At 44.0% G+C, this 144,179-nt stretch overlaps 2 protein-coding genes and 1 pseudogene across 5 annotated transcripts; 1 reads left to right on the plus strand and 2 right to left on the minus strand.

The window, feature by feature from the left end:
• Positions 1-16,428: 16,428 nt before the first annotated feature.
• On the plus strand, positions 16,429-20,830 carry LOC311101361 (collagenase 3-like; annotated as a pseudogene). The gene is made up of 9 exons: positions 16,429-16,527; positions 16,887-17,131; positions 17,344-17,492; positions 17,741-17,998; positions 18,116-18,234; positions 18,334-18,467; positions 20,180-20,339; positions 20,518-20,619; positions 20,732-20,830. The product of its transcript is annotated as a collagenase 3-like (transcript).
• Positions 20,831-33,516: 12,686 nt separating this feature from the next.
• On the minus strand, positions 33,517-39,345 carry LOC311102159 (tsukushi-like). Of its 2 annotated transcripts, none has more exons than XM_084143399.1 (2): positions 39,185-39,345; positions 33,517-38,083 (listed from the first exon to the last, which is right to left on the minus strand). In XM_084143399.1, the coding sequence occupies exon 2, from the start codon at positions 38,078-38,080 to the stop codon at positions 37,022-37,024; it is 1,059 nt and encodes a 352-aa protein (XP_083999525.1). In that variant the 5' UTR covers positions 38,081-38,083; positions 39,185-39,345; the 3' UTR covers positions 33,517-37,021. The 2 variants fall into 2 exon arrangements, with proteins under 2 accessions (XP_083999525.1, XP_083999524.1); XM_084143398.1 differs by lacking the exon at positions 39,185-39,345 and adding an exon at positions 38,889-39,128.
• A 6,953-nt stretch (positions 39,346-46,298) lies between these two features.
• LOC311102160 (serine/threonine-protein kinase ULK2-like) lies at positions 46,299-109,021 on the minus strand. 2 transcript variants are annotated; one of them, XM_084143400.1, is made up of 26 exons: positions 107,713-109,021; positions 92,720-92,812; positions 92,469-92,510; positions 77,264-77,296; positions 75,364-75,400; positions 71,646-71,819; positions 67,956-68,029; positions 67,680-67,781; positions 67,455-67,513; positions 67,261-67,343; positions 67,092-67,142; positions 66,868-66,956; positions 66,315-66,483; positions 65,979-66,033; positions 55,651-55,797; positions 53,667-53,815; positions 53,451-53,534; positions 52,431-52,702; positions 52,133-52,314; positions 51,917-52,026; positions 51,464-51,607; positions 50,463-50,677; positions 50,190-50,368; positions 49,901-50,019; positions 49,422-49,715; positions 46,299-48,976 (listed from the first exon to the last, which is right to left on the minus strand). In XM_084143400.1, exons 1-26 carry the CDS (start codon positions 107,800-107,802, stop codon positions 48,912-48,914), a joined length of 3,111 nt encoding a protein of 1,036 aa, XP_083999526.1. In that variant the 5' UTR covers positions 107,803-109,021; the 3' UTR covers positions 46,299-48,911. The 2 variants fall into 2 exon arrangements, with proteins under 2 accessions (XP_083999526.1, XP_083999527.1); XM_084143401.1 differs by lacking the exon at positions 51,464-51,607.
• Between the last annotated feature and the right edge of the window lie 35,158 nt (positions 109,022-144,179).

Genomic DNA, 144,179 nt, shown 5'->3' on the forward strand with positions numbered 1-144,179 from the left:
ACTGTGGTTGGCTTTGGGCCTTCGAAAAAGAAAATGGCCACCTGCCAGGATGCCTGCAGTAGGCCTGGTGGTTCCATGGCAAATTCAGGCTACAATTAGGCTGGATTGGGTGCTTCTGAGCTGAGTTTAATAGCATCAGCAACATTCCACTGCTTGGCAGCATCCTCATTCTACGCTACATGGATTTTTCTCTGCCCTCCGTAGCAGGACTGCAGAATGCATTAGTGCATGAGTTTTATAGTTATGAAACATACACTTTAAAATATATCTATCTTTATTTTTGAGAGTTACAGTAATGAAAGCTGATGTTTATAGTTTATTAGGTTGGGAATCGAACCCACAACCCTATCAACTGAGCTACATCCCTGCCGGCCATTCCCTCCCCTACCCTGGACGACACTGGGCCAATTGTGCACCGCCCATTTGAGAGTGTGAAGTCATTTGTGGACCCCCAGATTGGGGTAGAGAGGAAATGCCCTGAGAGAGCGTGTAGACTGAGGGGGTAATTAAACAAGCAGGAGCAGTGTCTTTCCTTTCCCAGAGTCATGTTTGCCAGAACAGAACCATTGCCAGATTTACTCAGAACAAAACATCTGAAATTAGTCAAAATCCCCTATGAGAAATGTTATATTCCAAATTGTATCTATTTTTATATTTAATGAGGGATGATATTTTCTAATTGGCCAGCGAGGCAAGATCATAATAGTTTTACTCATTATGCTGTGCCCAGTACATTTTGTCTCCTCCGATCAGTATTTTGAGGGGGAAAAAAAGCTGATCAGGTTTCTTGGGGCTTTGTGCCTGTATTGATTTCTGGTTCTTGCGAGGTTGAGTCCTCTCAGGTTGGAAATCTATCCATATCATTGACCTTAAACTGTAGTGCACGTGTAGTGTTTATGTGTAAGAGCAAAGAACAAAGCCCCACAGTCGTGCCTCTGATGTCTTCACAATCAGAATGTTTTCTGCGACTAAGGGGTTTCACAATCCATGCAAGTGCCCTAAGCACACCGCTTGCATTGCACAACCCAGAATCACAGGAGCTTGCTTTTAACCACTTAACCACCAACACAAAAAATGTCAACACAATAAACTACACCACTGGCACAAAATGTCAACACTTTTACCAAAATACTATTAACTAACAAACCATTCTCAGTAGCTTCATAACCATATCCATTGCAGATGTACAATGTTTACTGTTGTTATAGTTGGGGATTTCATCTGACATCTGCAAACCACATGTTACATGTCTTGTGTAACTTGTTCTTGGTCCACTATGTCTAAGCCAAATAAAACCTGATCACGAATGATGTTTCATATGATGTTCTGTGACACAAAAAAAGCATGTGACTCACCTGTCATTCTGTTTGGGCCACCCTGGAACAAGAACATGGCTCAGTCAGTGTTGTCATTGTTCAACAGTGCTTTGCTGCCCTCCCCTGGTGCCTCTCGGTCTGCGCCCTGTGCCTGCCTCCAATGGGAAGGCCTAATGCTAAATCAGAATACTGTTATGTTGTGTGCTCAGCTGCTCCATTGTAATTGTGAGATTGTTTTAAAGAACATTTTGAATGGAATGGATTACTGATGAGTCAGTTATTTTCAAAAGAAACAATAATTCCCTTATTTATAATGATCTATTAACTCCGCCAAATACAGGTAAATGCCACCCAAAAGTGGTGTGTTATCATACACTACATGACCAAAAGTATATGGACAACTGCTCGTCGAACATCTCATTCCAAAAACATGGACATTAATATGGAGTTGGTCCCCCCTTTGCTGCTATATCAGCCTCCACTCTTCTGGGAAGGCTTTCCACTAGATGTTGGAACATTGCTGCGGGGACTTGCTTCCATTCAGCCACAAGAGCATTAGTGGGGTAGGGCACTGATGTTGGGCGTTTAGGCCTGGCTCGCAGTCGGTGTTCCAATTCATTCCAAAGGTGTTCGATAGGGTTGAGGTCAGGGCTCTGTGCAGGCCAATCAAGTTTTTCCACACCGATCTTGACAAACCATTTCTGTATGGACCTCGCTTTGTGCATGGGGGTGTTGTCATGCTGAAACAGGAAAGGGCCTTCCCCAAACTGTTGCCACAAACTTTTTTTTGTCATTTAGCAGACGCTCTTATCCAGAGCGACTTACAGTTAGTGAGTGCACGCACACAGAATGTATTTTTGTAAATTATTATTTTTATTTTATTTATTTTAATTTTATACACCCCGTGGGAATCGAACCCACAACCCTGGCGTTGCAAACGCCATGCTCCACCGACTGAGCTACATTCCTGCCGGCCATTCCCTCCCCTACCCTGGACGACGCTGGGCCAATTGTGCGCCGCCCCATGGGTCTCCCGGTCGCGGCCGGCTACGACAGAGCCTGGATTCGAACCAGGATCTCTAGTGGCACAGCTAGCACTGCGATGCAGTGCATTAGACCACTGCCACTCGGGCGCAGAAGTTGGAAGCACGGAGTTGGAAGCACAGAATCATCTATAATGTCATTGTATGCTGTAGCGTTAAGATTTCCCTTCACTAAAACTAAGGGGCCTAGCCCAAACCATGAAAAACAGCCCCATACCATTATTCCTCCTCCATCAAACTTTACAGTTGGCACTATGCATTTGGGCAGGTAGCGTTCTCCTGGCATCCGTCAAACCCAGATTCGTCCGTCGGACTGCCAGCTTGATTCATCACTCCAGAGAAGCGTTTCCACTGTTCCAGAGTCCAATGGTGGCAAGCTTTACACCACTCCAGCCGACGCTTGGCATTACGCATGGTGATCTTACGCTTGTGTGCAGCTGCTCGGCCACAGAAACCCATTTCATGAAGCTCCTGACGAACAGTTCTTGTGCTGACCTTACTTCCAGAGGCAGTTTGGAACTCGGTAGTGAGTGTTGCAACCGAGGACAGATTATTTTTAGGCGCTACGCACTTCAGCACTCGGCAGTCCTGTCCTTTGAGCTTGTGTGGCCTAACACTTCACGGCTGAGCATTTGTTGCTCCTAGAGGTTTCCACTTAATAATAACAGTACTTACAGTTGACCGGGGCAGCTCTAGCAGGGCAGAAATTTTACGAACTGACTTGTTGGAAAGGTGGCATCCTATAACGGTGCCACGTTGAAAGTCACTGAGCTCTTCAGTAAGGCCATTCTGCACACAATACCTCATAATGACAAAGCAAAAACAGGTTTTTTGAAAAATATAAATAATAATAATAATATTACATTTACATAAGTATTCAGACCCTTTACTCAATACTTTGTTAAAGCACCTTTGGCAGCGATTACAGCCTCGACTCTTCTTGGGTATGACGCTACAAGCTTGACACACCTGTATTTGGGGAGTTTCTTCCATTCTTCTCTGCAGATCCTCTCAAGTTCTGTCAGGTTGGATGGGGAGCGTCACTGCACAGCTATTTTCAGGTCTCTCCAGAGATATTTAATCGGGTTCAAGTCCGGGCTCTGGCTGGGCCACTCACAGGTGGACTCCAATCAAGTTGTAGGAACATCTTTGGTTGATCAATGGAAACATCATGCACCTGAGCTCAATTTCGAGTCTCATAGCAAAGGGTCTGAATAGTTCTGTAAATAAGGTATTTCTGTTTTAATTTTTTATACATTTGCAAAAAAATCTAAAAACCTGTTTTCGTTTTGTCATTATGGGGTATTGTGTGTAGATTGATGAGGACATGTTTTTATTTAATCCATTTTAGAATAAGGCTGTAATGTAAACAATTTGGAAAAGGTCAAGGGGTCTGAACACTTTCCAAATGTGTTTGTGTTTTTTGTGTGTTGTTTGTGTTCGTGTTAATTGGCTACTTTCGCATGATATAGGCCTACAGTAGTTAATAGATCACCAGTGAAACTCTTCACAATGTTTACATCAATGATCTAAGCAGCAGGTGTATCAGTAATGCAGGATGTCTGTAGTTTACAGTAAATGTGATAAGCAAGCCTATACACTATGTGCTGGTTTCCAGACAGTGATTAAGCCTAGTCCTGGACTAAGAAGCTATCTCCATTAAAGGTGAATTTTAGTCCAGGACTAGGTTTAATCTGGTTCCGGGAAACTGGCCCAATATATGATAAGCCTATACAGTAATCACACCATATTCAATATCACACCCTCTCATGTATTATTAATTTACTAAAATAACATAACATAAAAAATTGCATCACAATTTCTTAATTTGAGGATGTTTTATGGTTCTTTAATAGTTATTTATTATGAATGTCAGTGTAATAGGCTCCATGTTTTTAACACCATAAAAACCTGTTTTCGCTTTGTCATTATGGGGTATTGTGTGTAGATTGACGAGGGAAAAAAACAATTTAATCAATTGTACAATAAGTCTGTAACGTAACAAGATGTGGAAAAAGTAAAGGGGTCTCAGATGTTTAGCAGATGTTATAGCGGGTGTAGCGAAATGCTTGTGCTTCTAGCTCTGACAGTGCAGTAATATCTAACAAGTAATATCTAACAATTTCACAACATATAACCAATACACACAAAACTAGTAAGGAATGGGATTTAAGAATATATACATATATGGACAAGCAATGACAGAGCGGCATGGACTAAGATACAGTAGAATATTATAGAATAGAATGCAGTGGGGTGAACAGGCAGTGGCTCGGGTGGTTGATGTCCTTGATGATCTTTTTGGCCTTCCTGTGACATGGGGTGCTGTAGGTGTCTTGGAGGGCGGGTAGTTTGCCCCCGGTAATGCGTTCGACAGACCGCACCACCTTCTGGAGAGCCCTGCGGTTGCGGCCGGTGCAGTTGCCATACCAGGCGGTGATACAGCCCGACAGGATGCTCTCAATTGTGCATCTGTAAAAGTTTGTGAGGGTTTTAGGTGCCAAGCCAAATTTCTTCAGCCTCCTGAGGTTGAAGAGGCTCTGTTGCGCCTTCTTCACCACACTGTCTGCGTGGTTTGTCAGTGATGTGTACACCAAGGAACTTGAAGCTTTCCACCTTCTCCACTGCGGTCCCATCGATGTGGATAGGGGGTGCACCCTCTGCTGTTTCCTGAAGTCCACGATCATCTTCTTTGTTTTGTTGACGATGAGTGAGAGGTTATTTTCCTGGCACCACACTCCCAGAGCCCTCACCTCCTCCCTGTAGGTGGTCTCGTCATTGTTTGTAATCAAGCCTACTACTGTTGTGTCGTCTGCAAACTTGATGATTGAGTTGGAGGCGTGCTTGGCCACGCAGTCGTGGGTGAACAGGGAGTACAGTAGGGGGCTGAGCACGCAGCCTTGTGGGGCCCCAGTGTTGAGGATCAGCGAAGTGGAGATGTTGTTTCCTACTTTTACCACCTGGGGGCGGCCCGTCAGGAAGTCCAGGACCCAGTTGCACAGGGCGGGGTTCAGACACAGGGCCTCAAGCTTAATGATGAGCTTGGAGGGTACTATGGTGTTGAATGCTGCGCTATAGTCAATGAACAGCATTCTTACATAGGTATTCCTCTTGTCCAGATGGGATAGGGCAGTGTGCAGTGTGATGGCGATTGCATCGTCTGTGGATCTATTGGGGCAGTAAGCAAATTGAAGTTGGTCTAGGGTGACAGGTAAGGTAGAAGTGATATGATCCTTGACTAGTCTCTCAAAGCACTTCATGATGACAGAGGTGAGTGCTACGAGGCGATAGTCATTTAGTTCAGTTACCTTTGCTTTCTTGGGTACAGGAACAATGGTGGCCATCTTGAAGCATGTGGGAACAGCAGACTGGGAAAGGGAGAGATTGAATATGTCCGTAAACACACCAGCCAGCTGGTCTGCGCATGCTCTGAGGACGCGGCTAGGGATGCCGTCTGGGCCGCAGCCTTGCGGGGGTTAACATGCTTAAATGTCTTACTCACGTCGGCCACTGAGAAGGAGAGGCCACAGTCCTTGGTAGTTGGCCTCGTCGGTGGCACTGTGTTATCCTCAAAGCGGGCGAAGAAGGTGTTTAGCTTGTCTGGAAGCGAGACGTCGGTGTCAGCGACGTGGCTGGTTTTCCTTTTGTAGTCCGTGATTGTCTGTAGACCCTGCCACATACGTCTCGTGTCTGAGCCGTTGAATTACGACTCCACTTTGTCTCTATACTGATGTTTTGCCAGTTTAATTGCCTTGTGGAGTGAGTAGCTACACTGTTTGTATTCTGCCATATTCCCAGTCACCTTGCCATGGTTAAATGCAGTGGTTCGAGCTTTCAGTTTTGCGCGAATGGCTGTGTGAAGTTGCTGGATATTGGCGGGAACTGGAACACCCTGTCGTACATGTTGATCCAGAGTATCCCAAAACATGCTAAATGGGTGTCTGGTGAGTATGCAGGTCATGGAAGAACTGGGACATTTTCAGCTTCCATGAATTGTGTACAGATCCTTGCGACATGGGGCCATGCATTATCTTGCTGAAACATGAGGTGATGGCGGTGGATGAATGGCACGACATGAAAATAGCTGTGCAGTGACGCTCCCCATCCAACCTGACAGAGCTTGAGAGGATCTGCAGAGAAGAATGGGAGAAACTCCCCAAATACAGGTGTGCCAAGCTTGAAGAGTCATGCCCAAGAAGACTTGAGGCTGTAATCGCTGTCAAAGGGGCTTCAACAAAGTACTGAGTAAAGGGTCTGAATACTTATGTAAAGGTGATATTTCAGTTTTTTAATTTTGTATAAATGTTTGCTTTGTCATTATGAGGTATTGTGTGTAGATTGATGAGGGGGAAAAAAACAATTTAATCAGTTTTAGAATAAGGCTGTAACGTAACAAAATGTGGAAAAAGTGAAGGGGTCTGAATACTTTACGAATGCACTGTACATGTATTTGTTTAGTATATGTATTTCTCACCCCAGTTTATTTGAGACGGGTAGTAAAATGTATTGATCTGCAGCCCAATATGTATTTAATATACAGTGTTTTGCATTGCAGTGAATGGAGGGGGTGGCGTAAGGAGCCAACAGCACTATTTATTATTGAAGGGGGGAAAAACTGTTTGTCATAGAGATAGATAGGGATCTCATATTTGTATCTCTGCCATTATGCCATCTGCGACAGCATGGGCACACTCTCCATCTTAAAGTAGTCAATTGTCTTCTTATTTGTTTGAAAAGGGCCTAAAGCTGATGTTGGTTATTTACCACCACCTGCAGTATTAGAGTCCTGAACCAAGTCTTGTGTGTTATTCATCTTTTGTGGCCACTGGATGGCAGTGATATAGTTTAACCTGGGTATTGGCAGTCTGCTGTGTCAACGGGGGTTTTGGTCCCACAAAGCCAGGTTGTTGCCCCCTCCCTGCTGTGAGGCAGGGAGGAGAAGGCAGAAGTTGAAGGCTTTGCCCTCTTTCTTATGCATGTCACACTTCTGCCGCTTGGGCCAAACAACTCCTTGGGTGTCACAGGGGCATCCAGGAGGTCCACTTTTTCTTTGTCTGTTAAGCTGGACAAGCTTAACCAAAGTGCCCTTTCTCCCACCGCCAGGCTCATTGTACGACCACAGCCCTGGATAGCACCACGGGAGTCACAGGGGTTTAGATCTGTAATCATAAAGATCTCATCTCAAGCATCTGGATTCAGTGTGTCCGAATCCAGTTGATTCCCCACCTCCTCCAGTAACTCTACCTGGTAAGCCACCAATAAAGAGGCCACATTGAGAGCTCTGATTGATAAGGCCGAGGTTTTGTACGTCTAATGGAAAATGGAGGTAGAAAAGTGCTCCATCTTTCCAGGGAGGGAAGTGCCAGTAGTGCTTGTAGCATGGTGTGTGGGGTGGAGGTGGTCAACCAGTGACGCCTCCACCATGGGAGGGTTGCAAAACCCAGATTTCTCCATATTGTGCATGTCCAGGTGCCCCTAGCCAGGATCTTGCTGGTAAGGTTTGTTAAAATAGAACCCACAGACAGAAAACACACAAACAGAAAACACACAGACATCAAATACACAGACACCAAACACACAGACAGACATGTTTCACAAAGATATATGACCTCCAATGTAGAGGTCTGTCTGTGACTGATTTCTTCATCCCGTTCCTGCCCGCACCTGCAGCTTTTCATGTCCGACTCCCACCCGCTACCGCAAGAACTGGTCTCTGAACCCAACCGCAGTCCCGCGTATGTGATGCAGCTCACTTGCCAGCTATGGTCCCAGCAATTTTGCGGCCTACAGGCAATATCAAAATGCGCAAAAATAACCTAAGAAATAGGTTAAATTACCAGAGATTTTCATGTGGCCCATTATAATAGACTATCGGTATTGCTGGGATATCAGCCAATAGGCTAGATATAGTTTGAAGAGAGCAGAGTTGGAGAGAGTGGACACTTGCACATTCTCTTGAACTACATTTTTCATATAGCCTACCTTTTAGGAGCGGACGGAGACAAATATGGGTCATCAATATTTATTTCTAGGCTATGTAGCAAACTATAGCCTAATCATATTTAGGAAGTTAATTTCCTTGTAAAGATAACTGCCCCGTGCTTCTCCGCCCATGCATAGGAATTAGCCCACTCTATTTAATTGAGACCACACATTACTGTTCTCCTAGCAGCAGGACATTATGCTGGCAGCATGGTCACTTAAAAAAAAAAAAAAAATGTATAAGAGTCCCCCTGAAAATACATGCTAAACTTGGGGAATAAAATAAATGTGCACTCTAATGCAGTACAACTTTTCACAGCACCTATTTTAATATTTTAGCTATTATTTATACCAGCATCTCTTTTGAAGGTTTATACAAATACTGGTATGTTGAAATCTATTGTGTAGGCTATATTTAAAGAAATAATTTTTTTATAAAATACAAATATATGTTATTGGAATTACTCAATTGAGTCTGCAAAACTTAAATTGGTCTCTTGTGCTGGGCAATACAGAGTGCTGGTGACTCGTTACTCCACCCACTCCATTCAGTCCAATGCAATACACTGGACATGGGATACTTACTGGGTTGAAGAGAGAAAACGTTTCTACTTGTCTCATATGAACTGGGTGGGAAATACTCAGTCGGATCTCTACTAACCAAATATGTGTAGTTTTGGGGGGGAACTGTGTCGTACATATCCAGCAGGACTTCATTCTCCATCCCCTCCATAGCCCCCAATACAATACACTGTACATTTCCTTTACATATTAGTCATTTAGCCAGGGGCTCAGCTTTGGTTTTAGGAGTGGGGGGGACACATTAGTTTTTTTATCCAGTCGGATATACACTCCAAACATCCTACCTGACTGCTTGGAGGTGTCCTCATGGTCCTAAAGCACACCATTGCCTCATTTTGTATCACATTCCAATTATAAAACTGGGAGGGGGACAAAAATGCAATTTCAAAATGTGGGGGGGACATGTCCCAGTGAAAGTTGCGGCCCTACATTTAGCAGACACTCTTACACGCGAATAACAATTTGTGCATTCATCTTAAGATAGCTAGGTGAGACAACAACATATCACAATCGTATCAAGTACATTTTCCCTCAACAAAGTGTTTATCAGCCAAGCTAGTGGGAAAAGATAAGTATATATTTTTTTATTGTAGTACTATGGTAGGAAACGGGTATATAGGAATCTCCCATGCTGATACTCCACTGGTCTACAAGACAGTCTTCACCAACATCAGCATGACCTACAACCCAACTGCAGGTACTGACCACACTAATCAACACACACTGAATCCTTGAGTGGCTTCCTGCTCTTCCCAATGGGCCCGATTCCTTTGTAGGAAACTATGCCTTTCTTAACCATGCCATTCCTACGCACTTCTCAGTAGTTGGTATTGCAGGCGTGGTTCACTTGTCCTTGCTGAATAAATGTAATTCAACCACTGAAAAATACCTCCCACTTGCTGCCCAAGAGATTTTTTCATGGAGTTTTCATTCAATAGGGATTTCAGTACATTTATCTTAAGCCATCCCTTTAAATACGGTGTTTAGTTAGAATTTTGTCATCATACTCAATAGAATATATCGAGAAAACGGGTTCAGAATCAATTAAAGAAAGCCATCTAAATATTTGCATATTCATCTCTGTTTCAGCACCAATTACTAGATTTAAAAATATTATTATATTGTAGATTATTTAGGGTTGGGAAAGTATTTATGAATCATAAAAAAAATTGGTTTGGAGAGCATTTACGCACGAAAGAAGGAAAACGGTTGTTAGAGTCATTCTGAAAATTGCCACATTCAGTTCTTTAACCCATGGTAATGTTGAAAGATGTGTACATAGAATTATAATAGGGAAAATAGTGTATAATAGTAGGCTATACCTTCGTCTATTGCCTGCACTAACCATGGAACTGTGTGATGACACAGCCAATTATTGCACCATGCGTCGAGTTCAAACTCTTACGGCTTCGTCTGCGCTCTGCTCCATTACGATTTAATTAGCCTACATGTATTTTTTTTTATATTACCAACTGTTACTAACGATCCTCAGCAACAACCACATGACTGTGACGGTGTGTAAGGAGGAAGCAAATGAAGGTAAATGAAAGAATGTCATTAAATGGAATGATAATGTAATTATACCAACTGGGGCTTTAACCCCAGAACTGCTCCCATCATTACCTCACAAGGGGCCCGATGTATTATTTATGTTCTAGTTATTTGTGTTTGTGAATGTGGGTGACCATCTTAGTTAGTTGCAAAAATCCCCCAGCCAACTTCCTCTGAATATGACTCAGCTCAGTGGCTCTGTTGCCCAGAGTCTAAAACAGTTTAGCTAATTCTCTCTCACAACATAGCCATATGTCTCTGCGATAAAACAGTGATATACTGTATGTATAATAGTGTCAGCCAATGTTCATAAATACCTATATTAGATCTTAACAGCATCTGCATGAGTTGCACTTTGTATGTTTGGCAAGCTTTTAATCCCCATTAACTCTGTCAGAATCGTTGGGTTAATTGCAGTTAAGGGTGTTATTTACATGCCGGTTGTAAGGCTGCTAGTCATGTTCTTTGTGAATTGCCATAAAATACCCCTCTTAGCTCGCAGTCTGGGTTCAGGAATTCCATTGTTATAGCAGACTGATGACCACATGTGGCGACAGACACACACAGAAGCAGCAGACATACAAGTGACAGGGCATGCCTTGACCTCCGTGCCCCCAGTACTTATACTCTGCTCCTACAAATTGGGACACAGGCTAGCCTTATCCAATATAATCTAATATATAAACTTATATCAGTGATCAAATGTGAAATACATATCCTGTTCTAGGTACGTACATCCTGTTCTGCCAAGGTACACTACCGTTCAAAAGTTTGGGGTCACTTAGAAATGTCCTTGTTTTTGAAAGATAACATCAAATTGATCAGAAATACAGTGTAGACATTGTTGATAAATGGCTATTGTAGCTGGAAACTGCTGGTTTTTATGGAATATCTACAAAGGCGTACAGAGGCCCATTATCAGCAACCGTCAGTTCTGTGTTCCAATGGCACGTTGTGTTTGCTAATCCAAGTTTATCATTTTAAAAGGCTAATTGATCATTAGAAAATCCTTTTGCAATTATGTTAGCACAGCTGAAAACTGTTGTGCTGATTAAAGAAGCAATAAAACTGCCCTTCTTGAGACTAGTTGAGTATCTGGAGCATCAGCAATTGTGGATTCGATTACAGGCTCAAAATGTCCAGAAGCAAATAACTTTCTTCTGAAACTCGTCAGTCTATTCTTGTTCTGAGAAATTAAGGCTATTCCATGCGAGAAATTGCCAAGAAACTGAAGATCTCGTACAACGCTGTGTACTACTCCCTTCACAGAACAGCGCAAACTGGCTCTAACCAAAATAGAAAGAGGAGTGGGAGGCCCCGGTGCACAACTGAGCAAGAGGACAAATACATTAGAGTGTCTAGTTTGAGAAACAGACGCCTCACAGGTGCTCAACTGGCAGCTTCATTAAATAGTACCCGCAAAACACCAGTCTCAACGTCAACAGTGAAGAGGCGACTCCGGGATGCTGACCTTCTAGGCAAATATTAAGATGGGCAGTCTGAGATATGGCTTTTCTTTAGAAAACAAGGACATTTCTATGTGACCCCAAAGTTTTGAACGGTAGTGTACATATTTCTATCAATAGACTTGATATTAGACATTTTACTATAGGTGTAGGCTATGGAAGGCTTGACAGAAGGAACTAGAACAGTTGAGCAACATATGCTGCTACAGTTTGGCACTGATAGGGTTGTCAGTATTCCCATAGTTGAGCTAAGAGGCATAGTATGTGGGAATGTGGCTGCGTCTCAACACACAGAGCTTTTCTTGTAAGAATCACAGCATTTAATGAGTGACACGTTACTCAGAGTATCCCATTTTTGTCTGGGGGGGGGCTGAGCTCAAAGTAAACCACCATTCATACCAGAGGATGCTGGTGGGAGGAGTTATAGGAGGACTAGCTCATTGTAATGGCTGGAATGGAATGTGGTTTACATGTGTTTGATGTGTTGGATTAATTCCATTCCCACCATTACAATGAGCCCATCCTCCTATAACTCCTTCCACCAGCCTCCTCTGATTCAGCCTGAGCTTGCAGTAAACCGTGTTGATGTAGCACCCTCATGTGGTGTAAACATAGAACTGCTATCTGGCCGATGACAATACAAGGATGTATCCATGTAAAAACAAGAAGGGAGGGCCGGGAAAGTCATAACCTACAACAGAATGGCAGAGCTATGCCAATTCAGCTGCCAAGTCATCCCTGTTACAGTATTGATGACAAAGAGGGAGTATTTTGTTGGATTTGGCAGTTGTGGCTGGTTACTCAATACCGTGGCATGGTGCTGTGTAGGTGGTTTGTGTGCACTTGTGATTCATAAGCAGTCTTTTATGCAGTCTGCTCTATCTATCTTGTTGACCTCCTGACCACAATGACCTTAGATGATCCAAGGTAAACAAACTCTGTGGTAGTATGACCACGACTGCCAAAACAATTACCCAGTGTAGAATGTGGTCCCAGAAAACACCATCACCTCCCATCCCTGTCTGCATTTTCCTCCATCTCTTACTAAACGTACCATCTCTTCCCACCTCTCTCACCAAATTTTTTCCAAACAGATGTATTTTGTCTTGTTACAGAAAAATCTTATTTTTAGTACTATGTAGGCCTACACATATGTCTCACTCTAGATTGTTTCTATAGAGCAGGGCTGCCCAACCCTCTTCTGTAGGTTTTCCCACAGGACAGCAGATCTCCAGGAAGAGGGTTGGGCAGCCCTGGTATAGAGTATTTAAATCACAAACACTCAGACAATACCATTTGCACTTACTATTTTATTCATGAAAATATGTCATTAAAATTAGCAGTAAAAACATTCACAGTCCATAAAACGCATTAGCTCGTACTCTAGATTTGGTGTCCTTGACTGCCACCTATTGGTGGATCTGCAACATAACAATCCAATTTCATTTGCTAGAATCAATATTACTGTAACTTCCCCAAGTAACCTTTATCCAGAGAGAGATGCAATTACAGTATTCTACAGTTTATCAGAGTGATTTCTATCCCACCCTTCAATATTACAACAAGTAATGTGAATATTATGCACATTTTCTGATACCATAAAGCAAGACCATGCATAGTGGTTTCTGCATTAGTTTGATGCATAAGCCAACCGTTTTCCCATTCCCAATGAATAATACACCTACTTCAGTCTTCACATATGCATTTTACATGCAATTTTCCAGCATACTTTGAGATGATTTACAAATAACAATGACAAGCAAGTGTCCAGCACAAATGGCCTATGGGCTACGTTTCCCATAAAATAACACCAGTGGATCAGCAGTCGAGAAAATAGTTTGTCCTGACAATCTGAATGACATTTCTTGCACTGTAGCTGTATTCAAACTGTGTATGTTCATGGAAGAAATACAAATATCCTGCAAAGAGAAAGAAAGGGTGAATTTGTTAGAGAGAGCTATTTATTATATATTCAAAGCAAATGCAACTTAAACTATATAAGAATATTATTGAAATTAGTGATTTTGATATACCATATTTATATAAGGCAGCATCCACCTCCTCTGCCATTCCAGGGAAATCCTTCTCAATGGATCTTGGGAAGCCACTGTCCATTGTTAGTCTTCTCATCATAACTGTCAATAAGACACAACCAAGACTATAACCTCTAATGAACAGTTATATTTGCAGATAAGATCTCTCAACCAGACCAGACCAGTCCAGGCTAGACCAGACCAAACCAGACCAGTCCAGACTAAGCCAGATGAGTCCAGACCAGACCAAACCAGACCAGTCCAGACTAAGCCAGATGAGTCCAGACCAAGCCAGATCAGTCCAGACCAGATGAGTCCAGACCAAATCAGACCAGTCCAGACCAGACTGAACCAAGCCAGACCAGACTAGATCAAGCCAGTCCAGACCAGTCCAGACCAGGCCAAGCCAGACCAGTCCAGACCTAGCCTGACCAGTCCAGACCAGACTAGACCATACCGTTCTACCTCCAGTTATGCTCTTCAGAGAACTGAAGGCTAATTGATCATTAGAAAACCCTTTCGCAATTATGTTAGCACAGCTGAAAACTGTTGTGCTGATTAAAGAAGCAATAAAACTGGCCTTCTTGAGACTAGTTGAGTATCTGGAGCATCAGCAATTGTGGGTTCGATTACAGAATCAAAATGGCCAGAAACAAATAACTTTCTTCTGAAACTCGTCAGTTTATTCTTGTTCTGAAAAATTAAGGCTATTCCATGTGAGAAATTGCCAAGAAACTGAAGATCTCGTACAACGCTGTGTACTACTCCCTTCACAGAACAGCGCAAACTGGCTCTAACCAGAATAGAAAAAGGAGTGGGAGGCCCCGGTGCACAACTGAGCAAGAAGACAAATACATTAGAGTGTCTAGTTTGAGAAACAGACGCCTCACAGGTGCTCAACTGGCAGCTTCATTAAGTAGTACCCGCAAAACACCAGTCTCAACGTCAACAGTGAAGATGCGACTCTGGGATGCTGACCTTCTAAGCAGAGTTGCAAAGAAAAAGCCATATCTCAGACTGGCCAATAAAAAGAAAAGATTAAGATGGGCAAAAGAACACAGAGACTGGACAGAGGAAGATTGGAAAAAAGTTTTATGGAGAGACGAATCGAAGTTTGAGATGTTCGGATCACAAAGAACAACATTTGTGAGATGCAGACCAAATGAAAATATGCTGGAGGAGTGGTTGATGCCATCTGTCAAGCATGTTGGAGGAAATGTGATGGTCTGGGGGTGCTTTGGTGGTGGTAAAGTGGGAGATTTGTACAGGGTAAAAGGGATCTTGAAGAAGGAAGGCTATCACTCCATTTTGCAACGCCATGCCATACCCTATGGACGGCGCTTGATTGGAGCCAATTTCGTCCTACAACAGGACAATGACCCAAAGCACAGCTCCAAACTATGCAAGAACTATTTAGGGAAGAAGCAGTCAGCTGGTATTCTGTCTATAATGGAGTGGCCAGCACAGTCACCGGATCTCAACCCTATTGAGCTTTTGTGGGAGCAGCTTGACCGTATGGTACATAAGAAGTGCCCATCAAGCCAATCCAATTTGTGGGAGGTGCTTCAGGAAGCATGGGTTGAAATCTCTTCAGATTACCTCAACAAATTGACAACTAGAATGCCAAAGGTCTGCAAGGCTGTAATTGCTGCAAATGGAGTATTCTTTGACGAAAGCAAAGTTTGAAGGACACAATTATTAGTTCTATTAAAAATCATTATTTCTAACCTTGTTAATGACTACATTTCCTATGCATTTTGCTATATTTCCTATTCAAACTCATCTCATGTATGTTTTCATAGAAAACATGGAAATGTCTAAGTGACCCCAAACTTTTGATCAGTAGTGTATGTGGAAAATCATGTTAGGTTGTATTTTCGAGTGGATTATTCCTTTAACTGATTTCTCTATGGCCACCAACTGTCATCCTCTGTCTTGCTCAAAATAACACGGAAGTGTATCACAGTCATGGGTGTCTGAAAGTTTTATAAATATCCTGTGTACTCATTGAGATGTATGCACATTACCATTTAAAGATACAATATTTAATTCACTTTCTTATGTAAAGCCAAATATAATTGTTTAAATTATAGAGGAATTTAGAGATGTATTTCTCTTTTGAAGAACATAAAATAGTATCAAAAAACGTACGAGAACTGGTCACTTGCCATATGTATTCAGTGAATCTTAAAAACATTAGTCATGGACATTTGGCTCAAAAAATTTACATCACTGCTTATTCATGTGTGTTCAAAGCAGTTTACTAAACCACAAGCACTCCGTTTTCCGACCTAACAGCAGTTTTAGGCAGTCTTTGAGGAGGAAGTGGCTAGGTACTTTTACATGAATCACAGACACTTAGAAAAAAAAAACACTCAAACACACACTATAAAAACAGTCTTGGCTCCTGGACCCAAGTCAGTCACTGTGCTGGACGCCACCAAGACAAGACAAGATGGAAATCACAGCTTTACTGCTCCTTGTGGTGGTTGCTCAGTCATTTGCTATGCCTCTGTCATCGCCGGAGGAGACTGACAAGTGGCTATTAGCCGAGGTTAGCCAATTAAAGCTGTGGGTCTGATGTCCTTTTGTTTATCAATGTCTGTTTGGTGCACTGAATATTGATGTTTTTAATATTGATTTTACAGTTATCCTTATACTCGAAGTAAGGATAAATGCAATCATTTATAGTATAAACAAAATTATCATTGTTTTATTTAAACAAAATTGTTAATTGCAGACAAAAAGCCAGACGATGTTGAAATACTATAACCCCTCAAAATGAACCCTGGATTTCTCTTATGGATTTGCTCCTTAAATGACCACATTTAAATGACATCCATTCCATATGACCATTCTTCAACAGCTCCATGTCTTCAAGGTGTTAACTTATGATATTGTTTTCCTCTTAAGAAATACCTCCGCAGGTTCTACCACCTTGGAGCTGGACTGCAGGGAACCCCAACCCACAGGTCGTCAGACAACATGCAGGCTAAGATCAAGGAGATGCAGTCCTTCTTCAACCTCAAGATGACGGGGAGCCTGGACGCTAACACCCTGGAACTGATGAGCATGGCCAGGTGTGGTGTCCCTGACGTGGAGGAATACATCCACTTCCCCCGACACCTCAAATGGCAGAACACCAACGTGTGCTTCAGGTGAGGCTTCTCAAACACTCTGGGTCATAGAGTGTGTCATAAACCTAATTTGGTCATTTTTGATTGTATTGGTGTAATAATGTTAATTTACTGCACATGCACCACATGACCTTGGATACAATGGATATGATCAGCTTTAATTTCTTTGGATAAAACTTGTTAAGTCTCTCTTGAATGAAGATATGTTTCCTCTCTCTTGAATGGTCCTTCAGAATAATGAAATATACTCCTGATCTGAAGAAGGCTGATGTGGACAGAGCTATTCGTAATGCCTTCAACATCTGGGCTGACGTCACTCCTCTGACCTTCAAGAAACTGCATGAGGGGAAGGCTGACATCATGATAGCATTTGAGACAAAAGGTAGACCCATTTCTTTATTCTGTCCTACAGTTGATACATTTCTGTCAGTAAGACTATACAGAATACATGGAGAATATCTTGATTAATTTGATCATCTTACTGTAGTTTTGTTCAACATTCAGTGATCATTGTTTAGAGTTGTGCAAGACCCCATCATAGAAGAAATTGACTGAATGCTGGCTTGCTGGCAACACTTACTGAAACCATCCTCAAACTTAATTTTTTTCCTGCCCTTTCCTTGTCTTTAGAACATGGAGACTTCAACCCCTTTGACGGCCCTGACGGTCTCTTAGCCCATGCCCATCCCCCTGGCAGAGACATTGGAGGAGACACACACTTTGATGAAGATGAACATTGGTCAAAAGACTCAGACTGTAAATATTTGGTACATTTATGTAGGGGATCAAGGAAAATGTATGACATTTAATCAATGATTATTTACTGACATATTGCCTCCCCTGTAGCCTACAATCTGGATGATATCACCGGCATTCAAGCTCTTTATGGTCAGTGTTCCACTTATTAACCCAAACAGAAATAGTTAGAGAAAATGAAATAATTCATATAATTCTACCCACTGGAGTCATATTTTGAAATGTTCATTATGCGGTTCAATTCTATAGGCCCAAACCCCAATCACAGAAAAGTGAAGCCCAAGCCAGATGTCCCAAACAAATGTGAACCCATGTTGAGTTAATGCTGTTACTGAGCTCAGAGGAGAAGCAATCATCTTCAAAGACAGGTAGGGAGTGTGTCCATTCGTGAAAAAACATTTCTGCACAAACTATAAGCTTAAAATTGACAAAATGAATGTGTGTTGATGTATTCTATTTGATGGCAGGTTCTACTGGCGTCTCCATCCTCAGTTCGCAGAGCCTGAGCAGACCCTGATAAAATCCACCTGGCCCTCCCTCCCTAACAAAGTGGATGCTGCCTATGAGTACCCTGAGAAAGACATGGTCTTCATATTCAGTGGTGAGTTACAGTACATTCTGAAAATATTCAGACCACTTGACTTTTACCAAATTTTGTTACATTAGACTTATTCTAAAATTGATTAAATTAAAAAATGCCCTCATCAATCTACACACAACACCCCATAATGACAAAGTGAAAACAGGTTGTTAATTGTTTTGGGGAAAAAAATACAAATACCTTATTTACATAAGTATTCAGACCCTTTGCTATGAGACTCAAAATTGAGCTCAGGTGCACGCTGTTTCCATTGATCATCCTTGGGATGTTTCTACAACTTTATTGGAGTCCACCTGTGGTAAATTCAATTGATTGGACATGATTTGGAAAGGCACACACCTGTCTATATAGGTTCCCACAGTTGACAGTGCATGTCAGAACAAAAACCAAGCTATGAGGTCGAAGGAATTGTCCGTAGAGCTCCGAGACAGGATTGTGTCGAGGCACAGATCTCTGGGGAAGGGTACCAAAAAATTTCTGCAGCATTGAAGGTCCCCAAGAACACAGTGGCCTCCATCATTCTTAAATGGAAGAAGTTTGGAACCGCCAAGACTCTTCCTAGAGCTGGCTGCCTGACCAAACCGAGCAATCGGGGGAGAAGGGCCTTGGTCAGGGAGGTGATGGTCACTCTGACAGAGCTCCAGAGTTCCTCTGTGGAGATGGGAAAACCTTCCAGAAGGACAACCATCTCTGCAGCACTCCACCAATCAGGCCTTTATGGTAGAGTGGCCAGAAGGAAGCCACTCCTCAGTAAAAGGCACAAGCCCGCTCTGAGTTTGCCAAAAGGCACCTAAAGGACTCTCAGACCATGAGAAACAAGATTCTCTTGTCTGATGAAACCAAGATTGAACTCTTTGGCCTGAATGCCAAGCGTCACGTCTGGAGGAAACCTGGCACCATCCCTACGGTGAAGCATGGTGGTGGCAGCATCATGCTGTGGGGATGTTGTTCAGCGGCAGGGACTTGGAGACTAGTCAGGATCGAGTGAAAGATGAACGGAGCAAAGTACAGAGAGATCCTTGATGAAAACCTGCTCCAGAGCAATCAGGACCTCAGACTGGGGCAAAGGTTCAACTTCCAACAGGACAATGACCATAAGCACACAGCCAAGACATTGCAAGTCTTTGAATGTCCTTGAGTGGCCCAGACAGAGCCCGGACTTGAACCTGATCGAACATCTCTGGAGAGACCTGAAAATAGCTGTGCAGCAACGCTCCCCATCCATCCTGACAGAGCTTGAGAGGATCTGCAGAGAAGAATGGGAGAAACTCCACAAATACAGGTGTGCCAAGCTTGTAGCATCATACCCGAGAAGACTCGAGGCTGTAATCGCTGCCAAAGGTACTTCAACAAAGTACTGAGTAAAGGGTCTGAATACTTATGTAAATGTTATATTTTTATACAAAAACCTGTTTTTGCTTTGTCATTATGGGGTATTGTGTGTAGATTGATGAGGGAAAAAAACAATTTTATCAATTTTAGAATAAGGCTGTAATGTAACAAAATGTGAAAAAAGTCAAGGGGTCTGAATACTTTCCGAATGCGCTGTACATGCTGGCAACACTGTTCGCATAGTCATCTGTCGTTCTGAATATGCAATTACAGTTCTGCTTTGCTCATTTCCGTCAGGTGTACAGCATAATCTAATAAAATTGATGTTGGTGCAAGAGGCAAAGGTTAATTTTGTTGACAAATGTTCATATTTTTTCCAGGTATTAGAATGTGGGCCCTGAACGGCTACAGCCTGGTGGAGGGCTACCCTAAATATATCCATAAACTGGGACTCCCCAAGACCGTGTGGATGGTGGATGCTGCTGTTTACATCCCAGACACCGGCAAGACCCTTCTGTTCTCTGAAGAGCATTACTGGAGGTAGGACGGTATGGTCTAGTCTGGTCTGGACTCGTCAGGCTAGGTCTGGACTGGTCAGGCTAGGTCAGGCTTGCTCTGGACTGGTCTGGCTTGGTCTGGACTGGTCTGGTTGAGAGATCTTATCTGCAAATATAACTGTTCATTAGAGGTTATAGTCTTGGTTGTGTCTTATTGACAGTTATGATGAGAAGACTAACAATGGACAGTGGCTTCCCAAGATCCATTGAGAAGGATTTCCCTGGAATGGCAGAGGAGGTGGATGCTGCCTTATATAAATATGGTATATCAAAATCACTAATTTCAATAATATTCTTATATAGTTTAAGTTGCATTTGCTTTGAATATAATAAATAGCTCTCTCTAACAAATTCACTATGTCTTTCTCCTTGCAGGATATTTGTATTTCTTCCATGAACATACAGTTTGAATACAGCTACAGTGCAAGAAAGGTCATTCAGATTGTCAGGACAAACTATTTTCTTGACTGCTGATCCACTGGTGGAGAACTACTGTTATTTTATGGGAAACGTAGCCCATAGGCCATTTGTGCTGGACACCTGCTTGTCATTGTTATTTGTAAATCATCTCAAAGTATGCTGGAAAATTGCATGTAAAATGCATGTCTGAAGACTGAAGTAGGTGTATTATTCATTGGGAATGGGAAAACGGTTGGCTTATGCATCAAACTAATGCAGAAACCACTATGCATGGTCTTGCTTTATGGTATCAGAAAATGTGCATAATATTCACATTACTTGTTGTAATATTGAAGGGTGGGATAGAAATCACTCTGATAAACTGTAGAATACTGTAATTGCATCTCTCTCTGGATAAAGGTTACTTGGGGAAGTTACAGTAATATTGATTCTAGCAAATGAAATTGGATTGTTGTGTTGCAGATCCACCAATAGAAAAGTGGTCAGCCAAAGCCTGTAGATCCACTCTACGGCATTTATCAAAAACCTCCCATGTAGGGTTTTCCAAAAAGGCATCCAAATCAAAAGTAGCCATCTTAAACTAGCAACACGAGCCAACGAATACTGAACACAAAACCAGTTAGTCACAGCTGCCAAGCTCAACACTGAACCAGACACTAAACCAATTTGCATGAGTAGCATGGGTATCATTGAGATATATCCCGGACGAGCCCCCACGTTATGTTACGAACCCCGTGGCTTTAAAAGTATAGGGTGGATGGAAAAGAGACCTGTAACAACATAATTCATGCAAATTAGAATAGTGACACGGAAACAGTGAGGACAAAAATACACCGACAACCACAAGTTACCGTCAAACACAAAATGTTTATTATGAACACACGGTAAAGGTTTGGGAAAAAGGGCTGAGCAGGACCCAAGGAATGAAACAATAATGTCAAAAACCCCTAAACTGATCTTGCCTGCCTCAAGAACCACTAAGCTACTGCTAACCAAACAAAAATACTGTGGGTGGTCCGCTCAGGTCTAACTAGTGTTTTTAGGCAATGTTCTTTCTACGGGTAATGTATGCCCAAGGGCAACTTGCTAAATCCCCCTTTTCCCAGGAACACACAACATAGCTACCATACAGAGTAACCAGCAAATGAGTGAGTACACAAAAAACAGGACACCACAGTATCCATACTCACAATTGAAAAGAGTCTCTTTCACCAAACACAACTGACTGGCTTTTAAAACAATGGGATGTGTGATGAGTGAAAAACCAGAAACAGGTGGTGCAATGCAGAGGAAAGTCCACTGATTGGTCCACCTCAGCAATCAGCAGACAAACGGATGTCAGACAGGTGGGACACCCCAACGACCACCAATCAGGAACGCAAAGGACACCTGTGATTAGGGCAGAAGGAGAGAAAAAACACAAAAAACACATACAGGATACCTGTATCCATAACAGTGGCAGTCAAGGACACCAAATCCAGAGTACGAGCTAATGCGTTTTATGGACTGTGAATGTTTTTACTGCTAATTTTAATGACACATTTTCATGAATAAAATAGTAAGTGCAAATGGTATAGTCTGAGTGTTTGTGATTTAAATACTCTATACCAGGGTTGCCCAACCCTCTTCCTGGAGATCTACTGTCCTGTGGGAAAACCTACAGAAGAGGGTTGCTCTATAGAAACATCTAGAGTGAGACATATGTGTAGGCCTACATCTGTTTGGAAAAAAATATGGTGAGAGAGGTGGGAAGAGTTGGTACGTTTAGTAAGAGATGGAGGAAAATGGAGACAGGGATGGGAAGATATGGTGTTTTCTGGGACCACATTCTACACTGGTTGCTTGTTTTGGCAGTCGTGGTCATACTACCACAGAGTTTGTTTACCTTGGATCATCTAAGGTCATTGTGGTCAGGAAGTCAACAAGATAGATAGAGCAGACTGCATAAAAGACTGCTTATGAATCACAAGTGCACACAAACCACCTACACAGCACCATGCCACGGTATTGAGTAACCAGCCACAACTGCCAAATCCAACAAAATACTCCATCTTTGTCATCAATACTGTAACAGGGATGACTTGGCAGCTGAATTGGCATAGCTCTGCCATTCTGATGTAGGTTATGACTTTCCCGGCTCTCCCTGCTTGTTTTTACATGGACACATCCTTGTATTGTCATTGGCCAGACAGCAGTTCTTTGTTTACACCACAAGAGGGTGACACGTCAACACGGTTTACTAAAAGCTCAGGCTGAATCAGAGGAGGCTGGTGGAAGGAGTTATAGGAGGATGGGCTCATTGTAATGGTTGGAATGGAATTAAACACATGTAAACCACATTCCATTCCAGCCATTACAATGAGCGAGTCCTCCTATAACTCTTCCCACCAGCCTCCTCTGGTATGAATGGTGGTTTACTTTGAGCTCAGCCCCCCCAGACAAAAATGGGATACTCTGAGTAACATGTGTCACTCATTAAATGCTGTGATTCTTACAAGAAAAGCTCTGTGTGTTGAGACACAGCCACAGACCCACATACTATGCCTCTTAGCTCAACTATGGGAATACTGACAACCCTATCAGTGCCAAACTGTAGCAGCATATGTTGCTCAACTGTTCTAGTTCTTTCTGTCAAGCCTTCCATAGCCTACACCTATAGTAAAATGTATAATATCAAGTCTATTGATAGAAATATGTACACTACCGTTCAAAAGTTTGGGGTCACTTAGAAATGTCCTTGTATTCGAAAGAAAAGCCACATCTCAGACTGCCCATCTTAATCTTTTATTTTATTTGGCCCGTCTGAGATATGGCTTTTTCTTTGCAACTCTGCCTAGAAGGTCAGCATCCCGGAGTCGTCTCTTCACTGTTGACGTTGAGACTGGTGTTTTGCGGGTACTATTTAATGAAGCTGCCAGTTGAGGACCTAATGTATTTGCCCTCTTGCTCAGTTGTGCACCGGGGCCTCCTACTCCTTTTTCTATTCTGGTTAGAGCCAGTTTGCGCTGTTCTGTGAAGGGAGTAGTACACAGCGTTGTACGAGATCTTCAGTTTCTTGGCAATTTCTCGCATGGAATAGCCTTAAAACAACATTAACAATGTCTACACTGTATTTCTGATCAATTTTAATGGACAAAAAAATTGCTTTTCTTTCGAAAACAAGGATATTTCTAAGTAACCCCAAACTTTTGAACGGTTTGTTAGAGTGAGCAAATAGAGATTCAATTTAGTAGTTATATTCTTAGTACATGTTCTTGAGCTGAACTGATCAGAAGGGATCCTTTACATAACGGGTATCTGTGATGCATCAGTGAGTCAGCATGAGGCTTCTGATGCCCAGACAGGATCCGAGACTTTCCAAGGTGGAACCGTTGCGGTCCAAGACTCAAAACAAAAATAGTAATGAAGCTTGTGAGCTTAAGAAGCTTAATCTTTGGGTCCGACCATGTGGATGCAATTACAGAGCAGGCCCCTAGTCTTCTCATTTCCTTGTTAGCTGCGTCACTGATTTCTCTGAGACAGGCTCTGTTGTTGGCCGGTGGTACTTCCCTCTGCGGGGACCATATTTCAGAAGATATAGGAAAATATCCTTAAGGCCTCAAAATGATACAAAACCTGTCCGGTCATGTTTCATATTGCTACCCTCCTGATTCTGACTGATATTGGCCATTTACTCTCTGTCAGTGAACCCAATGTACTGTGGAAATGTAACATGTAGCGCGATAACACAATGAAACACCTAAAGAAAATAACTTTAAAACGAGAGAATGAGTTGTGTTAAGAAAACCCCTCAGGCAGAGTAAAGACCCACAAACCGTTAACCGCATGGAGGTGTTCTATTGTGTCCTGCTGGGAGTAGCTCCAGTCTTGGCACCTCTGATGGAAACCAGATGGGAGGAAAGAGAGAGAGAGAGGCCATACAATCTCAGGATATGTCAGGAAAACTCCCATCTCAGACCACCACTACTGAGAGTGACGCAAGCTCTTTAAACTTCGACACACTCCCCCCCCCCCCCCAACAGCACAGTTGGTGGAACTGATTATTTTGACAGTGAGTACGCATCAGGCCTGTTGGATTAGATAAAGTTAGGAAAGAGGGTATGGCTGAGTGTGAGGAATTCCTAGACGACAAACCAACATAACAACCACATAATAACATAACTCTCTTGTGTAATCAGTTTGTCTGAACTATTAAATCACCCCCTCTTAACATACAGTACAAGTTTTATTAATGTTTCTTTCTTCTATGTAATTATGTGTTTTGTATGTACCAATCTGTCACCACACATCAAGTTCCCTATCAGGAAATAAAATAGATTTGAATAAAGTCTGCCGGATTACAAGTACAAACACTTATGCACTCACCACTTTAAGTCGCTCTGGATAAGATCCTCTGCTAGATGACTAAAATGTAAATGTGAATGTAAATTTAATGAGACTATAATCTGCTGTATTCTGCAATACACATATCTGACATGTACTGTATACAATGCCATTCTAAAAAATTATCCTTTCACACAAAGTGAATTCTAATATGATGCTGACAGAGCCAATAGCTCTCTTTTCCATCAGGCCCATCCCAGCCAGCTGGACAGTTCATGCTCCAGTTGGAGGGAAATTCTAACAGCAATTTTAAACACTGTCCCTGAGTAAGACCCATAGAGAAGAGCCAGAAATTAGACATTGTGAGTTGTACATTACATTTATTTCCCAAAAATAGGGCTTTGACTTTTGACTTGAACTGAAGAGGGTATTACAGAGGCCTTCATCACAGAGGCAAAGTGGATTATCTTAATACATTTACATTAGCATTATCAGCTCTGCTTTATCATGCACAAATACATTATTCTTTGATCACAGGCAGCAATGAGTCACCTGTGTAACAAACTCATAGGGTCATGAAGAACATTTCTATTTGCCAATTTGCCTATGTTCAAAGTCATAACACTACTGACATCGTCATGCAAATAGAACATTCCGGATGATTACTTTTTTCAGAGAGTCAGTTGAGACCATAAAAAGGGTTTTTATAGTTTTATTTAGAGAACAGTAGGTCAGAACAGGTTTGTCACCATACCCAAACAGTCTACATTTACGTCATTTAGCAGACGCTCTTATCCAGAGCGACTTACAAATCGACTACATACCAGTCTGTTGTTCATTCCCATTTGAAGGCTAGAGCTTGGTTTAGGCTGCTGATAGTGACTCTGCTTTTGTGTTTATGAAGAAAACCTTCAGTGAAGGGCGAATCGTTGGCCTTGGTTCTTTGCATGTTCGCTGCAGACACATCAATCAGAGATGATCCTGAACAGAAGGTTAACAAAGTGGTGAGTCTCATTGGCTCAGTTACTCAAATCAGAGGGATCTTCATAGGCTATTGTACAATAGTTATTGTAGCACTTTTACTATAATGGAAAATCGAGTTTAAAATATACAAAGGAAGTCTCTTGCATGGGTATTTGTGGTTGAAATCCCTGTGAACTGCTCTTCGGCAAATTCTCATCTGCATACTCTTATGCAAAACTATGTATAAAGGCCATACAAAAAAAATCAAAGATTGGATTGGAGGTATCTACCAATGTGAGCTGCATTCCAACATGTAGCATTGATCTTGTGGTGGAAATTCTAACCAATAATACTTCAAACAATCATACTTTAATAACGATTAATTATTGCAATAATGGAGCTGGTCAACGACCACCCATAGGTGATCACCGAGAGCCCAATGACACAAGGAATACTAAAGCCTTATATAGCCAAGCTGTCTTATGCAAGCATGTACAAAAAAACACGTGATCTTGGTATGTGTATGTGTGTGGAGGACGAGACGAAACTGGGGTATGGTACAGACTAACTGTGAAAAAGGTCGTCTCATTCTGTAGCAACTGCTGGTTATTCTAGTCTTCTAGTGAGGACAATAGGTGTCAAAGCAACAGGAAATCTCTCCAGACACAGTTCCTCAAAAGTAGATTAACCTCTACGGGATCGGTGTCCCATATACGGGACGGTTGAGCTAACGTGCGCTAATGTGATTAGCATGACTGTCGAAAGTAACAGCAAACTTTCCAGGACATAGACATGTCTTATATGAGCAGAAAGCTTAAATTATTGTTAATCTAACGGCACTGTCCAATTTATAGTAGCAATTTATAGTACAGTGAAAAGATAACATGCTATTATCACGGCAACTGGTTTGATACATTTCATTTTACATTTACATTTTAGTCATTTAGCAGACGCTCTTATCCAGAGCGACTTACAGGAGCAATTAGGGTTAAGTGCCTTGCTCAAGGGCACAGACAGATTTTTCACCTAGTCAGCTCGGGGATTAGAACCAGAGAACTTTCAGTTACTGGCACAACGCTCTTAACCACTAAGCTACCTGCCGCCCAAATTCACAACATTCACCTCTGAAGGTAAATCATGTACTTACATTCAGTAATCTTGGTCTGATTTGTCATCCTGAGGGTCCCAGAGATAAAATGTAGCATAGTTTTGCTTGATAAAATCTGTTGTCTCTGGCTCCACACCCACACCGCCATCTAGATGTGTGAAAGTTATTGTATAAGCTAATGATCCATCATGTACAGTGAGGGAAAAAAGTATTTGATCCCCTGCTGATTTTGTACGTTTGCCCACTGACAAAGAAATGATCCGTCTATAATTTTAATGGGAGGTTTATTTGAACAGTGAGAGACAGAATAACAACCAAAAAATCCAGAAAAACGCATGTCAAAAATGTGATAAATTGATTTGCATTTTAATGAGGGAAATAAGTATTTGACCCCCTCTCAATCAGAAAGATTTCGGGCTCCCAGGTGTCTTTTATACAGGTAACGAGCTGAGATTAGGAGCACACTCTTAAAGGGAGTTTGTTACCTGTATAAAAGACACCTGTCCACAGAAGCAATCAATCAATCAGATTCCAAACTCTCCACCATGGCCAAGACCAAAGAGCACTCCAAGGATGTCAGGGACAATATTGTAGACCTACAGAAGGCTGGAATGGGCTACAAGACCATCGCCAAGCAGCTTGGTGAGAAGGTGACGACAGTTGGTGTGATTATTCGCAAATGGAAGAAACACAAAATAACTGTCAATCTCCCTCGGCCTGGGGCTCCATGCAAGATCTCACCTCGTGGAGTTACAATGATCATGAGAACGGTGAGGAATCAGCCCACTACTACACGGGAGGATCTTGTCAATGATCTCAAGGCAGCTGGGACCATAGTCACCAAGAAAACAATTGGTAACACACTACGCCATGAAGGACTGAATTCCTGCAGCACCCGCAAGGTCCCCCTGCTCAAGAAAGCACATATACATGCCCGTCTGAAGTTTGCCAATGAACATCTGAATGATTCAGAGGAGAACTGGGTGAAAGTGTTGTGGTCAGATGAGACCAAAATCGAGCTCTTTGGCATCAACTCAACTCGCCGTGTTTGGAGGAGGAGGAATGCTGCCTATGACCCCAAGAACACCATCCCCACCGTCAAACATGGAGGTGGAAATATTATGCTTTTCTGCTAAGTGGACAGGACAACTTCACCGCATCAAAGGGACGATGGACATGTACCGTCAAATCTCAGCCAGGTCATTGAAAATGGGTCGTGGATGGGTATTCCAGCACTACAATGACCCAAAACACACGGCCAAGGCAACAAAGGAGTGGCTCAAGAAGAAGCACATTAAGGTCCTGGAGTGGCCTAGCCAGTGTCCAGACCTTAATCCCATAGAAAATCTGTGGAGGGAGCTGAAGGTTCGAGTTGCCAAACGTCAGCCTCGAAACCTTAATGACTTGGAGAAGATCTGCAAAGAGGAGTGGGACAAAATCCCTCCTGAGATGTGTGCAAACCTGGTGGCCAACTACAAGAAAAGTCTGACCTCTGTGATTGCCAACAAGGGTTTTGCCACCAAGTACTAAGTCATGTTTTGCAGAGGGGTCAAATACCTATTTCCCTCATTAAAATGCAAATCAATTTATAACATTTTTGACATGCGTTTTTCTGGATTTTTTTGTTGTTATTCTGTATCTCACTGTTCAAATAAACCTACCATTAAAATTATAGACTGATAATTTTTTTGTCAGTGGGCAAACGTACAAAATCAGCAGGGGATCAAATACTTTTTTCCCTCACTGTATGACATTCCTGGGAGTGTGTAAACTTACATTTTGTATTACCATATTATTTTTGTATGTTCTCTATAGTTATGTACTTGAAAATGTATCAATTGACCAATTCTGCAAATTTGGGCAGACTTGATACAAAATAGTCCAGTATTCCAATGATTCACTGGATCAATCTGAAACTTTGCACACACACTGCTCCCATCTAGTGGCCAAAATCTAAATTGCGTCTAAACTGCAATATTACATTGTGGCCTTTCTCTTGCATTTCAAATATGATAAAACAAAAAAAATAGAAAACACGTTTTTTTGTTTGTATTATCTTTTACCATATCTAATGTGTTATATGCTCCTATATTAATTTCACATTTCCACAAACTTCAAAGACTTTCCTTTCTAATGGTATCAAGAATATGCATATCCTTGCTTCAGGTCCTGAGCTACAGGCAGTTAGATTTGCGTAAGTCATTTTAGGCGAAAATTGAAAAAAGGGTCCGATCCTTAAGAGGTTAATGGTTCCCCGAACCGGGCAAGCAAGCGCCTTTCGCTGTCTGCCTAGATGATGTGGGGTTTCACACCGACACACATACAAGCATGAACCTTTCGCCCAGCAACAGGCTCGGGCCAGGACAATAGCTTTATCACTGGTGCGCAGGATACAACACTTTGTTCTATGTCACTATATTAAGAGGAACCAGTTCGTTCCTTTCTGACTATAAGGAACTCACAACTTGCACCTTTCAGGTCTTGGCTGTGCGCCAAGAACATCATGGGACATGCTTCCCTAATTAGGTTCTTATGCTACACACACAAAACAGTTAAAACAGGCGTCCACCAATGCACGCACAATTCCATCTCATATGATTCTAGTTTCTTTAACAATATCAACCTTAATGTCTAAACAGCTAGGCTTAAGGAAATATCTTTTAGTACACAAGCATTAGTAAGGTTTAACAGAAATTGCCCTCTCAAGCTCCAGCCAATTTGAGTTTGGAATAAAATATGATCAACATAATGTACATGTAACGGCAGGTAGACCAGTGGTTAAAAGCAACTGAAAGGTTGCTGGTTCAAATCCCAGAGCCGACTTGGTGAAAAATCTGCCGATGTGCCCTTGAGCAAGGCACCTAACCATGATTACCGCCAGGCAGCAAACAATATCAGGTTGGCCTGTGCTGTCTAAACAAACTTGTAAACAAACCCCAGCTTTATGAGGAAAGAAATATCCAGAGGCTATACAAATCCTGTAGTTTTCAGAAAACTATGGAGCAATAAGCTATGTGAGCTAAATGAATTAGCTGCTTCAATAACTCTCTGCTCTAGAGGATCTGTCTGTTTTAAGGTCAGATTGCATCTGTCTGATAGCGGTTCAAGCGAGCGTGGAGAAGTTAATAAAGACCCTGGTCTTCCATGCCTGAACTAACTACACACTCCAAAAGCTCCCTCCCTTTGTAGTAAGTACATCTCAGAGCCAAACCACCGTGGCAAAGGAGCCTGTGGAGAACAAAATTATTACCTCTCTGGCTTATTTCAATCAACCCAAATAACCAATAAGGATAATAACAACCCTGACCCTATAATTAAGTCTTATGGGCAGGTCAGAGGTGGATGAAGTTGTGCACACACCTGCTCGGGTGCTGTATCATTCCCACAGTCCGTGTGAGTGAGAAGAAGGGTTTGCCAATCCTCCTCCCCTCTATTCATCCTTCCCTCCCTCGTTGTAGCTGTATTATTGTGCAAAAGGTGATAAACAATCCTACATGAAATAGGGCAGTGTAGCCAATTTCCCCTCAGGACCTGCTACAGTGGGTCGTTTACTGACTGTTTAGAGTCATGTCTGACGTCTTGAGATGGCTGATTGTGTTTCTGATCGTATCGCTCTAGCTCTCTCACTGGAAACAGAAAACAACCCTTCAGGTCTTCCATGCCCCAATTTTCAACTCCAGCAGAGGTAACCGTAAAAGGGCACATTTATTCTTGTGGTTTCTTCGCTTCACCTGAGCACAGTGGAAATGCTCTCCTGTAAAACAGAGTAAGATTAAGACTGGGGTTACTTCATGGTGTCATGCAGTGAAAAGCTGTGTTTTCGATGAGGTAAACCTCTTTGTATTATCTCTGTTGACAGAGATTTGAGAATATGAACAAAGTTCCACCACCATACTGTACTGTATGTGTCATTATAGTAGGGCTAAGAGGAGATTAAAAAAGTGGGTCATCAACACATGGGCTAAAGCGAGGCACTTCATGTGTGATTATTAATAGGCAAGCTCCTTGGATCTGATCTACCCCTGGGTTTAACATCACATGACATTAGAGACGGAAGAGGAAGCGAGATCTCAATCGCTCCTTTTTTTTCTGGTTTGTATACAGTCAATGAACTAAGCAGACCAGACCCAGCTGCTAATACATTGGTGCCTATGGGAGAGCCACCCCTTAAGCAGACCGGAATTGTGACAAAAAATGTTCAATGGTAAACGGCCTGAGTTATCCACCATCTTTGTGGAATGCTTCTCTGTCTCTCTTGCTGAGATTCCCTAAAAACACACCACTTCGATACAGCTACCACCAGTATTGACATTTTCGCAGCAGGTTATGAGAATTAGGTTAAGGTTAGGAAAAGGGTTAAGAAAATGCTCTCCTAACCTGCTAGGAAAAGTAACTTCCAGTCGTAGCTGTATCGAAGTGGTATGTTTTTAAGGAGTCCCCTCTCTTGTTGGCAATAGAGGTATAACTTCCTCCTCTCAGGTGACTAGCCAATCAAAATCCTCATCAAGCCAGATCCTGAGGCAAAGGGATTCTGTAGATAACTGGGCTATTGATAAGGGTGCTGCTGTGGTCTTTAAAATATATTTTTGCCAAAACATGACACTAGTTCAGTGCATACAAATGCTGATACGATATATTGTATGTATGCAGATAGCTACTGTACATTAGCTACCACTCTTAGACATCCAGGTTACAGTATGATCATTTTCTGTGAATTCCAGATTATGTTACTCTTTTTGTCAGATGAAGACACATTGTCATAGAAAGTGTAATGAAAATCTTCACATTTACTGGGAAGCATAGACGATTCTCAGCCAGTGAATCCATATTGCATGGAGCAAATGGCCAGCTGTTTGTGTGTGTATCTTATATATTATAATCCATTATGAAGTGGCCTGGGGATGTTGAACATGTCTCCACAGGGTTCAGTAAGCAAATCACTGCTGTATTAAAACACCTCAGGAGAGTTGAGCCTTTGGCTCACTGATCTGTGTTCTACTGGGATACCCTGATCCAGTAGCTCTGAGAGTGTCATGAACCTGAACCTTTTCTATTGCCCTGGAGAGATCTCATTCTATTCCAAAACCACAGATAAAGTAACAACCAAGGTACTCAGCAGATTGAGTCACTGGATTACAAACAGGTAAATAAGTAGTAAAGAAAAGTGCAAGACTCCTTTGTGACTCTCTTATGACTCATTGATGTTATTAAGCTGATTAGAATGTATTTGGATTGCAAATGTTTTTTGTAATTTAACACCATTCAGGTTGATCCTGACAGGCTGACCTGAGGGAGGTAGCTGTGATTGACAGCCCTCCAACCTCCCCGCCTCCAAATTCCTACTCTCCAGGAGATGTACAAATGGCCCAGACATCTGGAACTGGTTTACTAATGGGGCCATCTGCAGAGGGCCAAACTCTCCGAAAATCACTTTCGCTCTTCTCTCTCTTTATCGCCCTCGCTCTCCCTCTCTCTCCTTGGTTGGCTAAAATATATCTAAAAGAGTATAAACTGAAGCAAAATAATAGCAAGCTTTTCCTACAAAGCCGTACTTTTCCAGAGCAGGATGTTGTAATATAGGAGATATAATCTGGAGTAAACCTTCTTTTGTGGAGTCAGACTACTTTTGGCTCTGTCTTTGGCACACGGGTCTCTTAGAATATCAAAGAACTGTGCTTTGGCAACCACTGCAAGGGACTATCTGAATGCTCTCTGTGTCTCTGAGGAGGAGCACACAATGGAACACTCTCAGAGCACAGAGATCTGTGGAGTTACAGCCAGCCGCCATTACACAAAGTCAGGCCGCTCTCCTCCTTCTTCCTCGTCCCTTCTCTTTCCCTCTCACAGGCTTCAGACGTCAGTCCACAGTCACATGGTTCCCTGCCTGGAACTAGTGTCTCTGACTGCTTCTGTTTAAGGACCTCTCGAGACCACTAGTGTGTGTCTGTGTGTTTACAGGGAGAGTTTCAAGTAAATAAAGGAAGGATGTTAGGCAGCATGTGAAAGTAAATAAAGTGCTGCGCTAGCCACTGAGGAAGACATAAGTGCTATTGTTTCAGGACACACCCTGTGGGTTGGTACAGCAGACAAAATTAAATCACATGAATCCAGCACTATGAAATACATGGAATTCTGTGAAATTGTGAAACCCTGTTGGAGTGACGACAGTGTGGTGTGCGTTGAAACCCAGACAATTTATATATTGTCATATACAGACACACCTAGCAATTGTGGAATGCCACAGGGTGTTGGGGACAGGGTAGTAAACAAAGTTAAAATGAATTTCTGAGAAAGTTAATAAATGTATGTAAAGTACACAGACATTACAAAACCATTTGGACAGCTGTTCAGTGTGAGAATAATCCATGTATTTTACATTTATACAAAGTTATACACTGAGTGTACAAAACATTAAGAACACCTGCGTTTTCCATGACATAGACTGACCAGGTGAATCCAGGTGAAAGCTATAATCTCTTATTGATCTCACTTGCTAAATCCACCTCAATCAGTGTAGATGAAGGTGGGGGAAGTTAGGTTAAAGAAGGATTGAGACATGGATTGTGTACATGTGCCATTTAGAGGGTGAATGGGCAGAACAAAATATGTAAGTGTCTTTGAACAGGGTATGGTAGTAGGTGCCAGGCGCAACGGCTTGTGTCAAGAACTGCAATGCTGCTGGGTTTTTCACGCTGAACAGTTTCCCGTGTGTATCAAGAATGGTCCACCACCCAAAGGACATCCGGCCAACTTGACACAACTGTGGGAAGCATTGGAGTCATCATGGCCCAGCATGCCTGTGGAACGCTTGACACCTTGTAGAGTCCATGACCCAACGAATTGAAGCTGTTCTCAGAGGTGCAACTGAATATTAGGAAGGTGTTCTTAATGTTTTGTACACTAAGTGCAAACACTATTGATAAAGAAATATAAAACATCTTTACGCAGATGTTTAACATTCAAAACAGCTCATGTGCAGTTATGTCTCTTTCGGTCCATATTATACCACAGGGATAGCAACCAAGGCAGGTGTTCAAACATGCAGTTGTTGTTGCACAGAATATCTGAAGGATTTTGGCCAATGTAGATCCAAAGTTGATGTTGTAGAATAGCTGCGACATTTACAGTTGAAGTCAGAAGTTTACATACATCTTAGCCAAATACATTTAAACTCAGTTTTTCACAATTACTTACATTTAATCCTAGTAACAATTCCCTGTCTTAGGTCAGTTAGGATCACCACTTTATTTTAAGAATGTGAAATGTCAGAATATTAGTAGAGAGAATGATTTATTTCAGCTTTTATTTCTTTCATCACATTCCCAGTGGGTCAGACGTTTACATACACTCAATTAGTATTTGGTAGCATTGCCTTTAAATTGTTTAACTTGGGTCAAACGTTTCGGGTAGCCTTCCACAAGCTTCCCACAATAAGATGGGTGAATTTTGGCCCATTCCTCCTGACAGAGCTGGTGTAACTGAGTCAGGTTTGTAGGCCTCCTTGCTCGCACACGCTTTTTCAGTTCTGCCCACACATTTTCTATAGGATTGAGGTCAGGGCTTTGTGATGGCCACTCCAATACCTTGACTTTGTTGTACTTAAGCCATTTTGCCACAACTTTGGAAGTATGCTTGGGGTCATTGTCTATTTGGAAGACCCATTTGCGACCAAGCTTTCACTTCCTGACTGATGTCTTGAGATGTTGCTTCAATATATCCACATAATTTTTCTTCCTCATGATGCCATCTATTTTGTGAAGTGCATCAGTCCCTCCTGCAGCAAAGCACCCCCACAGCATGATGCTGCCAACCCCGTGCTTCACAGTTGGGATGGTGTTCTTCGGCTTGCAAGCAACCCCCTTTTTCCTCCAAACATAACAATGGTCATTATGGCCAAACAGTTCTAATTTTGTTTCATCAGACCAGAGGACATTTCTCCAAAAAGTACGATCTTTGTCCCCATGTACAGTTGCAAACCGTAGTCTGGCTTTTTTATGGTGGTTTTAGAGGAGTGGCTTCTTCCTTGCTGAGCGGCCTTTCAGGTTATGTCGATATAGGACTCGTTTTACTGTGGATATAGATACTTTTGTACCTGTTTCCTCCAGCATCTTCACAAGGTCCTTTGCTGTTGTTCTGGGATTGATTTGCACTTTTCGCACCAAAGTACGTTCATCTCTAGGAGACAGAACGCATCTCCTTCCTGAGCGGTATGATGGCTACGTGGTCCTAAGGTGTTTATACTTACGTACTATTGTTTGAACAGCTGAACGTGGTACCTTCAGGCGTTTGGAAATTGTTCCCAAGGATGAACCAGACTTGTGGAGGTCTACACATTTTTTTCTGAGGTCTTGGCTGATTTCTTTTGATTTTCCCATCATTTCAAGCAAAGAGGCACTGAGTTTGAAGGTAGGCCTTGAAATACATCCACAGGTACACCTCCAATTGACTCAAATTATGTGAATTAGCCTATCAGAAGCTTCTAAAGCCATTACATCATTTTCTGGAATTTTCCAAGCTGTTTAAAGGCACAGTCAACTTAGTGTATGTACATTTCTGAACCACTGGAATTGTGATACAGTGAATTAGAGGTGAAATAATCTGTCTGTAAACAATTGTTGGAAAAATTACTTGTGTCATGCACAAAGTCCTAACCGACTTGCCAAAACTATAGTCTGTTAACAAGACATTTGCGGAGTGGTTGAAAAACAAGTATTAATGACTCCAACCTAAATGTATGTAAACTTCCGACTTCAACTGTATAACGTTTCAAAGTAGGGTGAATAATACAATGCATCAAATTACATGGCGTATAGTGTTTCAGTTAAAACACACACTCACTTCTCTGTCAGAAGAGATGAAAATACAGGACGAAACATGTCTGTGTCTAATACAACTGCAGGAAGCCAATTTTATGTTTAGAAATGGTCACGGTCATGGGAAACTGACTCAATAACGGAGCAGCGAAAAACCCCTGGGTGACATTCAAGAATTTGTTTCTGCATTGATTTGTTCAGATCACATTTCAACCCGTTGTGTAACTGCTCTTTGAAACAGAACAGGCAATGTTGGCTTCCTGGTCTTAGGCCATGTAAACATGACTGAGGAAGATAGCAGGAGAATTTGTCCACAATAATATCTGATTGAAATGATAACTAGACATCAGGAGGAGGCTGGTGGAAGGAGCTATAGGAGGACGGGCTCATTGTAATAGCTGGAATGGTAATAAATGGAACAGTCAAATATGTGGTTTCCATATGTTTGATGTGTTTGATAACGTTCCATATATTAGACTCCAGCCATTACAATGATCCCGTCCTCCTATAGCGCCTCCCACCAGCCTCCTATGCTAGACATACGTAACTCCATACTCTACATAAGATGTTTACCTTTTGGTCTGACATAAGAGTGGTCCTTCCACAGTAATGTGTATACTTCAACGATCTGATGATTGTTATGGAATATAACAATATGTTTCCTAGTGGCTGAGGTATCTTTTTTTAGTTCCAGATCATAAAAACTCCTTCAAAATTGAAAGAGGAAAAGCTAAATGGTTTTAAGATAATATCCATCAATGCTATTGCTAGCTTGTTACTGTAGTTGAAAGACATGATTTATGCATAGCAAGCATGATGTGATAGTGTATCAACAGTGGATTAATTTAAATACCTCAGGCCTTTGGAATAAAAGCAAAATACAAAATAATAATTATATTTTGTACAAAATAATCATAGTAATTATCATGTTTAGCGGCAATAACAAAAAGTGTTCTTTGCATTTAGTGATATAAGGCACAGTTTTAGCACTAATGTGCTAGCTAAATGTCCATACTGAAGGCAACGATCCCAACACAATCACGACATAATGCCTTTAACATCACAGGTTAGCACCTCGTCATGTTTCTGTTCCTGTCCAAGCTGCCTGTGAAACTGCCCATGCTTTTGAGCCCTCCAACAATGGATATTCTGGCCCAGGGTAATACTTTTGATGCTTAGCAAGTGACTTAGCATATTATTTGGAAATGACGTTACTCCAGAGTTGGACAGATTGAGCTCCTGTAGAGACACAAGTCCACTGAACACAGCTGGGTTCAGTGTCTTTAGCTTGGCGTTGTTGGACAGGTCCAAGACCTGAAGGCTCTGTAGGCCACTGAAACTGTAAGGCTGGATGTCAGAGAGCTCAGGAAGCCCACTGAGGGACAGGTGAACCAGGTCCTTGAGGTCCTCAAAGGCCCCCTCCTCAATGCGGGAGATAATGTTCCCATCCAGGCTTAGGTTCCTCAGCGGGATGCCTTTTAGTTTGGGCACGGCCCTCAGCTGGTTGGCTGCTAGAGTCAGGCTCTGGACATGTAGCAAGGGGCTCCTAGAGGAACTCCTGGAGATCACAGTCAGCCGGTTGTGGGACAGATCCACGCTGATTGGCTCTCCGTGACCTTTAGTGAGGAACATGTCCAGGTCAAACTCCCGGAAGTGGTTGTGGCTGAGGTCTACCTTGGCCAGGGGGAGGCCAGAGAAGCAGCCCTCGTCCAGGCCCTCCAGGGAGTTGTGGCTGAGGTCCAGAGACTCCAGGTAGCGCAGCCTGGACAGGGCCTTGGGGCTGACCATGGAGATGTGGTTGTTGCTGAGGTCCAGGCTGACCAAGGTGGTATAGCCAGGCCCAGAGAGCATGGTGTCAGTCAGCAGGGACATGGAGTTGGAGGACAGGTCCAGGTGGGCAGTGTCCAGGGGGATGGGGATGGGGCTGGTGCTGGGGCCCACTCCCCTGCAGTCCACCCTGGTCAGGCTGAAGCTGTCGAACAGGCCAAAGCTCTCCACCTCACAGTGGCAGCTTGGGTGGCAGTTCTTCACAGCTCCAGCCTGGCCATGAACAGCCAGGAGCATCCACAGGCTAACACACAGGAGGAACACCATCATGCTCTGAGGGGACACAAATACAAAACAAATATGTTACTTCAAATGTATGTTTGGGCTATAAACATATTATATATTGTAGTGACTAGCAGATATCAGAGAAAAGGTAAATGGAGAGATACATGGAATACGTGACTAATAACCTAATTTCTTCCCTTTTTTCAAATGAAAAGGAACAGATAATTGGATATCATTCTCAGTGACCCAAAATAAACATATACATTATATGAGCCATTAACAGCAAGCTAGAGGAGCTCCATAGACACTACAGGGAGTAAATAAGCTCTGAGTCACAATGATATGCACTCCATTACAGGGACACATTATGGAGCTATAAATACATACAGCTAGCGTTAAACACATCATGCATAAACATAATCTCTACACACACATTAAATACAAAATAAATATGACAAATGTGGTAATGGCCATAATTGACTTTTTATTTAAAAAAATATTTAGCAGACGCATGTTAGCAGTATTCCTTCCCTCAAGCCAGCAGCCTGCCGCCTATCTGAACAAAGTAACAAAGATTACTCTCAGAACAGAGAGTAAATGTAGTTTGAGAACTCAAATGAAGAGTTTTTCCTTTCAAAATGCCACCTTAGCTGTCTTTGTTACCCTTGTTTCTGGATACACTTCAAGGTTTCCTTGCAACACACACCAACAGCCCTCATTTCTTGATCAAAGAGTTCATTCCCATTTCTTTTTTCTTAGTTTACAACACAAACTATTCATGGTTGTGAGGATGCAAGCGGAGACATCATCACTCAAGGTCCTTACAAAGTGTCTCATCTCTAAAAGTGCTTACACTGGGTAGAAGGAAATGTGCCTTCGGGAGAGTCCTCATCAGTCTCATCCAAGCAGACAGTTCTATATTAAGATGTCTGAGACACCAGTAGCTACTCATTAGAAAGTTCACATTTACACATTAAGTACTGTGTGGCAAATGGCACGCATTGATGACTACCGTATCAAGAATAACAATGGAATGCCATTGACAAAACAGTTAAATGATTTTTTCTTCAATTCATTCAGAAACCTTGAAAACATTTAAATAAGTTTAATAACCAAGCAATAACTAAAAACAGAATATGCACTTCATACCTCTATTTTCTGTTGTTGTCGCTAGTTTCCTGTTCACTGCACAGCGCTAGATATCTGACTGAGAACAAGGCTGGTGGTTCACAGGACTTTTGTTTGCGAACCCATATAACTCGCGTCCTTTGTGGAGGTAAATGATCTGCTCCTAAACCTCTTAGTGCACTTGGCAGCAACACTGTCATAATGAGCAGAGCAGAGTACCCACACACGCAACACATGGAAATTGGGCAAACGTTAAAGGGGCAATCAGCAGTTGATACATCCATTTTTTTTAAACTTAGAAATGAATGATATTTACCCATTGAGTACTTAAAAGAATATAACTTAGAAATGCCTCATGAGCTATGTTCAATTGTCGTACCCTATCAGAATCCAAAATATAAGCTTGTTTTACTCCAATGTTTGTAAACAAAGTAAATGTAAATAAACACTGCATTGCCTAAAAACATGGTTAAAACTATCATTTTGATATCATGGATGGTCTGTCCTAGCATCTATAGCTCAGGCTTAGAATTTGAGAGTGGTAACATTTCTCTAGCCCCAGCCCAAAAGCTTTTTACCGAAACAGGGGTGGGGAGTACGCTTTGATATTGTTTAAACTGCTCATTGCTGCTTTAACAATTGTAGTTGTATAACCACTGGATAAACGTTCACCGGTCAGGAGGTGTATACCCAAGCATGACCCAGCAGAAAAGCCATTGAAGGATTGATCATTAATTTGTGCAGTGGGCCAAGTTTAGGTATAGTCTGTGGAAGGTTATCACATCAAGCCTTCTTGCAGTCAAATTACCCTCTAATGGCCTCGTGGGTGGAATGTTATTACTATTTTTCATAATTAATAAACATTCTTTAAAAATGCAGGAGGGACTGGTGCACTTCACAAAATAGATGGCATCATGAGGAAGGAAAATTATGTGGATATATTGAAGCAACATCTCAAGACATCAGTCAGGAAGTGAAAGCTTGGTCGCAAATGGGTCTTCCAAATGGACAATGACCCCAAGCATCCTTCCAAAGTTGTGGCAAAATGGCTTAATAATAATAATAATATGCCATTTAGCAGACGCTTTTATCCAAAGCGACTTACAGTCATGCGTGCATACATTTTTGTGTATGAGTGGTCCCGGGGATCGAACCCACTACCTTAGCGTTACAAGCGCCGTGCTCTACCAGCTGAGCTACAGAGGACAACAAAGTCAAGGTATTGGAGTGGCCATCACAAAGCCCTGACCTCAATCCTATAGAAAATGTGTGGGCAGAACTGAAAAAGCGTGCGCGAGCAAGGAGGCCTACAAACCTGACTCAGTTACACCAGCTCTGTCAGGAGGAATGGGCCAAAATTCACCCAACTTATTGTGGGAAGCTTGTGGAAGGCTACCCGAAACGTTTGACCCAAGTTAAACAATTTAAAGGCAATGCTACAAAATACTAATTGAGTGTTTGTAAACTTTTGACCCACTGGGAATGTGATGAAATAAATAAAAGCTGAAATAAATAATTCTCTCTACTATTATTCTGACATTTCACATTCTTAAAATAAAGTGGTTGATCCTAACTGACCTAAGACAGGTAATTTTTACTAGGATTAAATGTCAGGAATTGTGAAAAACTGAGTTTAAAATGTATTTGGCTAAGGTGCATGTAAACTTCCGACTTCAACTGTATATCTGACATGGTACAGGTGTCTTCTTTTTTTTTAAAGACTATAACCATATGTGTGAGGTGTATACTTTATTTCAAATTAGATATGTTTAAGACTACCAAGAAACACTCTGTGTGACCCTGATTTAGCCCACTGCAGTAAAAGGTTTGAAGAGTTATCAGGTATGTTAATCCTAGATGGCCTGCGAAGGCTACAGAATGTTCTTATGTAACAGGGATGTTGCATAAATAAAAAGGAAATCTGGAATACTTGAGATTCAACATGAAGGCTGATTATGTGGCAAGCTGCACATAAACTTATATACTCAGCTGGAGTTGTTGTTCATTTTGTGTGGCAGTTGAGACTGTTTATTCTATTAATCTAAAAGTTTTTAAAAAACATTGTCCAGTAGGACTGGTTCTGATGTTTATTCAGGCATATTTGTACAGAATTTGAGTACTGTAGCAAAATGTTGGTTAAAATGCAAAATATCATTCCCCAAAGATCTATCTTGGATTTGCATATATACTGAACAAAAATAAACGCAAGATGCGATAATTTAAACGATTTTACTGAGTTACAGTTCTTATAAGGAAATCAGTCAATTGAAATGAATTCATTAGGTCCTAATCTATGGATTTCACATGACTGGGCAGGGGTGCAGCCATGGGTGGGCCTGGGAGGGCATAGGCCCACCCACTTGGGAGCCAGGTCCAGCCAATCAGAATGAGTTTATCCCACAAAAAGGGCTTTATTACAGACAGAAATACTCCTCAGTTTCATCAGCTGTCCGGGTGGCTGGTCTCAGACCATTCCGCAGATGAAGAAGCCTGATGTGGAGGTCCTGGGCTGGAGTGGATAAACGTGGTCTGCGGTTGTGAGGCCGGTTGGACGTACTGCCAAATTCTCTAAAATTATGTTGGAGGCGGCTTATGGTAAGGAAATTAACATTCAAATCTCTGGCAACAGCTCTGGTGGTAATTCCTGCAGTCAGCAGGCCAATTGCACGGTCCCCCAAAACTTGAGACATCTGTGGCATTGTGTTGTGTGACAAAACTACACATTTTACAGTGGCATTTTATTGTCCCCAGCACAAGGTGCACCTGTGTAATGATCATGCTGTTTAATCCGTTTCTTGATATGCCACACCTGTCAGGTGGATGGATTGTTTTGACAAAGGAGAAATGCTCACTAACAGGGATGTAAACAAATTTGTGCACAAAATTTGAGAGAAATAAGCTTTTTGTGCTTATGGAACATTTCTTGGATCTTTTATTTCTGCTCATTAAACATGAGACCAACACTTTACATGTTGCGCTTACATTTTTGTTCAGTATAAATAGGTCCCAGTTTCCCTGTCTTCAGTTGGGCCACTCTGTCCTCTGCGTGTGTGTATTTGTGTATTTGTGTGTGTGTGTGTGTGTGTGTGTGTGTGTGTGTGTGTGTGTGTGTGTGTGTGTGAAAGAGCTAGAGAATGTGTTTTCTTTGGATTTGTTGACTCAAAGCCTGAGTCCACCCTACCATACAAGATAGGGCAGATAACCAAAATAAGTAGAAGATATCAAATGACGGTGAATAAATATTTCCCTATTAAACAAGATCAGTAGATTTATTCTACTGCTGCTTCACACAAACCAAGATAAGGTATGTATCTTTCATGAGGTTTTGTTTTCACAATACTGGGTTAACTTTTACTACCCATTTATTTACCATTTTAATAAAAACAATTACTTCAACAGGGAATCATCCTCCGCCATCCTCCCATCCCACGTTTACAAGCCTGCATCCTCCCCAGACACTGACTACACCCTGAGTGACTGGCTTTATTAGAACACAGATCAGGGAGCAGTCTAAAGCCATGCAGTGGGAATCTGTGCCTAAAACTAAGTGCTCATTTAGTTTATAAGTCTAGTCTACTACATTGGCGCTAGCTAGTCTTTCCCTCTCTCTTCATTGTATGTTGTCCATGAATACATCTGCTGCCCTTTTACTGGGGACCGTGAACTTCTCCACACCAGGTGTTCCTCTCATCCTTTCACCAATAAATTACAGCAAACATCAAATTGGCTGTTAGCCAAGACTTACAATCAGCCCACTATAATTACTTGACAACTACGGCTGTCAGCGCTTCAACTCTCAGAGGAAATTGTAGGCCACAAACACATCTCACTTTTAGGATCTTGTCTTTCAACACGCTTATATACACCATATACATTTAATCTGACTTTCCGTATTCTTTAACTCTCAACATGTGAGTAATACAAAGCTAAGCTATGTGGGAACTGGGCATTTTCTGCTCTTTTTCAGTGTAATTTGATGTCCCGGCATCTGAGGATGGTTTGAGTCTCATTAGTATAGGCCTACGTAGGCCTTTGCAATGTAGCTCATACCTGATCTCTGCAGCTCAGACAGCAGGTCTATCACAGTTCAGAAGCATTCTCCATGTGATAGAGCGTACACTCCTAGAGAAAAGGGTTCCAAAAGGCTTATTCAGATTTTTGGTTCCAGGTAGAACCCTTTTTGATTTTAGATAGAACCCTCTGTGGAAAGAGTTCTACCTTGAACCAAAAGGGTTCTACCTGGATTCCTTCAAAGGGTTCTCCTATGGAGACAGCCGAAGAACCCTTTTAGGTTCTAGATAGCACCGTTTATTTCTAAGAGTGTATTTTTCCAACTTAATCCCAAAGTCAAAGCCTACAAACAATTTAATTAGGAGATAGATTGTGCAGGCACGCTAATCCATTTAAGCCAAATTAATGCATGACATTAAGAAGAGCCAGGTTTAATGTGAGCTTGTAGTGCAGAAAACAGTATAGGCTAGGCTCATCAGGACAACAACAAGTAAGTCCTCAGTTGCCATGATTAATAGGGTTGAACTATTACACTGATGGCACAGACTATCTGTCAGTGCTGTCACTGTAGGGTTAAAGTTTACAAAGCCTTTAAAGACTTCAAAAGTGGTCTTATCTCAAGATGAGTTCCACACCATCTGTTGTGAAGATCCAGCTACATGACTCAATCCCAAATGAATGGAAACGATGGGCACTCATTTTATCATTTCAGACACTATTTTCATAATTTCAGATGGTGCCTATCTTTTCCATTCATTTGGTATTGAGGAATACACAGTATTGTGCATAATTGGCATTGGGTGTGTCCCCCGTGGATGGTGGTCTCATAGCCCTCTAGCTATGTCACAATGGGACGCCGGACTATCGCGTCCTAGCATCTGGACTATGATTTAGCTTTAAACATATTCTATAGACATGATGGCATGAGATTATCTCAACATTAAACCTCTTTTGAGGCATGAACATTTAGATTTTTGAGTGAATTCTTTAAAAAGAAAACGTTTCTCATGTTTACCATAATAATTGTAAAGCCATGGCAATGTCTTGCTTGCAATCTTTAAAGTCTGACTCAAAGCCCTTCCATATAGGATGCCTACACGCCCCTTTCAAGAAGAAAAAAAGCTGTATTTAAGCGCAATATGAACTGGCCTCCGTGAGTAATACAAGGCTAGCAAATTGACTTCGTTTGCCGCTAAAGATCACATTTCCTGTAGCCGTGGCATACCTCGCCTTACCTTGCAGCCTACCGACTTTTCTGAGACTGTCAAACTCATCCGTGTGGTACCTGAGAAATTAATCAAATCTCATATCTACCAGACTACTCCCAAGTCCCGCCACCTTCCTCTGTCAGTTGTCACTCTCTCTGAAGCACATCACTCAACCAAGTTTTACGGATTTGGCCTGTGAATAAGTAGTCTTCAGGGTTTTAAAATATAAAGTATATTACTATAATTGTAATTAACTAATAGGTACAATTTGAACCAAATAGCCTATCAGAGGAGGGGCGCAGTTTTTGAGAAATCTGAAATCTGATCTGACCTCCGTCGTTCCGAGGCTTAGAAACCTTGAAATCCAATGAAAACTCTAAAATACCGTTGATAATAAGGACTATTCTAACTTGCTCACACATTTTCAGACATACCTTTACCATCAAATAGGAATTTAGACAGTTGGCTCGCCTGGACAATCCAGTTCACTTCACCACGCCAAGGAATCTTGCATGAGGCGCAACCTCCGCTCCCATTTTTGTAAATCCCATATCATTGTGCGGTTCAGGCAAATTAGAGAGATTTCTTGCGGTTTTATATTAACTGTCAGTGCTGCGACTAGCTATCCTGACTTGAGGTCGAGACGAGACTCCCCCAACTTCTTCGTAGAGTACTGGAGTCCCGACAGGTTTCACCTAGCACCCCTCTCCTTTTTCCAATCGCTTTTGAAGTTGGACACGAACCGTGCGCACTCTAGTGGCGAGACTGTTGCTTCGGGGACGGACATGAAATTATTCCATTGTTACGGATACTGTATGAAGAATGTTATGCAATAGAGCCCCACAGTGGAGGTGTCATAATACCCATAAAACTTAGCGGTCTACCAGGGAAATGGTTCCAATCGTTTTTCCACCATTCATTTTTCCCAAAGGGGATTTTTTTAGAAACACTTAAAATAAGGGTGAGAGAGGGATGGGAAGGCCAAGTGGGAGAAATTATTATCAACATCTGCTGCAGCACAATACTGGGCTCCCCACGTCCATCTGTCGGTTCTGGGCTACATTAATTGTTTTCACAATATGATGACAGAGAGTGGGCCCCAACACGCACACACACACCTACAGACAGATGAAGAGGCAGGTATGAAAAACACTGAAGTGGAGAGAGAAAACATAGCAATGTCTATTCAACTGTGGGCTTACCTGCTCCTTTGTTTTGTTGCAGAAGTGGTCCTGTTGTCAGCAGAATTTGGGAACCTGGCCGCATCTCTCCTCTAACTGGACTTGTTCAGGTCTGTAAAAATAAACAGCTGAAGTTGAGATTAGAAAGTTGCCACAAACAGTTTCTATGCAGAATTTGTTTCAAGGAAAAATAATTTGCTGTGTCCTCAGAAAACATAATCAGTAACACAGTCCTAAAATATCCCTCCCTCCCTATCTGTCACTTTCTATTTGGCAGTAAATGGTGAAGTGGCTGGAAGAGTTAGATTAGTTCCATAGAGAACCATTTATTAGGTGATGTTCAGAGAATGAGCCCCTTGTGTAGCTTATTATGTCATCTGTTGTGAAAGTTTTGCTATCAGAATCTGTAGGGATGGGGATGCTTGCTTGTTAGACAGATGATAAAGTTACTCCAGCTGAGGGATGGGGCTGGAGAAATGTAACCACTCTGAAACTGTATGTAACCACCATCATAACTATGGACTGATTGTCCATGAGATTGACATGATGGTTTGAAACATACAGTACTTTGAAGCAGTATTTTGGCTCAATCTAGTGAATGTTAGAATGTTTGAGTAAAAATGACTGCTCATTGGCTCAAATGGGGGTCCCTCGAGGCCCAGCTTTTCTAGTGTTAATAAGGGACCCACAAATGTTATATTAGTATTTTCTATGAAGTAAGACAGACCATGCATGTAGTTTCAACTTTTCTTTTTAATTAACAAAGGCTGCATTTGCAGAGTTCCATAAAGAAAGATGCCCTTTAACTCACATCAAGTAACACATCAACATTTCTCATTGAAAAATAGGTGCGTGGAAATTCAGTTGCATTGTCATGGTCGGTTCAGGAGGGGGAGCTTAACCATCACGAGGGTTGGTATGCATTCAGCTCGAGCTTGAGGTGCAAATGACAGGGAGGGCAAATACATTCACTCTACGGGATATAACATGTGTTTGGTACCAATGGTTTGTCTCTGAAACAGTCCATCATTAGTACTCCATTCTTCATAAACTAATGCTAGTGAGGGAGTGTGGCCTAAAACTACAGCGCTATAAATAGATGCATGGATTTGGTAAGTTCAGACAGTTTCTGACTATTGTTTAAATATTTTTCTCCCTCAACTCAGTGTGCAGAAAAGGCTTTTTGTGGTGCGGAGTGCTCACGAGCAAGGGAGAGAGGGCACAAGAAGAACAAAAACAAAATAAATCACAGAAACTTGGATATGTCTATAAAAAAGGAACATTACATCATAAAAAGAGCTAGTGGCCACCAGTTGCAAGTCTATGCATTTACACACTATTCACACTTGTACAATAGGAAATCAAAGGAGTCTGCCCACTTTTTAAACAGGCTTATGAGGCAGCTCTTCTTCTTCTGTAATGGACTTTCTATGATCACTGGCCTTTTGCATACCTGACGTGTGTAGACTCACTAACACTATTGTATTGCGAGCACAGTGAATGCTTGGGGAGAGAGCGGAGCAGACTTGAATGGATGCTAAGCAGTACCTTTCTTTACTTCCAATACACAGTAGATTTGATCTCTCCACACAGAATCCCCATCCGGTATAGTATATGAACAGTCCTAGTATAAAGAGGAAGTTGTGTGGAGATGTTTGGAGCAGCTGCCTTGTGGTTGGCACATTCCTCTGTGCCAGGGACCTCTAGTGGAGGTAGGTTGACTGAACCCGTGGCAGGCGTGGGTAAAAGGACGTATCAAATCTCTATGTACATAAAAATGTTTGTGCTCTTTGATTAATAGGCAGGGCATCCAATGGCGTCGTCTCGCTCACTGACCGCCTCACTCTCACTGTGCTCTCACACACACACTCACTCAGGAAAACAAAATAACATGCACAACATACAAATATTTACACTTTTGCAAACATCAATTTACTTGGAAATTAGCTACAGTTATTCATGTATGAACATAAAAAAGCTTGTTTCTGTATTATTTAGCGAAAATGAAACTTAAGGTAACTACTCAAGTAATTTAACTGTTTTGTCTTGATTCACCCTGGAGAGGGGGCATTCCCCCTTGGTTAACTGATCAGGAACTCCTCCTCCCCAAATGCCTAGGGGCCTGTGCTGGTCACTGCTAAAAGTTCCAGGGGCAAAGAAAACGTACGTTCTAGTCCGATTCTCTGTCACCCACAGGCTTCTTCTTGCCATAGTATTCTAAAAGCCTACCAGTGGTGTGGAGATGTGTAGAGACTGGACGTTTCTTACGACCCCTCACCCCGTTTCCACAGCAACACTTAAGAGTCAGAGAGCGTGCGAGCAGGTTGCCCAGCAATGAGAGGGAGAGCTGTGGTAGGGCAAGTGGTGTTGTGGGCTGAGGAGGGTAAGAGAGAGAGAACCCCCCCATCCCTTTAACCAACCTGAGCTACCGCTGGCAGCCTTCACATTTCTCTTTCCTAACCTGTCAGGGCAAAGTGTCCCCCCCCACTTTTCACAATAAAGTGCTTCAGCTAACAAATGAACAAAACAAAAAGATCTAATCATAAATCTACAGGTTCCTTTGCTCTTCAGGCTTCCTTCCATTTGTGTAACAACTGTGTGTGTTATTGTATGTACATGTATTGTAAAGTGTGTGTATTTGTTACAGTGTTGGCTAGACTGCCTGCCTTTAATTTTACTAATCTCATATACTCCTTCCTTACACTTCAATACTAAAGACGATGTCAGTCAGGCATCACAACATCCTCCTTCACAACCTCCTCCTCCTATCCCAAACCAAGAAATAATCACAACAGCAATACTAATACAGAGTAAAAACCTTTACATTATAATAACAACTGTGATTTGCATGGGTGTATAAGTCTCTGGGCCCACAATAGATTGTCATAGTCCTCATGTCAATGTCTTTCTTCTGGTACAAAATAAAAAAAATCCTGCAAGTCGGAAACAAAAAGCTGGGTATAGTTTGTTTGACCTGGTGGTGTGTGTCCTCCTCCCACTCTCTTCAAGGAGTCGGTTGACAGACAGCATGCGAGAAGATGCCTGCGTCTTGTTCATGTCCTGTGAATGTCTCAGTTCCAGGATCATTGGATCATCTTTGGTAGTGAAAGTGTGCATCATCTCTCGCGCACTTCAGCGTTCAGTCTGTGATGCCAAAGAAGGTGTAATACTATCTGTCGTGTTGTTGTTTCCTTAAACTCAGAAAAAGATAAAAACGGAAAGGTGCTTGGACTGCTACGTTAGGGAACTTTAGGGTTCCGTGCTTGTCCTCAAGGTTCTATTGTCAGGGTAGATAGTGGTCCCTCTGGGCAGAGAGGTCACAACTGCCCCTGATGTGTGTGTGGTCTGCTACTCGTACAGTGTGACAGTGCAGTAGCAGAGGGCAGAGATTCTCCGGTCCACACTGGCCTTGTCTGTTGAGGAGACAAACACACAGTCAGATCACAGTGACTGGAGCTGCTGTTCTATGTCACAATGCCCTGGCTGCCATGACACACTCTTTCAGAGAAGCATAGTGCACTCTTAACCTCATCTGATTGAAGCCTCATCTGAAAGCATCTCAGAGCTGGACTAAGTGGTTGAAGTAAGCCTGTGAGTGCTGGTTAAAGATAAGAGGTTAAAAGGGATTTTTCTCAAGAGAAACTAGTTAACATACTTGACTTTCCATATTAATATCCATGTCCACTACACCAGAGTCTCTGATACACTACAATGTGACGAGCTGGTCTGGTCTCTGACAGAGCCTGTTGGGGGGGTCTAGTCTGGTTGTCAGATGGATTTGTGCTTTGGCCATACATGACATAACAGTGGTGTAGCAGAAACAGACTGGTATCCAGTCTACAGCGGGTGGATACTTACACTTGGCCACATTTTCGATGTCTGCAGGGTCCTGGAGGATGTTGGACAGGCCATCTAGCAGCATGGCAGCCTTGTTGTAGCGGTAGGCTATGTCCTCCGTCTGCTGAAACATCTCATCCAGAGCTGCAGACTGCACCGTTTCCACAGCGTGGTTGTAGATGAGTTTCTCTGCGGTCACGCTGTTGATCTCGTCTACGAAGCGCTGCTTGTCTGAGAAGAAGTGGTTCAGCTTGTCTGTGAGCCGCCGACACAGCGAGATGCAATTCTTGTAACGCTCGTTCAGACTCTTCACCACTGAGGAAGGGGAGGGAGGGGGAGAGAAAGTTAGTTATGCTCAAAATAAACTAAAATAATGATAATTATGTTTATGGATAGTATTGATATTTAAAGTGTTTTAAGTTAGTATGCAGATAAAACATTTTCTTCCACAAATACTATAGTGTTTTGCCACTGTGCCGGTCTGGGGACTTTTGTCTTACCCTGCTTGACGGCGCTGGAGGGATTGAGCTTGGCAGATTTGATCTGGGCCTTGGCCAGGTGGAGCGAGGAGGCCAGGAGCTGGGCAGCCTTCATGTACAGCACCAGCTGCTCTACCTGCCTGTAGAGGACACCACAGCACAGCACAGCACACATTACTAACCTATATGGCTTCCATGGCTTTTCTTTCTTAAAAACGTCAGAATTGTCTTTCACAACAGTCCGAACTAAAACTAGAATACTTTCAGTTAAACTGTGAACCCCATCCCCCATTTTTGGTCTCTCCCTTACCCCCACTCCTTGCTGAGCTGGCTGATCTGGTCCACTACCACACTCTCCTGAGGGGGGTAGAGGGAGGCAGCCGATACGCCCAGGTCTGTCCCTCCTGCTCGCACCGCTGCGATCTCCAGCACACAGTCAGTGAAGGACAGCATCATCCGCAGGTGCATCAGAGTGTCTGTGTGCTCTCGCTGTAGTCACAAACACACGATACAGGTCAGATATCACATAAAGACGTGTGCAAATAGAAATGCCACACACACAAAAAACCAAGGGTCCCCTCACCTCCATGAGTGTCTCCTCAGGCAGCTCTGGGGCCTCGAAGGTGATGAATCCGTCCAGGCTGGGGGGAGAGGTACCGTAGGGGACGTAGCGTAGGCTGCTGGGACCTGCCTCTGCACCCCCTGGGGGAGGGGTCCCGATTGCCATGCCCGGAGGAGAGCCCACGTACACCCGCCCACTGGTGGAGCACAGGGAGCCTGCCGAACTGTTGGAGCCCACTGAGAGAGAGAGAGAGAGAGAGAGAGAGAGAGAGAGAGAGAGAGAGAGAGAGAGAGAGAGAGAGAGAGAGAGAGAGAGAGAGAGAGAGAGAGAGAGAGAGAGAGAGAGAGAGAGGAGAGAGAGAGAGAGAGAGAGAGAGAGAGAGAGAGAGAGAGAGAGAGAGAGAGAGAGAGAGAGAGAGAGAGAGCGAGAGAGAGGAGAGAGAGAGAGAGAGAGAGATGGAGAGAGAGAGAGAGAGAGAGAGAGGAGAGAGAGAGAGAGAGGAGGAGAGAGAGAGAGGAGAGAGAGAGAGAGAGAGAGAGAGAGAGAGAGAGAGAGAGAGAGAGAGAGAGAGAGAGAGAGAGAGAGAGAGAGAGAGAGAGAGAGAGAGAGAGAGAGAGAGAGAGAGAGAGAGAGAGAGAATAACTTTATTGTTAATGTGTGTCATTATGTAGGCCTATCACTTTGGCATAATTTGATTGCTCCTTTCATTGGTTGAATTTGAATTCTAGAGAATTTACAATAACCGATTTTTGGGGGATTTTCCAGAACAAAGTTCAGTCCATTGAGACACAGACTATTATTGATAGTACCTACTAAGATGAACAGCACAAGGAGAGGGCAAGAGATTGCCCACTAAATAGCAGTTATGTACCTCATGGCATTGGAAGGACTACCACAGAGTCGTAGTAATTAGCGTTAGCAGGTTAGCTAGGAGGGTGTAGCTTTGGGAAGAGGGGTTTAGCAAGCGGTTAGCCTAGCAGGTTAGCCTAACAGTTAGCCGCTGACGCAGTGAGCGGTCTCACCTGAGGTGGTGCGCGGCCGGGTGCCCAGGTGGCTGCAGGTAGGGGGGGTGCTGCTGTTGGGGGGCGAGCCCACGGTGAAGAGAACGGTCCGGGGACTCGCCGCCCCACCCTGAGGCTGAGCCAGCCCAAATGGTCCTGCCGGGGCTAGGGGTGAGGGAGGGGGCGGTCATTCACACTAAGCCAATCAAGCTCTCTGTTACACAGGAAGGTCCTGTCAGAGCAGCCAATCCAAGCAGTTCATGCAGGGCGAGAAGCCATGAAGCAGAGACTGGTGCGTGTTTGTAATTGTGTTGTTCTTTGTCCAGGTCAGTTTACTAGCTAGGTTATTTCTTACTACGTTCACTTATTTCACAACTCATTTTCTGTCTCCAGTTCTTTTCTAATTAACGGTAAAAACATCTGTACCATTAATTAAACCAGGGAGGACAAAACTAGGTGTGTGTGTTTATTTACCTGTATCCATGGGCCGCTCTGTGTTGAGGCTGTCTGTGCTTCCCTGGTAGGGCTGTCCCCCTAGAGTGATTCTGATTGGCTGTTCAGACAGACGGCCAGTACTGACAGACCTGGGGAGAGAAACACATTGAGAACACATTGAGATGAGCAAGAGAAACATTACACCACACAAAGAGAGAATGAGGAGAGAGCGAAAGACTACAGTGCACCCTTTACCTGCCAAAGGTGGTCCTGCTGGCCTCTGGGGCAGACTGGCGGCCACTGGGGTATGGGGTACAGTGGTGGGCACAGATGTCCCGTGCGTCCGCCAGGGTCTTAGTGGGTGTGGGACTGTCTGCCAGGGCCATCAGGTTACAGGACGCCTGCGTCTTAGGTATCTTGAATGGGGCCGAGATGGGCTGAACAGGGACATAGAGGTCAACAGTTACTGGTTGTGGTAATTAGGACAAACCGTAGCAAAACAGAATTGGGCTTATGATTAAAATATGCCAAAATGGTTATCAATTTAACCGACCTTGGTGGGGGAGCCAATGATGGTGGGCAGCGGCGACTTCGTCAGCCAATCAGAGGAGCGGGGGGAGGAGCCCAGGTGTTTGGTGGGGGAGGTGCCCAGGTTGCCAGGGCGACCCAGGTGGGGGGAGTGGCTGGGGGGGTAGTTGGAGGTGGAGGGCTGGATGGGGTCTGACAGCTGCTTGTGGAGCTTCTGTCTGGTCTGGTAGACCTCGGTCAGGGTGGGGGCACTCTGCAGGCGAGCCCCCAGTAACTGGGACGACGGCACTGGAGAACCTAAAAGAGACACACAGAGAGTCATTCATACATGTCATTTATTTATCACTTAATGTAAAAGTTGGCTGCTACTGATCGAGAGAAGATTTACAATTCACCACTAGATGGCTCTACAGTCTTGAAATGTGTATTTTTCCACAGTAAACCAAGTCAAAAATAGAAGCAGTGAAGGGCCACTAGGTTCATGTTTTTAATGAGTCTTGTTCATTCACGGTATTGCTGCTGAGAAGTTCAAAAAGACCCCGGAAACTTCTTTAGTAGGTCATCAAGTCTGTGTTGTTAATCTCCAGGTTTTCAAATGGAGACAAAATACTAACTGTATCTGCATTGTTTTGCTCAAGGTAAGTCCCTCCTATGACACTGTGCTTGCCATGGATACTGGCCTCTTGACTCAAACAGTGACACAATTGTGAAAATTGCATGTACGGGTGAGTGAAACGCTTCAACTCCCATACACACAACCTCCCTCCCAGAGGGACCTGACTCATGACTCATGGCTTTTGTCAATCATAAACATCCGCCTCAGGGGAGCAGGGGAGAGAGGGAAGAAAATGTAAACACTTCTGTAGCTGCCTTTGTCTGTGTCTTTAAAAAGTGATCCTGGGCTGGGATTCCCAAAAGCATCGTATCACTAAGATCATCTTTCGTCCATTTAGTTTCAATGGAATTATGATGATCTAAGTGCTACAATGCTTTTGGGAAACCCAGTCTTGTTCCATCTGTCTGTAGGTCTGTCTACTGAACTCACCTCCTGAGGAGCTGCGGCTGCGGGACTCGTGGCCCTGAGGGTGTCCACAGCAACAGTGACCCAGCTGCTCTGGGATGGTGCCCACTTAAAGAGAAACACACAGACATATTAATGCAGTTTTGCATTATATGTCAACAGAAGGTTCAATGTAAAATAATTATGATGCCAGGCGTGTTGAATGATATGAGATGGGGGCATGTTGGGGCATGTTCTTACCCAGAGGTGAGGGGGAGTATGGGCGGGAGCTGCCTATAGAGAGACGTCTGCCTGTCATCTGAGGGCTGCAGTCTGCAGAGCTGGGGGACCCAGAGCCAACCTTAGGGAAACCCATGGGACTGGTGTTGGACCGCCTCACTGTACCAGACCTGCATAGACAACAAGCACACACAATAGAGGTTTAGATATCACAAATATACAGTACATACATAACAAAAATGTTACACACATTCATTGTTTGTCCACCAGAACCAACACCACCAACCTTCATCACTTGTCTAACAGTTCATGAACACCCTTTTTATTGCAGCTTACAGCGATGCTCTAGTTTCCAACCACTATCCTTCATGTTTATCATGGAATAACACTTGAATAACCTTTCCGAAACATCTGAAAACATTAACTAACTTTTAATAAAACTTTTGGCAATGAGCTTAGCTAGATTCCATTCCCTCAGCTCAGTGTCTAACTGTTGCCTTTTTCGCTTGGTTCTAATTTCAACTTCCTGAGTTATTCAGCGACCGTCAGTTTGCTGCCAAGACAACCCTGTCACGCTGCAAGCACAGGACTTCAAACACAGCTGTTAGCCTATCCTCGCGAAAAACATTGGTTGAGCAACTGTTGTGCTGATAGCGAGTACTCTTCCACTCTCTCTCTCTTTCTGCCTCACTTCCTCTCTTGAGCTTCATGGAGTAAAAATGAAAAATGGCTGACAGAGAAAGACTAGGCAGCAGGCGGGCACATATAGAAGCCAGTCTTCCCCTGAGATGCCTGCACACTGTCGGTCTGCTAGCCTGCTGTGCTAGCTCTCTGCATTCATCTCTTCTTGATCATAAAGAACCGGCGCTAAGCGCTAACTTGTTAACTAGCTCAGACACGGTCAAGGGACAGGGTAGTCTGTCTGTGACAGAGAGCTTAATCCTCCTTGGAGGACACAGAGTCAGACCCAGGGCCAAGGGAAATGGGGTAGCAGTTGGGGGAGGCTGGCTACTCAGTACCTGCTGCCCAGGCTTTGGGGCCCTGTGGTGAGGGTAAGTAAGTAGAGGGTGGAGGGTTAAGGGTTCACTGTGGAGCTAGGCTACTCCAGTGCCACATTTCCATTGAAGATTTACCCCAATGTCTTACACAAAAGGCTCAGACTTTTTTGTTTCCATCTATGCAGGCCGGCACCCATGTCTCACTGGGACATGGCTCCGGCAGACCTGCTCTAACTTGGAGCCAAGGCAAGACCCTAGGTACTTTTCAGCCTGCATTTACATAACACTGGCTAACTTTGAACGTTAACACCTTCTCGCAAAGCAACAGTCTTGATGATGCAGAGGTTGTGTAGGTAGTCTTTAGTGCCACACTACTGATGGAAACACAATAACATTAGAGCACACATTAACATAAAACCCTGGCGGCCCACTGGTGTGGGGGTAAGTCTCATTGAAAAAACACCACAGGAACTTTATACTAATCCATGTGGCAATGTTCTTATCTCCTCTCACAACAGTCAATAGAAGCACAACAATACAACTAATTTTCCTCTAAAGGAGATTCGAAACCTCCTCCTATTCGCTCCCTTTCTATGTCTTGAAACACTTCCCCCCCACCACACCACAATACAACACAAGCAATATCCACTGACTGAACTGATGAAACTTAGTGAAACTTAATTGCCTGATGCAATAACTGACAGAGTTGAAGGTGAATTTTCCAAACCCAAAGGTTAGTCATCAGAGATCAAAAAACAAGATAGACTAGTCTCTGAACATGACTGTATGCAGCCACAAAACAAACATCTTCTTAACTATGACAGTTGTACTTCAGGGAATTTGTATTTTTTATTTCACCTTTATTTAACCAGGTAAGCCAGTTGAGAACAAGTTCTCATTTACAACTGCGACCTGGCCAAGATAAAGCATAGTAGTGCGATAAAAACAACAACACAGAGTTACCCCCCAGGACAGTGGCACCTCCCAAACCTTCCCCAATCTCTTACCTGGGGGAGCTGTAGAGCGTGGTGGTGGGGCTGTTGGAGAGGTTCTGCTTGATGCGCTGGTAGTTCCGCACCTGGGTGGGCACAGGGATGGGGGTGGTCTCTGCCCGGGGGGACACCATGGGGGTCTGTCCGGTGGTCTGCGGCTGCCTGGAGGGGTGAAGGGGGAAGAGCAGGCACATTAGCCAGTCTGTCTGCTAGTTCTGCCAAAACTGCACCATCTCTTCAGGAGTGTCAACACCCATAGAACTTAATGTTTAAAAAATACTTTAGTCTATCCGAGATGACATTTGCATAAATAGAACGTGGCGAGCGCAACAGTTGGACTAAATGAAGCACTAGGCTGACTAGAAGTTTCTAGCTAGGCTATGTCTCTGAGTTATATATATATATATATTATATATATATATATATATATATATATATTTTTTACACATATGGCATTTTCAACTGAGGCTGGGTGAGGAAATAAACTTTAGTCCTGCTGGAAGGGGGCTGGCCCAACCCAGAGAGGGCAGGGCCATTGTGTAAATACACGTGTGTCTGCCCAATCAGTGGGGAGCAGTCTGTGCCAAGAGGAGGAGTTATGGGCGGGCCTGAAGAGACTGTGGTTTGTGGGCTCGGCCAATAGCACGTGCTGAGCCCTCCTCCTTTCTATAAGACAGAGGGACAGGAGGAAAAAAAGCCAGACTCATTTGCATTCCTTTGTTATTCGATTGGTACAAAATGTTCCCTGAGAAAAAGTAATACACGGGTCAACCATAGGGGGTTCACTTGGGTTTAGAATGAAAAAGGGAAAGAGAGCGGAAGGGGAGGAGGAATATAAATGTTATAGAACCAGGCAGATTCAGCAGTAGCAGCGTTATGTAATAAGATGATTAGCGAGGGAGGGTCTAGACCAGAGAAAAGGGAATAGACTGAGGGATACACGTGAGGCACGCGACCATCCGTCTGTTCTGTACAGCAGCAACACAGATGGCTTTCTTTGTCTGCTTTCCACTCAGAGAAGCAAAGAAACACATTAACACAAGACACACATTGACATAGCTTTCGGTTAGACACAATCGCCCTTCTAGTTCCAACCAAAAGTAAAAGGGCCATAAAGGTTAATCAAAGTGGCATTTAAAAAGGGAAAACAAACCAACTATTCCGGTGGTTTATTCTCTAACCTCAGTGCACTGTATTACCACATGTAGTCATTCAGTTTAACACATTCATTTCTCCCCGAAGCAGGTCGTTAAAAGCTGATGTGTTCTAACAGAAGCTAATGGGGACATTGGAGCTACAAAGGATGCTCCCCCTAACAAAAGGCAGTTTGTAGGTCAAACATGAGTGTCTTCTTTGAGAGGAGAGGGGGAATCTGCAACCCAGTGTTGCTTTACTGTTGACCTGTTTGTCTTTACTGCATCTACCCAGAGGGGAATGGAAACACAGCACTGTCTTTTCCCTCTTTCTCTGTCTAAATACTCTCCCCCTTTTCTATTTTCTTTGTGTCTGCTCGTTGCCCTCATTCATCTTGGGCAGCTGCTCTCTCTCTTTCTCCTTATCTCCCTCCCTCCCTTCTTTTCTCCATATTCTTCCTTAGTAGTGGCTCTGTCTCTCTGCACTCTCCTTCCCTCCCCCTTGCATTCCCTGGCTCAGGAATCGATTAAGGACAGACAGAGCACGGGGAAAACAAGTGACTGTGGGAGGGGAGGGGAGCTGAGAGGAGGTGATGTAATAATATAATATAATATGCCATTTAGCAGACGCTTTTATCCAAAGCGACTTACAGTCATGCGTGCATACATTTTTGTGTATGGGTGGTCCCGGGGATCGAACCCACTACCTTGGCGTTACAAGCGCCGTGCTCTACCAGCTGAGCTACAGAGGACCACATGTGAGGTGAGCTGAGGGGAGCTGAGGTGACTGTGGGAGGGGAGGGGAGCTGAGGTGATGTGAGCCGACTGAGGGGTGGGATCCTGCAGGAATAGAGAATGACTCTCTTGGCACTCATACAGACTAGCTCCTCACCTCACCTCACAGCAGAGAGACCGGTCACAGAGGGGCAGGCTGAGTGTTAACCACCTGGCAGCACAACCAGGGAACCAAGGGAAAGGGTATGAAGAGAGGGGAGGGATGGGGGAAAGGGACAGGCCGAGAGAGAGTTAAAGATGCAGCAAGGAATAGACAAAGCAAGGAATAGACAAAATGGGGGTGAATCCAAGACAGCGAGAGAGAAACAGAGATAGAAGACAGTATTACTGGAGGCCGTTTACAAACAGAGAAACGGAGAGGAACAGGGGGAGTGAAAAGAAAAACAGAGTGATAGATGAGGGTGGAGAGCATTGTCATGCTGCAGGTTATTTACAAACAGAGAGAGAGAGAGAGTGTGGGGTCACAAGAGATGAGGAAGTGACTTTGGGGAGAGGTGGTGTTTGTGCCTCTGCTCTGCATGTATGAGACAGTCATTTGAGGTGCCGCGACAACAACAGTCATGTTTGCCCACAGCGATTTCCTGTGTGTGTAAGAGATCTATTCTTATACCACAGACCTGCCTAGTCTGGTAGTTCAGGATACACAGTAGCCGTTTATCTGAGACGTCTACACAATATAAGCACAAATCAAATAGATTTTGACGTGAACAAAATGCCTTATTTAGCCTTTGACATAGCTTCATGGAAAAGGAAGACTAATATATTGCTTTCAGACACAAATAGCAGATTCTGTGCACACTGACAGACACAGTGACAGACACAGTCAGATGACAGCAGTAGCGTTCTACATAGAAATGTACTTACTCATGCAGAGCTCATTCACAGCTGACGGACACACAGACACACACAAACCCGTTATCTGGGGCTGAAATAGCAGCATGCACGTCAGACTGGTTCATATTTCCATCAGCTACTCTGTCTGTTTTTAACCTTGATCCTTGTCAACATCCACCACACATATATATATATGTATATATATATATATATATTGTGATATGTTTTTTGACAATCATTGTTAGATTTGTATAATGTGATATAAATCTAATTGCTCAAATACATCAAAAATTGTCAGACCGTGGACATTTCCTGAAATATCCCAGTTTAGGGACACAGGTCAAACGGACTGTTTATTAATCCTCTCTGAGCTTAGGTTACATTTCCATGACGCAACAAGTCAACAGCAAAACAATTATAGATTTCCATTGAGCATGGTGCAACACGGTCAAGCCCAGGGGAGTCAGAGAAACTAGGTCATATCATCTAGATATTGTGCTCCAGGGAGTTATTTTGTGTTCTGGTATTTTCTAGTAACTAGAGGAGGTGCAGGGACAGGGTTTATGTTCCTTTCTGAAATGGTGGCTAGCCCAAATCAGAAAACAAAGTGTTGGATAGCTTTAAACACTATTCATTCAAGGGTTTTTCTTTATTTTGACAATTTTCTACATTGTAGAGTAATAGTGAAGACATCACAACTATGAAATAACACATATGGAATCATGTAGTAACCAAAAAAGTGTTAAACAAAATCAAAATACAGTGAGGGAAAAAAGTATTTGATCCCCTGCTGATTTTGTACGTTTGCCCACTGATAAAGAAATGATCAGTCTATAATTTTAATGGTAGGTTTATTTGAACAGTGAGAGACAGAATAACAACAAAAAAATCCAGAAAAATGCATGTCAAAAATGTTATAAATTGATTTGCATTTTAATGAGGGAAATAAGTATTTGACCCCCTCTCAATCAGAAAGATTTCTGGCTCCCAGGTGTCTTTTATACAGGTAACAAACTGAGATTAGGAGCACACTCTTAAAGGGAGTGCTCCTAATCTCAGCTTGTTACCTGTATAAAAGACACCTGTCCACAGAAGCAATTAATCAATCAGATTCCAAACTCTCCACCATAGCCAAGACCAAAGAGCTCTCCAAGGATGTCAGGGACAAGATTGTAGACCTACACAAGGCTGGAATGGGCTACAAGACCATCGCCAAGCAGCTTGGTGAGAAGGTGACAACAGTTAGTGCGATTATTCGCAAATGGAAGTAACACAAAATAACTGTCAATCTTCCTCGGCATGGGGCTCCATGCAAGATCTCACCTCGTGGAGTTGCAATGATCATGAGAACGGTGAGGAATCAGCCCAGAACTACACGGGAGGATCTTGTCAATGATCTCAAGGCAGCTGGGACCATAGTCACCAAGAAAACAATTGGTAACACACTACGCCGTGAAGGACTGAAATCCTGCAGCGCCCGCAAGGTCTCCCTGCTCAAGAAAGCACATATACAGGCCCGTCTGAAGTTTGCCAATGAACATCTGAATGATTCAGAGGAGAACTGGGTGAAAGTGTTGTGGTCAGATGAGACCAAAATCGAGCTCTTTGGCATCAACTCAACTCGCCGTTTTTGGAGGAGGAGGAATGCTGCCTATGACCCCAAGAACACCATCCAAACCGTCAAACATGGAGGTGGAAACATTATGATTTGGGGGTGTTTTTCTGCTAAGGGGACAGGGCAACTTCACCGCATCAAAGGGACGATGGACGAGGCCATGTACCGTCAAATCTTGGGTGAGAACCTCCTTCCCTCAGCCAGGGCATTGAAAATGGGTCGTGGATGGGTATTCCAGCATGACAATGACCCAAAACACACGGCCAAGGGAACAAAGGAGTTGCTCAAGAAGAAGCACATTAAGGTCCTGGAGTGGCCTAGCCAGTCTCTAGACCTTAATCCCATAGAAAATCTGTGGAGGGAGCTGAAGGTTCGAGTTGCCAAACGTCAGCCTCGAAACCTTAATGACTTGGAGAAGATCTGACCTCTGTGATTGCCAACAAGGATTTTGCCACCAAACTAAGTCATGTTTTGCAGAGGGGTCAAATACTTATTTCCCTCATTAAAATGCAAATCAATTTATAACATTTTTGACATGCGTTTTTCTGGATTTTTGTTGTTGTTATTCTGTCTTTCACTGTTCAAAGAAACCTACCATTAAAATTATAGACTGATCATGTCTTTGTCAGTGGGCAAACATACAAAATCAGCAGGGGATCAAATAATTTTTTCCCTCACTGTATAAACTCAGCAAAAAAAGAAACGTCCTCTCACTGTCAACTGCGTTTATTTTCAGCAAACTTAACGTGTAAATATTTGTATGAACATAACAAGATTCAACAACTGAGACATAAAGTGAACAAGTTCCACAGACATGTGACTAACAGAAATTGAATAATGTGTCCCTGAACAAAGGTGGGGGGTCAACATCAAAAGTAACAGTCAGTATCTGGTGTGGCCACCAGCTGCATTAAGTACCGCAGTCCATCTCCTCCTCATGGACTGCACCAGATTTGCCAGTTCTTGCTGTGAGATGTTACCCCACTCTTCCACCAAGGCACCTGCAAGTTCCCGGACATTTCTGGGGGCCCTAGCCCTCACCCTCCGATCCAACATGTCCCAGACGTGCTCAATGGGATTGAGATCCGGGCTTTTCGCTGGCCATGGCAGAATACTGACATTCCTGTCTTGCAGGAAATCTCGCACAGAACGAGCAGTATGGCTGGTGGCATTGTCATGCTGGAGGGTCATGTCAGGATGAGCCTGCAGGAAGGGTACCACATGAGGGAGGAGGATGTCTTCCCTGTAACGCACAGCGTTGAGATTGCCTGCAATGACAACAAGCTCAGTCCGATGATGCTGTGACACACCGCCCCAGACCATGACGGACCCTCCACCTCCAAATCGATCCCGCTCCAGAGTACAGGCCTCGGTGTAACGCTCACCCCTGGTGAGACAAAACCGCGACTCGTCAGTGAAGAGCACTTTTTGCCAGTCCTGTCTGGTCCAACGACGGTGGGTTTGTGCCCATAGGCGACGTTGTTGCCGGTTATGTCTGGTAAGGACCTGCCTTACAAAAGACCTACAAGTCCTCAGTCCAGCCTATCTCAGCCTATTGCGGACAGTCTGAGCACTGATGGAGGGATTGTGCGTTCCTGGTGTAACTCAGGCAGTTGTTGTTGCCACCCTGTACCTGTCCCGCAGGTGTGATGTTCGGATGTACCGATCCTGTGCAGGTGTTGTTACACGTGGTCTGCCACTGCGAGGACGATCAGCTGTCCGTCCTGTCTCCCTGTAGCGCTGTCTTAGGCGTCTCACAGTACGGACATTGCAATTTATTGCCCTGGCCACATCTGCAGTCCTCATGCCTCCTTGCAGCATGCCTAAGGCACGTTCACGCAGATGAGCAGGGACCCTGGGCATCTTTCTTTTGGTGTTTTTCAGAGTCTGTAGAAAGGCCTCTTTAGTGTCCTAAGTTTTCATAACTGTGACCTTAATTGCCTACCGTCTGTAAGCTGTTAGTGTCTTAACAACTGTTCAACAGGTGCATGTTCATTAATTGTTTATGGTTCATTGAACAAGCATGGGAAACAGTGTTTAAACCCTTTACAATTAAGATCTGTGAAGTTATTTTGATTTTTACAAATTATCTTTGAAAAACAGGGTCCAGAAAAAGGGACGTTTCTTTTTTTGCTGAGTTTATTTTATATTTGAGATTCTTCAAATAGCCACCCTTTGCCTTGATGACAGCTTTGCACACTCTTGGCATTCTCTCAACCAGCTTCACCTGTCTTGAAGGAGTTCCCACATATGCTGAGCACTTGTTGGCTGCTTTCCTTCACTCTGCAGTCCGACTTATCCCAAACCATCTCAATTTGGTTGAGGTTGGGGGATTGTGGAGGCCAGGTCATCTGACGCAGCACTCCATCACTCTCCTTCTTGGTAAAATAGCCCTTACACAGGTGTGTTGGGTCATTGTCCTGTTGAAAAACAAATGTTAGTCCCACTAAGCCCAAACCAGATGGGATGGCGCGTCGCTGCAGAATGCTGTGGTAGCCATGCTGGTTAAGTGTGCCTTGAATTCTAAATACATCACAGACAGTGTCACCAGCAAAGTACCCCCACACCATAACACCTCCTCCTCCATGCTTTACGGTGGGAAATACACATGGGGAGATTATCCGTTCACCCACACCGCGTCTCACAAAGACTCTCCAGTTTGGACTCCAGACCAAAGGACACATTTCCACCGGTCTAATGTCCATTGCTCGTGTTTCTTGGCCAAGCAAGTCTCTTCTTCTTATTGGTGTCCTTTAGTAGTGGTTTCTTTGCAGCAATTCAACCATGAAGGCCTGATTCACACAGTCTCCTCTGAACAGTTGATGTTGAGATGTGTCTGTTACTTGAACTCTGTGAAGCATTTATTTGGGCTGCAATTTGAGGATGGTAACTCTAATGAACTTTCCTCTGCAGTAGAGGTAACTCTGAGTCTTCCATTCCTGTGGCGGTCCTCATGAGAGCCAGTTTCATCATAGCGCTTGATGGTTTCTGCGACTGCACTTGAAGTTCTTGAAATGTTCCATATTGACTGACCTTCATGTCTTAAAGTATGATGGACTGTCGTTTCTCTTTGCTTATTTGAGCTGTTCTTGCCATAATATGGACTTGGTCTTTTATCAAATAGGGCAATCTTCTGTATACCCAAACAGATCATCGACCATTTCGAATACCACCGTACCTTCTCCGCTATGCAATCCGGTTTCCGAGCTGGTCACGGGTGCACTTCAGCCACGCTCAAGGTCCTAAACGATATTATAACCGCGATTGATAATAGACAGTACTGTGCAGCCGTCTTCATCGACCTGGCCAAGGCTTTCGACTCTGTCAACCACCGCATTCTTATTGGCAGACTAAATAGCCTTGGTTTCTCAAATGACTGCCTCGCCTGGTTCACCAACTACTTCTCAGACAGAGTTCAGTGTGTCAAATCGGAGGGCCTGTTGTCTGGACCTATGGCAGTCTCTATGGGGGTGCCACAGGGTTCAATTCTTGGGCCGACACTTTTCTCCGTGTATATCAATGATGTCGCTCTTGCTGCTGGTGACTCTCAGATCCACCTCTACGCAGACAACACCATTTTGTATACATCTGGCCCTTCATTGGACACTGTGTTAACAAACCTCCAAACGAGCTTCAATGCCATACAACAATCCTTCAGTAGCCTTCAACTGCTCTTAAACACTAGTAAAACTAAATGCATGCTTTTCAATCGAACGCTGCTAGCACCCGCCCACCCGACTAGAATCACCACTCTCGACGGGTCTGACCTAGAGTATGTGGACAACTACAAATATCTAGGTGTCTGGTTAGACTGTAAACTCAACTTCCAGACTCACATAAAGAATCTCCAATCCAAAGTTAAATCTAGAATCGGCTTCCTATTTCGCAACAAAGCCTCCTTCACTCATGCTGCCAAACATGCCCTCGTAAAACTGACTATCCTACCGATCCTTGACTTCGGCGATGTCATTTACAAAATAGCCTCCAACACTCTACTCAGCAAATTGGATGTAGTCTATCACAGTGCCATCCGTTTTGTCTCCAAAGCCCCATACACTACCCACCACTGTGACCTGTACGCTCTTGTTGGCTGGTCCTCACTACATGTTCGTCGTCAAACCCACTGGCTCCAGGCCATCTATAAATCACTGCTAGGCAAATCCCCGCCTTATCTTAGCTCATTGGTCACCATAGCAGCACCCACCCGTAGTCTGCGCTCCAGCAGGTATATCTCTCTGGTCATTCCCAAAGCCAACACCTCCTTTGGCCGCCATTCCTTCCAGTTCTCTGCTGCCAATGACTGGAACGAATTGCAAAAATCTCTGAAGCTGGAGACTCTTATCTCCCTCAATAACTTTAAGCATCAGTTGTCAGAGCACCTTACCGATCACTGCACCTTTACACAGCCCATCTGAAATTAGCCCACCCAACTACCTCATCCCTATATTGTTATTTATTTTGCTCTTTTGCACCCCAGTATCTCTATTTGCACATAATCTCTTGCACATCTAGCATTCCAGTGTTAATACTATTGTAATTATTCTGCACTATAGCCTATTTATTGCCTTACCTCCATAACTTGCTACATTTGCACACACTGTATATATATTTTCTGTTGTATTTCTGACTTTATGTTTTTTTTTTACCCCATATGTAACTCTGTGTTGTTTTTATTGCACTACTTTGCTTTATCTTGGCCAGGTCGCAGTTGTAAATGAGAACCTGTTCTCAACTGGCTTACCTGGTTAAATAAAGGTGAAATAAAAATAATAATAAAATAAAATACCTTGTCACAACACAACTGATTGGCTCAAACACAATAAGAAGGAAAGACATTTCACAAATTAACTTTTAAGAAGGCACACCTGTTAATTAAAATGCATTCCAGGTGACTACCTCATGAAGCTGGTTGAGCGAATGCCAAGAGTGTGCAAGGCTGTCATCAAGGCAAAGGGTGGCTATTTGAAGAATCTCTAATATAAAATATATTTTCATTTGTTTAACACTTCTTTGGTTACTACATGATTCCATATGTGTTATTTCATAGTTTGATGTCTTCACTATTATTCTACAATGTAGAAAATAGTAAAAATAAAGAAAAACCCTTGAATGAGTAGGTGTTCTAAAACTTTTGACCGGTAGTGTACATATACTAAAGAAAAATATAAATGCAACATGTAAAGTGTTGGTCCCATGTTTCATGAGCTGAAATAAAATATCTCAGAAATGTTCCATATGCACAAAACGCTTATTTCTCTCAAATGTTGTGCACAAATTTGTTTACATCCCTGTTGCTGAGCATTTATCCTTTGCCAAGATAATCCATCCACCTGACAGGTGTGGCATATCAAGAAGCTCATTAAACAGCACGATCATTACACAGGTACACCTTGTGCTGGGGACAATAAAAGGCCACTCTAAAATCTGCAGTTTTGTCACACAACAATGCCACAGATGTCTCAAGTTTTGAGGGAGTGTGAAATTGGCATGCTGACTGCAGGAATGTCCACCAGAGCTGTTGCCAAATAATTGAATGTTGATTTCTCTACCATAAGCTGCATCCAACATCATTTTAGAGAATTTGGCAGTACGTCCAACTAGTCTCACAACCGCAGACCACGTGTAACCACGTCATCCCAGGACCTCTACATCCGGCTTCTTCACCTGCAGGATTGTCTGAGACCAGCCACCCGGACAGCTGATGAAACTGAGGAGTATTTATGTCTGTAATAAAGCCTTTTTGTGGGGAAAAACTCATTCTGATTGGCTGCGCCCCTGCCCAGTCATGTGAAATCCATAGATAAGGCCCTAATGAATTTATTTCAATTGACTGCTTTCCTTATATGAACTGTATCTCGTTGAAATTGTTGCATGTTGCGTTTATATTTTTGTTCAGTATACATACATACATAAATACGCACACACAAACATATGTTAAGAGCTGAAGTTGATGACGTTACGCTCACCCTCCACACCACTCTCCGGACGGCCGATGCCCCACTGCTCCCATTGGCTGGTCATCTGAGGAAGAGGGAAGTGAGCCAACCAGACAAGAGTAGAAACCATGGCACATTACTGAATTAACTGACTACCCATACTGCCACTCAAAATGTGTGTCTATTTGGTCAACTGTGTGTGTCAAGTGTGAGTAGGTGCTCAGTGTGTGTGTTTTATAGCAGGTGCTTATTCTAAGAGGAGTGTAAGTAGGTGCTCAATGTATATGTAGTGTTGTCAGTAGTCCTAATTAGTGTAATAAGGAGTAGCAAGTGTTTGTGTGAGTGTGTGCGTTCCTGAAGACTCACAAGACTCTGTGGAAAGGTGTGGCACCAGGACAAAGTCGTCCGTGTCGCTGGAGGAGTTCTTGCTGCTGGTGCTTCCTCCAGACTCCTTAGACAGCTGCAGGTAGTTGGGAGGGCCCAGGGGTGGTGACGACAGACAGTCCTCAGGTAACGTCTGCATGTCTGGGAGAGACTGGAGAAGGGAAGGGGTATGTGTGTGTTGTAGTGAGCAAAAGGTGTGTTTATGTGTGTGTGTGTGTATATGTGTTAGGAGGGTAGGGCAAGAGAAAGAAAGCGAGAGGATTAAATCTCAGTGAGAGAGAGGGCTTGGCTGTACAATTCAATTAGAGCCAGACTGGGCTATGTAGACTGCCAGAATAATTCAATCACAGTGGACAGAGAAAAAAAGTACATCCTTGGGAAACTCAGTTTGTCCGTTTTCCCACTGAGCTACTGTACAAAGTCTGGATTCTTAAGTGCTGAGTGTTGAGGTGTGGTGCTATGCCTTGAGGTACGGATAAACCCACTTGGTGTGGAATGCAACTATGAGGTGTATAGGCAGTCAGGATGAACTTACGGCAGGAGAGTTGTAGCGAACAGAGGGCGAGCTGCCACAGGTGATGTCGGTTACAGCGCTAGGGCAGTTGGGTACTGGAACAGGACATGCTGGAGAAAAAACATACAAATACATGTTTTCACACAAGACCTAAGTGCTCTCAACATCAATGTCATCTCACAATACAGCTCTGATACCACATGTATTTCCCCCTGTTATTGATGAAGGAAGTTCTATCTACTCACATTTTTTGATGGCAGAAGCTGGATCTAAGAAAGGATGGCTGAAAAACGCATCTGAAGCAGAAACAAGACAGAAGTGTTAATGTTAGAGAAGTAACATCCAATTTATGGATAACAAACATTACGTTTTAAATCATTTCCTTTCTAGAAGGGAAGTGAAGTCAGAACTGACCGAAGTCCATCCTGTCCTTCTGGTTCCTCTGCAGCAGGCCAAGCAACAGGTTGCCAAGGGGAGGAGACGTCTCCCTCGGGATGCTAAGTAATAGAGGAACAGACATACATTCTAGTTAAAAACATGACTTTTCAGCCCTAAAGGACTCGATCAGATAGCTAGTAATTCCTAAATCCTATCATCTGTTGACCTACATGGGCAGCAGCGACTTGTTCTTCTCATAGAACATCCTCAGGTCCTGCGGACTGTTGGCCTAAAGACAGAGAGAGAGAGAGAGTGAGAGACAGAGAGAACAGAGTGACAGGGGGTTTGTATACTACTTCTATAAACACACACCATGGGTGACATTTTTCTCTTGCAGAGGCATATGGTATTTTTTCCCACACAGTTTAATGCTGCTCTCTCTCTCTCCATCCTACCTGGAAAGGGGGCTTCCCCACGAGACACTGGTAGACGACCGTCCCAATGCTCCAAAGGTCTGCCTTGGCGTCATAGTTCTGAGACATGATCACTTCCGGGGCCTGGTTAGAGGACAGAGGTTAGAGGTCAAGCTCCGAAAGGACCGTTCCAGTTGCAAGTTGCTGAGTAAGCGGTGCTGTTGTCACAGGAGGACAAGAGACTGCAGACACGACACCCTTACACACACAATGAACACTAACACACACATGCTCACACGCCCACTCGCACCCACTCACCATGTACATGGGGGAGCCACACAGCGTGGCAGCCATCATGTTGCTCTGGAGGTATCGTGCGAAGCCAAAGTCAGCTGAAAGAGAGAAGGCCGTCAGTCTGTCGGTCTGTCTGTGTTATTAATAGCTACTATTGTCTGAGTGTCACAACTCCTATTCCCAAGCCTCTCAGACACTAGACAATTGGGCACTCAACATCAGTCAACACACCTTCCGGGAATAGCACAAGCAGCAAACTAAATATAGCTGTAGGGTTCAAAACAACTAACCATGACCTTAGCTAGCTATCACTGTGGTGCATCGTAACATAACATAACATTTGATATATGACACTTGTGTGACACAATAAGACAAATAATATGATGGCTAACAGTTCATGGATAGGCCATCTCTATATACAGTCGTGGACAAAGGTTTTGAGAATGACACAAATACTAAGTCTGCTGCCTCAGTTTTGATGATGGCTATTTGCACATACAGTGGGGGAAAAAGTATTTAGTCAGCCACCAATTGTGCAAGTTCTCCAACTTAAAAAGATGAGAGAGGCCTGTAATTTTCATCATAGGTACACGTCAACTATGACAGACAAAATGAGAAAAAAATATCCAGAAAATCACATTGTAGAATTTTTAATGAATTTATTTGCAAATTATGGTGGAAAATAAGTATTTGGTCAATAACAAAAGTTTCTCAATACTTTGTTATATACCCTTTGTTGGCAATGACACAGGTCAAACGTTTTCTGTAAGTCTTCATAAGGTTTTCACACACTGTTGCTGGTATTTTGGCCCATTCCTCCATGCAGATCTCCTCTAGAGCAGTGATGTTTTGGGGCTGTCGCTGAGCAACACAGACTTTCAACTCCCTCCAAAGATTTTCTATGAGGTTGAGATCTGGAGACTGGCTAGGCCACTCCAGGACCTTGAAATGCTTCTTACGAAGCCACTCCTTCGTTGCCCGGGCGGTGTGCTTGGGATCATTGTCATGCTGAAAGACCCAGCCACGTTTCATCTACAATGCCCTTGCTGATGGAAGGAGGTTTTCACTCAAAATCTCACGATACATGGCCCCATTCATTCTTTCCTTTACACGGATCAGTCGTCCTGGTCCCTTTGCAGAAAAACAGCACCAAAGCATGATGTTTCCACCCCCATGCTTCACAGTAGGTATGGTGTTCTTTGGATGCAACTCAGCATTCTTTGTCCTCCAAACACAACGAGTTGAGTTTTTACCAAAAAGTTCAATTTTGGTTTCATCTGACCATATGACATTCTCCCAATCCTCTTCTGGATCATCCAAATGCACTCTAGCAAACTTCAGACGGGCCTGGACATGTACTGGCTTAAGCAGGGGGACACGTCTGGCACTGCAGGATTTGAGTCCCTGGCGGCGTAGTGTGTTACTGATGGTAGGCTTTGTTACTTTGGTCCCAGCTCTCTGCAGGTCATTCACTAGGTCCCCCCGTGTGGTTCTGGGATTTTTGCTCACCGTTCTTGTGATCATTTTGACCCCACGGGGTGAGATCTTGCGTGGAGCCCCAGATTGAGGGAGATTATCAGTGGTCTTGTATGTCTTCCATTTCCTAATAATTGCTCCCACAGTTGATTTCTTCAAACCAAGCTGCTTACCTATTGCAGATTCAGTCTTCCCAGCCTGGTGCAGGTCTACAATTTTGTTTTTGGTGTCCTTTGACAGCTCTTTGGTCTTGGCCATAGTGGAGTTTGGAGTGTGACTGTTTGTGGTTGTGGACAGGTGTCTTTTATACTGATAACAAGTTCAAACAGGTGCCATTAATACAGGTAACGAGTGGAGGACAGAGGAGCCTCTTAAAGAAGAAGTTACAGGTCTGTGAGAGCCAGAAATCTTGCTTGTTTGTAGGTGACCAAATACTTATTTTACACCATCATTTGCAAATAAATTCATTAAAAATCCTACAATGTGATTTTCTGGATTTTTTCTTCTCAATTTGTCTGTCATAGTTGACGTGTACCTATGATGAAAATTACAGGCCTCTCTCATCTTTTTAAGTGGGAGAACTTGCACAATTGGTGGCTGACTAAATACTTTTTTCCCCCCACTGTACTCCAGAATGTCATGAAGAGTGATCAGATGAATTGCAATTAATTGCAAAGTCCCTCTTTGCCATGAAAATGAACTTAATCCCCAAAAAACATTTCCATTGCATTTCAGCCCTGCCACAAAAGGACCAGCTGCCATCATGTCAGTGATTCTCTCGTTAACACAGGTGAGAGTGTTGACGAAGACAAGGCTGGAGATCACTCTGTCATGCTGATTGAGTTAGTATAACAGACTGGAAGCTTTAAAAAGGAGGGTGGTGCTTGAAATCATTGTTCTTCCTCTGTTAACCATGGTTACCTGCATGGAAACACGTGCCGTCTTCATTGCTTTGCACAAAAAGGGCTTCACAGGCAAGGACATTGCTGCTAGTAAGATTGCACCTAAATCAACCATTTATCGGATCATCAAGAACTTCAAGGAGAGAGGTTCAATTGTTGTGAAGAAGTCGTCAGGGCACCCAAGAAAGTCCAGCAAGTCTCCTAAAGTTGATTCAGCTGCGGGATCGGGGCACCACCAGTGCAGTGCTTGCTCAGGAATGGCAGCAGGCAGGTGTGAGTGCATCTGCACGCACAGTGAGGCGAAGACTTTTGGAGGATGGCCTGGTGTCAAGAAGGGCAGCAAAGAATCCACTTCTCTCCAGGAAAAACATCAGGGACAGACTGATATTCTGCAAAAGGTACAGGGATTGGACTGCTGAGGACTGGGGTAAAGTCATTTTCTCTGATGAATCTCCTTTCCGATTGTTTTGGGCATCCGGAAAACACCTTGTCCGGAGAAGACAAGGTGAGCGCTACCATCAGTCCTGTGTCATGCCAACAGTAAAGCATCCTGAGACCATTCATGTGTGGGGTTGCTTCTCAGCCAAGGGAGTGGGCTCACTCACAATTTTGCCTAAGAACACAGCCATGAATAAAGAATGGTACCAACACATCCTCCGAGAGCAACTTCTCCCAACCATCCAAGAACAGTTTGGTGACGACCAATGCCTTTTCCAGCATGATGGAGCACCTTGCCATAAGGAAAAAATTATAACTAAGTGGCTCGGGGAACAAAACATCGACATTTTGGGTCCATGGCCAGGAAACTCCCCAGACCTTAATCCCATTGAGAACTTGTGGTCGATCCTCAAGAGGCAGGTGGACAAACAAAAACCCACAAATTCTGACAAACTCCAAGCATTGATTATGCAAGAATGGGCTGCCATCAGTCAGGATGTGGCCCAGAAGTTAATTGACAGCATGCCAGGGCGGATTGCAGAGGTCTTGAAAAAGAAGGGTCAACACTGCAAATATTGACTCTTTGCATAAACTTAATGTAATTGTCAATAAAAGCCTTTGATACTTATGGAATGATTGTAATTATACTTCAGTATACCATAGTAACATCTGACAAAGATATCTCATAACACTGAAGCAGCGAACTTTGTGAAGACCAATACTTGTGTCATTCTCAAAACTTTTGACCACGACTGTACACAGTATAAACAGTATTTATGTCATAGAAACATTCTGAAGGTGTGAAGAATTAAAGGGATAGTTCTCTTTTAAGTTTTAGCTTAGTTTTAACTGAGTGTGTGTTGTGTTTGAGGGGCTGGGGGCTGGGTTGGTCAGTCACCTATTTTGATGCGGATGCCGTTGATGCTGGATCTCTTGCGGCTCGTGTATGACAGTAGGATGTTCTGTGGTTTCAGGTCTCGGTGGATGATGCCTTTACTGTTGAGGATCCTCATGGCTGCTGCTATCTGCTGGAGGAACACCCTCAGAGTATCTTCTCTCAGTGTCCCCTTGGCTAGGGAGAGCAGAGAAAAACAACTTACCCACAATCCTTCATTATACAGTATAAATGTATTGGCACATAATGTATGATGACCAGGGATTTAGTGGTAAAAGACTACTACACCCACACTGGCGATTAGCATATTTTATCCATACAAAACTACATTACCCATAATGCACTGAAATCTCTATAAAAGACATTACCCACCCACTATGCACTAGTCTAGAGGCCACATAGACAATTCTTTACAACCATTTTACACACTAACGTTTCACCCACACTGATCATTAACATGTATTTACAGTTTTAGATTTAGATTTTAGTCATTTAGCAGACACTCTTATCCAGAGTGACTTACAATAGTGAGTGCATCCATTTTCATACTTTTCCCCCCGTGGGAAACGAAACCCACAACTCTGGCATTGCAAGCGCCATGCTCAACCAACTGAGCCACATGGGATCCATACAAAACATTTGCCAGCAGTTATACACACTCAATACCTCTATATCCCTGATGCTTTGCAATAATTACTGATTGCCTCAGCTTACATTTAAATGATTGAGATGCACTGATATCAATGAGAGAAATGCATTAAAACTTCTACATCAGGATGCATTGGGAGAGCTCTGTCACCACAACTGCACACTGAATCCAAGGGAAAGCAACCCGCACAAAATGCTTATTCTGCAAGTAGTCTATATATTTTATGCAAGCACAACCGATTAGGCTAGTAATTGTTTGAACATTAGCAGCCTACGTAATAAAAGTATTAACAGTGAAGGTTACTGTAGCTAGGATAAGAGGTCGGCCAGTGGAGTGTGCCTGGTCCCTGCATGTCCTGATTGTAGTGAAACAACAACATTAGCTAATCCAGTGAGCTGCTAGCTAAGAGGATTCCTGGGTCTCTAAAGGGTAAACCAACCCATTATGGTCACAATGGATCTTGTGTCAACCTAACCGTGCTTACACACATTTATCAGGGATTTAAAGTACAACAGAGTAACACTCTCTCTAAAGTACAACAGTGGCAACTTCTTCTAAACGCAGCAAAGTTGTGTAATTAGTGAAATAACATAACATGGTTGTGTGGTGCTATTATACAATTAGGGTTTATAAGGGAGAGAGAGAGAGAGACAGAAATAGAGAGTGCAACAAAGAGGGAGAGTGCGACAGAAAGGGGGAGAGTGCGACTGTGCTTGCACGCTAGAAGAGAGAGGTACAGACACTGTACCGTGCCCTGAGGTGACGTGAGAGCGTGCACCTGTACAACATAAAAAAAACAGTTCCCCTGATAACAAGTGAATCAGAACACAACATGAGGACCAGAGTCCACAACACTGCTTTCCTCTGTACACCAGTATCTACACTAAACCTGGTGCCCTGGGACATTCTGTTCCTCAGTGCCTTTTTAGACTCCGCATTGACCTCTTGTTATGGTGTCCATTTCATGATGACCTCTCTTTCTTTCTCTGTTACTCAACTGTAGCTCTGCTGGGATTAACGCATACAGTGAGGGAAAAAAGTATTTGATCCCCTGCTGATTTTGTACGTTTGCCCACTGACAAAGAAATGATCAGTCTATAATTTTAATGGTAGGTTTATTTGAACAGTGAGAGACAGAATAACAACAAAGAAATCCAGAAAAATGCATGTCAAAAATGTTATAAATTGATTTGCATTTTAATGCGGGAAATAAGTATTTGACCCCATCTCAATCAGAAAGATTTCTGGCTCCCAGGTGTATTTTATACAGGTAACGAGCTGAGATTAGGAGCACACTCTTAAAGGGAGTGCTCCTAATCTCAGCTTGTTACCTGTATAAAAGACACCTGTCCACAGAAGCAATCAATCAATCAGATTCCAAACTCTCCACCATGGCCAAGACCAAAGAGCTCTCCAAGGATGTCAGGGACAAGATTGTAGACCTACAGAAGGCTGGAATGGGCTACAAGACCATCGCCAAGCAGCTTGGTGAGAAGGTGACAACAGTTGGTGCGATTATTCGCAAATGAAAGAAACACAAAATAACTGTCAATCTTCCTCGGCATGGGGCTCCATGCAAGATCTCACCTCGTGGAGTTGCAATGATCATGAGAATGGTAAGGAATCAGCCCAGAACTACACGGGAGGATCTTGTCAATGATCTCAAGGCAGCTGGGACCATAGTCACCAAGAAAAACATTGGTAACACACTACGCCGTGAAGGACTGAAATCCTGCAGCGCCCGCAAGGTCCCCCTGCTCAAGAAAGCACATATACAGGGCCGTCTGTAGTTTGCCAATGAACATCTGAATGATTCAGAGGAGAACTGGGTGAAAGTGTTGTGGTCAGATGAGACCGAAATCGAGCTCTTTGGAATCAACTCAACTCGCCGTGTTTGGAGGAGGAGGAATGCTGCCTATGACCCGAAGAACACCATCCCCACCGTCAAACATGGAGGTGGAAACATTATGCTTTGGGGATGTTTTTCTGCTAAGGGGAGAGGACAACTTCACCGCATCAAAGGGACGATGGACGGGGCCATGTACCGTCAAATCTTGGGTGAGAACCTCCTTCCCTCAGCCAGGACATTGAAAATGGGTCGTGGATTGTTATTCCAGCATGACAATGACCCAAAATACACGGCCAAGGCAACAAAGGAGTGGCTCAAGAAGAAGCACATTAAGGTCCTGGAGTGGCCTAGCCAGTCTCCAGACCTTGCTCCCATAGAAAATCTGGGAGCTGAAGGTTCGAGTTGCCAAACGTCAGCCTCGAAACCTTAATGACTTGGAGAAGATCTGCAAAGAGGAGTGGAACAAAATCCCTCCTGAGATGTGTGCAAACCTGGTGGCCAACTACAAGAAACGTCTGACCTCTGTGATTGCCAACAAGGGTTTTACCACCAAGTACTAAGTCATGTTTTGCAGAGGGGTCAAATACTTATTTCCCTCATTAAAATGCAAATCAATTTATAACATTTTTGACATGCGTTTTTCTGGATTTTTTTGTTGTTATTCTGTCTCTCACTGTTCAAATAAACTTACCATTAAAATTATAGACTGATCATGTCTTTGTCAGTGGGCAAACGTACAAAATCAGCAGGGGATCAAATACTTTTTTCCCTCACTGTAACTACCTGCTGTTGACATTGTCATACATATGCAAATATGATCCATATCAACAGGGATATAGGTGTGTGTGTTATGCAATTCACTGCTATAAACTGCTATACCAATCAAGTTAACGATATACCATGTTGACCTCCACAAGCAGCATCCTATTAAGACATTCAGTGCTTGGTGCTTTCTTGGGAAGCATTATGAGAGACGAGTGACCTTTGAGACTGGCGTCAGAGCTATGCTGACCTTGGTGCTAAAGAAGGAACCCATTGTGTCATATCACTGTGTTGGCTCCTACACACAGCATTCCCTTCCACTGGGAACATACACCACACACACAGACAGAAGGCGGCAGACAGAGACGCACACAAAAGTACCCACACTCCTCTCCACTGCTAGTTACTTTGTTTTGATGAATAATACCCAGTGTGTGTGTTGAGATTAGTGTGATGCTTACCTTGCAGATAGTCAGCCAGATCGCCACCGTTGCAGTACTGTGGGGAGGAACAAGACAAAAAAAAAAACATTATATTAGCAGGCTGTGTAAGAACAACACGGATTAACAGTATCAATCTGTGTGTGTGTGTGTACGTGCAACCACAAAGCCCAGATAACGATGGGTCTCATGAATTAAAATCTGATGAATGGCTATGCTGGTATCAGTACTGACAGTCTCTGTTAATCCTGGCATTAGTCAACACAGAGAGTAGGAAGGAGAGAGGGAGAGTACTACAAGAAAGAGAGAGAGAGTTAGGGAGAGAGTTAGAGAAAAGGTGTGACGGAGCAGGGGAGAGAAAGTGGAGGAGAAACAGAGGGGAGCTAAGTGGTAGGCTAATTTATGCTAGCATCTACCCGCTGTCTGTCCACCATTTTCCAGTTCCGTCAGTTGAACCACCAATTACATCCTGTTGGTTACCAGAGCTTCCTCTGACCAAAGCATTTGTTTGATCTGGCCTTAAAAGAGCCTCATCACAGTGACCGGTAGGATCTGACTCCAGTTCAGTTCATTACCACACCATGTTGTTTACCCTTTGTACAGGAAAATCAATTACAGCTCAGATCCTTATATTGACATGAGACACGGGAAGATGGATGCTCTGTGTGTATGTCAACCCTTTTACTGCGAGCAGCAGAGGCATTGAGCAGGGTTTCAATAACACATTGTTAGGGGTCTGCCATACCCACACAGTGCTAGGGTAACATTCATATATTTCACTATTATGGGGGTGCCCACATTGATTGCTGTAAAGTTTGGGATGCCATGATTGGTTAAAGGGCCATCATTCTATTCTAGTGAATCTATCCTACTAATTTTTGTGCGAGGACAATAATTTATGATGTACACTGCACATGAATAATATTCGGTCCAATAAAAAGACTGCTTTGCTTCATACGGAGAGTCAATGTTGCAGCTGAAAGGGCAGTGTTTCCCCTAAAACAGTATCCTTTTTAATGTGTTCCAACCGGTGCCAAAATGCTGGAGCGTGAGCCTTGAGCGCTGACCGCTTAATAAGTGACTGCTTAATAAGTAATAATTCATCTGATCCCTCCTCTAACCTTTGCGTAAGACAAGCCTTTCTTAATAAGCAAAACAAGCAGTCTGGCAAACACCAACTGGATTAGCATCCATGCTAGCCTAGTGTCAATGCTATCTATGCCCATCTCTCTGGTAGTGGTATATCATTGATTAAGCAGCCTGCTAGCTATCAGACCAAGGTTGAACAGTGCTCAGAGGCTTGGAACTGTTTTTCTCAGAGGCTTAAGTCTGTTTCGTCTCCTGTGCCAGGAGACCCTGCCTCCTTAGTGTCAGTGTGGCTCTAAGAACAACAGCTCTGTCTACAACAACAAGCTAGAACACCCCCCAGGCAGGCCAAGGTAACATGTACCAGGGTCCCATGACACCTTGCTCAGCCAGTTACTTTAACAACAGCTAGAATATAAGAATGGCAGAATAAGTTTTGCTCTTGAATAACAGGATTCTTTTCAAATCGGGGTTTGGGTGTACAGGTATATTTTTAGAGGGCTACTTAAGGTGGCGCACAGTTTTTTTTTTCTTCCTTCAGGCGGTTTGTGGAATTTTGTGGTCTTGAGCAATGAGAGGGAGGGGAGAGAGAGAATAAGTAGAAGAGGGAAGGAGAGAGGCGAGGCTGAGTGAGGACAGGAGACACTGGGTTTGCAGCCTCTCATAGGACTGAGGAAATTACCATGGGCACGTGGAGAGAGAGTGAGCGTGGGGGGGTTGGTGGGGGGGTAAGTAAGCAGATAGAAAGAGGGGAGAGGTATCAACACAAAGATAGAGATCCTGGCAGCCTACAGGTCGAAGAGGTTCCATTCTGAGAGTGTGACACTCCACATACCTCCATGACCAGGAACACAGAGTTGGGAGTTTCCTGGAAGAGAGAAGAGAAACAACATGGGTTAGAGTGATTATCTCTCTCAACACCGGTCACATCCACTACATAGAGGAACAGCTTCGTCAAACAGACTGACATGTGGGTATGGCGCAGACAGATATAGCCTACATACTGTATATATGGATCATATGTGTACAGTACGGAGAATAGGATTTATTTGCCACCCAGCATGAACTGAAGCCCATAGCACAACTGATCTGGATTATATCCGTACAGTAGAGTAGCTGGCTCCAATCTACAGACACATTGATACCCTCATCCTCATCTCACACTGTGGGACTGACACTGGGTTGAGATCAAATTGGCACCCCTCAAGACAAAGTGCCGTCCTTAGTGAACCCCTCACCTCCAAGCTGTGTCGTGCTACCGTCTACATTCTTGAAGGGAGAGTAATGGAGTTCATTACACAGCAGGGCCAAGCGGAGGTTGTTGGGGTGTGTGTGTTCGGCTATTGGGTTCAAGGGAACTGGGAAATGTGACAGATATAGGAGCTACCTTGTCAACATGGTGATGGAGGAGCTAAGAAGATGCTGGACAGGAGCCAAGTAACACAAATCAGGCCTCCAGGTTAAGCAAACAAGCTCACATGTATTTGGGGGAGTGTTTGGGTGTGTGTGGTGTCAGGTTAAGGGTACTGCAGCATATGGCAGATCAAGCAACTTGGCGTGTGCATGAAGTTCTCATCAACAACATCAACCATAAAGAACACAACTGTCGTCACACATTTTCCAATCCCTTCAGCGCCATTCTAAGTAGGCTATCTATGATTAGATCCAGAAGTGTTTCTTGTGACCATGTGACATGACCAGGCAAAACCCATTTCCATGATTGATTCTAGGTGTGAAGGAAATAGCCTGTCACATGAAAGGCTTCTTTCATTTCTAAGGAGCGTATGAGTTCAAAGAAATGTAATGGCATTATTTTCTGTGTACCGTACTAACTAATCATAGTGTCTCAGAAAATACATTATTTGTCTACCAACAGCCATACTAGTCAGTTACTGGACTGCATTAATCTCTGGTTCTAATGGTCTCTCAGCCAAGGTCTCCAGATGGAGAGCAACCACCACTGCCTTCACTCCGCAAACCAGCCACCCATTAATTCCACTTGAGCGCTTTCCTGTCAGCTGACCTGTCAGCCTGCACCAGGCTTATTGGCTGGGCCACCTCCTCCCTGGCCAATCCCATTGGCTTGTGGCTATAGATACTAGGATAATGGGATTCTAGGATGCTGCTGTTGGGTTGTAGCAATGGGGGAGGGGAGACGTAGGGAGGCCCCACCACCACCATTATCCGCTCTGGTCGGTGTGTGTGTGTGTGTGTGTGTGTGTGTGTGGTGGTTGGTCTTGGCCTGGGGAAGATTACATAACGAGCTGTTTTCAGCCCCTGCTCTATACTGGTTGATGGGGGAGATGGGGACTGGGAGAGGAAGAATAGGAGGAGAGGAAAGAAGGGACTTGGCCAGGCTGGACACTGTTCTGGAGGGGGAGGGTAAGTGATACGTGAGAGGTACAAATACAGGACAGCCTCACCCCCTTTAACCTCCAGCCCTCAGTAGGTTGACAATGAACTGTCTATGCCACCATAAAATCAATCCTACAATAGCGTCCAAAACCTCTTCAATGGTCCAAATCTAGACTAAGTGACACTCACTATTTTCTAAGGCAGTGGTTGGATATAGCTGTTGTTATTATCGTCAACACGTTTACCACAAGAGAGGAGACACCCAGTGAGTCAGAATGTACTGTCACACAAAACACTATCGGATGGACTTTGGACACAGACACACAAGACCAACTGCCAACTGGGTTATTCTATATAACCCTCAAACCTCAACGGAATACGCCAAAACAAAAACAGCAGCACAAACAATTCTGCTTCCTGCTATCCAACATCAGCAGCCCCTCACAAACACAGGTAGTCATATTCCACTTATAAAAGCATTTCACAATCCTTCTATTCCCATCCACTTTCTAGATGGAAAACCACTGAGTCACCAGGCTTTCCAGCCAGTTATGCCACAAACAAGCTTTGATTGATGCTCTTCTAGGAAACACTAGAAGGAACAGTACTACATCAGCTCTAAGAAATGTTGTTGTCTTGAGGAGGGAAACTCAAACCCTCCCCCAACCATTTTCCACCGCTTCAGCCCTCCACCTCACAGACATTTTTAGAATGGCAACACAACTCTAGAGCCGGGCCAAAACAACAACGTATTGTCAGTGTCTGTCCTGCTTGTTGCGTCACACGGATGACTATGAGTCCTGGGCTACATAAGGTAACAGAGAGAGAAGAGAGGGGAGGGGAGGGGGCCTGCTGGGCTCAGTTTAAAATTGCTGAGGACTTCAGAGAATAGGGTTCCATATGTGGACTGGAAATCCACCCGGCACGCATCTGTTACGCAAATTCAGAGTAATCCTGAGCATTCTGAGAACCAAGTATCTAGCCTAGTCTAATATTACTGCATGCTAGATACATAGCTGTGTCACACCCTATGACAGACACTGTGGTGATTATATGACGGATGTTATAATGATTATAGGATGCTGTGAGAGCATTGTTCTGTTAATGTGTTTCAGAGACAGGGTGAACCCTTAGGGCAGCAGGGGACATACTGCGTTGTTAGTGGTGGCACGGGACCTGTTGGTGTTTTGATCACACATGTGCACAATACACACACTCACAGTGGTGATCTACTCACAGTGGTGATCTACTCACAGTGGTGATCTACTCACAGTGGAAGGGCACAAGCTGTCCCTATGGGAGAACCTAATGTCCTGCAAAGGCATCACATCGGAGTCAACATGGCACTGTTCCTCTATGAGATCACCGTTTAGGTCACGAGTGTCCAGAAATTAGGCCAACTAACAAGAGGTATCCCGCTCCTCTTCCCTCTCCTTAGGCCAAGACAAGACAGAGGAAGCATAGAAAAGGCAGTACTGTACAATAAAGAATGTCAGGAAAATATTGACTCAGACTGTTGTTGTCAGAAAAGCATAATGAAAGTAGATGCCTCTAGCATAAGACTTTCTCCTTGCTTGATGCATATGGAACCCAACATGTTTGTGTGTGTGTGTCATTTTCCCTCCCTTGGGGTGAACAAAGCACACAAACTACTCCCAGCTATTCTAAGACCTACAGTATTATAATTTACCATACCGTCAACTTTTTTCTACCTTTTCTTTATATTTGAAAGGTATTGCCGATTTCAAAACCTAAAATTATATTTACGCCAAACGACCTATTTGCTGTAAATGAGAATGTGTTCTCAGTCAACTTACCTGATAAAAGGTAAGAATAAACCCAGTCGTAATGCTGAGGCGGCATTGGGACACACTACCCACTTAAACGCTACGCTCTTAAACTCTTGCTAGGCAGCGCCCTGTTACCATCCTCCTGGCAGTTCTAACCTTTGCAAGGCATGTCACTACGCCCATCTCTTCGCTTAGCCCACCACATGCACTGTTTTCTTAACCACAACTGGATGGATCCATAAATACTTACTGTGGGAATAAATATCACTTAATGATGAACATACTGGAATAAAGTAGCCTAATGCAATTGAAGGCATCAAACTGTTGCTTACTGAAACTCCCAAAGTCATCCAATCCTTGTAATACATTTGAAGCAATAGCCTACCTGCGTGTGGTCAACTAGATTATAATTTCAGCACAGTTTTGATAGGGACAGCGCCATCGCTCTGCTTTGAGACAAGCGTGGGGGCTCATCTTGATAAATCAATCAACGTAAGACCATTGTTTTCACTGAATCTCCATTTGGATATTGGTTAGGCTACAATTAGGCTGTGGAAATGTTAGCTAAGATGAGGTGAGTACTGCTCATGATGATGATGTCTAGTGGGCTCGTTTATTAGAACATTTTGCCATGTTATGTAGCTTAACAAGTGGATTATTATGTTCTTTACTCAAAGTCGCCACGGCCTACTCCCGACCAAAAGCCTGCGACTTCACTGGCTTGTCTGATAACCAATCAATGTGATTTTGTTTCACTGAATGTCTATCAGTATAGGCTATTTAGTTAATTGGCTTCTGGCTGAGCAAATATGTGGAGGTGGTATAGAGCTTTTCTATTTGTTTGCTCATCTATCACTGATCAGAAACATTTAGCATGCAATAAATGTTGCCTAAATCAAGAGTAGGCCTATTATTTTGCTCAATCACATATAGGTAACTCACATGCTTTTGAAAATTGGATTGCTATTATTTTCTATCGGTATCATGATAAAGACAAGACCCTAATGCCTGCTCCCAAACAAAGTGTAGTGAGGGTAGGAAAGAGATGAAACCTGGATAAAAAAAGCATGGGCTTGGGCTCTGTTTCAAAATATCACTTTTTTAATAGGACAGCGGTTCCACACGTTCCCATGAAACAAGTTGTGTGGGGGAAATATTATATGTATTTTATTCTTTTACATTCCATTATATTCTTCTTACTATAAAATATATGCGTGTTGACTGTGATCGGGTAAGTGTGTCTTTTCGGTTTAAATTAACAAAATAACTATTGATTTCATTTGCATGGCACAGACATGGCTGCACAGACCCGTAACATTGGCCTAATTAAACTCAAAATATGCTATTCTATTATTTTGAAAATACATTTTATTAGTCTTATGTTTCTTAGGACCTGCCTAAACAAATTAATAATGGTTTCCTTTGATGGTGTATATTCTCAATGGATTTATTAAAAAAGACGCCCATCCACATCTACATACCACTACTACCACTCCTCCCCGGCATGCGCACGAGGCAAGAATGTGGTAAGGGGGTCATATAGACATTGGGCACTCGCTAAATACCGTAAATCCTATGTGAATGCAGTATGTGTGTGGGGGATTTGAGTGTGCTGGGTGGGAGTTGCTAACTGCTACAGTATGGAGATTCCTCTGGATTTTTGTTCTAACCCGTTTAATGGGGTGTAAAGAAAAGCCAGATGATGGAATACAGGGCAGGCAGTTAGTTTTCTAGGAAAATCGACAGGATTCCTGAAATCTCCCATGTGCGCCAAGAACAAGTTCTACTGCCCAGAGCCCACCCCTTATTTAATCAAGTCAGGCCCTCCCCCCCGCTCTTTACCTCCCCTTCTTTCAACACACACATGCACACACCCTCTCTCTGATGCTAGGACACAGTGTTCTACCAGAGTTCAGAATAAGTTTTGTTTTGAAAGCTTCCACCATGGGACTGCCTCACAGACACATGACTCTTCAACTTCATAAACAAACCCGCCTCCTACTTCCTTTCCTCCCTCCGTCTCTTCTTTCTAGGGATGCAAATTTCGGTCAATTTTGCTGCCGACTAACTGACCCTCTAACCAGTCAACAAACGGTTAAAAAAAAATCGAACCAGTAAAATGACGCGACCAACAGAAAATACTATCAGAGATCTGTATATAATGACGAGATGCTCATGTTTCCGCCCTTACAATGGTAGTCGTCCCAAGACAAGAAGGCAGACGACAAGCTTAGGCCCAAAATAAGCCCATAGATACGCATTGGACTTATTTTCAACTGATTTTGGTGAGAGTGAAATCTCTCACGTCACCTCTTCCTCTCTAAAACTATGCATGCATACAAGGACAGGAGAGCGTAATCAAAACATGCAACAATAGCAAGCCTATCGTAGTACAGTCAAAAGGCTATAGCCAATTATTGAACATGCAACTCCTGTAATAAAGCAGCTAATAAACCGTCATTTTCAAACATTTGCCAAAATGTAATTAGCGGAAAACCCAGTTCTAAACAGCGCACCTAATGCGAGCAGTTCCATATGTGGCAGAGATGAACATCTCCGTTAGAAACTTAGAAAGAGGGGGAATCTAATAGCAACTACTATGATGGGTTGCTAATATGACTAGTATTGTGCCTTTGGCTTCCGGATAACGGAAGAAAGTTGATATGAAAACCAATAGAACAGGAGAGAAATGCTGGTTAATGGCATGAGGAAGTCTTTATAAAATAATTGCCTCCATGTTTCTATGGATGGATTTTCGCAAGGCTACTTTGAAGCAAGGTAAGACATGCCTCATTATTTGAAGTCAAGTAAAACGATCAGGTTTCAAACAATTATAGTGCCTCAAGCTCACATTGCAAAGTGGGGGGTGACGCGCTGATAGTCAACGGTAGGCAGGCTATAGCCTTGCATCCGAAATAGCGAATGGGAGGCGCGCTTTACCAGTTGAGATTGAGAAATAAAAAGAGCTCCTTTTTAAATCGTGGCCACCAAAGTGTAACACGTGATTTCATTTACAATTGTTATTTGTTGCACAATGACTGGGCTTCCAAAAGCAGGTTTCACTCCTGTAGCCTACAGGCTTTTTGAGGAGCTACTCTCGTGCTGACTGACAAGTGATAGGATATTCCACTCCTCAAACTAGGCTCTGTATGCTGTGCGCATGTGATAAATACAATTATGCAAATGACCCTATAGACCAATAAGCATGACCGGTCAGCGGCTAACCGATTAACGGTTAACATCCCTACTTCTTTCTATTTTCCTTGTGACGCTTATCGGTCAACCTCTCAGTCTCCAATTTCACGTCTGGTGAATCAGTGTGGGCTGTGTACCAGGCTAGTGTCATTGATGCCAATTCAAGATGGTCTCGAACCCATTTAAATGCCTTATGGAATTCTGGTCTACCCCTTACCAACTCTCTCTCACTCTCTGCAGTGAACCTTTAATGAAATAGCTGGGATGTACCGAGCCATGCTGTACAGTACAGTGTGGGCTGTGTCAGCAAGGAGAGAGAGAAAGAAAGACTCTACCCTGTGATTACTGTTCTCTGCATAAAACTGGTGCCTCCCTCCCGCTTAACGCCAACAGCTCCATAAAGAAGTGCAGTGACAGACGTTGCCTAGCGCCTAGCTAGTGTTGCGCTGGCCTGTTATTATGCTATAAGCCTAATGAGAAGAACACCTCAGGATCTGAATAAGCTCTGTAACCTTCCCGTCACCCAGCCCTACTCCTACACCCATACTGGCTTTATCAACATGACTCCTTACTGAAAACACTCAAATTAATTTGTTTATGGAGTCATTTATCAGACGTTGGTTTCGTTGCAATACGTGCAGAAATCTCACAAACACGTGTTCACAAAGAATATGTGTGAAACTACACAGTGCTTGGTTAGAGGTCCTATGTAGCTCAGCTGGTAGAGCACGGCGCTTGTAACGCCAAGGTAGTGGGTTCGATCCCCGGGACCACCCATACACAAAAAAAATGTATGCACGCATGACTGTAAGTCGCTTTGGATAAAAGCGTCTGCTAAATGGCATATTATTATTATTATTTAGAGACTACATTCACACTAATATGTCACTGTGGTATTAGCACACAGTGGTGTAGGCCAGAAGAACAGGAATAGCCACAGTGTGATTGTGTGAGAGCACCCGCATGTGTGTACGTGATTGATAGAGTAGTTGTGTGTGTGTGTGTGTGTACTAGTGATTGCTGTGTGTGTGTTGAGCATGACAGATTAATTAGTTTGAGTGTGCATGCTGTGTGTGTATGAGTGGAGGTCTCTATGTATAGCCCTCATAGGGTGTACTGTATACTACACATGAATGATTGATATCACAACGTCTATAGGCTAAGCTTCATGTTTTGCCCACATTGAGATCTAAAAGGAGCCCTCACCGTGCAGCGGGCCTTTCAAGCAGCGTTCTCTAACGAGGCACCACCTCACACTCTTACATACACCCAGCGACAGTCCTCCTACCCTCAGCTAATGACCGTTGACTTGCCACACTTGCTTAATTGGCCTTTCAGTGGTGTGGCATCAATAACCACCAGTAGCCCTCCACCTCAACTGAGATTGAAGAGTAGGAGTAAGGATAGGCTAATATCTAGGCCTATATCTGAATCCAGATGCCAGATCTGGTTTTTGTTATTTTCGTTATTTTACTTTTTGGACAAAAAAAAAGACTAAAATCACCAGGAATTCAGCAAAAAAAAAAGGTAATTTAGGAAATCTGTTTAATGTATTCCCATGAATAAAAAAAGAAACGTGATCGTGTCTCAATGTAATCAAGGTATGAAATGATTGTTATTGTCAAAAACAATCTCTTTTTGGGCTTAGTTGTGGTCAATTTGCAGTGTACAAATTATTATAATTATGTTCCGGGCCCCCCGACCATTCGCTCCCCCCAAAAAAATCAGCCCGCGGCTGAATCTAGTTGCCTACCCCTGCGCTAGGCCTTGCTAAATGTTAAAGCTACAATATGTAACGTTTTGGGCGACCCGACCAAATTCACATAAAAAGCAAGTCTACGAAGCAGTTAATAAGTTATGTGTGTGCTATTTCTATGTTTCCTATTCTTGAGTTAGATTTTTGCGTCTTTTACTATCGGTTTTGAACACCAGCTTCAAATAGCTGAAAATACATTATTTTTGGTTCTGGAAAAAATATTTAACTGCGGTTTAGATGGTAAAATGATTCTCTATACTCCGAGTGCTTGTTTTGTCACAAACTGAAATTAGGCAAACAATTAGAATTATAGCAACCAGGAAATGGCGGAGTGATTCCTGCATATTGCACCTTTAACTTGGGCTCCATAAACATCCACAGGAATGAGGGCAAAGATGCACGAGCACCTGCTATCTTCTATTGGAAAGATAGGGTGGCAGCTGTTTTAGGTATTTGTCTCACAACAGCGACCTAGCCAACCCTAGCCGACAATGGCAACTATTTTCCTTGTCAGTCAGAGGGGAGGGTGCCCCAATGCCCCTGCCAGGACAATTCTGTAACTCTGTCTGGTGGTTGTTGCACAAGCCCTATTATTTACAGCTCTCTGGGTAAACTGAGTGACATGGCGCAAGCCAGAACAGCTGAAGAGGCTCAGCAGAGGCCCACAGAGAGCAGAGTGAGAGACATGGAGATAAATAAAAATAAGGGAGATTGAAGAGTGAAAGGGAGAGAGCGATAGAGAGAGAGGTATGGAGAGAGAGAGAGGAGTAAAAGAGGGATAGAGAGAAAAGGGGGGGAAGGGAAAGAGAGAGGAGAAAGACAAGGAGAGAGAAACCCTGCAGCCACAAGGCCAGGCCAGAAGCCAGCGGTCGCCCACTCTTCTCCATTACGGTCAGGCTGCACATTCAGATGGTCACAGACAGGGGAATAAACAACAACATAACACCAGACAGAAAGGCCAAGACTGACTGGGGACTGGAGAGGGAGGGGAGGAAGGAGAGAGGGAGGGAGAGAGGACTAAAGAAACAAAGACCGGGGGAAAAACAAAGAAGAGAAATGAGAGAGAGTGCAATAGAAAGAGAGAGACAGAGAGTGAAAAGAAAGCCTAGAAAGAGAGAGGGCGCTTGGAGGCCTAACACCCATCAATAACACTGCGACACTATCTTCGTCTCCCTCTAAACGCCAAAGCCGCAGTCTCTCCTCTCTTCCCTTTCAGACGGCATCTCTAAGCCCCACTGCCTGTGTGCCAAAGGCGACAGCTGCAGAGGGGAGAGATGGCCCAGGGAGAGTACTGCCCTGCCAATGGGGGGAGAGGAGAGGGGGTAGAGAGAGAGAGAGACTGACTCTAAGACACGCTATACACAAAGCCCAAACCAGTGTCTTCAGTTATGGTGAGTGTTCTGTGGCGATCCTACTTACTTCCAGGTAGAAGTTACCCCTTCCCCTAACCACATACACTATATATACACAAAAGTATGTGGACACCCCTTCAAATGAGTGGATTTCGCTATTTCAGCCACACGTTGCTGACAGGTGTATAAACTCGAGCACACAGCCATGCAATCTTCATAGACAAACATTGGCAGTAGAATGGCCTTACTGAAGAGCTCCGTGACTTTCAACGTGGCACCGTCATTGAATGCCACCTTTCCAACAAGTCAGTTCATCAGATCTTTGCCCTGCTAGAACTGCCCCAGTCAACTGTAAGTGCTGTTATTGTGAAGTGGAAACATCTAGGAGCAACAACGGCTCAGCCGCAAAATGGTAGGCCACACAAGCTCACAGAACGGGACCGCCGAGTGCTGAAGAACCTAAAAATCATCTGTCGCGGATGCAACACTCACTACCGAGTTCCAAACTGCCTCTGGAAACAACGTCAGCACAATAACTGTTTGTCGGGAGCTTCATGGAATGGGTTTCCATGGCCGAGCAGCCGCACACAAGCCTAAGATCACTATGCGCATTGCCAAGTGTGGCTGGAGTGGTGTAAAACTCGCCGACATTGGACTCTGGAAACGCATTTTCTGGAGTGATGAATCACGCTTCACCATCTGGCAGTCCGACGGACGAATCTGGATTTGGCGGACGCCAGGAGAACGCTACCTGCCCGAATGCATAGTGCCAACTGTAAAGTTTGGTGGAGGAGGAATAATGGTCTGGGGCTGTTTTTCATGGTTCGGGCTAGGCCCCTTAGTTCCATTGAAGGGAAATCTTAACACTACAGTATACAATGACATTCTAGACGATTCTGTGCTTCCAACTTTGTGGCAACAGTTTGGGGAAGGCCCTTCCTTGTTTCAGGTTCCAAGATAGCGTAGCAGTGCGGTCGTGTTCTCTTGTGTGTCCATGTAAATAGCCAGTTTTTTGTATTTTTTGTATTTTACATATACATTTCCCTATCGCACTTTTCATCCCTCTACTAAAAATACTTTCCTGCAACCCGCCTCACTCAATGTGGAACGGATTCTATTATTTACTCACCTTTATCTAGAATCTCCAGTTGAAACTAGCCAGCCAGCTAACTAGCTAACTAGCTACTTGCTATTAGCCACCGTTAGCGTTTTTCACCCAGAACATCAGATTTTCTGCCGGAATAACTGAATCACTGGACCTTAACACCGGATCTAGCTAGCCGCAACCGAATGGATGTCGAATGGATGTTGCTGTAGGCTAATCACCACTGCCCCCGTAGCACCAGTTAGCCTTGAGCCTTGAGTTAGCCCCGGCTATCTACCTCTCTGTCTACTGGATGGGAGTAGCCAGCTAACCAGCTAAATAGCTACCTACTATTAGCCACCGTTAGCGGCTTTTCTCCATTGTCCGTGGCCTGCACTACCTACCAGCCAGCTCTAGCCTGGACTATTATCGGCCAGTCTGCACTGTCTGCACAGCGAGTTATCGACCCAGAACCAATCGGATTTTCTGCCGGAATCACTGAATCGCTGGACTGTTCCTTCACACGGTACCCTGTCCTGTTTATTTTGTTTAGCCTCAGCCCAAACTTTATCGCCATTACCAGTTGTTGTCTTAGCTCTCTCTAATAACACCTGTGATTGCTTTATGCCTCTCTCCCATGTCAATATGCCTTGCCTATTGCTGTTCCAGTTAGTTCTTATTATACAATTTCACTGTAGAACCCCAAGTCCCTCTCAAACTGCCTCAAATAGTTCCTTTGTTCCACCCCCCATACACGCCGAGACCGGCTCAATCGGTGCCTCCAGTGATGCTATCTCTTTCATTGTTACCCAACGCTTAGGTTTACCTCCACTGTACTCATATCCTTCCATATCCTTGTCTGTACATAATGCCCTGAATCTTTTCTACAACGCCCGGAAATCTGCCCCATTTATTCTCTGTACCCAACGCACTAGAAGACCAGTTCTTAAAGCCTTTAGCCGTATCCTTATTCTAGTCCTCCTCTGTTCCTCTGGTGATGTAGAGGCTAACCCAGGCCCTGCAGCCCCCAGTATCACTCCTACTCCCCAGGAGCTATCATTTGTTGAGTTCTGTAACCGTAAAAGCCTTGGTTTTCTGCACGTTAACATCAGAAGCCTCCTTCCTAAGTTTGAGTTATTCACTGAGTTAGCACACTCCGCCAACCCTAATGTTCTAGCAGTGTCTGAATCCTGGCTTAGGAAGGCCACCAAAAATTCTGAAATGTCCATCCCCAACTACAACATTTTCCGTATCCATATTCCGATGTATCAAATACTTATGTCATGCAATAAAATGCAAATTAATTACTTAAAAATCATACAATGTGATTTTCTGGATTTTTGTTTTAGATTATGTCTCTCACAGTTGAAGTGTACCTATGATAAAAATTACAGACCTCTACATGCTTTGTAAGTAGGAAAACCTGCAAAATCGGCAGTGTATCAAATACTTGTTCTCCCCACTGTATATCCATCCTGCCCTGCCTTTCTAACGTTTTTGAAAGCCAAGTTAACAAACAGATCACCGACCATTTCGAATCCCACCGTACCTTCTCCGCTATGCAATCCGGTTTCCAAGCTGGTCATGGGTGCACCTCAGCCACGCTCAAGGTCCTAAATGATATTATAACCGCGATCGATAATAGACAGTACTGTGCAGCCGTCTTCATCGACCTGGCCAAGGCTTTCGACTCTGTCAACCACCGCATTCTTATTGTCAGACTAAATAGCCTTGGTTTCTCAAATGACTGCCTCGCCTGGTTCACCAACTACTTCTCAGATAGAGTTCAATGTGTCAAATCGGAGGGCCTGTTGTCTGGACCTATGGCAGTCTCTATGGGGGTGCCACAGGGTTCAATTCTTGGGCTGACTCTTTTCTCTGTGTATATCAATGATGTCGCTCTTGCTGCTGGTGACTCTCAGATCCACCTCTACGCAGACGACACCATTTTGTATACATCTGGCCCTTCATTGGACACTGTGTTAACAAACCTCCAAACAAGCTTCAATGCCATACAACACTCCTTCAGTAGCCTCCAACTGCTCTTAAAACACTAGTAAAACTAAACGCATGCTCTTCAATCGAACACTTCTGGCACCCGGCCACCCGACTAGAATCACTACTCTCGACGGGTCTGACCTAGAGTATGTGGACAAGTACAAATACATAGGTGTCTGGTTAGACTGTAAACTCTCCTTCCAGAATCTCCAATCCAAAGTTAAATCTAGAATCGGCTTCCTATTTCGCAACAAAGCCTCCTTCACTCCTGCTGCCAAACATGCCCTCATAAAACTGACTATCCTACCGATCCTTGACTTCGGCGATGTCATTTACAAAATAGCCTCCAACACTCTACTCAGCAAACTGGATGTAGTCCATCACAGTGCCATCCGTTTTGTCACCAAAGCCCCATATACTACCCACCACTGTGACCTATACGCTCTTGTTGACTGGTCCTCACTACATATTCGTCGCCAAACCCACTGGCTCCATGCCATCTATAAATCACTGCTAGGCAAATCCCCGCCTTATCTTAGCTCATTGGTCACCATAGCAACACCCACCCGTAGTATGCGCTCCAGCAGGTATATCTCACTGGTCATCCCAAAAGCCAACACCTCCTTTGGCCGCCATTCCTTCCAGTTCTCTGCTGCCAATGACTGGAACGAATTGCAAAAATCTCTGGAGCTGGAGACTCTTATCTCCCTCACTAACTTTAAGCATCAGTTGTCAGAGCACCTTACCGATCACTGCATCTGTACAAAGCCCATCTGAAATTAGCCCACCCAACTACCTCATCCCCATATTGTTATTTATTTTTGCTCATTTGCACCCCAGTATCTATATTTGCACATCATCTCTATCATTCCAGTGTTAATACTATTTGTAATTATTTTGCTCTATAGCTTAATTAGAACGCCGACTGAGAGCCAGGCCTAATCGCCCAACATCAGTGCCCAAACTCACTAATGCTCATGGCTGTATGGAAGCAAGTCCCTGCAGCAATGTTCCAACATCTAGTGGAAAGCCTTCCCAGAAGAGTAGAGGCTGTTATAGCATCAAAGGGGGGACCAACTCCATATTAATGCCCATGATTTTTTAATGAGATGTTTGACGAGCAGGAGTCCACATACCTTTGGTCAAGTAGTGTATCTAGGATCAGATTCCCAGACCCCCAATCTTAACCTTAATCATAAGTGGTATGAAAAGATATCGGCACCTAGTACCTGAATTAGTGGGTTTACCCTACTTCCAATCCATCCAGTCTGTTCAGCATTGATAAGGGGCTTTTCAAACACATTATACATCACACACTACGTTAGTATAATGGAAAGGTCTGAAATTAAGTGGTGATGACATCAGGGGTGCGGATAGAGGGATGAAGAGAGGAGGGCCGGATGGATAGAGCAGCAGGGTCCCGGTGGGAGGCTTACATAAACACAGGAAGTGCCTCACTGGGTGGGCAGCGCTGCTTGATCATGACTTCAATAGCTCCCTCTCTTTACTGCTCTTTCCATCTCTCCCTATTGGGTGGAACCCAACTGGAAAGGCTTTTTATAGCTAGAGAACGCAGAGCGACTCATAGCGCTATCTGCTAACCATGGAGTGAACAATGAAGCCCATGCACACAGAGAGCTCTTGGACTGAGGAGGGCTGAGCGAAGCTGGATTTTAAAGGCTTTCCTGCTCTTTTATAGAAGGCTCTCAGCGATTTCCATGTTGAACCAAAGCTACAGGTCCAGTAGTCACCATGAAGTACGGTCATGGTGAGACTAACACCTGACCTTTGGTGGCGGCCATTTTGTCCCCCACCTTGAAGTGGATGACCCTTCCCCCTGGCCCTGTTACATCACTGAGGACGGTCGGCGGTGCGTGCTGATTTGCGACCAGCGGAGATGATGGGCGACCAGCGGAGATGATGGGCAGTACAATGCATGCTGCTGGTGTAACCATGGCCAGTCATGTGGTGTCATGTGACTGTGAAGATCCACGGCTCCACCAGTCAGTCAGTGGTCACAGCCTTGGTCCACCAGTCAGCGGTCTATCTGAGTTAATGGTTTACACATCATGTCTACTTACATTACACACAGACTTCTGCTCTGGACATCTGCAGCCAGCTCCACATGGACCGGACAAACAGAGAAAAGTTCTACTCAGGAGCTTGGCAACCCATTCTAATGTGTCTGTCTGGCTCACTGGTGAGCTAGTGATTGCAAGTGTTCTGCTTGTATGCAGTTAAACTGCACATGCACTGTCCCATTTGGCTAGTTATAATGAATCAAATAATTGGATTCTAGCCATGTAGGTTTATTGAGCACTGTTGATAAGAATGGCTAGTTGAAACGAAGAGCGGTCAGTTTAAAAAGCACCAGAACTGGAGGCTCAGTCAGCACGCAGCCTCCATGCTTTAGTGACATTAGGCTAACTCAAATGCAGTAGACACACTCAGTCTGCCTACAATCAGCTGAGCTTTACCTTACTTCAATGGAAAACAAGATAAGGACTTACCTGGACATCGTAAAGCGCCACAATGTTCTCATGTTGAAGTTCCTGGGAAAAGTAATGAAGAAAACAAGCACATTGGTGATACATTAGCTACTGTACTGTTGACGTGACGACTGGCTTCTATTTACATTTATAACAAGGAAGTCAAGGCCTTTCAGTCAAACATGCTGACTGATGGAGGATCGATGCCAACTAATTCTTTAAATACGTTTCCAAGATAAATGAGAAGCAATTAAGTTAAGCATACTACTCACCTTGAGGATTTTGATTTCCTTGCCAAGCAGGATCTGGGACTTGGAGAGGTTCTTCTTGTTAATGCTCTTGACAGCCACCTCCCAATCCGTCTTCTGCAGATGGAGGAAGGAGAGAAATAAAGAAGGAACAATTAGTTTAAAATCCCTTTAGACGTGTTCAGTTCCCCCATCACTCACACTAATGCCAAGGGAAGCGTGTGTGTGTGTAAAGCCCAGGTCAGGTGGCCTTTAATTGCTTTGTGTGAACTGTGCATCATTGTTTGTGAGAGAGAGATGCGGGGGAAGAGAGGACATCTTAGACATTAAACCAACACAGGTTTCTTGGGTTTCAATCAGATAGGCCTCTGTGACACTGAATGACACACTGAATGACAAAACAGTCAAAAGAATACTAGAACACCGAGTTATCATGTGAGGTAGCCCACTTCCACTAAAACCTGAGCGAGAGAGACCTATTTTCTACTCAAGTTCAGAGAGACAGTTTCCAGGCTTTCTTTATTCACATGAGCCCTTAGTGTGAGTGAGTATCCTATAAAAAAAAAAGACTATTCAAGCTCACATGACTCAAAAGGCTTGATTTCTTTGCCCTTGAGCTACAGAGAGACACTGAGTTTGGACAATGACCACAACTCCAACTAACATAAAAGGTACTATCCTAAATTGTGGAATGGATGGTGCATTGTAAGACTTGCCGAGAGGAATTCCATGAATAAAAAGGGCAGCTGCTTTCCAAATGAATCTAGGTTAATAGATGTTTTAATTCCACATTGCAATTTGCTCTGCTGCTAGGCAGGGTTCTACTGGCAGTGGCACAGGGAGGCTGCACTTGACAGCATGCACCAGCCAACTGTGACATATACCGAGGCAGTGCAGCAAACAGAAACCCCATACAGTAGAATGACCCCATCGGCCTTTGGTGTAATGCTGAGCAGAGGGGTATTGTTTGCACCAAATCAAGTTAATGACCAGGCTCCTGCTATGATGACACAGACAGAGAGAATGAAGGGCAAAGTAAGCACTTTCCATTGGGGGAGGGGCTGTTTGTGCACAATTTATTTTTTAGGCAAGACCAATTTCAGTAACCGAAGTCTATGCCCCTTTATCAGTGATTGGTCAACAGTAGGGATTCTTCAATTAAGTGTTTATTGTCATTCAACGATAGATGACTAGTTTTCATGCACATTTTTTCACCTGCGAAATACTGCACCAAACATCTTAGTTAGATGTAAAATTGCACGACTAAGATGTCCTCTGCAAAAACGTCAAAATTAATGGCCAAGTTCTTGAGTTATCTTAGATTATACAGACTATTCTGACATTTTTCAAGCAAAGGTCTTTTAAGGGAGTATGTGAGCACACTTGTTCGGTTCAACTAGCCGAGTTCGGCTAGGCGCCAGCCAAACCAAAGCATGCGGAAGCATTTAGTGACAGCAACATCAATATGTTAGGGATGTGCATCTTTCCCTTTTAAGACGATTCGATACGTATCTAGACACATGGGCTCCGATACGGGAACGATACTTTTTAGTTTGAAATGATTTGGTGCGATTCGGTTTGACTGGAGAATGAATTGATGTGATTCAGTTCGATGCGATACAATGCACTAACATTTGTTGCACAAACATACATTTTCCATTCTAAATTAAAATCTTCTGCTGATGGAGCTCATGAGCTGGGCCTCTCTTAGCTGGATCTGTCTGAGCTGACAAAATCACCATCACCCACTAATTAACTTGTCGTTTTTGCAGATTAAGTGTAATGTATAAATATTTATCGTTTACACAAATTAGCTATGACATTACAGCTATGAAATTATCAACTTTACCTTATATATCTTAAAATTACCATATACACTGATTGTTTAAAGCAAAACTACCAAAACTATTGCTGATGGTGAACCAGAACAATCCAAATAAAACATATTGTAAGCCCCATTCAGCAGGTATAGCCAGATGAGAGTTGTGTCTCTGGTAGCCTACTTTTATTTAGGTAAAACAACAGCGCATAGATAGCAGTAACCTAGCAAATTACATAGGTTGTTACTCAACTAATAAAGCCTAATATCACGCAAGCCCTTTTAGCATTTGAATGCTGAAGGTCACCGCGCAGATGTGCAAGATCAGGAACAGGCCGAAGCCTTAAAACGTAAAGTTGATCGATCCCCGTCGAGGGAGGAGCAGATATTTTGTATATGACAGTAAAACATTCTTATGATGACAATAACATTTGTTGGCACTTTCAATTCTTGCACTTTCTCATAAAAAGTATATTTCAACACTCGACCGCACAGACAAATTTGCCAAACTACGAAACTTGGAACCAATCAGAACTCATGTACATACCCCTCGTGATGCAGGCATCCAATGGCCTGCTTCTATCTATGATAACACAGCCGCTTGTGAAAACGCGAGCTGCTGTCTGATGAAGAGGAACAGATATAGCTAGCTAGCTCCTAGACTGAAATAAGATAAATATCTGTTTTTGAGTGCACTTCAAAACAATTCGTATTGCAGGCTGCATATTTAATCATCTGAAGAGGTAACTCCGTTGACCATTTAGCCAATTTATTGCAAGCTAGCCAATGTTACAGACTAGCCTAGCCAGCTACTGTAAATGTCAACTTCTGTTTCATTACCCATCTCTGTCAGTGAATTCAATTGTCGAATCATGTTTTGGCATGATTATGCCTAATTTCAATTAACTAGCACCAGGCTTAAAGAAACATTCAAACATACACTTTGCATAGAAACCCAAATAAAAGCATGTAGATATAAAGATGTCTGTTATGTTTGCTAGAATGGAGGTTTAAAAAATGACAGCTGCATATGTATATTAGCCAATACATATGGCATAGCCTACACATAGAGCATACAGTGGGGAAAAAAAGTATTTAGTCAGCCACCAATTGTGCAAGTTCTCCCACTTAAAAAGATGAGAGAGGCCTGTAATTTTCATCATAGCTACACGTCAACTATGACAGACAAAATGAGAAAAGAATATCCAGAAAATCACATTGTAGGATTTTTTATGAATTTATTAGCAAATTATGGTGGAAAATAAGTATTTGGTCAATAACAAAAGTTTCTCAATACTTTGTTATATACCCTTTGTTGGCAATGACACAGGTCAAACGTTTTCCGTTTTTCTTCACAAGCTTTTCACACACTGTTGCTGGTATTTTGGCCCATTCCTCCATGCAGATCTCCTCTAGAGCAGTGATGTTTTGGGGCTGTCGCTGGGCAACACAGACTTTCAACTCCCTCCAAAGATGTTCTATGGGGTTGAGATCTGGAGACTGGCTAGGCCACTCCAGGACCTTGAAATGCTTTTTACGAAGCCACTCCTTCGTTGCCCGGGCGGTGTGTTTGGGATCATCGTCATGCTGAAAGACCCAGCCACGTTTCATCTTCAATGCCCTTGCTGATAGAAGGAGGTTTTCACTCAAAATCTCACGATACATGGCCCCATTCATTCTTTCCTTTACACGGATCAGTTGTCCTGGTCCCTTTGCAGAAAAACAGCCCCAAAGCATGATGTTTCCACCCCCATGCTTCACAGTAGGTATGGTGTTCTTTGGATGCAACTCAGCATTCTTTGTCCTCCAAACACAACGAGTTGAGTTTTTACCAAAAAGTTCTATTTTGGTTTCATCTGACCATATGACATTCTCCCAATCCTCTTCTGGATCATCCAAATGCACTCTAGCAAACTTCAGACGGGCCTGGACATGTACTGGCTTAAGCAGGGGGACACGTCTGGCACTGCAGGATTTGAGTCCCTGGCGGCGTAGTGTGTTACTGATGGTAGGCTTTGTTACTTTGGTCCCAGCTCTCTGCAGGTCATTCACTAGGTCCCCCCGTGTGGTTCTGGGATTTTTGCTCACCGTTCTTGTGATCATTTTGACCCCACGGGGTGAGATCTTGCGTGGAGCCCCAGATCGAGGGAGATTATCAGTGGTCTTGTATGTCTTCCATTTCCTAATAATTGCTCCCACAGTTGATTTCTTCAAACCAAGCTGCTTACCTATTGCAGATTCAGTCTTCCCAGCATGGTGCAGGTCTACAATTTTGTTTCTGGTGTCTTTTGACAGCTCTTTGGTCTTGGCCATAGTGGAGTTTGGAGTGTGACTGTTTGAGGTTGTGGACAGGTGTCTTTTATACTGATAACAAGTTCAAACAGGTGCCATTAATACAGGTAACGAGTGGAGGACAGAGGAGCCTCTTAAAGAAGAAGTTACAGGTCTGTGAGAGCCAGAAATCTTGTTTGTTTGTAGGTGACCAAATACTTATTTTCCACCATGATTTGCAAATAAATTCATTAAAAATCCTACAATGTGATTTTCTGGATTTTTTTTCTCAATTTGTCTGTCATAGTTGACGTGTACCTATGATGAAAATTACAGGCCTCTCTCATCTTTTTAAGTGGGAGAACTTGCACAATTGGTGGCTGACTAAATACTTTTTTCCCCACTGTACCTTGCAATACAATGTTCTCTAAAAACAGTTGTACAATGTGCTCTGCAATAAGTTAAGTTTGATTTCTAAACAAGATGAGTTCTCAAATAGCAGCTGACCAATACTATGATGGGCATGCACAATGTTGGATGCATTGGAATATAAGGTATGGAGAATGATAAAGAGCCTGTAGGATTTTAGAAAAAACAGTTGGGAAATTCATGTTTGAGTTTCAAATACTAAATGTTCAGTGAATGTGAGTATATTTAGGTGGTTTAATATATTTAACTTTCCTACTAACCTTCAAAAGTTAACAGTGCCAAAATCTTGCCAATCCATTAATTATTCTACCAACCGTGACTGAGTGTGAGACATGTTTTCCATAATATACGTTTAATGCGTAATGTACATTTCACGTTTCATGCATACGAACAAAGAGCAACATCACACAAATAGTCTTTCACCATGAGTACGGAGACAAATAGTCTTTCACCATGAGTACGGAGACAAATAGTCTTTCACCATGAGAACGGAGACAAATAGCAAAGGTGTCTCAGGCAGTATTTGAAGTATCTAAATATAGTGTAACCTACCAATCAATGAATATCAAGTGCCTTGGAGGGCACAATCTTACAATGTTGCAGTCCAGAAATGCCAAAAGCCTGGGCCTCTAATGGCGACTGTAGAACTGTCATCAACACATGCTTCTCTCTAGGAGCATTTGTGTGCCCAGGCCCCATAGGCGTATCGAAAGGATTCCACCCTGGTCACCAATGTAGCTGACCAATGTAGAGAGGGAAATGTACATTACATTTACATTTGAGTCATTTAGCAGATGCTCTTATCCAGAGCGACTTACATGAGGAACTAGGGTTAAGTGCCTTGCTCAAGGGCACATCGACAGATCTTTCACTCAGGGATTCGAACCAGTAACTTTTCAGTTACTGGCCCAACACTCTTAACCACTAGGCTACCTGCCGCCCTGACTAGACTGTGTAAGACAAAATCCACAAAGAAAAGACAACTGGCAAATGCATATGAGGTCTCAATAGTGACGGCAGGGCTAGTTCAAACTGCAAGACTTACTGAATAGATCATGGGAGACAAAGTGAGAGACAATAATGAATAAAGATGCTTATACAAGCACGTGTATATGTAGTGAGTGTTCTCCAACTCGAAAGTGCACTAGACTGTGTAAGACAAAATCCAGAACAGGCAAATGCATATGAGGTCCCAATGTGTAAATCAGGGATGGGCAAATGTCAGCCCGTGGGCCGCATGAAGGCCCTCGGATCAATTTCCAATTTAAATTTAGGAACTCATTCGGGGTCTCAACTTACTGTTGCGAGTTAGAATACACAAGATGCAACATCTAAATTTGGTTGTGCATTAGCAGTTTCTCTCTTGTTATGTACGTCACTGACAGTCAGTCATTTAGCCCATGTCAGCTAAAATTGTTTAGATTGATAATTTAGTTTTACAGCCAGCTATCTACATTTACATTTACATTTTAGTCATTTAGCAGACGCTCTTATCCAGAGCGACTTACATTATCATTTTTTTTTCATACTGGCCCCCCATGGGAATTGAACCCACAACCCTGGCGTTGCAAACGCCATGCTCTACATCCCTGCCGGCCATTCCCTCCCCTACCCTGGACGACGCTGGGCCAATTGTGCGCCGCCCCATGGGTCTCCCGGTCGTGGCCGGCTACAACAGAGCCTGGATTCGAACCAGGATCTCTAGTGGCACAGCTCACTACACTTGTTATTATGGTCGAATTAACTGCTGGGGGCCTCCATTTATTTTGTTTGTATGAAAATGTATGCACTCACTAACTAAGTCGCTCTGGATAAGAGTGTCTGCTAAATGACTAAAATGTAAAAATGTTAGTTAGTCTCACTCGGATATAATATTAAAAACTGCTAACATTTCTCTCCTGGCCCCCACCACCATCAAAGTTGCCCATCCCTGGTCTAAATAGTGACGGCAGGGCTAATTCAAACTGCAGTAGGATGCTTAAAAGATGAGGCAATCCATCAGCCCTGTTGCAAGCACCAATAACATCCCAGTCTGTCTGTCCTGCATCTCCTAGCCTAAGTGGAAATAATCCTATTAATAGAAGGCATGCCGATGCAGGGTTATAAATATTTTAACCAGCTCAAGAACGTCACCGAAGGAAGGACATCAAGTCACATACCGGTATACTGATAGTCCACACTCACAGCTTCAAATGTACACTAAATTTAGCTGCTCTGTTCTGAGCACACGCAAACACATAAGGCTAGGTACAGTACAAACATAAGCTACACCCCAGCTCATAGGCTCCTCAATAACAGTGAAATGTACAATACTATGGTGTTACCTTGACAACCCAGCTATGACACTATACTGTAGGTGTCCCTATTATGCATGTGTCAAACATAAGGCCCGCGGGCCAAATCCGACACATTTCTATCCGGCCTGCGCAGTGATTTGGGTTGTCAATTCATTTTGGCCCGCTTCCATACAACCCGCGATGCGCTGCACTACAAGTCCCAGCAAGCACTGCCAACGTGATGCACACCAAACGGCAGTGCATTGCCACACACACACACACAAGCTAGCCAGTGCGCTGTATCATACTGTATCATCACTAATGCCACTGACCTAATCTTCTACCAGACCGAAACTTTAAACTGTTGTAGGCTAAATGTCCATGCCAAGTGGCAGTTCTAACAGGTCATTGCTGTAGCCTACAGAAAATGTCATCTTGGTTGTCAAAAATGTACAAGATAAAAGGGAGTCACACGCGGGTATAAATTACTACTAAAGGACAATAGGACATACAGTGAGTATAAATGAGTCAACAGTTGAATCATCTACGTGGTCCTCTGTAGCTCAGCTGGTAGAGCACGGCGCTTGTAACGCCAAGGTAGTGGGTTCGATCCCCGGGACCACCCATACACAAAAATGTATGCACGCACGACTGTAAGTCGCTTTGGATAAAAGCGTCTGCTAAATGGCATATTATATTATTATTATTATATTATTATTTATCTACTTTATGAAATTACAGCCTGATGCGCTCGCATCTGTGAATTCAAAGTCAGTGTGCAGCAGAGGGAAAGTGTACAGAAACGTGCCACAGTCCTAGCTAGGCTACTACACTGAACAAAAATAGAAACGAAACATGCAACAATTTCAAAGATTTTACTGAGTTACATACAGTTCATATAAGTAAATCAGTCAATTGAAATAAATTCATTAGGACCTAATCTATGAATTTCACATGACTGGAAATACAGATATGCATCTGTTGGTCACAGATACCTTTAAAAAAAGGTTGTGCGTGGGATCAGAAAATGGCACGACAATGGGCCTCAGGATCTCGTCACGGCATCTCTGTGCATTCAAATTGCCATCGTTAAAATGCAATTGTGTTCGTTGTCCGTAGCTTATGCCTGCCCATACCATAACCCCCCCGCCACCATGGGGCACTCTGTTCACAACATCAGCAAACCGCTTGCCCACATGATGCCATACACGCTGTCTGCAATCTGCCCGGTACAGTTGAAACAGGGATTCATCTGTGAAGAGCACACTTCTCCAGCGTGCCAGAGGCCATCGAAGGTGAGCAATTGCCCACTGAAGTCAGTCACGATGCCGAACTGCAGTCAGGTCAAGACCCTGTTGAGGATGACAAGCACGCAGGTGTGCTTCCCTCAGACGGTTTCTGATAGATTGTGCAGAAATTATTCTGTTGTGCAAACCCACAGCTTCATCAGATGTCCGGGTGGCTGGTCTCAGATGCTCCCGCAGGTGAAAAAGCCGGATGTGGAGGTCCTGGGCTGGCGTGGTTACACGTGGTCTGCGGTTGTGAGGCCTGTTGGAGGTACTGCTAAATTCTCAAAAACAACATGAGGCGGCTTATGGTCGAGAAATTAACATTCAAATCTCTGGCAACAGCTCTGGTGGACATTCCTACAGTCAACATGCCAAATGCACACTCCCTCAAAACTTGAGACATCTGTGGCATTGTGTTGTGTGACAAAACTGCACTTTTGAGTGGCCTTTTATTGTCCCCAGCAAAAGGTGCACCTGTGTAATGATCATGCTGTTTAATCAGCTTCCTGATGAAAAAAAAAAATGTATGCACTCACTAACTGTAAGTCGCTCTGGATAAGAGCATCTACTAAATGACTAAAATGTAAAAATGTTGATATGCCACAGCTGTCAGGTGGATGGATTATCTTGGAAAATGAGAAATGGTTACTAACAAGGATGTAAAAATAATTTATGCACAGAATGAGAGAAATAATATTTTTGTGCATATGGAAAATTTCTGGGGTCTTTTATTTCAGCTCATGAAACATGAAACTTTACATGTTGCGTTTATATATGTTTCAGTGTTAAAGGTTGCAGTCTGGCTTCGGTTTTTAAAGCCCGACAATTAATAACCAAAAAACAAAACCTGCAACAAAACACAATGCAAAAGAGAAACATGTAGGCCTATTACAGCAACATTTGAGCAGTAGCCTAGGCCGGTTACTCAACTACAATACATTTTGAGTGCACCATACAGCATTACTGTGTTCAACTGCACTGGTGATCCATGCAGCGCAAAAAAATGAAAAACATTTTAGTTTAAATGTTACAACAACCTAGCAAAGTTTTTGTTATTTGGAGTTATGAAATACTTTTTGATTAGGGTCGCAGCATATTATGCACATATGCAAGCATAGCAGCAAAGGCTGGACAAATATGATTTATATCTTAATTTGTTTTAATATGTTAAAATGCTATATACAGCATCCTATCTACATAAGTGGACATTATAAAAGGGCCATAAAATAAAAATAAAAATAAAACATTGGCCAGTTTGGGTTGCAGTTGTATGCACGTTTTTTTGTAAAATGTCTGGCCCTTGTTTTATCAATATGGCCCGTGCGCGGATTGAATTTGACACCCCTACTATTGTATCCCTTAACGTTGACATACCTTATAATATAATATATGCCATTTAGCAGACGCTTTTATCCAAAGCGACTTACAGTCATGTGTGCATACATTTTTACGTATGGGTGGTCCCGGGGATCGAACCCACTACCCTGGCGTTACAAGCGCCATGCTCTACCAATTGAGCTACACTCACCATTGGAGTACCTACCTGTTATGAATCTTTGCATACTGATGTTCTGCTCTAGCAGGAGGTAAGCTTCTCATATGGTGTTGAGTAAAGCTTAAACCATGTATTAGATCGTAGGTAGGTAGTTAGTTGTAGTTAGGTATTGTAGGTTAGTATTGTTGTTATTGTAGGTTTCCGTAGGTAATTATTGTAGGTTAGTATCGAAGCACAAGGCTAGCTAGCTAGCGGGTAGCTACTGGTAACGTTTAGCAACGGTGGAGAGCTGTTTCCAATGTTAATGTGCTGCTAGCCAACGTTTAATTTTTGCTGCGTTATGCATTATGAAAGGAACTAGACACGGACATGAATTATCTGTTTAGTGTGTTAACACACTCTTGGCAGTTTGTTGTAACCAAGTTTTGGTGCTAAACTGTGTGTTAATGGATGCTGGCATGCTAGTTAGCTATGGCGTCATAGCTAGGCATCGTGGGTTGTTGTGGGTAGTTACTGTAGGTTGGCAGTGTCTTCGGCCGTGCCGGCTGTAGCACGAAGCGAGCTAACTAGCCGTTTTTCGAACAGAGTCAGAGTCAACACAGTAGCCATTGTGTGCCGGGTGTAGCACGAAGCTAGCTAGCTAGCCGTTCTCCAAACAAAGTCAACACAGTGGCCATTGCTAGCTACCCAACACGACCAGCTAACTGTACTGTAGTAGCTAAATACAATATACTTGTCCTAGCTAGCCAACGTTTAATCATTGCTGCGTCATGAAAGGAACTTGACACAGACACGAATGATCTGTTTAGTGTGTTAACTCACTATTGGTGGTTTGTTGTGACCAAGTGTTGGTGCTAAACTGTGTGTTACTGGATGCTAGCATGCTAGTTAGCTAGTTAACACACTATTGGTGGTTTGTTGTGACCAAGTGTTGGTGCTAAACTGTGTGTTATTGTTATTGGATGTTATCATGCTAGTTAGCTATGGTGTCATAGTTAGCTAGCTGAATAAAGTGGGTTGAGTCTATTCCTTTAAACATTGAACCGCTGTGGTTCACAACAATTCTGATTTCTAAAGGTGGAAGTTGGGAGAGTTTTTGTTCGGGTGGTTCAGTGAAACAATTTTAGTTTCTGAGGTAGAAGTTTTTGGTGAGGGAGGCCCTGCTCTCTCCTCTCCCAGATGCTTAGCTCATTTCATTCCGATCTCCTCTGCATTTTTGTAGCCATTTGCTACAGCCTGTCAACTATGCCTCTGCCTATCCCTGTTCTCTCCTCTCTGCACAGGCTACACAAACGCACCACACCGCGTGGCTGCTGCCTCTCTAACCTGGTGGTCCCTGCACGCACCCCACACCTGGAGATCCAGGTCTCAGGCAGCCTCTGGAACTGCCGTTCTGCTGCCAACAAAGCTGACTTCATCCCAGCCTATGCCAACCTCCAGTCCCTCGACTTCCTGGCGCTGACGGAAACATGGATTACCACTGAAAACACTGCTACTCCTACTGCTCTCTCCTCGTCTGACCATGTGTTCTCGCATACCCCGAGAGCATCTGGTCAGAGGGGTGGTGGTACAGGAATCCTCATCTCTCCCAAGTGGACATTCTCAATTGTTCCCCTAACCCATCTGTCTATCTCCTCATTTGAATTCCATGCTGTCACAGTCACTAGCCCATTTAAGCTTAATATCCTTGTCATCTATCGCCCTCCAGGTTCCCTTGGAGAGTTCATCAATGAGCTTGACGCCTTGATAAGTTCCTTTCCTGAGGATGGCTCACCCCTCACAGTTTTGGGGGATTTCAACCTCCCTATGTCCACATTTGACTCATTTCTCTCTGCCTCCTTCTTTCCACTCCTCTCCTCTTTTGACCTCACCCTCTCACCGCCCCCCCCTACTCACAAGGCAGGCAATACGCTTGACCTCATCTTCACTAGATGCTGCTCCTCTACTAATCTCACTGCAACTCCCCTCCATGTCTCCGACCACTACTTTGTTTCCTTTTCTCTCTCGCTCTCCTCCCACACTACTCACTCTGCCCCTACACAGATGGTAATGCGCCGCCGCAACCTTCGCTCTCTCTCTCCCACTACTCTCTCCTCTTCCATCCTATCATCTCTTCCCTCTGCTCAATCCTTCTCCCTCCAATCTCCTGATTCTGCCTCCTCAAATCTCCTCTCCTCCCTTTCTGCATCCTTTGACTCTCTGTGTCCCCTATCCTCCCGGCCGGCTCGGTCCTCCCCTCCAGCTCCGTGGCTTGATGACTCATTGCGAGCTCACAGAACAGAGCTCCGGGCAGCGGAGCGGAAATGGAAGAAAACTAAACTCCCTGCCGACCTGGCATCTTTTCACTCCCTCCTCTCTACATTTTCTTCATCTGTTTCTGCTGCTAAGGCCACCTTCTACCACTCTAAATTCCAAGCATCTGCCTCTAACCCTAGGAAGCTCTTTGCCACATTTTCCTCCCTCCTGAATCCCCCCCCCCCCCCTCTCTCTCTGTGGATGACTTCGTCAACCACTTTGAAAAGAAGGTTGACGACATCCGATCCTCGTTTGTTAAGTCTAATGACACTGCTGGTCCTGCTCACACTGCCCTACCCTATGCTTTGACTTCTTTCTCCCCTCTCTCTCCAGATAAAATCCTGCGACTTGTGACTGCAGGCCGCCCAACAACCTGCCCGCTTGACCCCATCCCCTCCTCTCTTCTCCAGACCATCTCCGGTGACCTTCTCCCCTACCTCACCTCGCTGATCAACTCATCCTTGACCGCTGGCCATGTCCCTTCCGTCTTCAAGAGAGCGAGAGTTGCTCCCCTTCTCAAAAAACCAACACTCGACCCCACTGATGTCAACAACTACAGACCAGTATCCCTTCTTTCTTTTCTTTCCAAAACTATTGAGCGTGCCGTCTTTAGCCAACTCTCTTGCTATCTCTCTCAGAATGACCTTCTTGATCCAAACCAATCAGGTTTCAGGACTGGTCATTCAACTGAGACTGCTCTTCTCTGTGTCACGGAGGCTCTCCGCACTGCTAAAGCTAACTCTCTCTCCTCTGCTCTTGTCCTTCTAGACCTGTCTGCTGCCTTTGATACTGTGAACCATCAGATCCTCCTCTCCACCCTCTCCGAGCTGGGCATCTCCGGCGCGGCTCACTCCTGGATTGCGTCCTACCTGACCGGTCGCTCCTACCAAGTGGCGTGGCGAGAAGCTGTCTCCGCACCACGTGCTCTCACCACTGGTGTCCCCCAGGGCTCAGTTCTAGGCCCTCTCCTTTTCTCCCTATACACCAAGTCACTTGGCTCTGTCATATCCTCACACGGCCTCTCCTATCATTGCTACGCTGACGATACACAACTAATCTTCTCCTTTCCCCCTTCTGATAACCAGGTGGCGAATCGCATCTCTGCATGTCTGGCAGACATATCAGTATGGATGACGGATCACCACCTCAAGCTGAACCCTGGCAAGACGGAGCTGCTCTTCCTCCCGGGGAAGGACTGCCCGTTCCATGATCTCGCCATCACGGTTGACAACTCCGTTGTGTCCTCCTCCCAGAGTGCGAAGAGCCTTGGCGTGACCCTGGACAACACCCTGTCGTTCTCCGCTAACATCAAGGCGGTGACCCGCTCCTGCAGGTTCATGCTCTACAACATTCGGAGAGTACGACCCTGCCTCACACAGGAAGCGGCACAGGTCCTAATCCAGGCACTTGTCATCTCCCGTCTGGATTACTGCAACTCGCTGTTGGCTGGCCTCCCTGCATGTGCCATTAAACCCCTACAACTCATCCAGAATGCCGCAGCCCGTCTGGTGTTCAACCTTCCCAAGTTCTCTCACGTCACCCCCCTCCTCCGCACACTCCACTGGCTTCCAGTTGAAGCTCGCATCCGTTACAAGACCATGGTGCTTGCCTTTGGAGCAGCGAGGGGAACGGCACCTCTGTACCTTCGGGCTCTGATCAGTCCCTACACCCAAACGAGGGCATTGCGTTCATCCACCTCTGGCCTGCTGGCTCCCCTTCCTCTGCGGAAGCATAGTTCCCGCTCAGCCCAGTCAAAACTGTTCGCTGCTCTGGCACCCCAATGGTGGAACAAGCTCCCTCACGACGCCAGGACAGCGGAGTCACTCACCACCTTCCGGAGACATTTGAAACCCCACCTCTTTAAGGAATACCTGGGATAGGATAAAGCAATCCTTCTACCCCCCCCCCCCCACACACACAGCGGAGTCGCTCACCACCTTCCGGAGACATTTGAAACCCCACCTCTTTAAGGAATACCTGGGATAGGATAAAGTAATCCTTCTACCCCCCCCAAAAATTGTAAAGTGGTTATCCCACTGGCTATAGGGTGAATGCATCAATTTGTGAGTCGCTCTGGTCTAGAGCGTCTGCTAAATGACGTAAATGTGCCCTTGAGCAAGGCACTTAACCCTAATTGCTTCTGTAAGTCGCTCTGGATAAGAGCGTCTGCTAAATGACTTAAATGTAAAAAATGTAATGCTCTCATAGAATATTTCAATATAATACTGTAGGGTAGCATGGTGACATCATCCCTGGATGCATCACACAGTGAGATAGATGTAGAGCAGGCTCAGACATATGTAACATTCTCTCGTCTCTGACCATCCTTCAGCTGCGCCTTGATCACCTGGCCTGGATCAACACAACACTGTTTGGTCCACATCCCCATCATGGACAGTCGCCACAGTCCTGTCAGTCAGTCGGTCGGTCAAGATGCTTTGTTATCACTCTGTGAGTGTGGCCAATCAAGCTAATAGGATGACCGTATCATCACAAGACTATCATCATCTCATTCTATTGTTGATATTTTACAAAATGTTGCAGTCAGGATTGCATTGATGTGTAGACTATTTCTCATATCATGACAAAAGATGGAGAAAGAAGACCTCTTGATGAGGAAAAACAAGCAGACATGCTCCTTTCTCTGCACCTTGTCTAGGCTGGCTGGCTACGTCAGCGAGCTATTCACTGCTGTTTGAGTCATCCGTTTCATGAATGAACGGCTCGCATCTCTCTGCACCCAGTGCCAGACCATAACGCAAGATTGCACAACATCATCACATGATCGAGGCTTATGAAACACAATAACATGCATGATCAAACATGTAAATAACATTGTTACATTTGAATACGGTGAAGCATATCAATGGATATAATTGTATTTAATTGCAATGTTTGCATCACTATCGTAACTAATATTTAGAATGTCTAGTTAGTTGAAGTCAAACTAAACACAATTATGCCAAATGACAGTTTATTTACTGCAGTGCAATGTCACTGACCTAGATTTATGTAAGCGTCACTACTCTCACATAACCTCATAGAGAACAAAAAAAGAGGAGAGGCAAGGAGAGGAGAGGGAGGGTGCAAGCAATGCAATGGGAAAGATGGAGATGCAGACCTTTAATGTTCCTGATAGTTACCTTTCTGTGCCTTCCTTTGAACACCACAGCGAAAGCTCCATGTCCCACCAGGTCCTTTCTGCTGTATTCAAAGTCTCCAACCGTCTCCATTGTCAAAGTAACTGTCCAATTTAGGTCAGGTGTCGAAAGGTTCTTTCTTCAGTGATGCACGTTGAAGGATGCTCTCTTTTGATACCAGAACCCCGGTGCAACAATATATCCACCCAAACGTTGCTTTAGCTGTCAAGCAAACTAGTCATTGTGGCGTTTCCCCGATACAAGTCAGTTTGCATGCATTCCAGTCCACCTTTGATATTGCCTGAGAAACAGCCAGGTGATGATGCAACTGATCACGTTTAAGATGGGATGCAAAACTGGAGCTAGTGTCAAATTCTTCCCTGTCAGTAGCCAGGTACAACATATTCTGTAAGGCTTGACGTTGAACTATTTCCACAATCAGACACTGCAGGCAGCTTTACGCATTGCTGGCCACACTTTCACAAGGTACACAATGTCAGTCCCTACTGCCAGCTGTCATTTTCTGACCCAAATCGCTAGCGTTGCAAACTGGCTAGCTACCTAGTCATATATGTATTTAGTTAGCAAACAAATTAGGTCAAAGCTGCTTTTCTTGACATTCTACATGATGTCAAGTATTCTGGATAAATAGATTGCAAGCTTCAAACACCCACAGACACTTCTACTATATAACCAGAGAGTGACATGCTGTGACAAGCGTCATGTTGCCCATTGTTGCTGGCAAGCAACCATGCTAACAACATCTTATATACAGCAGCTAGTTAGCTTTAACGTTAGCTTCATGCTACCTAAACAGAATATCAATTGAATTGACGGACATACATTTGGAATGATCAGATTATCGCAGAAGAAAAATAAAAAAATACAGGCCCATATATTTGCCTGAAAAGCTATGAAAAGCAACACTACTGAGTTTGAATAGAATTCGTGTCAGTCACAGCTAGCTGTCATAATAGTCCTCTGTGGCGAGATGTTCTTTCCAGAAGACGTCTCTCCTCTTGGAAAACATTGACGTTCGTGCGATTCTCTTCAATGTAATCCAAATGGCATCTATTCAAATTCCCTGATCGTCATCATTGGTCATCAAATCTCAGTCACTGGGCGAAAATACTTGGGTCAGCAAGAACATGGCAACCGATTCAAATTAACCTTTACAGTACGACAAGTAAAACCATTGCATGTATGTCCCTTAATACAGTTAATCTGCTAAATTGTTTTGGTTTCGTCTTTCCCCATCACATTGGCCAGATACAGCGTTATCTACTGACATACATTACCTATGTCAATACAGAACAAATGGCAAAAAGAGTACCGTGACAAATACTTTATACCATATCCTTCCGCAGACCACGTCAATGCGCAATATGCCCTCCGCCACGAAGGATAGTTCCATGGTGTCGTAATTTAGGTTATCTCGAATAACCCAGAACTAGAATCTGGTTTTGTAGCTTTGATTTCGCTTGAATAATAACATATTACATCTTTCATTGTTATTAATGAAATGAAAACACGTCATTACTTAGCTCGCTCCAAAAAAACAACAGAGTCACACTCATAAACAATGTGTTATTTTCTTTATTCTCTCTGGTAAATTTTACATACACAAAAACCAACAATTGAAATCTGTCGCCAAATGCAATATGTTTTTACTTGAAATCGAATATTTAATAACATCTCTAGAATTAGTCAATGACAAAAAAAAAAAACATGTATTCTTACAACTCTACCATAGGTTTATACAATTGTAACCCCTGACCTTTTTTCAGTTTATTTTATTGGAGGTACTTTCACTTTAATGAAACTGTTTTTTATTTCTTAATTTTGTTTTTTTGTTTTATTTTATTTTATTTCATAAGAATAAAATATAATTGTAGCGATGTCCTGTTTATATGTTATTGTATTGTAATTTGAATAATACTAAGAAGAAGAAAAAAAAACTAAAGTCTCGTGTAATTGGTCAGATGCTCGATGTACGTAGTCTGTCCAAGAGAGAATATAATTTAGGCTACTCATTTTTTGTTGTTAATTTAATTTATGTATCTACCAGTATCGAGGTATGTTTGATAAAAAACTGAAACCATGCAATTGTTTGATTGACACCCATAAAATAAGTGCCGCGTTCATGCTAGTGGGAACTAGGAAACTCGTTGAACGCGGCACTTGTATAACAAAACCAGTTAGAAAGTAGGTATTTTCCGAGTTTCCTAGTTCCGAATGGCATATGAACGCTCGCCAAAAGAAAACGTTTTATTCTTGAAAAATTACATAATAATTTCCAAGTGATTCGGCTACTTCAAATAATTGGGATATATGAATACAAGTATTAGCCTACATCAGGGGTATTCAAATCTTACCTAGGTCCGGAGCCTGCTGGTTTTCTGTTCTACCTGATAATTAATTGCACCCACCTGGTGTCACAGGTCTAAATCAGTCCCTGATTAGAGGGGAACCATGAACAAAAGCAGTGGAACAGGCTTAGAGGTCCAGAGTTGAGTTTAAGGGGCCTACACTATCATTAACAGATATAGTCCATCGACTGTCATCCGAATGTGGACAGTAATATGATAGCTCTATCTCACTGTGTTTTGAGATTATATTTCACAGCCCAAAACCGAGGTACCACACTGATGTATAGGTACCCCATTGCATGTTCAGCCCCCTCTAGCGTTGTAGCACCAGAGATATCGATAGGCTACCAGAGATTTACATTATAGTTCAGGCCTCTGTTGTAGCGCCAGACTGGTCCTTCATGCCTTTGCTTTGTATATGTTGCCCCCTACTGGATGTATTCAAGTATGACATATATACCTTGAATGCGTTTGAAAAATAAAAACAAAAAACTCCCTTGTCACTGAGTGTCCTGGATCCTTTATTATTGAATTAGTTCATAAACTAAGTAGGTATATAGTTTATTAGTGTGACTTGCTCTAGATATTCCACTTACATCCTATTAATGTGACTTGCTGTTCTTCATGGAGATTAATTAGCATTTTACACACATTTTTATTATGCTAATTCGATTTCCGCGAGGGAACGAACAGCGACTTAACAGGAAAACGAAGAAAGAAAGGCCATCAATGGGATTCTATTCAATCAATTGGCCAATACATTAGTTGGGTTACTTGCTCTTTGAATGACTTGGATAGGACTTTGGAGATGGCGGATGTTTGTGAGGCTTCTCCTGTTGAAAGGTGGAGGGGAGATCATATGGGTGTCCAGACGTGGCAGCATATGTCACTATGTTGGGTGCTTTTTGAGGGTCTACAGATCCTCAAAAAATTATACAGCTGCACCATCGAGAGCATTCTGACTGGTTGCATCACCACGTAGTATGGCAACTGCTCGGCTTCCGACCGCAAGGCACTACAGAGGGTAGTGAATATGGCCCAGTACATCACTGGGGCCATGCTTCCTGACACCCAGGACCTCTATACCAGGCGGTCAGGGGAATGCCCTAAAAATGGTCAAAGACTCCAGCCACCCTAGTTATAGACTGTTCTCTCTGCTATTGCATGTCAAGTAGTACCGCAGCGCCAAGTCTGGGACCAAAAAGCAACTTAACAGCTTCTACCCCCAAGCCATAAGACTGCTGAACAGTTAATCATATCGCTACCCGGACTATTTGCAATGACCCCCCCTTATTTTATTATTATTTATTATTATTTTTGGCACTGACTCTTGCACAGGCTCGACGTATACTCACTGGACTCTAACCACACACACACACACACACACACGGACACACACACCAAACACACACACACATGCATATTGACGCCACACACACACACACACACACACACACACACACACACACACACACATACATTTACATTCATTCACACTCTTCACATACTGTATGCTGCTGCTACTCTCTGTTTATTATCTATGCATAGCCACTTTACCCCTACCTACATGTACATATTACCTCAATTACCTTGACTAACCCGTACCCCTGCACATTGACTCGATATCGGTACACTTTGTATATAGCCTTGTTATTGTTATTTTACTGTTGTACTATTTTTCCAATAGTTATTTAGCAAATTTTTCTTACTTACTTTATAAAAACTATGCATTGTTATTTATTTATTTATTTATTTATTTTTTTGGGGGGGGGGATGGATCAGCTTAATATTGCAGATAGATTGTATCTTCTATCAATGTAATTGTCTGCATCACTTCCAATCCCCCATGTTTATTTTTATTTTTTATATATATATTCCCCTTTATTACTTTTCAACCCCACCATCCTTTCCCTACTTGGAGTAAATTAGTGAACAACAACGCCCAGGCCTCTACTTCCGGTCTATACTTACTATCTACACCTTATGGACAGAGTTAATTTTACAATAATTCTATATCTATATATATATATATATATATTTATTTATTTTTTTGCTCCTGAACTTCTTCTACTCTCAACCTCTCCGATCATTTTCATGATGTCCATCCGGTTTGCTTCTAAATGCCATATCTTTCTAACTGTGCTCTTTCCCAAAAGCTCCCAACATACAACCTATATACTTATTATGGACACAGTATGCTTACATTATTAGCTATCTTTGTTATTATTTGTTGTTATTTGTTATTAGTCCCATCCTTCAACTCTATTCAATACCTCCCATCTATCTCTTAACACCATCCATATAGGATTTCTATTTGCCATATATATTTCGACCGTACTGTGATGTTTTACAAAAGTTCTGAACCTTTCTATTCTCATTGCTTCTACAGATTGTGAATTAAAAATAAACATTTTTGCTAAAAGTATTATTATATTATTGATTGATTGACTATGACTTTTCAGATCACCCAGTAATGCTATCTGCAAGGTTAGTTCCAGGTAAATATTGCAATCCTTTAGCCATTCCTGGACCTGTGTCCAAAAACAAGCTACAAATGGACAGAACCAAAACAAATAATCGAATGATTCTATCTCTTCACAGCAAAATCTGCAGAGCTGGGAAGATTGTATCCCCCATATAAATAACATTCTATTGGTAGCAAGAATTTTATATAATAATTTAAATTGAAAGATTCTAATTTTTGAATCCGGTGTCGTTTTGCGTGTCAGTTCATAAACACTATGCCATGGGATCGGTACGTCAAAGATCTCTTCCCAACTATTTTGCAATCTATATGGGACGGCTGTCAATCCTTTGGTCCTTAAGTGAAACTGATATACTTTTTTATTTATCACAGTTTTCCTTAACCAATTATGTTCTTTAATGCAAGGCCGACAGACAAGTTCCTTACTTTCTCCCCCTTCAAAACTATGCATTGTTGATTAAAGGCTTGTAAGTAAGCATTTCACGGTAAGGTGTACTACACATGTTGTATTCAGGCGCATGTGACAAATAAAATACAATTGCTACAGAAAAGAGACAGTTGCCATGGACTTTAGAAATGATGTTGGATGTAGGCTAATATTTAACTACTATTCTCAGTTATAACTCAACATAACTTTTATTAATAGATGAGAAACACCATCTTGAGGTTTGAAAAATATAAATACTTTTATATACTGTAAGACATGACTATCAATATATAATGTAGGCCTAAGGTTCCTTTGCAATATCATTTCTTTGTACACCAATATCGCAAAGAATGTTCCTGCTGTATCAGATGTCGTTCTGATTCAGAGGGGCGGGAATCCTTCTTGGAATCCTTCTTGTTCCCCTTTATGGAAGGCTCAGAGGAATGTCACTACAAGTCAACAACCTCATAATGACAACAACCACATCTACCACTCCAGCACAATATTTCATTTGGAATATGAATATAATGGTAGCATTCACATTGACAATTCCACACCCACAATTGTTACAGTTTTTTCCAACTGCTTACACACAAAATCTTTTCATGTCACACGATTTTTGAAACCTCTCACTCAAAGTGCAAAACTACACACAAAATCTCCAAAACCATAAGCTATTTCTCAGCCTTTGACTCAGTTGTCAATTGCATAAAACACTTTTTTCAAAACACTACACACAATTCTCTACCTAAAACACAAGAAGTGACTTGCTTTCCTTTTCCAAACACAACCAATCAAAATGCTACACTTATTCACCAGGTCAAACACACTCTCCTCACATGTTCAAACACTAATTGCTTAACTGATCACTAACCAATCACTGCTTTACTGTAGTATAGGACTGTTTTGAACAATGGATGCCAACAATGGACAGAGAGCAAGAGGAGTAGGAGGGAGAGGCAGGGAACAACAACGAGGACAAATTCAAAGACGAATAGTTGGAAGAGGAGGAGTAGGAGGTAGAGGAAGAGGAAGAGGAAGAGGAAGAAGAGGACGAGGGCAAAGAAGAGAAGGAAGGAGAGCCATCTCTGATGAGATTAGGGCAACACTTGTTGATCATGTGATCAACCACGGTTTGACCATGAGAGAGGCTGGACTGAGAGTCCAGCCCAACTTGAGTCGATTTACAGTGGCGTCCATAATTCGAACCTTCAGAATTGAGAACAGGTATTCAACTATCTAATTACTATTATAGCATTACAGTAATGTACTGTAAAATACGTGTGACTGCATCATAGGACGCTTGTTTACAGATGTACAAGAGACTGCAATTATAAATATGGTTTTGGCCAACAATGCAATTAGGATTTGAGAGAATAGAGAGCATATCTTTAATAATGACACCATATTTAACAACATCAATGCTGTAAGCCTGTCGACCATACAACGCATCCTCCAATGGCACCAAGTGACGATGAAACAACTTTACAAGGTGCCATTTGAGAGAAACTCTGACAGAGTCAAGAATCTGCGACATGACTTTGTAGAGGTATGTATGCAACACTACTTCCAGTACTTCAGACATACCATATTTACTCATCTGTATATCCTTTTGTCTGTTACAGAGAGTATTGGAGATGGATGCCCATGTACATTTATTTATGTGGATGAGGTTGGCTTCAACCTCACCAAAACCAGGCGCCGCGGAATAAATGTAATAGGACAGAGGGCAATTACCAATGTCCCTGGACAGCGTGGGGGTAATATAACTATGTGTGCTGCCATCACTCAAAACGGGGTCCTCCATCACAATGCCACACTGGGTCCGTACAACACCGGCCATATCCTCACTTTTCTGGATGCAATTTACACAATGCTTGTCCCTGATCCAGATCAGGAGCCTGCTAGATTTGTGGTTATATGGGACAATGTTAGTTTTCACCGGGCTGTTCTGGTCCAAAACTGATTTGCCACCCATCCACAATTTGTAGTTTTGTACCTACCCCCATATTCACCTTTTCTAAATCCCATAGAGGAATTCTTCTCAGCCTGGCGCTGGAAAGTGTATGATTGCCAACCCTATGCCCGCATGCTGCTTCTCCAGGCAATGGAGGACGCATGTGGGGACATAGAGGTTGCCTCTGTCCAAGGTTGGATACGCCATGCTAGGAGATACTTCCCTCGATGTTTGGCAAGAGAAAACGTATCTTGTGATGTGGATGAAGTATTGTGGCCAGACCCAGCCCGGAGAAGAGATGAAGCGTAGCTTAGCACTGGTGACTGCCCCCCCCCCCCCCCCCCCTCTACCATTTCCTGGACTGCACCCCCGGGACCCCCCACACACAATTGTGTTCTTTACTGTATTCTAAAGAATGTACTTTTGGTTTACATATGTTTATGGTTTTGTTGTATGCTAATGTAAACGGCATTATTATTTTTTTAATTTTTTTTAATAGTCCGGGTGGCTTATTTAGCCAATGCCAATGGAGCCAATGGCGACAGTTACTCTTACTTGGGTACGACACAAAACAAAAAAGACATTACAGACAAAATACTTTACAATTTACATACATTTAAAACATTAACATGTAGTGTGTGTGTGTGTGTGTGTGTGTGTGTGTGTGCGTCTATCAGTTACACATACATGTCAGTACATACACACAACAAGTAGGTCACATGGGGGAGAGGTGTTGTGCCGTGAGGTGCTGCTTTATTAGTGTTTTAAAAAAAAAATTTTTTTTTTTTTTTTTTTTCATCACCTCCTGTTATCAGAGGATGGGGCTGAAAGCAAGACATCTTTGACAACATCCGGCCTAGTTGACTTCTGATCACAAACAATGCTCTGAGCTACACCGGAACAACTGGTGGTATCTCTTTCCTCAGCATCTATGTTGGCCTCAAAGCCTCGTGCAGCATTGGAGGTCTCACTTGTTGCCATGCTGATGGCGGGAAAAGATGGCAGAGGGGAGGACTTAACACTCAGTAGACTGCCTATATCAGTTACAGTTCTGGTTGGAGATGACCCTCTGCTTTGTGAATCAGAAACCACAGAGTTCATGACCTGGCTTACCATTACTTTGGTAAACCAACTGACTGTGTCACTAAATGCTGATGTAGAAGACGCCAGGGTAGTGGGTTCGATCCCCAGGACCACCCATATGTAAAAATGTATGCACACATGACTGTAAGTCGCTTTGGATAAAAACGTCTGCTAAATGGCATATTATTATATTATATTATTAAGAAGAGCATAAAATCTTTGTATACGCTAGATGTCACACTGACTCCTTGAGCCCAACTCATTGAAGCTATAGAGGGCACAAGGCTAGGAAGCAGGAGACGCTTCACAGACTCCTCTGCAAACAGCTGAACCAGCTCGTAAGCTGTGGGTTTCCCCAACTTCTTGTCATTCCTCTTCAGTTTAGTAAGGATTGTATCGGATGCACTCTTTCCAGCCGCCACTGTCAGAACCAGAGGGGTCAAGTTGCTCTCAGAAATTATGCGGTTGCCCTGGTGAGGTTGCTCTGTTGTTTTCTGTTCTACACAGTCAGTTGAATCACGCACACCAAATACAGAAGATTAGCTATGTTCTGCTATAGGTGATTCAGTCGATGACTGAGCATCTTAAAATGGGCTGAGTAGTACTCGCTGGTAATTCAGAAGGGATGGGAATTCCAGGGAGTGCAAATTCCCACTCTGACTTCTGTGATCTGGCAGATGAGGATGACAAGGAGGAAGAAGGCCGCTGTGTTGCTTGATAGACCAGTTCCTCATCACATTCACTGCTTACCTTCTCAACATCGTCCAGGATCATTCCAACCACATTCTCTATTTGTGAAAGTTCTCCTGCAGTCACTGTTTGGTTAGATTTTGACAGCTCTTTCTGAATTGAAACCAGAATATTGCTGAGGGTCTTTTTGGCTTGAGCTTTTGTTGCTTGGCTTGTTTTTGCCATGTGAAATATTTCGTAACTTTGTCTTGACATTGTGGTAAATAGTCTTCGCAGTTGTCCAGATCTTCTTCTCAGATACTTCCACACCAGATTGGGAGCCTTCGGGTGCCGCCTCAGTGTGCTCTGAGGTTTTCTCAGCCATAGAGTAGTAGAATACTTTGTGGATGGGAAAAGGCCACCTCTGACCTATACATGGTCACAATCTGGGACAAGACCTCTTTGGTGCAGGGCACCAGGTTGCAATCACAGAGAGACAGTAATGGTTGAAAGTTCTCACTTTCGCATTTACGGAGAGTACCAAGTCTAGTTGAGTTGACCTCTTGTAGTATTATCTCACTATTACTAGTTTCAGGTTGCTCTGGTGTTTTCTCTTCAACAGAGTCAGTTGAATCACGCACACCAAATACAGAAGATGAGCTATGTTCTGCTATAGATGATTCACTCCTACTTGGTGAAGGCGAACTTGAAACAGGTGTGCTCCAGAAGCATAGCACTGGAGTCAGTGTGCTCCGTAAGCACAGCACTGGAGTCAGATTTCTCCAGAAGTTCTTCCCCCTGGACAGAAACTCCACTCATTCTGAGGAACAATTCCTTCAGCTTTGCCTAAGCCTGTCACACATACTACGAGCTAAGTGGAAGCTTTTTGGCTTGGGCGTGCAGTGTCTCACTTGGGGATCTCTCTTGGCACTTGTTTGCTGATCTAATTAAGCTTAGTTCACAATGTCCTTGACATCGTCAACAAATTTATCGATTATTTTTTATGTGGTCTGTATGAGCCCAATGGCCGCTAAATGAAGGACCCTGTCAGATGGGCCAGATGAGTTCATCAAGCTGGGAGTGGCACTAAATGAATGGGAAGGTTGAACCATATAAGAGATACTGCTCCTGAACCTTCTCATGAGAATTTCGCTCACTGCCTTTGAGGCTTTGATTTTGAACTTCGCACTAGACAGTGTCAAAATGTTGCCTTGCAAGTAAATATTATGTTCAGCTCCTCTGGAACAGGAGAGTCTTCAGCATCCAGGTGCTCCACTGCAAGGTCACTGCCAGATGCCAACATTTTAACTTTCAGAGCCACTTCTCGAAGCAGCTTAGCCGATTCCGGATATTATTTTTCCAATTAATCCACCATGTCTGCAATAAAAGTAATCACCTCTTCAGTTACAGGTGGATGTCAAGGCGTCAGTGTAATGCGGTAGGACAAAGTCAGGCGCAGGACACAGAGCTAATCGGAAAACTTACTTTACTCGTAGGTATCTTAATGAACATACCTCCACGTAGGGAGGAACAAACCCGCTCACATACGACAACCAAAACATGAACAAACTCGCACAACACACAGTGTGAGCCAGAAGGTTAAATAGGGAAGACATAATTACAAGATGGGAAACAGGTGAGACCAATACAGACAAAACAAGTAGAACATAGAAACGGATTGGTAGCAGCTAGTACTCCGGTGACGACGAACGCCGAAGCCTGCCCGAGCAAGGAGGAGGGGCAGCCTCGGCTGAATTCGTGACAGTACCCCACCCTTGACGCGCGTACCAGCCGTGCGCCGACCCCGGCGACGGCCAGGAGGACGCGGAGCAGGGCGAGTCGGATGACTACGGTGGAAATCCCTCAACATGGAGGGATCGAGGATGTCCCTCCTAGGGACCCAGCACCGTTCCTCCTGACCGTACCCCTCCCATTCCAAGAGATACTGCAGGCCCCCCACCCGACGCCTCGAATCCAAGATGGAATGGACCAAATACGCCGGTGCCCCCTCGATGTCCAGTCGGGGCGGAGGAACCTCCCGTACCTCAGACTCATGGAGTGGACCAGCTACTACCGGCCTGAGGAGAGACACATGGAACGAGGGGTTAATACGGTAATTAAGAGGAAGCTGTAACCTATAACAAACCTCGTTCAATCTCCTCAGGACTTTAAATGGCCCCACAAACCGCCGACCCAGCTTCCGGCAGGGCAGACGAAGGGGCAGGCTGCGGTGGCGGTTGGCGCTCGCCTTTTGTCGCCTGATGGCCCACTGCAGGCGTACATGGGCAGCGTTCCAGGTCTCTTCCGAGCGCCGAAACCACTCATCCACCGCAGGAGCCTCGATCTGGGTCTGATGCCAAGGTGCCAGAACCGGCTGATAACCTAACACACTGAAAGGGAGAAAGGTTAGTGGATGAGTGGCGGAGTGAATTTTGGGCCATCTCTGCCAAGGGGATAAAACCCGAACCACTCCCCCACTGTGATGCAGTGGTCTAAGGCACTGCATCACAGTGTTAGCTGTGCCACTAGAGATCCTGGTTCGAATCCAGGCTCTGTTGTAGCCGGCCGCGACCGGGAGACCCATGGGGCGGCGTGCAATTGGCCCAGCATCGTCCAGGGTAGGGGAGGGAATGGCCAGCAGGGATGTAGCTCAGTTGATAGAGCATGGCGTTTGCAACGCCAGGGTTGTGGGTTCGATTCCCACAGGGGGTATGAAAAAAATAAATAATGTATGCACTAACTGTAAGTCGCTCTGGATAAGAGCGTCTGCTAAATGACTAAAATGTAAAATGTAATGTAAAAATGTCCTGGCAATAGGACCGCAGAAATCTACCCACATCCTGGTTAACTCTCTCCACCTGCCCATTACTCTCGGGGTGAAAGCCTGAGGTCAGGCTGATCGAGACCCCCAGACGTTCCATAAACGCCCTCCAGACCCTTGAGGTGAACTGGGGACCCCGATCCAATACAATATCCTCAGGCACCCCGTAGACCGGAAGACGTGTGTAAATAGGGCCTCAGCAGTTTGTAGGGCCGTAGGGAGACCTGGCATAGGAATGCGACGGCAGGACTTAGAAAACCGATCCACAACGACCAGGATCGTGGTGTTCCCTTGTGAGGAGGGAAGGTCCGTAACAAAATCCACCGATAGGTGGGACCACGGCCGTTGTGGAACGGGTAGGGGTTGTAATTTCCCTCTGGGCAGGTGTCTAGGTGCCTTACACTGGGCGCCCACCGAGCAGGAGGAAACATAAACCCTCACGTCCTTGGCTAAAGTGGGCCACCAGTACTTCCCACTAAGACAGTGCACTGTCCGACCGATTCCAGGATGACCAGAGGAGGGTGACGTGTGAGCCCAATAGATCAATTGATCGCGAACCTCGAGCGGCACGTACATACAACCCTCTGGACACTGGGGGGGAGTGGGCTCGGTACATAACGCCCGCTCGATGTCAGCGTCAACCTCCCACATCACCGGTGCCACCAGACACGACGCCGGAAGTATGGGAGTGGGCTCAATGGACCTCTCCTCTGCGTCATACAGTCGGGACAGGGCGTCTGCCTTAGCGTTCTGGGAACCTGGTCTGTAAGTAAGAGTAAACACAAAACGAGTGAAGAACATGGCCCACCTTGCCTGGCGAGGGTTCAATCTCCTCGCCACCCAGATGTACTCCAGATTGCGGTGGTCAGTCAAAATTAGAAAAGGGTGTTTAGCCCCCTCAAGCCAATGCCTCCACACTTTCAGAGCTTTAACCACAGCTAACAGCTCTCGGTCCCCCACATCATAGTTGCGCTCCGCCGGACGGAGCTTCTTTGAAAAGAAAGCACAGGGGCGGAGCTTTGGTGGTGTACCCGAGCACTGAGACAGTACAGCTCCTATCCCAGCCTCGGACGTGTCCACCTCAACCTGGAATGCTAAGGAGGGATCCGGATGAGCCAGCACTGGAGCCGAGGTAAACAGGTCCTTCAGATGACCAAAAGCCCTGTCCGCCTCAGCTGACCTCTGCAGTCGCACCGGTCCCCCCTTCAGCAAGGAGGTAATGGGAGCCGCTACCTGATCAAAGCCCCGGATAAACCTCCGGTAGTAGTTGGAAAAACCCAAGAATCACTGTACCTCCTTCACCGTGGTTGGAGTCGGCCAATTACGTACGGCCGAAATGCGGTCAATCTCCATCTCCATCACCTGATGCAGACAGGCGGTGCCCTAGGAAGGAGATGGACTCTTGGAAGAACAGACATTTCTCTGCCTTCACATTCAGATCAGGACATGCTTCAACAGTCGTCCAAGTACCTTACGCACCAGGGACACATGCTCGGCCCGTGTAGCGGAGTATATGAGAATGTCATCAATATACACCACTACACCCTGTCCGTGCAGGTCCCTGAAAATCTCATCAACAAAGGATTGGAAGACTGATGGAGCATTCATCAACCCGTATGGCATGACAAGGTACTCATGGTGCCCAGAGGTGGTACTGAATGCTGTCTTCCACTCATCTCCCTCCCGGATATGCACCAGGTTGTACGCGCTCCTGAGATCCAATTTAGTGAAGAAGCGCGCCCCGTGCAATGACTCCGTCATACTAGCAATCAGAGGTAGTGGATAGCTGTACTTCACAGTGATCTGATTAAGACCACGGTAGTCAACGCACGGGCGTAAGCCACCATCCTTCTTCTTCACAAAAAAGAAACTTGAGGAGACAGGGGAAGTGGAAGGCCAAATGTATCCCTGCCTCAGAGATTCGGGTGACATATGTTTCCATAGCTGCCGTCTCCTCCTGTGACAGGATACACGTGACTCCGGGGAAGTGCAGCGCCTACCTGGAGGTTTATCGCACAATCCCCCTGTCGATGGGGTGGTAATTGAGTCGCCTTCTTTTTACAGAAGGCGAGAGCCAAATCGGCATATTCAGGCGGAATGTGCATGGTGGAAACCTGGTTTGGACTTTCCACCGTAGTTGCCCCTACGGAAACACCTACACACCTCCCCGAGCACTGACTTGACCATCCCTTGAGAGCCCTCTGTTGCCATGAAATAGTGGGGTCATGAGAGGTTAACCAGGGAAGCCCCAACACCACTGGAAACGCAGGAGAATCAATCAGATAGAGACTACGTTTTTCCTCATGACCCTCTGCGTCTTCATCCAGAGTGGAGCTGTGACCTCCCTAATCAGACCTGACCAGCTGTGACCACTGGACCCAGGTGGTGAAAAGGTGGACCGCGGTGTAGGTGGTGGTGTAATTGGAGGAGGTATAGGAAAACCTCCTCTCTCCCATCGCTCCATAGTATTCACCACGCGTTCCATTGCGGTGCCGAGAGCCTGGATCATGGTCGCTTGTTGTTGGACGCGTTCTTCCATCGATCCGACTGGCATGGCTGTACCTGCTGACTCCATAAATGGTGCGTGTTTCTGTCAAGGCGTCAATGTAATGCGGTACGACGAAGTCAGGCGCAGGACACAGAGCTAATCAGAAAACATACTTTACTCGTAGGTATCTTAATGAACATACCTCCACGCAGGGAGGAACAAACCTGCTCACATACGACAACCAAAACATGAACAAACTCGCACAACACACAGTGTGAGCCAGATGGTTAAATAGGGAAGACATAATTACAAGATGGGAAACAGGTGAGACCAAAACAGACAAAACAAGTAGAACATAGAAACATGGATCGGTAGCAGCTAGTACTCCAGTGACGACGAATGCCGAAGCCTGCCCGTGCAAGGAGGAGGGGCAGCCTCGGCTGAATTCGTGACAGTGGAATGCCGGACTCAACATCTAATTCAGAGGTGGAGCTCTGGTCCTCTGGGGCGGCGTGCTCATCAAAACACTTCTTGACCATGTTGACCATCTGTTCAGCGGACTGAGTACCTGAAGCAATAGTGGAGGACTGTCCTGAAATGGTTCTGCTGACGGTCACAGAGAGGGCCAAGTTAAGCTGTTCGACCACCAACGGTCAGCTCAGATGGGCAGGACGCCAAATCTCATGGTCAGAGAGTTGCTTGTGGACACTTCTGATGATACTGTCCTCTGGCATTCCCAGGTAGACTTTCACTGAGGTCTGGGAACTTTAAAACGAACAAACAAAGCATGATAATTCCTGTCTGAACTTGGCAAATCGATCAAGCATTGTAATTTTAGTATTCTAAATATCTACATATTTACATGTCCTTTCGATCTCTTTTCATGCTCATTAATTCTAATCTGCTCAAAGGTTGATACATTACATTCTGTACTACATTAGATAGCATAAAATGCATTGACTAACAAACTGGGATAGATGTGAATTTTAATGGAAAAATTATTGCTCACCCATTTATGAGGTTAGGGATATCCATATGTGTAAATGTTAAAATCAGAGGAGGCTGGTGGGAGGAGCTATAGAAGGACAGGCTCATTGTAATGGCTAGAATGGGATAAATGGAACGGTATCAAACACATCAAACATATGGAAGCCACGTTTGACTGGTTCCATTCATAACCTTAACAGCTTTAACAACTTTTGTCTCCAGGAGCTCATTTACAGATCCTCTGTCCAGGTGTTTATTCCTGGAGACTAAAGATGTGAGTGCCGTAGAGGAAGTAGAAAGAAAAGTAAAGAAAAATCTGACGTTTTATATTTTAACAATATATGCTCTGATATAATTGTTTGTATGCTTTTACAATAGGCCTATTTGAATAAAACTATATATGTAACCTTTCTTACTGACTACATTTCGACTACATTCATCCCGTCAAATATTTTCCATACCTGCCAGCTCTAGGCCTACAATCAAATTTGTATCAATTGAATTACAGTAGGAATTACTGCACTGCAAATAATTGCCGCTCTCTGCACTACAGGTCTATGGTCAAATCACAGACATTTAACCCAGTGGTCCTGCCTTTGCCATGTATATACGGCCCTCTTGTGGATTAAATTCAGTACAACATGTATTGTGTATGGTCCAGTTGATTGAACCAGTTAATCTGGGCTTGCCTAGTCATCATAAATCGAGTATAGTGCGAACCCTAAAACTCGGACGTTACACTACATCTGCTGGATTTTTGTGTGTGAATATCGTTCTCTTATTTGATTCATTTAAAACCAGCTTTTCAATCAGCAGCACCCACCGGATCACATGCTATATTGTAGGCTATTGGCATAAACACATTGAACATTTTCAGTCAAAATAATTGTTATCCAGACATGAACAAATAAATTGTCTAGGCTGAACAGTTCATATATCTATTTCTTTTTACCGTTTTTACACAGTGACTTGTCTAGGAGGTTATCCCTATCTTCCTCACATTGAGGTTGGTAATAATTAGGCCTAGGCCTACTCATGGCTTTGATTTATATGTATATATATATATATTAATAGCTTTTTGAGTTAATAGTGAGGTGTTTGTTTCCTCGTTGTAAAAACGCTTGCATAAAAGCAACGCTTATTACTTTTGAGAAATTAAAGTAACGCAGAACTATTAAGGTCTCTCATTTAACCACTAGATAGCAGCATGTCTCTACCTGTACCTGATACTGTGTCAGTTAAAGAGAGACATGCTGCTATCTAATACTGTGTGAGGTAGAAAGAGGAAAGCTTTGATTATGTACAGACTCAGTGAACATAGCCTTGCTATTGAGAGAGGCCGCCGTAGGCAGACCTGGCTCTCAAGAGAAGACAGGCTATGTGTACACTGCCCACAAAATGAAGTGGAAACTGAGCTGCACTTTCTAACCTCCTGCCAAATATATGACCATATTAGAGACACATATTTCCCTCAGATTACACATTTCGTGCCTTATCAAAAAATTACTTTGATATCACGGGTAGAGTGAGGCTGCAGTAGCCTTGCATGGGTGCTGTTTAGCAAATGTTAAATTGTGAAAATAAGATGTGTTTACAGTGATGACATACAAACACAGTACACAGACACACACAGACACAGAGACACACACAGACAGACACAGAGACACACACAGACAGACACAGCAAGATCTAAGTGAGCTTGATAGGTTTTTCTTAGTTTTTGTTTGTATTTCATTAAAGAGAGATTATACATTTATGTGTTATATAACTACATTTAACTTGGTCTGTCCCCACATTCTTTATCTGTGTCATAAAAAAAGTACTTATATTACAGTGAACTTTGATGACCCCATGTCAAGAATTCACAGTAACAATGGCTGATATAATTTTCTAGAGATGTGTGCCACTAGAAGATCATTAATCCAGTATGATGACCATTGCATACTATAAGATGCCCGTATTATTACATTTTAAATGATAGGGGAAATAATTGGTTATTCTATATTACAGTGAACATTGAGGGCATATAACTCAAGTTTTCCACAGACAAAATGACTGGTAAACATATTTTGAGATGTTTGCCACTAGTAGATCATTACTCCAGTGTGATGTCCATATTATGCCAGTTACAACATGGTTTGCATGGTTTGCAATGTTAATGACAATGGATTATTGATCTGTTAGTGGCACACATCACAAAATGTTTACCATCCATAAAAAAAAAAGAATGATAAAGAATGTGGGGATAGACCAAGTCAAATGTTTTTATTTAACGCTTTTGAAAATGTACAATCTCTCTTTAATGAAATACAAAGAAAAACCTATCAAGCTCACTTAAATCTTGCTGCGTCTGTGTGTCTGTGTGCGTCTGTGTGTCTGTGTGCGTCTGTGTGTCTGTGTGTGTCTGTGTACTGTGTTTGTATGTCATGACCTTAAACACATCTTGCTTTCACAATTTAACATTTGCTAAACAGCACCCCCGGTAGGCTACTGCAGCCTCTGCAGTCTCACTCTACCCGTGATATCAAAGTAATTTTTTAATAAGGCGCGAAAATGAAATAAACAATTTGGTATCATTTTATTGTGTAAGCTTGAATAAGTGTGCTTCAAACTGCTTGCTTGGAATAATTTGTAGCTATATCGTCTCTATCTGTGCATGAGAGCACATCCTTCTCAGTTTCCCTACCAGAAAACACGAGATACGGTAAAGTGTTGTGTATTCGCGCACCAAAATTCAGGGGGAGACGAGCGCGGATTGCTTGACTGCGTTTTGCGATTGACAGCACCTACTGGTAACAACTACGCAACACAATTTGAAATATGTCGACATAACTTACTTATTTCCATGATAAAGGTAATCTTGTTATCGCATCAGTGTCACGTGGCAAATTAAATGTTACATCATAACCATAGGAGACGCATGGGTTTAAAGTTTGGGAAAGGAAAATCCTGTTTTCACCATAAAAAAGCACCTTCATAATAAAGCATTCCATGCATCATCGTATTTGCAGACTAATGTAAGAGAGCCTACTATTCATAATGTGATGAATAGATTGGATAGTCATAATTTAGGCTAACAATATAACTCAATCACTGCTTGCAAAAAGACCGTTCAATGCATGGCTGACTGCTTATAGTTTAGAGTAGACCTACCAGTTACATTTCTTGAACCAGAAAAATGTGCAGGTACGGTTTAATGCAGGGGCAGCCTGGGCCCGTGGGGGGCCCAACAGGCAGCAAAAAAAATAGATACATACTAAAATTATTATAATTATAATAATAATACATATACAGTGAGGGAAAAAAGTATTTGATCCCCTGCTGATTTTGTACGTTTGCCCACTGACAAAGACATGATCAGTCTATAATTTTAATTGTAGGTTTATTTGAACAGTGAGAGACAGAATAACAAAAAAAAAATCGCATGTCAAAAATGTTATAAATTGATTTGCATTTTAATGAGGGAAATAAGTATTTGACCCCTCTGCAGTACTTGGTGGCAAACCCTTGTTGGCAATCACAGAGGTCAGACGTTTCTTGTAGTTGGCCACCAGGTTTGCACACATCTCAGGAGGGATTTTGTTCCACTCCTCTTTGCAGATCTTCTCCAAGTCATTAAGGTTTCGAGGCTGACGTTTGGCAACTCGAACCTTCAGCTCCCTCCACAGATTTTCTATGGGATTAAGGTCTGGAGACTGGCTAGGCCACTCCAGGACCTTAATGTGCTTCTTCTTGAGCCACTCCATTGTTGCCTTGGCCGTGTGTTTTGGGTCATTGTCATGCTGGAATACCCATCCACGACCCATTTTCAATGCCCTGGCTGAGGGAAGGAGATTCTCACCCAAGATTTGACAGTACATGGCCCCGTCCATCGTCCCTTTGATGCAGTGAAGTTGTTCTGTCCCCTTAGCAGAAAAACACCCCCAAAGCATAATGTTTCCACCTCCATGTTTGACGGTGGTGATGGTGTTCTTGGGGTCATAGGCAGCATTCCTCCTCCTCCAAACACGGCGAGTTGAGTTGATGCCAAAGAGCTCGATTTTGGTCTCATCTGACCACAACACTTTCACCCAGTTCTCCTCTGAATCATTCAGATGTTGATTGGCAAACTTCAGACGGCCCTGTATATGTGCTTTCTTGAGCAGGGGGACCTTGTGGGCACTGCAGGATTTCAGTCCTTCACGGCATAGTGTGTTACCAATTGTTTTCTTGGTGACTATGGTCCCAGCTGCCTTGAGATCATTGACAAGATCCTCCCGTGTAGTTCTGGGCTGATTCCTCACCGTTCTCATGATCATTGCAACTCCACGAGGTGAGATCTTGCATGGAGCCCCAGGCCGAGGGAGATTGACAGTTATTTTATGTTTCTTCCATTTGCGAATAATCGCACCAACTGTTGTCACCTTCTCACCAAGCTGCTTGGCGATGGTCTTGTAGCCCATTCCAGCCTTGTGTAGGTCTACAATCTTGTCCCTGACATCCTTGGAGAGCTCTTGGTGGAGAGTTTGGAATCTGATTGATTGATTGCTTTGCGGACAGGTGTCTTTTATACAGGTAACAAACTGAGATTAGGAGCACTCCCTTTAAGAGTGTGCTCCTAATCTCAGCTCGTTACCTGTATAAAAGACAGCTGGGAGCCAGAAATCTTTCTGATTGAGAGGGGGTCAAATACTTATTTCCCTCATTAAAATGCAAATCAAATTATAACATTTTTGACATGCGTTTTTCTGGATTTTGTTGTTGTTATTCTGTCTCTCACTGTTCAAATAAACCTACCATTAAAATTATAGACTGATCATTTCTTTGTCAGTGTGCAAACGTACAAAATCAGCAGGGGAAAAAATTCTTTTTTCCCTCACTGTATACCGTTTAAGATGAGGAAGGACGATATTTTTTTTTTTCATGAGCATGGATTTATTTCTATTACAGCATATTGGATGATTGTCATTCATGTTCCATTTACCCAGTTCAATGTAACAGCGATAGGTTTAGGCTACTACATGATACTCAAATTTTCCCTATACCGATCATGAGGTTGCTACAACCTAGCCTATGAATGAAAGTTTACAACGTAGGTGCACACAAGTCGAGAGAAACATTTGAGGTGACAGGCAGTGACACATTCAATACCACCTTACACACTCTAGCCAGCATCTAGCTGATATAGGGTGTAATCATTAGTCCAACAGTTGCAAACAAGAGTTTCTATTGGACAAATTCAGGTATATTTATCCCCGTTTTGTTCCGTTTGTTTCCGTTTAAGATTTTTTTTCAACAGAATCGGTGGAATGAATACACCCCTGATCACGCATAAACACAGTTCACTTTCATAGCAGCCACGTTGTATTCCTTCTCGCATCTATGCACTCTCCTCCTCTCACCTTGTCCCTTCGCTTGTGGACTTCAATGCACAACACATCAGCTGTATGTGACCCGGTGAAAAACCTTTCCAAGCCAAACCATATCATAAACGCTACACACAGCCTACATCGTTGTCACCATTAGCTAAAGTAACATCATAGTCAACCTAATATAACTAATGCGTTAGTAAACCCGCTACAATCATGCAGTAACATTACAGTGTACAGTCAGTAAGCAGTTTAGCACTGGCAGGCCCCGGTGGCAATACATGAGTAAAACCAAAAGCTTACCTTGACTTGGAAGGGTTCCAGTGTTGTGTTGGATAGTCATAGCCAGATAGCCAACATAGCATCCCTTTGTTTGAGCAGGGTGTTTGAGTAGGCTAAACTAGCTAGTTGCATTTGCTAGCTAAGTAAGTGAAACTGAAAAAAATGACAATCTCTCACTCTCCTTTTCTCTTTTGCTTCTCCTTCATTTTGGAAGAAATGTATTTGTTCAAAATTGTTCAACTATTGTCTTTCTCTCTTTTTGAGTGAACTACTCACCACATGTTATGCACTGCAGTGCTAGCTACAGTGGCTTGCGAAAGTATTCACCCCCCTTGGCATTTTTCCTATTTTGTTGCCTTACAACCTGGAATTAAAATTAATTTTGGGGGGTTTGTATCATTTGATTTACACAACATGCCTACCACTTTGAAGATGCAAAATATTTTTTGGAAGTAAGACAAAAAAACTGAAAACTTGAGCGTGCATAACTATTCACCCCCCCAAAGTCAATACTTTGTAGAGCCACCTTTTGCAGCAATTACAGCTGCAAGTCTCTTGGGGTATGTCTCTATAAGCTTGGCACATCTAGCCACTGGGATTTTTGCCCATTCTTCAAGGCAAAACTGCTCCAGCTCCTTCAAGTTGGATGGGTTCCGCTGGTGTACAGCAATCTTTAAGTCATACCACTGATTCTCAATTGGATTGAGGTCTGGGCTTTGACTAGGCCATTCCAAGACATTTAAATGTTTCCCCATAAGCCACTCGAGTGTTGCTTTAGCAGTATGCTTAGGGTCATTGTCCTGCTGGAAGGTGAACCTCCGTCCCAGTCTTAAATCTCTGGAAGACTGAAACAGGTTTCCCTCAAGAATTTCCCTGTATTTAGCGCCATCCATCATTCCTTCAATTCTGACCAGTTTTCCAGTCTCTGCCGATGAAAAACATCCACACTGCATGATGCTGCCACCACCATGCTTCACTGTGGGGATGGTGTTCTTGGGGTTTTCCACATCTTGTTACGTTACAGACTTATTCTAAAATTAATTAAGTTGTTTTTTTCCCCGCATCAATCTACACACAATTCCCCATAATGACAAAGCAAAAACCTGCTTTTAGAAATGTGTGCAAATGTATATAATAAAAAAACAGAAATATCACATTTACATAAGTATTCAGACTCTTTACTCAGTTCTTTGTTGAAGCACCTTTGGCAGCGATTACAGCCTTGCGTCTTCTTGGGTATGACGCTACAAGCTTGGCACACCTTTATTTGGTGAGTTTCTCCCTTTCTTTTCTGCAGATCCCCTAAAGCTCTGTCAGGTTGGATGGGGAGCTATTTTCAGGTCTCTATAGAGATGCTCAATCGGGTTCAAGTCTGGGCTCTGGCTGGGCTGGTCAAGGACATTCAGAGACTTGTCCCGAAGCCACTCCTGCGTTGTCTTGGCTGTGTGCTTAAGGTCATTGTCCTGTTGGAAGGTGAACCTTCACCCCAGTCTGAGGTCCTGAGCGCTCGGGAGCAGGTTTTCATCAAGGATCTCTCTGTACTTTGCTCCATTCATCTTTCCCTCGATCCTGACTAGTCTCCCAATTCCTGCCGCTGACAAACATCCCCACAGCATGATGCTGCCACCACCACGCTTCACCGTAGGGATGATGCCCAGTTTCCTCCAGACGTGACTCTTTGACATTCATGCCAAAGAGTTCAATCTTGGTTTCAACAGACTAGAGAATCTTGTTTCTCATGGTCTGAAAGTCCTTTAGGTGCCTTTTGGCAAACTCCAAGACAGATTTCATGTGCCTTTTACTGAGGAGTGGCTTCCGACTGGCCACTTTACCATAAAGGCCTGATTGGTGGAGTGCTGCAGAGATGGTTGTCCTTCTGGAAGCTCTGTAAAAGTGACCATTGGGTTCTTGTTCACCTCCCTGACCAAGGCCCTTCTCCCCCGATTGCTCAGTTTGACCGGGCGGCCAGCTCTAGGAAGTCTTGGTGGTTCCAAACTTCTTCCATTTAAGAATGATGGAGGCCACTGTGTTCTTGGGGACCTTCAATGCTGCAGACATTTTTGGGTACCCTTCCCCAGATCTGTGTCTCGACACAATCCTGTCTCGGAGCTCTACGGACAATTCCTTCGACCTCATGGCTTGTTCTTTGCTCTGACATGCACGGTCAACTGTGGGACCTTATCAATTGAATTTACCACAGGTGGACTTCAATGAAATTGTAGAAAAATCTCAAGGATGATCAATGGAAACAGGATGCTCCTGAGCTCAATTTCGAGTCTCATAGCAAAGGGTCTGAAAACTTATGTAAATAAGTTATTTCTGTTTTTTATTTTTAATACATTTGCTCAAATTTCTAAAAACCTGTTTTCGCTTTGTCATAATGGGGTATTGTGTGTAGATTGATGAGGACGTTTATTTATTTAATCAATTTTACAGACAGATTATTTCACTTATAATTCACTGTATCACAATTCCAGTGGGTCAGAAGTTTACATACACTAAGTTGACGGTGCCTTTAAACAGCTTGGACGGACACCTTCTCCCGCTGCCAGGGATTCCTCCTGCAACTGGACCTCTACTTCTCCACCATCAGCCCGGCTCCATCGGAGTGGGAGAAGGTGTCCGCCCTCGTCTCCTGCCTCTCGGAGAAAGCCCTGGAGTGGGCCAACGCGGTCTGGAGTGAAGGAGGCGCTGCATTGGACACCTACGGGGAGTTTGCTCGCCTCTTCTGGGCAGTCTTTGATCACCCGCCCGAAGGGAGAGAGGCGGGCGAGCTGCTGGTCCAACTGTGGCAGGGGACAAGGACCACGCAGGACTTTGCCCTGGAGTTCCGTACACTAGCGGCTGGGTCCGGGTGGAACGAGCGGGCCCTCATCGACCATTTCCGGTGCAGCCTGCGAGAGGACGTCCGAAGGGAGCTAGCCTACCAGGATACCATGTTGACTTTTGACCAGCTTGTGGACATGGCCATCCGGTTGGACAACCTGCTAGCTGCAAGAGGACGTCCTGGAGGGGGCCTGCCCGTTTCACCCCCCTTCAACCTGGATCCAGTTCCGACGGAGCTGGGTGGTGCAGCGATCCGGGAGAACGGAGGACGACAGCTCCAGTGTCACTCTTGTGGCAGGAGAGGACATTCTGCTGCACGCTGTTGTCAGGGTTCTTCCGGGTCTGGAGGCGGCAGGCAGGGCACTCTCGCGTCACCCCAGGTAGCGCAAACCCACACTTGTTCAGAGCCCTCTGCTGCGCATTGCACCATACACGTAACATTCCCTGATTACACAGTAGTTTCCCAGTGTAAGGCACTGGTCGATTCAGGCGCAGCTGGGAACTTTATGGACAGGTTGTTAGCTCATAGTCTAGGTATTCCATTGGTTCCCCTATCCATTCCACTGCCTATTAAAGCACTTGACAGTCGACCATTAGGGTCAGGGTTCGTTAGGGAAGTTACAGCACCAGTCATGATGGTTACGCAAAAGAGCCATAGAGAGAAAGTCACCATTTTTATTATTGAGTCTCCCGATTTCCCTGTTGTGTTGGGTCTTCCCTGGTTAGCACTACACAACCCCACCTTTTCATGGCCGCAGAGGGTTCTCACGGGGGTGGTCGCGAGAGTGTCAGGGTAGGTGTCTAGCTGTTTCCGTTGGTGTAACCACGGTGGAAAGTCCAGACACTACCTCCACCGTGCGCAATCCCCCTGAATCCCTAGATTTGGCGCACACATTTTCCAAAATGCAGGTGACCAAATTACCACCTCATCGGGCGGGGGATTGCGCGATAAACCTCCAGGTAGACGCTGTGCCTCCCAGGAGTATATCCCCTGTGGCAGGCTGAAACGGAGGCGATGGAGACACATCTCCGAGTCCCTGCGCCAGGGGTTCATACGTCCCTCCACTTTGCCCGCCTCCTCGAATATCTTTTTTGTAAAGAAGAAAGATGGAGGTCTGCGCTCCTGCATTGATTACCGACCACTGAACAAGTGGACAATATGTTATAGTTATAGTTATTCTCTACCTGTCACGCCCTGGCTCGGGGGACTCTTAAATGTTGAGCCAGGGTGTGGAGTTTCTGTTACATTTTCTATGCTTTTGTTCTAGATCGTTTATATCTATGTTGGCCAGGGTGGTTCCCAATCAGAGACAGCTGTAGCTCGTTGTCTCTGATTGGGGACCCTACTTAGGCAGCCTGTTTTCACTAGTTTATGGTGGGATCTTGTTCCGTAGGGTTTTGTGTATAACCTAGGACTGTGTGTACACTAATAAAGAATGTACGCTTATCACGCTGCGCCTTGGTCCGTCTCTTCATCAGTCAACGATCGTGACAGAAGATCCCACCACCAGAGGACCAAGCAGCGTGCCCAGGAGGAGAAGTTGGCGATGTCCCAGGTGGGCGAATGGTGGTCATGGGAGGACATATTCGCGGGCAGAGGGCCATGGGCAAAAGTAAATGCCCAGGCAGGAGAGGAGAAACGGCGCCAACCGTGCCGACGACGGACACGTGAGAGGCAACCCCAAGTAATTATTTTTGGGGGGCACACGGCGTGGTCGACGGGGCTGCTGGAGGCAGCTACAGGACGAATCGGCGGACTAGGAGAGGAGGCCACCAGGTTTGGGGGGCTGGAAGGGTGGTTGGCGGAGCCTAGAGGTAGAGCAGAGCCAACTCCCCGTACTCAGGCTAGGCAGCGTGAGACTGGGCAGGTTCCGTGTTATGCAGAGCCACGTACTGTGCCGCGAGTGTTCCGGCACAGTCCTATACGTCCTGTGCTAGCACCACGCACGTGTCGTGCTAAGGGGGGCATGCAGCCAGGACGGAGCGTGCCGGCTCAACGCTCGTGGCCTCCAGTACCCCTCCTCGGTCCCGGATATCCTGCGCCAGTGCCACGTGCTGTAGTGCCAGTACGAGTGCACAGCCCTGTACGTCCTGTGCTGATGCCTCACACAGATTGTGTGGAAATAGGCATTCAGCCAGGACGGGTTGTGTCAGCTCTCCGCTCCAGACCTCCAGTCCGTCTCCACAGTCCAGCCCGGCCTGTTCCTGTCCCTCACACCAAGCCTGTGGTGCGCGTTGCCAGCCCGGTCCGGCCTGTTCCTGTCCCTCGCACCAAGCCTGTGGTGCGCGTCGCCAGCCCGGTCCGGCCCGTTCCTGCTCCCCGCACCAAGCCAGTGGTGCGCGTCATCAGCCCGGTCCGGCCCGTTCCTGCTCCCCACACCAAGCCAGTGGTGCGCGTCGTCAGCCCGGTCCGGCCCGTTCCTGCTCCCCGCACCAAGCCAGTGGTGCGCGTCGTCAGTCCGGCACAGTCCGTGCCTGTTCCACCGGTGCCTGGTCCGGCACCGGTCAGCTGCTCCACACCGGAGCCAGAGCAATCCGCTCCACCGGTGTCCAGTCCAGCTCCGGCCAGCGGGGCCAGACCAGACCAGGGGCGCTACGGGGGGGTAGAGAGAGAGTGGTGGTTACGCCCGGAGCCGGATCCGCCTCCGAGGCGGAATGCCCACCCGGCCCCTACCCCGTTGTGTTGGTGTGGCGCGGTCGCAGTCCGCGCCTTTGGGGGGGGGGGGGGGGGGGGGGTACTGTCACGTCCTGGCTCGGGGGACTCTTAAATGTTGAGCCAGGGTGTGGAGTTTCTGTTACATTTTCTATGCTTTTGTTCTAGATCGTTTATATCTATGTTGGCCAGGGTGGTTCCCAATCAGAGACAGCTGTAGCTCGTTGTCTCTGATTGGGGACCATACTTAGGCAGCCTGTTTTCACTAGTTTATGGTGGGATCTTGTTGCGTAGGGTTTTGTGTATAACCTAGGACTGTGTGTACACTACTAAAGAATGTACGCTTATCACGCTGCGCCTTGGTCCGTCTCTTCATCAGTCAACGATCGTGACACTACCACTCATTCCATCTGTAATCGAGTCAAGGCGCTTCTTCACAAAATGATATCTCCGGAATGCGTACAACCTGGTACGTGTCCGAGAGGGGGACGGGTGGAAGACAGCATTCAGCACAACCACAGGGCATTCCGAATACCTGGTGATGCCATACGGTTTGATGAATGCTCCATCCGTCTTCCAGTCCATTGTGAATGAGGTGTTTCGGGACATGCTTGGACGCAGTGTTGTGGTCTACATGGATGACATTCTGGTGTATTCCGCTACGTGCGCCTAGCATATGTCTCTGGTTCGCAAAGTGCTGGGCCGACTGTTGGAACATGACCTTCATGCCAAGGCAGAAAAGTGTCTGTTTTTCCAACAGTCCGTCTCCTTCCTCGGATACCGCATTATCACCTCAGGTGTGGAGATGGAGGGAGATCAGCCGTGCGTAATTGGCCTACTCCAACCACGGTAAAGAAGGTGCAGCACTTTATTGGCTTTACCAATTACTATCAGAGGTTTATCCGGGGCTTTGACAAGGTCGCAGCTCCCATCACCTCTCTGTTAAAGGGTGGGCCGTCCCGGCTCTGCTGGTCTGCTGAGGCTGACAGGGCTTTCAGTAACCTGAGGGCTCTGTTCACCTCAGCCCTGGTACTGGCCCATCCCGATCCATCATTACCGTTCGTAGTGGAGGTGGATGTGTCCAAGGTAGGGACAGGCACTGTCCTATCTCAACGCTCGGGCACGCCACCCAAGCTCCGCCCCTGTGCCTTCTTCTCCAAGAAGCTCAGCCCGGTGGAGCATAACTACGACATTGGTGATCGGGAGCTGTTGGCTGTTTTCAGAGCCCTGACCGTGTGGAGGCACTGGCTCAAGGGGGTGAAACACCCTTTCCTAGTCTGGACTGACCACCGTAACCTGGAGTACATCCGGGCAGCAAGGAGGCTGAACCCTCTCCAGGCCAGGTGGGCCCTGTTCTTCACCTGGTTTGATTTGACACTGTCCTACATACCGGGTACAAAGAACGTGAAGGCAGACGCACTGTCACGGCTGTACGACACAGAGGAGAGGCCTATAGACAACACCCCCATACTCATGGAATGGAATGTCTGGGGGTCTCGGTCAGCCTGACCTCTGGATTTCACCCCGAGAGTAATGGTCAGGTGGAACAGGTGAATCAGGAAGTGGGTAGGTTCCTGCGGTCCTACTGCCAGGACCGGCCGGGGGAGTGGTCGGTGTTCTTGCCATGGGCCGAATATGCCCAGAACTCTCTCCGCCACTCCTCCACTAACCTATCGCCATTCCAATGTGTTTTAGGTTATCAGCCGGTTCTGGCACCGTGGCATCAGAGCCAGACTGAAGCTCCTGCAGTGGATGACTGGTTTCGGCGTGCGGAGGAGACGTGGAACGCTGCTCACGTCCACCTCCAGTGCGCCGTGCGTCACCAGAAGGCCAACGCTGACCGCCACTGCAGTGAGGCCCCGGTCTTTGTACCGGGTGATCGGGTCTGGCTGTCGACACGGAATCTGCCCCCCTCCGCCTGCCCTGCCGGAAGCTGAGCCCGCGGTTTGTGTGGCCGTTCAAATTCCTGAGGAGAATAAACGAGGTTACCTATAGGTTACTACTCCCTCCAGATTACCGTATGAACCCCTCGTTCCATGTGTCTCTCCTCAGGCCGGTGGTGGCTGGTCCGCTCCAGGAGTCTGAGGTGCGGGAGGTCCCTCCGCCCCCTCTGGACATCGAGGGGGCCCCGGCGATTCGAGGCGTCGGGTGGGGGGCCTTCAGTGCCTCGTGGAGTGAGAGGGGTACAGTCCAGAGGAGTGGTGCTGGGTCCTGGTGAGGGATATCCTCGATCCCTCCCGGTTGCGGGATTTCCACCGTTGCCATCCAGCTCGCCCTGCTCCGTGTCCTCCTGGCCATCCCCGAGGCTGGGGTTGGTGCGCTGCTGGAGCTGCACTTCAAGGGGGGGGGATACTGTCACGACTTCCTCCGAAGCTGCCTCGTCTCCTTGTTCGGGCAGGCTTCGGCGTTCGTCGTCACCGGCCTTCTAGCCACTGCTGCTCCTCATCTCATCATTCCATTTGTTTTGTGTTGTTTATTACACAAACCTGGTTCATATCCCCTCATCAGTACCTTTATAAGTGTTCCCTCTGCCCCCTTGTCTTTGTGTGTGATTGTTTATTGTGGAGGTTAGTTTAGCTCGGTGGAGCTCCTTGTAGTTTGTATCGCCGGGATATTTCCCCATGTGCCTTGTTGTTTCCCAGTGCGCCTGATTTACGCACTGGAGTGTTTGACGCATTGCTGAATACCGCTGTGTTTTCGGAATAAACCCTTTTATTCTGTGATTTACCCTACTGTTTCTGACTCCTTCAAAATAACTCACCACAATCTCTTTCACATGAAACCACTCGCATGTGCAGTGCGCTTTTGACAACAGTGTTTTCCCGCGAATTACATTAAGGAACGAACAATCCTGTGAAGCCTACTGCCGTGTGCGCATTGCTGCGCTTATACTGTGAAGAATAATAGTTTATCAACATTTTAAGCTAGATGTTCAGATCTGTTGCATCACCCTCATTGCTTTTTAAAGTTTTTGTTGATGTACTGATTGTATGAATTTGGAACCTATCATTCCACAACTTTCCCAGAGTCTGCATGTTTGGAATAGGCTATTTATTTCTCACACAGAACAACAAGCTGACCAATAGAATAGGAAAAACATTTTTTACAATAGGGGATAGTAGATTAACATAGGCTGTTCAATACTCGTCTTGTTGGCTGAGGAAAAGTAAATGTGGACAGATGTTCTAACAATTTCAAAGTGCGCATCGGAATTCGGTAAGAAGGACACACTGCATCCTGGAGTTGCATATTCTGTTGAGATGAATGACCATCATTTAAATGTGATCTTTGTCATTCTGAGCACCGTGGGTGGATGTCCTGATTAGGTTATGCACCCAGTGCATATGGGTCTGGTAAATTTCTCAAATGTCCTGTAAATTAAAATGCTGCTGGTCAAATGTCCAGCGCCACATTTTCCTAACGGAAACCCTGACACACACACATGCAGTATTCATTGAGGATGGGGAGTGGCTGAGTAACCTGAGTAATGTCACCTTGGTGAATTGAAACTAGATCAGACCAAAGGATCAGACACAGAAACAAGCCCAGCTCTTCAGAGATCTCTCGACACACAGCTACACAAGTCTCCTTTTGTTCTTAAAAAAAACATGATCCAAGGACAGGATTGTGTCAACAACAATACACACACGTGAGTAAATGAAGGAGAGATGATATTTTCTTGCTTTCTCTGCCTATAGTGAGCCTACCGTAATCTCTTAAAGGCCAAGATGAAAATAAAACGTTCATTTATATTTTACTCAAAAACTATTTTTTTGTATTTTGTTCATTAGTCCATTTAATATGATCCCAACATGTTTTCCATGTCAGCAGTCACATTTTGAAGATAGAGCACTCAGTATAGAGCAAAAACTGTGATGATAAGGAAAATTATATACACATGAATACAAATATTTACTCAAAAGTTGTTTTTAAATAAAATATCCCTTTAAACTAAATGCATGCACATATGTATACAGATTATATGGTATTAGCACATACAAAATCCTCCTTGACACTTCTCTAAAGCTGTTTGTTTATTTCTACAGTCTTGCTAGCTGCCAGTTACCTTTGGTCTCTGTCTGTCTAGATATGGCTACCTCCAGCAGTCCCCAGTCTGAAGAGCAGTTCTTGTGCTTTATCTCTGGATGTGTTTATTAAGCCAACCGCAACTCCATGTGGACACAACTTCTGCATGGCCTGCATCAGTGGATACTGGCTCAAGGCCTGTAAGCTCAAGTCCTGTAAGTCCTGACTTGTGTGTCTGACCTCTTACTGTGAGACTCACCTGCAGCCTCATCAGATAGCCCCAGCCCTAAAGAGACACACGCTGATTGACCCTGTGGACAACCTGGAAGAAGACAGGACGTGTTAGAAGCACAACAAATTCCTGGAGCTGTTCTGTAGGACTGACCAGATATGTGTGTGCCAGTTCTGCACTGAGACAGACCACAAAGATCACCACACTGTCGCTCTATGGGAAGAGTGTGAAGAGAGGAAGGCTGAGCTGGGGAAGACAGATGCAGAAGTGCAGCATCTGATCCAGGAGCGACTGCAGAAGATTCAAGAGATGAAACACTCAGTAGATCTCAGAAACAAATACACAGAGATAGAGAAAGCAAAAACCATGGAACTCTTCACTGATCTGGTGCGGAGCTTTTAGAAAAGCCAGACTTACTACATGGAGGTGGTTGAGGAGGAGAAGAAGGCAGAAGAGAGGTGGGCTGAAAGGCTCATTCCAGAGCTGGAGCAGGAAATCGCAGGGTTACAGAGGAGACACACTGAGCTGGAGAAGCTCTCAAACATGGAAACCACTTCCACCTTCTCCAGAGGTCTGCATCCCTCTGCAGCTTTCCTCCCTCCATGGACTGGTCTCAGATCAGTATTCACACTAAGCTCTGTGTAGGAAACCTGAGGAGAGCTCTGTGTCAGCTGGAGGAGGCTCTGAGAATCATGCCCCAGCTGTTGGATACAGTGAGGACTTTAAATAAGTCATTGTGTGATTCTGAGCAACAGAGGATGCAGCAGTATGCAGTAGATGTGACTCTGGACCCTGATACAGCAAAACTGCAAACTTGTCCTGTCTAAGAATGGGAAACAATAAAGACTTTGTGATATAGAACAGGATCTTCCTGACAAACCAGCAAGGTTTGATACTACTCTCTGTGTCCTGGGAAAGGAGGGTTTCTCTTCAGGGAGATTCTACTATGAGTTGGAGGTTAAGGGGAAGACTGACTGGTCTATAAGAGTGGCCAGAGAGTCCATCAACAGGAAGGGGAAGATTACACTGAGCCCTGGGAATGGATAATGGATTCTGTCACTGAGGAATAGGGATGAGTGCAGCGCTGGTGCTTCCCCATTTATCTCCCTCTCCCTTAGAGAGAAGTCGCAGAAGGTGGGAGTATTTGTGGATTATGAAGAGGGTCAGGTCTCCTTCTATGATGTGGAGGCCAGGTCTCCTATCCACTCTTTCATTGACCGCACCTTCACTGAGAAAACTCTATCCATTCTTCTGCCCTGGTAAACATAGTGAATACTCTGCCCCTCTGATCATCTCTACTATCGATGAATCTGGGGATTTTTCAATAAAATGTAAAATAAAGAAAAATGATAAAGATATAAATTATGATGTTTTAAAATTTTAACAGACGCTCTTATCCAGAGCGACTTACAGGAGAAGTTAGGGTTAAGTGCCTTGCTCAACGGCACATCGACAGATTTTTCACCTAGTCGGTTCGGGGATTTCTCTTACTTGCCCAATGCTCTTAACCGCTTGGCTACCTGCCGCGCTAATATGAAAAATAGAATCCCAAAACTGTAAAATATTAACTAAATATAACCTATTAATTTAGTGAATATCGTTGCTGCTTATTATGAAGATTTCAACATGGAAAAACCTTTATATTGTTAAACTTTCTTTATCTTTTATATATCTTTGTTGTAATTTTTTGGGGCCGAACTGGTATCAGTTGTTTGTGTCAATAGTTCAATTGTTGCAGAGTTGCTTTCAAATACCATCCTTGTTGATAAGATGTTTGTTTAATGAATAAGGCTATTTTCTCCTAAACCATATATAGACTATTTACATTTTACTCTGGTTTCATGAGGATCTTTTAGAATGGTTCAAGGGAACACCTTACAGATACAGGCATTGCCCTTCAGAGTCTCTCTGTAGTCTATACGAAACCCTGAGAATCTGTGCACTGACCCTTCTATTCACATTCACCACCACTATCATACTATGCATCTGTTATACAGATGTATGATCTTACTTTGAGCCAGTTTTCTACAGCAGGAAAATAACCCTGCAGCAACAGGACATTTTAATTATTATGTGTATTATAATTAATGGACATTATTGTAGGGGTTGATGCATTTTTCGTAAGGGAAAATCAAATCTGAAATGTCAAAGTGGAAATCACAAACATCAGAATACTTTTTAAACCTCAAAATCACTACACGTCTCCTGCAACAAGGTGTTCAAATGAAGATCCTACATCTGTAATTGGAGTATTCTCACTGCAGTAATATTTAATAATACTAATGATAGTTATTCTACTGTATACGATTCATGGATATAATGTCGTCATAGTGCATGATTTATCCAATGCAACAAAGTTAAAACACATCACATGTTCGATATTTAATATTTGTGGCCCATGTGGGAACTACCACATTTTTGGTTGGTGGAGACAGCATATTCCAAGCATGCCAGACTGAGCGGCCAGATGGTATTTAATAATGAATGGATATCAAATGGATATCTGTCGTTGAATGATATCTGACAAATGGATGTCAAATAGATGCCCTCTGCTTTGAAGACAGTAGGTGGTACAACAGTTAATAAGTGACCTAACCAGCCCCCATCCCTTTCTTACATGTACACTATAATGAAGATCACATCCAAGAGTATCATCACTGTCCGTGGTGCTGAATCTCAGATTGCCTCTATTGGCGCTCTGCCTCTATTGGCGCTATTTGTTTGTTTACATTCCTAACGTTAAACACACACACACACACACACACACACACACACACACACACACACACACACACACACACACACACACACACACACACACACACACACACACCATCCCCTGATTCCTGGTGGCTAAAGAGATGTTGGCTTACAGCGTAGAATTACATATTATAAATCTAATTTAATAGGATCTCGGTGGCCTACAGTGGGTTATCCATCCTGCACCGTGGCCTACAGTGGGTTATCCATCCTGCACCATTGTTTATGCACCTTTGTGTAGGTGACCCATCTTTCCATCTGTCCTCCTCAACTGTTGCCTAGAAACCAGCAGTGGATTAGAGTTGGAACATGTCATCACAATCAGATGCACCCAACCCCCGGGATACAGCCATGACACTTCTCCCCATGGTGTCATGACTTTGCATTATAGGTCACCATCTTGGACTGCTCTTATGTCTCAGTGTCTCAGAAAGCAAGATGTGTCCTGTTACAATTTTGATCGATCCCTTCGTGTTAAGGACAAAGAGCCTTAAGGCCCACATCATTCCCAGTCCGCCGCCAGGGCCCAACCCACCTGGTTTGATAATAAAATGCTGCAGGATTAGGTGGAAATGAGACGCCGTTATTATGATGATCCTCACACTCAGTGATGTAATAGCACCTTGAAAATGGGCACGTAATCTGGGGATTAGCCACATTAACATGCTTGAAGTAAAGTAAACCTAATTTCCATAGTGCCACCTGACAACCACTGTTTCAGAGGTGGCACTTAGCCAATGTCTGCTGCTGCTCACATTATGTCATATAAGCCTAAAATGCTGAACAGTGGAGGCTGCTGAGGGGCGATGGCTCATTATAATGGCTGGAATGGAGTCAATGGAATGGTATCAAACACATTAAACACGTAGGTTGATACCATCCCATTGACTCCATTCCAGCCACTATTATGAGTCGTCCTCCCCTCAGCAGCCTCCACCGGTGTGGAGGCATAGGTATTGGTTAGGATGAGCATTGTGTTGCTGTATCACACATATAGTTAGGCGGATTGGTTTTTATTATAGGAGATGGCAACAGTGGAGAAAGATGTGTAGATCTTGGGCTCTATCCCTAACCTGAACTCTCCATGGCCAGCTCCCTCCTCTCCACAGACTACAGACCACAGACCAACCTTACTTTAGAGGCCTTGAGACCAAATGACAGAGCCAAAGCTTATAGCTATGTGTGAAGAAAGTGACTACATTGCCAATATGACATCTCCCACTGGGCACACACTGGTTCAATCAACGTTGTTTCCACGTCATTTCAAGGAAATTACGTTGAACAACGTGGAATAGATGTTGAATTGACGTCTGTTCCCAGTGGGCTGTTTACAATTCAGTAAAACATACTTGGCCACTCCCTCATTCTACATGAGATGGTGTTGTGTAATTACTCTCCATTTGATCTGGGAAATTATTCAAACTCAATGAGACAGAAAGAGTCCCACAATCTATCATAGGCAATCACATTGTTTATTTCCCACTCGCATATCCCTCTATCTCTCTTTGTCTGTGTGTGTGTGTGTGTATATATGTGTGTGTGTTTGTCACGTTCGTTCATCGACGGGTCAGACCAAGGCGCAGCGTGATATGCATACATGTTTATTAGAACCGAATAAACAACTACAAAACAACAAAGTCCAAGGTACACAAACAACATACCTCAACACGGAACAAGATCCCACAACCCACTAGTGCCAATAGGCTGCCTAAGTATGGTCCCCAATCAGAGACAACGAGCGACAGCTGCCTCTGATTGGGAACCACACCGGCCAACATAGATCTAGACAATCTAGAACTACAACATAGAAATACACAACATAGAAACTTCACACCCTGACTCAACATATACGAGTCCCCTGAGTCAGGGCGTGAGAGGGATTGAGTCTCTGTGTGTGTGGCTGTCAGTCTGACTGTAGTTAAAATAGAGGGTTTCTTCAGATTGAAGTTGCTCCTACTATGTACTTGGCAACAGAGTGGTTAGCCCTATTCAACTCAACAGGCCTATGAAGTGACATGTGGAGGAGAAATCAATTTGTTACACTCTAGTATTCGTGTACGTAAGCATGTGTATTCAAAGAAATAAAGAGGTGTATTTTGTAACAGAGTGGATTATACTCAACACTCAAGAGTAGGGAGAGACTTTATTGAAGGCAAAAACACTGTATCACTATGGAGAAAGTAGATTTCCAAGGTAATTAAGTGGTACTTCAACTGAAGTTTTCTCCCTCAGGGCATGCACATTTTTATTGTAGCCCAGTACTAACCCACTTGATTCTACTAACCAAGGGTTGGTGACTGGTTGATTAGCGAGTGAGGTGTGTTATAAGAGGGCTAGCACAAAAATGTGCACTCCATGGTGTCCCCTAGGAATGAATTTAGAAATACTGGTTTATACAGTAATGACACCCTTGTTGGTTTGCAGTTATGCAGTACTTCTATTTGACCACATGATGGAAGTGTGACTCAGCTGCTCACAGTATTGTCACTGCTTTTTTCTATGTTCTCCTGCCAATATTTGTGCTATTCAGTTTTTTCCTATAATGCCTATTAAAGAAAAAAATAACACATCCTGGGGTTAAAAATATACAGCCTTTCACAGTTAATTTAATTGACTTTTTTGGTACATAATCAAGGTAATTCCGTCTAACGCAAACAAGAATAGCACTGCTTGTGCTATTGGTTGCTAAGTAAAGCAAACACTGACTGACAAACTACTGCTTTAGTCCAACAACTGACACCTGTTTTCATGAACATTTGTATAACGTTGTCAGTAGTACATTATTTAACGGTACCATTTACTCTATTTCCTGGTAGGAAATGATGTGGTAACAATGGGTACATTCTGCTACTTATTTAAATATTACATATATAGAACAATATTTCAAAGAAATACAATTGTAACTACCTGGTACAGAACTTGTGCATGTTTTGATGAATTCCAAAGAAACAAAAAAGTCATTAATAAGTTATTATTATGTAATATATTTTCACCATATGTTTGTGTCTTTTCTTCATGTCGCTACTGTGTTTGGAGTGGTTGGGCAGAGAGGGCAGT

Source organism: Coregonus lavaretus (assembly GCF_964263955.1).
Source record: "Coregonus lavaretus genome assembly, chromosome: 26".
NCBI lineage: Eukaryota > Metazoa > Chordata > Actinopteri > Salmoniformes > Salmonidae > Coregonus > Coregonus lavaretus.

What these genes read in the sequence shown, in the direction of transcription:
- LOC311102159 (XM_084143398.1), bottom strand. Translation starts at nt 38,987, where the DNA reads ATGAGTAGCTACTGGTGTCTCAGACATCTTAATATAGAACTGTCTGCT. An exon ending in CACATTTCCTTCTACCCAGT is followed by an intron (nt 38,084 to 38,888) that starts GTAAGCACTTTT and finishes GTGTCCCCTCAG; the next exon opens with AGCATGATGGTGTTCCTCCT.
- LOC311102160 (XM_084143400.1), bottom strand. Translation starts at nt 107,802, where the DNA reads ATGGAGACGGTTGGAGACTTTGAATACAGCAGAAAGGACCTGGTGGGA. An exon ending in CGGCATCCGCATCAAAATAG is followed by an intron (nt 68,030 to 71,645) that starts GTGACTGACCAA and finishes TCTCTCTTTCAG; the next exon opens with CTGACTTTGGCTTCGCACGA. An exon ending in TCCGGAGAGTGGTGTGGAGG is followed by an intron (nt 55,798 to 65,978) that starts GTGAGCGTAACG and finishes TCACCCCTCCAG; the next exon opens with GCAGCCGCAGACCACCGGAC.